Source organism: Kogia breviceps, chromosome 2 (genome assembly GCF_026419965.1).
Source record: "Kogia breviceps isolate mKogBre1 chromosome 2, mKogBre1 haplotype 1, whole genome shotgun sequence".
In the NCBI taxonomy this organism is placed as follows: Eukaryota; Metazoa; Chordata; class Mammalia; order Artiodactyla; family Physeteridae; genus Kogia; species Kogia breviceps.
Window position 1 is genome coordinate 94,627,973 of NC_081311.1, and position 144,179 is coordinate 94,772,151.

The 144,179-nt window shown below is 41.3% G+C and overlaps 1 pseudogene; it reads left to right on the forward strand.

The window, feature by feature from the left end:
- The first annotated feature begins 68,385 nt into the window (after positions 1–68,385).
- LOC131750688 (transformer-2 protein homolog beta pseudogene) lies at positions 68,386–69,770 on the forward strand (annotated as a pseudogene).
- The last annotated feature ends 74,409 nt before the right edge of the window (positions 69,771–144,179 follow it).

The window sequence follows — 144,179 nt, forward strand, 5'->3', positions numbered from 1 at the left end:
TCTTGCTTGGGTTTGTGTTGTCTGCTCCTTTCAATGTGTTTCTCAAGCCTGCTGGGACTCCACCCAACCCAGTTTTACCCATCATCTGGTTCGTTGGGCTCCCTATCCTTAGTTGTTTCTTAATCCAACACCAGCAGCAATGTCCCATCGTGCATTCAAGGACCCAGCAAGAGACAGGCTCCATTCAAGCATAGCAATATTTCACCTACCTAAATGATGAGAACAAAGTTAAAGGAAACCAACAAGGAGTGGTAAAGCACCTCAGGGCCAGCAAGAGCAGGGAGCCACTCTACCTCTTAGACCGAAAGGGCAAGGAGAGGGGGAAAAAATTCTAGACCCTGGTGAGGGTCATATTGTAACAGTAGCTGTAGCTGTAGGACAAGATAATGAGACAGAAGCTCTGACTTTCTGGAGAACACAGTCACTGTCACCTGAGCACAGGAGAGAAGGAGCAAAGTGAATAAACACCCCAATCTCTCTCTATTCCCACCTTTCCATCTTCTGACTGTGGAAGGTGTGGGGCAAGGGAGGTTGGCTAGTGTAACCTGTGATAGTCATTTTCCTCCAACATAAAACAGGGTGGAGAGAAGGGTGCAGAATGGATCTGGAGGAAAGAAAGGAAATATCTGTCATGACACCACATACCTGCTTTTCCCTCAAGATGTGTCTAATTTACCCTCAGGTTTCTCCCTTCTGAACTTGTCTGCTCCATGGCTCCCTGGAATTCTTTTCAGAAAACTGCACCACAAGTTGTAGGCATTTGCTAATTTTGACCTTTTGATATCTTTTTCCTCTTATTTTGGTAACAATCCTACCAAAACTCTTTTGAGGAGTCTTTGCATCCTGATTCTTATTTCATATGGTATGTGGCTGGTTTAAACATCCCCAGTGATAGAGGTTGAGTTCATTCTTAGGCAGCAGGATCAGACTAACCCAAAAGACAATATTTCAGTACTAGTCCAGTTGAGGAAGTCAATAACAGATCAGTTAACACATGAAATTAAGGCCAGTTTTAAACTTGAGCTCTCAAGAGCTGTCATCTGCTGTTTCTTAATCCTAACTCTAAAATAATTGTCCCACTGTGCTACAGGATATTATAAGGCTATTTCCATTCTAAGACTATGAGGGCAGAGAATGCACTGTTCTTCTTTATATCCCTAATATCCAGCACAATCTCTGACAGTTAACACTTGTGAAATAAACGGAGGGATTAACATGAGAGGATAAACACCTTGGCATGGTTCTGTCCAGATGATGGGTGATCCTCATAGAGATTTTGTTGCTACACATCAGCCTGTGTGTCTACCTGGTGTCAAGAGTCAGATAAAAGTCACAGAGAAAAGAATAAAGGATGGATGATGATAAAGAGAGATTAGGAAATAAACTTGTAGCTTTGTACAGATATAGAAATGACTGAAAGCCAGATACCTTGGTAAAAATTGAAATGTTCCTACATTTTATTCACTGCATAGAAACTACAAAATTGGCAGTAGAGAATGCACAAGATTAAGCGACTAAAAACGTTAAAAAATGAAGTCATGTTTCTGATAAGAGAATAAGAAGACCCACCAAAACCTAGAACACTTCTACTGTTTTCTAACATATATCCCCGGGGATCCACCCAGTTAGCCATTTCCATACCTTTTCCATTCTAATCTTTTTTTTTTTTCAAAGCCTTGAAGGCTTCCCACCCCCTTCCTTGTACCAAGGAAGGCCAAGTTCAAATTACAGTCCCTCCCAGAATCCACCTTACCTACTATGACTCATATTACTTTAGAGCCAGCAGAGAAATAGAGGGGGGTCTCCAAGAACAATTGTCCAAGGAGCACCATGGTGGTTAAAGGAGATAAGATGGTCAAGTTCAATTACTTCAAAGCAGATTCACTTTAATCTATGTGTTTGAGCCTCAATAGAAGATGACTCGACATCACTCAAAATTGGCCTGCTTTATTACATTAATGTTTCACCTGCACAAATTTTTCATCCTCTCAAAACTATAAAGGTTATGTAGGAGGAGGGAATATAGCAACTATGGTTTAAAATTATCTTGCCACCCTCCCTTCCCCACCATAACCCCTAGCAAGCCCAGAGTTAGGCATTAAATAGGTATGTGATAATTTTGCTCAATCAAAATAACATGATATGAAGAGCAGTTACTTTGTATCATGAAGTCTCCTTCAAATGATCGGAATGTGTTTCAAGCAGCTTCATTTCTCTTAGGAACCCAAATCCATAAACGTATCCACGTATATTCTGAGATTGCATTAAAATTGCTGGCTGAGCAAATATGTCTTCCCCCTTGCCCTCCCCAAATTCCTAAAAATGACAAATCGTATTTCAAAAATAATCAGTCCACAACATTACAGAATAAAAAATATAGAAAAGACAAGATCAGATTGACAGAGAAAAGTATAGTGGAAAGCACATGCAAAAAGAAATTGCTGAAAATGTTTAAGTGGTGGGTAGGAGTCAGGAGAGCCTTGGTTATTATGCTACAGCAAACAACTCCAAAAGTGTGGTTACTTAATGCACAAGCCTAATGCTCCCTTGTGTTACACATCCCCAGGGGATTGGTGGGGAGTCTATTACAAAAATCACTTGAGGATCCAGGCTGAGGGAGGTCCCTCCTCTTTTAGAAAGAACATCGTTTATAATATGCATCACCCTCAGTTGATGGAAAAGGAAGAGGAAAAGGCCAGCCAATTGCACATGGACTTCTTACTGCCTCAGCCTGCAATGGAGCCACATCACCTGCCAATCACTCATTGACCTAAGTACCCACATGGCCCTCTCTAACAAACATGACTGAGAAATGTAGAAGAGAAAATTAAATATTTGTTGAATGTTATTCTCTGCCACTTAATGTAAAAATATTCCAAGTCTTTAGGCGATACTGTATGACTTGATTTCGGGAACATGGTAGATAGACCCTGACCTATAAACGTTCCTAGAGAAAGAAGAACCAGAGAAACAAGAACTGCTAACAAGGAGCCATGCCTCCATCTTGCATCTATTACCTAAGGTACTTCTTTCCCATCAGTCTCCTTTCCTGTTTATCTAGTACATTTCCTCCTTTTTAAAGACAAAGACATTGGGGTTTAACTTTCTCCTTACAATCAAGGAGGAGCCAGTCCCACCTGAGAACAGGACTAAATCCTTGGACAGAGAAGTTTTAAAGGTCCGGTGGATAGAATATCAACTAAATATATTTCTTCTAAATGTGTTCACCCAGCCATTCAATCAGAAAGTATTTTGGGGTGCCTTCTATGTGCCAGATAATGTGCTAGGTTCTCTGACTCTGGATGCACAAAATCAAATCAAACCTAGGTTTTGCACAAAGCTGAGGCAACAGAGACACACATGGAGTCAATTGTCCAGGGCATTATTGCAGAAACTTCAAGCTTAGCGATGAAAAAAGAGGATTAGCTCTGCAAGTGAACAGGCCAGGAAGGGTCTAGAAGGGTTTCATGGTGAAAGTGACATTGGAAGACTTAAAAGGTCCAGTTTAGGTATAATAATAAGTATTAGGAAAATGTTCTATTATTTTTTTCAATCTTTCCTCACCACAGTTACTTCTTTCTCCAATTCATCTTCCCATTTACTTGCTTGGCAGGACCCATAGGGGTGTCACCTTTCCCTCCTTTCAAATCATTCTACTTTGCCTTTTCCAGCTGTTGTGCTGAATTTAAGTCTGCAAAACCAACCTGGAGGCACAGGAAGCTGAGGCAACGAAAGCCTATTCATTTGACTGCTGCTTTCCCACTTGATGGTTGAGTCTGTTTTTAAAATAATGCTTCCCTTATTTGTCATTCTCCTTCTTTAGCACCACTGCGAGCTGTACTTTCCACTTCACATGAATTTTGCTCTATTCCAATTTTCTGCTTCTCTGACTGTAATTCCACGGTTACAAATGGAATCCCAGGATACACTAATATCTCTTACTCACTGGCTTTGAAAAGATCAATATTTCAAAATGCCGTACATTTTCTAGATCAGCTATGGCATGCATACAAATAAGTGAGATCTGAACCATTACAGTATCTGTAAGTTATGTAAACCACCAGCCAAAAAAGGCAAGTTATCCCTTGTGGCTAAATTTCCAAAGGTCATCTTGATGGCTGACCAGTGAGCCAATTGGTCATGTGTCTTTGCCATATCTGGGAATTTGAAGAAGAAAAGGGTCACCAAAAATGCTAACAGCATGCTGGGTAATTCAATGCTGAGTGTACCCATTGGCAATCAGACATCCCAGGGTCCGGCTGGAGGCTCTACCCAGTGATAGCACTCTGTTCCTGAGAGTCTTGCTTTGTACCCATTCATTCAACTCATCCATTCAACAAATACTCATTGAGCACCTATGTTTCATGGCCGGAACTATGCTCCAAGGATAAAGGGACAAATAAATCACTTTCCAAGAGGCTCCTGTTCCACCAGAGGAAGGAAATATGTACATCGGTAATAAAGTGTAATAAGCACGATGACAGACATGCATAGTGCCTGAGGAGTGGAGGGAAACCCCAGCTTAAAAGATCCCAGGAGTGGGTTTCCCTGGTGGCGCAGTGGTTGAGAGTCCTCCTGCCGATGCAGGGGACACGGGTTCGTGCCCCGGTCCGGGAAGATCCCACATGCAGCGGAGCGGCTGGGCCCGTGAGCCATGGCCTCTGAGTCTGCACGTCCGGAGCCTGTGCTCCGCCACAGGAGAGGCCACAGCAGTGAGAGGCACGCATACCGCAAAAAAAAAAAAAAAAAAAAAAAAAAGATCCCAGGAGTCTTCCAAGAGGATGTGATGCCTGAGTTGAGTGGCGAAGGATAAAGGAGTCAGGTCAATAATTTCAAAATGCATCTGTTGGAAAGAATGGCATATGTTGGAAACTGCAAGTAGTTCAATATGACCAGAACAATTCATAACAATGGGCATGTGAAACATACAAAGAAAAAATAAGAAATCATCCGTGCTTCAAAAATATTAGAGTTCTTCCGGACAATTAGGGACAAGATCTAGCACGTGTGGATGATCCATTGTGTACATCCAGGCACTGGGGATTTTCACACATTTTTAAATTTTATCCTTAGAATAGTCCTCAAGGTGCATTTAACGAAGGTCCTCCCTCTTTTGCAGATAAGGAAATGAGGACACAGAGAGAGTCAATATTTTGCCGTGGCTCTTCACATAGTAAATTATAAAATTAGGCTCTAAGCTAAGGGCTCCAAAGTTTACAAAATAGACCAAAATTCCGGTTGAATGATGTATAGAGCCAGACCAAGGGACATACATTCTTAGATACAGAAATCTAATGCAAGGAAAAATCAGTGTTCATAGAGTGGATATATAAGATTGATGTGGTAGATAAAATACACACCTGAAATATGGGACAGAAATTCACCAGGGAGAGAAGAAGCATCTCATCTTTACAGGCAGCAAATAAATAGTGCTTAAGAAGTTACAATCTCCTGGGGTGCATTGCCCTCGTGAAACGGCTTTGGAGGGCTGGACAAATAATCATGGAATGTCTATGAGATATGAAACCCTATGCCTTGTAGTTCAGAAATCTTCTCTCATTTAACCCTCATAACAATTCAATAAGCTTCCCTACCTTTTTTTTTTTTTTTTTTTTTTTTCGGTGGTGCGTGGGCCTCTCACCGTTGTGGCCTCTCCCGTTGCGGAGCACAGGCTCCGGACGCGCAGGCTCAGCGGCCATGGCTCACGGGCCCAGCCGCTCCGCGGCATGTGGGATCTTCCCGGACCGGGGCACGAACCCGTGTCCCCTGCATCGGCAGGCGGACTCTCAACCACTACGCCACCAGGGAAGCCCCAGCTTCCCTACATTTTCATCCATGAAATGGGAGTGAATCCAGGTTAAAAATAAAACACATGTCACACATACATAGCACAGTTTTCAGCATAGAGTAGACCAATGGCTCACATCACCTTCATTTTACAGGTAAAGAAACTCGAGCTTGAGGGAGATTGAATCCCTTGCCTTCAATCACATAGCTAGAGGAGACAGAGAACATATTTTAACCCAGGTATATCTGCTCCATTTCTTCACAGCCTTTCAAGTCATACAAACTCCTTTGGTTAGGGTTAAACTGAGGCAGAACTGTTTAATAGACAACATAAGTACTGGTACTCAATGAAGCAAAAATACTAAAACTCTATTGTTTACTTCCCTCACCATTATATATCTTTGTTTCAGGAACGTGGGGCTTCCTGAAATCCCCACTAGTTCTGATTGTTTAAAATTATAGATTGATAGATTAGACAGATAGACAGAGAGATAGATAGATAATTAGACATTTCTACTTTAATATGATTTACTGCCATGCCTGACCTCTTCCAGGTTCTTTGTATTTTAAAGTTTTTCTGTAATTTGTATAATTAACAAGTATACACTTTTAGATAATTTCAGCAACCACTGAGCAGGTAAGGTGTCAGAAGGCCCCTGAAGTCATCACAATCTTACTATATCCTTTGATTTAGTGAAAACCAAACCATATGAAAATATCAAAAGAATGTAAAATCATCAGGCTCCACAGAGGTTCCAAAGTAAAAAAATGAGCCAGTTTGCAAGGCAAGAAGAATGACCCCTATTAAAAAGAGTTTTAAAAATTAGGTATGGTAATATGGCTTCAGTCTGTCGGAGCAGTAGTCAAATGAAAATATATTTAAAAGAGTGGTTCTAACCCCTGTGGTAGGTGTACCCTGGGAGAGCCATCATATCTTTAATAACTTTGCTGTATTTCTTTACCACATTATTGAGAATTGTTTAATGAGCAGTTTCCCTCAGAGAATATATCAGATTCTAAGAAACAGTTGCCATGAGAGATATTCTTTAAAGCCTGAGGTAATTATGTTTATTCTTTTACATTTCTTCCTGGAACGGTCAAAATGATGGTGCTTTCTTCTTTTTTTTTTTTTTTTTCTTTTAGAAATATATTTTCTGCTTATAAAGATAGTAAATCTTCATGGTAGAAAATTTAAAAATGAAACAGAATAAAGAACAATCGAGATCAATGTGATTCTATTGTCCAAACACAGAGGGTAACTAACTATTCGGGTTTTATTTCTTTCTCAACTTGAATTCCTACATTATTTTTGTATGAGCAAGATCAAATAAATGTATGTTAGTCGCATTTGGATACTGCCTCAATGTTGTATCCCACTTTGTTCTATAATTGTATCATTCTCTCATGTTAATCATAATCTTCTTGTAAACCAGACAGCAGCTACCTGGATATTTCAACATTCTCCAGCGTGCAGTGATCTTGTTTTCCATTCACACCTAACACTTGCTCCCATTCATAACTCTTGGGTCCTTAGGCAGCTACTCTCCTGTTTTAGCCTACTTTGTACCATGGTGGTGTCACCTGTCTTCCTTCAGCATAACCCCATGATTACATGTGTTGACACTAATGTCAGAGATCCAAGGGTCAACTCACCCATCCAATTACTGGCTCTGTGATTTGGGGTAAGTCACTTAAGCTCCCTAGGCCTCCATAAAGTGGGAGTAAATCCAGATTTAAAAATAAACCACCTGAAGGGCATAGCACAGTGATAGGCATGGAGTAGACCACTGGTTCGCATTGTCTTGACAGTAGTCAATATTGAAGAGAAGTAGTGAGAAATATTACATTGTTAGAGGTAGTTAAACTTCTCCAGACACAACTAACACAAGATTCTTGAGTACGATGGTCTTTGTTGAAGGTTTGAAGGTAGGAGAGGGTCATTTTAGCATAAGCCAAGAAAAAATTTAAATTCAATGTCAGACATCACTCGTCCTAGAAATTTTGAAAAATATCTTCCAAAGAGACTTTTTACTGGCTATCTTTTCAAAGAAAAGCACAGCTTTGCTTTTAATAATTTCAAAACTTTCTTCTGAAATTTTCCTTCATAAATTGCCTCTATCCCATTTCTACTGATAGCTTTATTTTCTTTTTTGGTAGATTCTTTCTTTATACTTCTTGCTTCTTTCATTTACTGGGGTTTTAATGCATTTGTTATCGACTTACAGGTGTTATTTTTATGTCAATTACATATGTAATGTTATAGTCCTTTTGGTTAGTCAAATATTTTTAATATTCCATTTTGATTCCTCTGTTGTTGTTTTATTTTATTTTATTTATTTATTTATTTTTTTGTGGTACGCAGGCCTCTCACTGTTGTGGCCTCTCCCGTTGTGGAACACAGGCTCTGGACGCGCAGGCTCAGCGGCCATGGCTCACGGGCCCAGCCGCTCCGCGGCATGTGGGATCTTCCCGGACCGGGGCATGAACCCATGTCCCCTGCATCGCCAGGCGGATTCTCAACCACTGCGCCACCAGGGAAGCCCTGTTGATGTTTTAGATATAATCTCTTTGCATTATTTTTTACTGGTTTCACTAGAAATTACAGTGTGTATCTTAACCATCTATGTGGGCTTAATTTTTACTGCTTCATGTAAAAAAATGTAGAAATCTTCTAATATCATAGTTCAATTCACCACCACCATCCTTTGTGCTATAATTATTATACATATTATACCTATAAACGTTACAAACCCCATACTACAGTGTTATAATTATTACTTTAAGTAGTAGTTGCTGTTGTTTTTTTTTCATTCCAACTCCATTTATTAAGAATTTAAGCTTATAAAGACATTACTGTAGGGGTAAAATTCTTCATGGATCTCTCAAATTCCTGCACATTTTGAGCAGAGAAACTGACTGCCTTCTGTTCTGGACTATCTTTTGAGGGATGTTTATGTAATGTCCAGCCTTGATGAAGAGAGACAGCATCTTCCTCTGGAGCAAAATGAAGGTTTGCTTACATCCTTGTAAGATAGCTCCTAGCCCCCAAAGATTTGGGTGGTTTTTATCTGCCGATCAGGGAATTCACACTCTCTGTGGGGCTCCCCCTCTTCCAAGAACTCCCCCATAATTTTATCATCATTCTGCCAGCCTGAACTTTGTCCTTTAACACCTTGTGCCAATAAGGAGCAGCTTTCTGCAGCTGGAGCCACATGCAAACTAAGTATGGGGCAGCGGAGGGTACCTTGCAGCTTGATGCTGCCAACTTGTACATCTCACTCCTGTTTCTGCATGTTTGTTCTCTAGGGCTTTTAAATAGTTGTATTTTTCACATTATTTGTCTACATTTTATAGTTATCATCTACAGTTATAGGGTGAGTCTAATTAAGCTCTTCTATCACTACCAGAAATCGGATTTCTTATGTGACTTCTGAGTTTTTTCTTCCTCCATCCTCTCTTTGCCTGAGTTCCACCAAGGAGTCACTTTCCCCCATCTGGAAGAACTATTCTTCACTCAAGAGTGTATGAGGCTTTCTTTTCCTACAGGAGTCTTCAAACAAATTACTAGAATGTGGCTCTAATAATAATGGTTGCAACTTACTAAGTCTAATCCACTCTAACTCTCCCAAAATGGAAGAAAGTAACCAGAGCTTATTCTTCACGTGAAAAAGAATGTTTCTCATTTTTCTATCCATGCTGCCCTCTTCACAGCCATTACTTCAATACTCTCTTCTGTTTTATTTCCCCAAATGGGCACTTCTTCCCTTACTGAGAAGAGCCTATAGTCCAGAGCCTATGCTTTCTATTGAACCTAAAGGCTATTCATAAATATCTGGAGTTTCCATGGTCTTCATTAATGTTCAGTCACCATTTATATTTTTTAAAAAATATTATTTCTGGATTGGAAAATCCTTGAGAACATGAACAACTCACCAGTGTACCTGCTCCTAAAGTCACCTCTTTTTAAATTCTGATCAGTTCTCATTTCTCCAAATATGACATACAGATGGCCAACAGGCACATGAAAAGATTCTCAGCGTCACTAATTATTAGAGAAATGCAAATCAAAACTACAATGAGGTGCCATTTCACACCAGCCAGAATGTCCATCATTAAAAAGTCTACAACAGGGCTTCCCTGGTGGCGCAGTGGTTGAGAGTCCACCTGCCAATGCAGGGGACACGGGTTCGTGCCCCGGTCCGGGAAGATCCCACATGCCGCGGAGCGGCTGGGCGAGCCATGGCCGCTGCGCCTGCGCGTCTGGAGCCTGTGCTCCGCAACGGGAGAGGCCACAACAGTGAGAGGCCCGCGTACCGAAAAAAAATAAAACAAGTCTACAACAAATGCTGGAGAGGGTATGAAGAAAAGGGAACCCTTCTACACTGTTGATGGGAATGTAAATTGGTACAGCCACTATGGAGAACAGTATGGAAGTTCCTTAAAAAACTAAAAATAGAGTTATCTTATAATACTGCAACACAACTCCTGGGCATATATCCAGAGAAAACTCTAATTTGAAAAGATACATGCACCCCGAGGTTCATAGCAGCACTATTTACCATAGCCAAGATGGAGGAACAAGCTAAATGTCCATTGACAGATGATGATAAAGAAGATGGGATATATGTATATATATACATATATATATATACACACACAATGGACTATTACTCAGCCACAAAAAAAAATTAAATAGTGCCATTTGCAGCAACATTGATGGAGCCAGAGATTATCATACTAAGTGAGGTAAGTCAGAGAAAGACAAATATCATATGATATCACTTACATGTGGAATTTTAAAAAATGATACAAATGAACTTATTTAAAAAACAGGAACACGTTCACAGACATAGAAAACAAACTTATAGTTACCAAAGGGGAAAGGCAGGGAAGGCATAAATTAGGAGTTTGTTATGAACTTATACACACTATTATATATAAACTAGGTAAACAGGAAGAAGCTACTGTATAGCACAGGGAACCATATTCAATATCTTGTAATAACCTATAATAGAAAAGAATCTGAAAAAGAATATATATATGTATAACCTGACTATACACTTGAAACTAACACAATATTTTAAATTAATTATACTTCAATTAAATAAATGAAAAGAAAAAAATTCTGGTCAGGTCTACTCCAATCCAAAGTTGAAACTTATCATGCAAGAAATATTTTGGAAGGGAAGAGGCAAATAAGAGTTGAAAACCAGAATTGATCAATGTAAGAGAGTTAGAACATAAGACACTAGAATACATAAACAGATAGTCAATACATTGAATTCAGGTAATAGTATTTGAGTTCTTTAACTCACATACTGTATCTAGAGACATCTACTGTAAATAGAGGTATCTGGGCCATAATAGGTGCTCAATAATTATTTATTGAATAATGATTGTTTATTTAAGCTGGTAAACAACAGTGTCTTTGTCCAAACTACTTGCTTGTGATTCATTGTAAAGATGTTTTTATTTAACTTGTCTGGCAAGAGAGACTAAAAGTTTGTATCATGACCTCTGAAACAGCCTCCAACTCTAGCAAAACAATGTTATGACTTTGTGTTTCTAGGTTGAAATGGGCTTGACAGGGTCCTTCTAGGCACACCATAATGAGTCTTTGCACATGTCTATTGCAACACTTTAAACTGATTTTTAATAATTTATCCAGTTGTCACCTCCATCAGACTGTGAGTCTTGGTGGTTGAAAGCAGTGCTGTCCTCATTTCAGAAGACCCCAGCAGTAATTATCACTTTCCACACACAGTGGAAACTCAGAAAATGATAAATGGGTACACGTGGGATGTTTTGTTCCTAAATGAATGGTTCGTTTAGTATACTAATTAAGAGTAAGAGCTTTTTTTAAATGACATATTAATATGCCAAATTAGACTGCTATTGAGTTTATACAGTTTCAGCATTAATTTATTGGTTGCCTCCTAAGGATCGGGCATGGAGAAGGGCCAGAAGATGCAAGCATGTGAGTACTTACAGAGGAATGATGGGCTTCTGTTGCCTACCTGCGCATCAAGCAAAGCATAGCACAGGAAACAAGGCTTTATTCAATAAACTGGAAATTAGTTCTGTGGTTTTTGGTCCCCTGCCAACGTAGGGGACACAGGTTTGAGCCCTGGTCCGGGAAGATCCCACATGCCGCAGAGCAACTAGGCCCATGAGCCACAACTATTAAGCCTGCGCACTAAAGCCTGCCAGCCACAACTACTGAGCCCACATGCCACAACTACTGAAGCCCACATGCCTAGAGCCCGAGTTCCACAACAGGAGAAGCCCCCTCAATGAAAAGCCTGCACACCGCAACAAAGACCCAAAACAAGCAAAAATAAATAAATAAATAAATGTGAAAAAAGATTAACATAACAGCTACAAAAATTCAATCCAAAAAAAATTTTCATTTCTACTTAAAACAATTATGGGTAAGATACATCACCATATACTACCCTCTGGCCTAGACTTTCTGAGCAGAACTATTTTCAATATCTACTTTCAAAACACAAACCAATAGTATATCAGGAATCTTTGTCTACCACATTCCACCCTAGTCAACTATGCCAGAGTTGTTTCCTTAATAAAAGTGGTAACATCTCAATTTTACCATAAGATGAGCCACATGGAGCGAGATACATATGATTACACTTAGGAAGGAATTTGATGTCTCCTCTTATTTCTGGGATTTGATAAAAGAAAAATGGATTTATACGGTAAGCAAAGATTGTCCAAGATAACTTTCAGATTACCGAATTGGGTAAAGGAATGGCTAGTTGCTACGGTTCATAAGCCCCTCTTCTTTAGAAATGGGACCAAGCAGCACCAGTTTCATCAGTTCAAAGAAATAGAAAGCTCATTTAATGTTGGAGCACCTAACCAAAGCAAAGTAAGGAAACAGATGTTAGAATAGGAAACCCTAGGAGAATTGGGCTGTACTTATATTTTCTAGACTCAACGACACAGCAAAATGCAAAGTAACGCAGTGAAATCCCCTCAATCGCCATTGCCCTTGTTTCTTTCCTCCTAGGTCTTAGGCACTGTTTTCATCTGGACGATTTCAATAACCTCTTAGTTCCTTGTCAGCTGTCTCATCTTCCTCCTGTATATGCTCCAAAGAACCACCAGAGTGAAGGGATCATGCTGTTTTCATGCTCAAATTCTCTCAACAGTTCCCTCGGAGAATGAAGTCCAAAGTCAGCCTGGTATTTAACTCTCCTTAAACAGTCCTTCTTTGTAAGCACTTTAAAAATAACCTAAATAACAAGAGTAACAGCTATACTCTAGGCTTCCGGTTGGGACATTTTAATGGCCACATTTAAAAGTCTATATTTCCTGTTTCACTATGCATCCCAGACCTTGCTGCACAGATGTGTTTTTTCTATCAACTGTGTAAACAATATCACACAAAATGTCTAGCCATGACTGGATTAATTAGGGGCCACCAAGTTCCAAGGCGATTTAAGTGAGAATCTTAGCACTGCCTTGAAATCCAAGGCACTTGTTCACATTTAACAAGCTGTGCAGTGAAGGAAATGTGATGAAATTTGGCACAGAATTTGGGACAGAATGTTTTTTTCACCCAAAGGAAACTCTTTTTTTTTTTTTTTTTTTTTTTTTTAGACAAAGTAATGGGAGATTTGTTACCTTTCAGCCTAATGCTAGTTTTCTGACCCAAAATGACCAAATCACTTTTCAGGGCTAATGAAATTGGTCAGTGGAATTTCGTTATGCTGGGAAATGAAATTAATGTGCAGTCCAAAAATAAAATTGATTTTCTGTAAACATAGGGGGTCGGTCAAATCTAGAAGGATAGTTTTTAAAAGATAAAATGACAGCAACCCAAGACATTTTTTAAATGTCACAATATAATTAATGTGAGCAGTTTTCTTTTTAAAAATGTTGTCTCGTGAAAATTTGGATTAGATACCCACAATTATATTTAATATGTTTTTCTTTACACTTACTTGTATACCCCAAATGGAAAGAGTCTGTGTTCATTTGTTGCTTAACCCCATAAGCCAGCCTCAAACACTCAAATACCATGCATCCGTGTCCTGTAAATTTCAGCCTAAAACACCAGTTTCTCAGAAATTTTTACTTGTTGGTAAGCCTGTTTGAACTAAGATTCTGTTTCCACCTACTCCAAAATCTGAAGGCAGAGGCTTCAGTTTTGACCTAGACTCTTCAGATATGATGTTGACCCCTTCTCTCCTGATACTTAGCCATCCTCTTTTTCTTAAGCAGCTCTGCCCCACCTTCTTTGGCTTTTCACTTCTCCTGTTGCTTCATGAAGAAAGTATTCCAATCAAGGTCACCACTGAGCCCTGTATTGCTATAATAAATGCAACTGCTGATTCTCGAGCTTCCGTTCACATTGACTAGGTGGATTGCTCCCTCCTCTTCAATAGTCTTTGCTTGTTTGACTCCAGGATATCATCCTTTCCAAATTTCCCTATCACACTGGCCATTGCTTCTGCATCTTCTTTCATGGATCCACCTCATTTCCTTGACTCAATCTTGGACATCTTCTCTCTTCTAAATAGACTTAGTTCCTTCATGATCCCATCAGTCTTATGACATTGAAACCCAACTATATGCTGCTGTCTCCCCAGATGATGACCCTCCTCCATGGACCTGTCAACTGAACTTCTGTCTCCAGTTCTCTGCTTAGACATCCACACTCTAATAAGCTCATTAAGCTGAGTGTGTCCCAGACAGAGCTCCATCTCGGTGTGGGTAACTTCAGTATTCCTGCTGCTCCAGCCCAGCTGTCCACGACTTCTCTCTTACTCTCACATGGCACATCAAGTCTATCAGATACCTGTGCTGCCATGGAAATACATCCACAGTCAAAGACATCTCATCACCTCCACTGCTACCAACCTGTAACGAGCCAGCATCATCCCTGACATAGATTACTAAAATGGCTCCTAATTTGTCTTTTTTTGTTTTTTTGGCTGCGTTGGGGCTTCATTGCTGCACACAGGCTTTCTCTAGTTGCGGTGAGCAGGGGCTACTCTTTGTTGCGGTGCTCTGGCTTCTTACTGTGGTGGCTTCTCTTGTTATGGAGCACGGGCTCTAGGCACGCGGGCTTCAGTAGCTGTGGCACATGGGCTCAGTAGTTATGGCTCACGGGATCTAGAGTGCAGACTCAGTAGTTGTGGCGCATGGGCTTAGTTGTTCCACGGCATGTGGGATCTTCCCGGACCAGGGATCAAACCCGTGTCCCCTGCATTGGCATTCAGATTCTTAACCACCGCACCACCAGGGAAGTCCCCTAATTTGTCTTCTTGCTTCGGTCTTCGTTGAGTCTAGCATGCCTACTATCCAACGTTTTAGTCTATTCTTGACACTGCAATTGGACTATTCCTGTTAAAATGTAAGTTATATCATCTCACTCTCCTTCTTACACCCCTTCTGTAGCTTTCTACATCATTTCAAGTGAAAGCCAAAATCACTGCAATGGCCTACAGTGTCTGACACAACCTTTAACCCTGCCCCACTTATCTCATATGCCTCCCTACCTCAAACCCTCCACTGGTCCACACTGGCTGGCTCACAGTTCTTTAAGACTTTGCGTCCCACTCCTTCCTGAGAGCACTTGCACTTGCTGTCTTTTCTTCTGGGCCATTCCTCCTTGCTATTTCCACCCCATGTTGCTCCCTCTCTTACCTCCTTCTTGTCTTTATCAAATATCACCTTCTCTATGATCCTTCATTTATCATGCTTTTAAAAGTAGAATCTTGGGACTTCCCTGGGGGTCCAGTGGGTAAGGCTCCGTGCTCCCAATGCAGGGATCCCTGGTTAAATCCGTGATCAGGGAACTAGATCCCACACGCATGCCGCAACTAAGAGTTCGCATGCCACAACTAAGATTTCACATGCCACAATTAAACAAAGATCCCACACACCCCAATGAAGATCCCGTGTGCTTCAGCTAAGACCTGGCACAGCTTAAATAAAAATTTTTTAAATAAATAAATAAAATAAAATAGAATCTTTCCAGCACTACTTACTTAATTGTGCAATAAAATAGTAAAATATTAATTACAACATAAATATTAAACCTAGTAAGCATAGAGTTAAACCTTGGAAACTAAAGCCTGGAGAAAAAAAGAGAGAGAGAGTAAAAGAGAGAGAGAGGGAGACAGAGAAAGGGAGAGAGAGAGAGAAGAGAAATATGTGGTCCAGAAGGTCCTCCAGGACTTTACTTCTGAGCATTCTGACAACCAAAATAAAAATGGTAACAGAATCATTTGAGTGGTTTCTCATTGCTCATAAAGATAAATCATGACAGTTCATAAGAGGAAGTAAAATTTTACCTATCACTTCACTCTGAAAGAAATTTCTTGTAGGGAAAATTTTTTTTTTTTTTTTTTTTTGGCCACACCAGGTGGTTTGTAGGTTCTTAGTTCCTCGACCAGGGATCAACCCCGGGCCAAGGCAGTGAAAGCGCCAAGCCCTAACCACTGGACTGCCGGGGAATTCCCTGCATGAAACTTCTTAAAAGGAATTCAAGCAATGTTGGGGGTGGTGACAATAACCATATCTCATTATGAAATGTAAGTGTGAGCCTCAGAAAGCACTTTTTCTTGATGCCTCAGTGAAAGTGTAGGGTATAATACCAAAGCACAACTAAGTGCTTTGAGGAGAAAATCGTGTTCTTTGCAATGTTTGTTTCCCATCTCCTTAGACTCCCAGCCCAGAGCTCACCCAGGAGAATAACTAGCACAGGGTGTCCCCTTAAGCCTTCCCTGCCCAAAGGACCTTTTCTATTCCTGCCCCCTTCCTGCAGGCCCATTCCATGACCAGCTCATTAGTTTTGTTATTTAACCTCGTTAAGCAATGGGCACTTCGAAAATATTATGTCAGTGTTTCTGAACTTATTTGTTATTAGAAAAACTTTTGATATTTTCTGTGTTTTACTTATTAGGTTGAGAAAAAGAGAGACCTAATTTAAGTTACCAGAGAGAGTATGTGGTTATCATGAAGATATATGGGCTGAACAAGAGCTGGAACTCCAGGGGAGGGGGTGAGGCCCTGCCCCTCTCCACTCATGTTCTCTCACTTCTTGGCCTCTCTCTTTGCATATCTGCTCCTTTTCCCCCATCTTTACCGATGTCCTCATCCTATATCCAATACCTTGTCTATTTCCTTAACCTGTACGTGGAGTTTGTGGCCAGGGCCCCAGCAGAGCTTCCTGGCCACCTGCTAATGGTCACAGTCTCAGTATTTCTTGACTCAAAGCCACAAGAAACTCTGATGCAACCAGTATGCCTATTTGAGCCAGGCCTCGGAGGTCATTTATTTCTGATATCCTGCTTTTGACCATTTTTGGTCCAACTGTGACCCAAGAGGATCAGAAGGAGAGATATATGCTGCAAAGCCTGTCTGTCTATCTGTTGACAAGGTGATATTCTTTAAATAAATGTATCAGGAGTGGCACTGATCCACATCATAAAGCTTTCTCCCAAAAGGGGGCCAGTGAACCTGTAAATAGACAGATCCTATGACCTGGAAGCTGGGGGAGGGTGACTCTGAGGACAAAAGGACCTTCCAGAGCCATTCAAATGTTACTGTGAATTAAGCAGCTATCAATTTTATCGATGCACAGAGAATATTCCTTAAGAGAAATAATCAAGCTTACCCTACTGATGTCCATTTATTAATGTTTTTGGTAATAAAATATTTTTTAATCCACTCTGTTATATCTTGGAACTATTGTGCTGACATAGAGAAATAGATCGTATTTGAATAACTGGATCACTTTTTCACTGGACTCTTTGTTCAAAGTAATCTTTTTGTTTTCAAATCATTATAAATCATAACAGAAACATTTCATTAAAAAATTGATTTGAGAAGAAACCAACTGTAATTTGTAAAAAATATATATATATATTAAGTATAATTATCTCAATTATATATATTATCAGAGGGTGGCCATCACTGTAAATCTTTCTGTGCTCAACTTACTTGGGAAAAATGAAAAAATAAATAAATAAATTAGTGGCTTAGGAAAGCTTCCCAGTCCAAAACTATAAAGGAAAACTAATTTTGGTTTTGGTCAAAAAAGAGGTCAAAGAATTCACACCTCATAAGTTCAGTCCCACTTAGGCAACTATTTCACTTTGTCTCTCAAAGTCATTCTTCCAGAGTTTTAACCAAAAGGTATCCTATTAAATCCACTGTTGAATGCAGCAGTAGCAGTGTTTCTGCTCAAGGATAGACATCTGAGGCTGCCATTCTGGAGGATGACAATGACTCCATTGCTTCACCACCGAATAAATACAATCAACTGCAAGGGTATTACTGGCTCCACACAGCCTCTTCAAACCACCTCCAAGAGTGAAAGACCCTACTTTGAAACTATTAGTAGGAAAAAATGGAGCCAGAGGATCATTCAGTAATAACACAACCTTATTCAAAAATTGCATTCAGGGAATTTCATTTTGATACAAAGTGCTGTTTGATAGGGGAATAAAATCTGAAAATGGATGAGTTGATAAGGAGAAAGGACTAGCATGTTTGGCTTGAGCCAAGCTACAGTTGGATCTAATTAGGAAGACCAGCGTTTTTGGTAAAGTGGTTATCTTTTGTTCTCTCAACACGTCCACCACCAACCAGCCTCTTGTTTCTGCAGTTTGTTCATTGCCCCATTTTTCTCTCATCAGAGAGTTACTCTCCTTGGTTTCAGGGTGAGATGTCATGTCAACCATCTACATCTTGATCAGGGTTAATTTTAATCAATGAGCTCTCTTCATGAGAGATTTTCACTCTAAGTTTTATGCTAAATTGCACAAAGAGGTCGGTAGCTTTGAAGAAATTTCTTGCATTAGCATATGAATGGAAAAATGTGATGGACACCTAACAGTTACAAGATGTGATAATGCTATTTATTTACTCTGGCAGGTGCTAAATGAGGTACTCTACACAAATGATCTCTTAAATCCGACAACAAACCTCTCTTCTTCCTACATTCCTCCATACAGTGGAGGAATCTGAGGCTTAGAAAAGATTGAAGTGACTTTCCAAGAGAATCCACCCTTCACACTGTCACGTGAAAATACTGAGTTTCATATGTGACCATTTTAGACTCTCTTCCTTAAGACCCACCAATGATTCCTAACATTTGTGTGCTCCTTAACATGGTATGCAAGGCCATGCATAAATGAGCTCTCTTCTACTCGATTGCATCATTGCTTAGCAGCTATAATAAACCAGACCCTTACTCTCTTATAGGTACTAAGATCATTAAATTAAAATAGATGCCACTCCTTAGCAGGACTTTAACAGACGTTATTGACCACATGGCCTCCCATATGCTATAAGACTAAAGTAATAGTCCCAACCAAGCTTGATTATAGCTTCACTATTAACACACCGTCACAAGAACCATCTTAATAATTTCAAAATGCTTCCCAATCCAGCAGCGTAAACACCCCCAGTGGTGCACCGTAGGAGGAGGTGGTGCTGCATCAGGAGAGACTCCAGCCCTTTCTGCTGATGCTCCTGAACCCATCTTTCCCAGTGACACTGTCTCATCTTTTAATATTCCAAATAGGAAACAATTGTTCCCCAAGAAATTCCATGCTCAACCGTGAAAATCCTAAACATAAATACCCCAAATAGAAGGAAGTATATATTCTTCACCTTCCCCATATCTAGGCATGTTTAGGTCTAAGGTTAAGTTTGTTAAAAGCTTGATTTAATTAATTCAGGAGAAAAGAAACAAAGAAAATGTATGATGTAGATGTCTGGTCATCTAAAGCCATCCTCCTGCTTACAGATATTCCCCTGCAGGAAACAGTGGAGGAAACAAAGTTTTAGACCACTCAAATTCCACTATAATAGTAAACTTCCATACATATTAATGTTATTTTTTAAAAACCTCTTTCAAGTCCTTTATACTTGTTACTCTTGAATTACATGGAACTAGCCATAAGCTGCATAATTCCTACATGGCTTTCATCTATCCATGCCTTCGCTAGTGCTGTTTTCTCTCTCAGACATGCCCTTCTTATCTTCTTCATCCTTTAAGACTGTACTCAAGCATCATCTCTTTAAAGAAGCTCTTTCTGAACCTCAGAATAGGCCAATGGGTAATTCTCTGTATTCCTAAGTAACTTATGCTTGTCTAGGACTTAATAATATGTTATTTTGTTGAAACCCTCCATTTATGTGTCCATAATCCTCACAAATGACAAGATCTGCAGATAAAGAGATGACAGTTGAGCTGGTTATGGAGTGAGAAAAACTGGGGTAGGATCCTAGCTCCACTGCTTATTAACTTGTGACATTAAACCTCTGTGTGCCGTGGACACCTAGTCTGTAAATAAGAATAATACTTTTTTTTTTTTTTTTTTTGTGGTACGCGGGCCTCTCACTGTTGTGGCCTCTCCCGCTGCGGGGCACAGGCTCCGGACGCGCAGGCTCAGCGGCCATGGCCCACGGGCCCAGCCGCTCCGCGGCACGTGGGATCCTCCCGGACCGGGGCACGAACCCGTATCCCCTGCATCGGCAGGCGGACTCTCAACCACTGCGCCACCAGGGAAGCCCAAGAATAATACTTTTATTTGCTATTCTCTAAAGAGAATACTGTGGAGTTTTGGTAAAATAATATGAATAAAACCCCAAAACAGCATGTAGAACATAATAATATAAGCTGGAAATGTCTTAGGTATGTTCAAGAAGAAACTAAAATTATTGATGTGATCTTCTCTTCTGCCCCAGTTCAGTGGTAGCTCTCTGCAGTGTGTTATAGATCGTGTGTATGATAGTTATTCACAAAGATGTGAAGACAAACAGAGCTATAAAAATTTTAGTGCAACCTTGCATATAAATAAAGGAGCAAGTTTGGAGTGTCTACAAGCAACATCAACTAGCTGGCTGACAAAAGAACTGTCAAATGATCTCTTTCAATCTTTGCTAAATGCTGATACATATACTGATGCAAAAAAAGATGACATTTTCACTGGTCTGCATCAAACAGAAAAACCAAGTCAGATTAAGGGAATTTTTCAAAAAGCTAAATGTATTCAAAGAGCCATTATTTATTCCAAGATTATTTCCTTATTACATTTTGATGTTGAAATGTCCTTTCATTTATGAAATGATGGTAACAGTTGAGTCTGTTTGTTCTGTTTGTAGCTTGCTTTGTTTGGCATGATTGAATTTCAACAAGCTTACTTTTTTTGTCTCCTCTATCAGGAATTGTTCTGTTTCATGAAATCCCAGGGGATTCAGACAGAATAGATTAACCCTGGGATGGTTTCACTGTAGTCCCAGGTCTTCTCTTCCATCATATAGGCTCAGGGACTTGATCTGTCATCTCAGAGTCACATTAACCAAGTCCCAGGGATTTGGGTAAAATCATAATAACAACAGCTAAACTATACCGAGTGCTTAATATGTATAAGTTATTACTGTGCTATGTAAGTGACATGAAATACTACATTTTGTCCTCACTATTATCTTACGAGGCAGTTTGCCTGTAGCTAGTTAGTGATGGAATGATAATTCCAGCTTAGTCTATCCTCCTCTGAAACCTATGCTTTAATCACTACATTCCATTACCTAACTGTGCATTTCCCAGATTGTCATTTTAATGACTCCAGTGAGAAATATAGGGACTTCATGCCTTGTGGCACAGCCAAAAAAATAAAGCAAGCAAGCAAGCAATATATTTATCCTGTAGACCAATTCCCCTAGGCATGTGTGCTCTCCACATTTCCTATTTGGAGCTAATCTACATGAAGATGTTAAAATCATAGAATTGCGTGTGTGTGTGTATGTGTGTGTGTGTCTGTGTGTGGCCGCACCGTGCAGCTTGCAAAACCCAGACCAGGGACTGAACCCAGGTCACAGCAGTGAAAGCTCTGACTCCTAACCACTAGACCACCAGGGAACTCCTTAAAATCATAGATTCTGTGGTGAGCACGGAATTTGATATTTTGTATCTAATATTTGGATACTCTGAATTACAGAGTATCCATGAACTAAACTAACTTGAAGTACTTAGTACAAGTTTAGCAGGGCCAGAGAGTTTAAATATTCAGAATTCTTCACAAAATTTCTTCCATACTAGAATACTTACAGGAGGAACTGCTGACATCTGCCTTCTATTCGATATTTTTTTTCCTTCTAGTATGTTAATGCCACAAACTATTTTAGGTTCCTGAAAATTATCCCTTTGGTCTGAGAGTTAGTACTATTTTTTTTTTTTTTTTTTTTTTTTTTTGCGGTACGCAGGCCTCTCACTGCTGCGGCCTCTCCCGTTGCGGAGCACAGGCTCCGGATGCGCAGGCTCAGCGGCCATGGCTCACGGGCCCAGCCGCTCCACGGCATGTGGGATCTTCCCGGACCGGGGCACGAACCCGTGTCCCCTGCATCGGCAGGCGGATTCTCAACCACTGCGCCACCAGGGAAGGGAAGCCCTGAGAGTTAGTACTTTTAAGGTGACTTTTACTATGTCACCTTAATCCATTACAGAATGAGAAGGAAATGCAACATTTTGGTACCCACTCCAGGCTCTGAAAGCAGCCCGTTCCACCCCCACTCTGTGACCATAAGCAACTTTCTTAGTCTCTCCAAGCCATAATATACATGTTTTAAAATGAGCACAAGACTACCTACTTCCTGGTATTGTTAGAATAATTGAATGAAACACATGTAGAATGGTGTCTGGAACATGACAATGAATGACACCTCTTGAAGCTACTGCTGTTGCCATCCTTGTTTTTATACATACTATATTGTAACTCTTAAAAAAGAAAATCTTATGCTCTGTACCACCAATGCTTGAGAACTATTTTCTCTCTGGGCTCATGGCTCCATCTTCTGAGACATCTTTCCATTTTCATGGAGGGTAACAAATGTTTGCAGCTTAGTTGTTTATTAGCCTGTTTTGGAAGTCTAACAGCCTTCTTTCATTTCATCCACTCTTTGTGCTTAAATTGACAGTGTTTCTGCCAGTATAACATTCTCAAGAACCCTGTAGGTCTCCTGTGTGTGCCTGAGGATTCACTCATAAACTAGAGACTCCTCCGCAAAAATCCCACCTCATCTCTATCCCTGGCTTCTGGGGAGATGGCTGAGTCACACACCTAATCTCTTTAAAGGTTCCTCTGTATGATTGGAATATTCTGACCTCTTGATTCTCCACAGGTATTGGGAAAAGTTTGTCTTGTCATACTCTTGGCTAAATCTCCAAATTTTAGTGCTTTTTGCAATCTATATAAGCTGAGAATTTCCCCATTCACCAAATCCTTGTTCCTTTTTTGCTTAATAGTTCTTTTCCTGATTTATTTCTCTGATTTTTATGTTACTATAAGCAACAAGAAGAAACAGTCCACACCTTCAGCACTTTGCTTGGAAATCTCCTTAGCTAAATATTCAGTTCATCACTTATAAGTTCTGCCTTTCTCAACACTGTAAGATAAAATTCTACTAAGTTTTCTGCCACTATATAACAAGGATCCACCTTCTTCATTTTTCAATAATGTGTTCCTCATTTCTTTCTGACACCTCACCAATAGCACTCAGTATTCATATTTCTACCAACAGTCTGTCTACGATGCCTTAGGTATTCTGTAGGATTATACAGGTTTTCTCTACCATGCTCCTCATTTCCTTTGAGCCCTCACCGGCAGAGCCTTTAATTATCTAAATTCCTACTAACAATCTGTTCAAGGCAATCTAGGCTTTTTCTATCATGTTTCTCAAATTTTTCCAACCTCTGCCCACTGTCCACTTCCAAACCACTTCCACATTTTTATTTATTTATAACAGGAGCTACTCCATTTCCAGGTACCAAAGTCCATATTAGTTTCCTATTGTGCTATAACAAATTACTAAAAACACAGTGGCCTAAAACAACACTAATTTATTATCTTACAGTTCTGGAGATCAGAAGTTTGAAATGGGTCTTACCAGGCTAAATTCAAGGTGTTGACAGAGCAGCATTCCTTTTGGAGTCTTGAAGAAAGAATCTATTCTTAGCCTTTTCTTTGCTTCTTGAGGCTGCCCATATTCCTTATCAGTTCTAGTAGGTTTTTTTGGTTTTGTTTTGTTTTGTTTGTTTGTTTGTTTTGCGGTATGCGGGCCTCTCACTGTTGTGGCCTCTCCCATTGTGGAACACAGGCTCTGGACATGCAGGCTCAGTGGCCATGGTTCATGGACCCAGCTGCTCCGTGGCATGTGGGATTCTCCCAGACCGGAGCACGAACCCGTGTCCCCTGCATCGGCAGGCGGACTCTCAACCACTGCGCCACCAGGGAAGCCCCTGAAATCTTGATGAAGTCCAATTTATTTTTTTTTTCCTTTGGTTTCTGAGCTTTTGGTCTCACTGCTTCCATGCTGGCCCCCTCCCAATCCAATTTCCACATAGAAATCATTCCTATCAAAAATCAGACAATGTTACTTCCTTGCTTATAATGTCCCAATAAAGTCTCATTGCTTTGCAAATAGAATAAAATTTAACCTTTTTAATCAGGGTTTAAAGGCCCTCTCATGATTTAAGCGTCATCTTCTTCAAGTTAATCTCCTACTACTCTCCACTTACCATACTTCTTTTCCCCAAATATGTCAATTTCTTTCTCATCTTAAGTGTGTTGTATTTTCTCTTCCCTCTGTCTTTTCTTATCTACCTCTGTCTCTCCATCTAATGTCAGAGTCAGGATGCTCTACCAGATAAAGGGCCGGCAACACCCACAGACATCCACTATAAACACAAAACAGTATTATAGTCACATCATGAGTAAAGTACAGAAAGATTAAGTATGGATGTGCAGCTACCAGAATTTATAAAAATAAAAGTATGAGGTTTAGCCATATGGAATAAAGAACAATGAATGTTATTTTTTATAATTTAATGCAATTTTAGTAAAGATTTTACAATTTAAAATGACAAAAGAAGAACTAAACACTAATGGAGAAAATTAACAAAGGAAGCTAATAAAAATGGTAGATGTTAATATACTGGAAAATTCACAGGGATGTAACCATCTCTGGTATGTTTTCAACTTTGAAGATGCTGCAGGTATTAAAAGACCCAGGGTCATGACCTATTATTACATTAGTACATGCCTTTTATAAGCCCAAGCATCCCAAGAAAACAAAGGCAAGGGCTAAAGAATTTAATGTAAAAATCACAAGAATATTGCCAAATGCAATTGAGCAAAGTTCCTTGACTTCCAGCCTTCCTTCATGCATGTGGTTCAATTAGCACACACTTGAGGGTCTATGACATTAGGCATGAATGAAGGACACAACACCTACGTTCAAATGGCTCACAGATAAACCAACAATAAAGATAGTATGATGGGTACCATGACAAAGATAAAAATCTGGGAGTGGTGAGATTATAGACCAGAAGCCCCTTGCTTACTAGGGTATTGGTGGTGTTCAGGGAAGGCTTTCTTGGAAAGGTAATAAATACCTGTGCTGAATCTTGAAGTGTGAGTAGGAATGGTTGAGACAATAAGATGTCTTAGGGTTTAGAGAAAAGCAATATCTCCATGCATTGAGAAGGAAGACTTCCCAAAAGAGACAAAGATTGAATTTGACTTGAAGAATGAGTAGGATGTGCAGAAGCAAATGTATTCATTTCCTAGAGCTGCCATAAGAAATTACCATAACTGGGTGACTTCAAACACAAATGTATTCTCTCACAGTTCTGGAGGCTAAGTCCAAAATCAGGTCATCAGCAGGGCAAAGCTCCCTCCAAAATCTCTAGTGAAGACTCCTTCTTTGCCTCTTCTATCTTCTGATAGCTACCATCAACCCTTGGCATTCCTTGGTTTGTGATGGCACACCTCCCATTCCTTCCTCCATCTCCATATGACCTTCTCCCCTCTGTGTGTCTCTGAGTCTGAATCTCTCTTATAAAGACACCAGTCATTGGATTTAAGGCCCCCTTAATCCAGTATGATATTGTCTTAACTAATTACATCTGCTAAGACACTACTTCCTCACATTCTGAGGTTCCAAGTGACATAAATCTTGGGAGGACACCATTTAACCCAGTGCATCAGATGGTATGGAACTATAACAACATGTGGACCACCCAGAAGCACTTTCATAAGATTTGGCACCTACAGGTATATAGTCAGAATATTGACCATACCATCAAAATGATACAGTGATAACATTAATATGTAAATATATATATTTACATATAAATATTTTATCTATTTTTATTTCCTAATGTTGGAGGAGGTAATCCAAAGGACGTGACAACTGGTTGACCCGGCTGGACCTGGCCAATCCGATGCTCCTCACCCCGCCCCACCCCCCACTGTCCTTGGAATATGCTCACTATTGCCACCCTAGGAGCTGTTTCAAGGATACAGCCTCGAGAGAGTAAGGTGTTACTGAGACCGTGTAGACCGTATACGTGGCTGAACCCAGTCAAGGTCTCTATATAAACGTGAAGATTCTGGCGGGTGGGTGTGATCTCTCCTAGTCTCACAGCTGCCAAAGACAAGCCTCATATGTAAGTTCCCTTGCTTATCAAACCTGCCAATCTGCAGTGATATGTCTGTTTCCTTGGTCTCCCCCTGCCCTCTGTGTACAGGGACTGGTTTCAGATTGCACACAGAATGTTCCCACAGTTGCAAACTAACACCTAATTCAGTTAAACTCCACAAGTGATTATCAGTTTTCACAAGTTGTAGCATAAATCACTTATCAAATCATTTTTTAAATGTCCAAAATGGTCATTGTTGCAATCCTTCTGACATAACGGATGCTGGTTGTCTGAGTCATATTTTGACATAGGAAACCACATCAAACTATTCCAATGACATTTCCATTGAATCAGTAGTTATTAGGTCACTTAGAAGTCAAGATTTCCTTCTAAAATGGACCATATTCATTCCTCTGCTGCTGAATCCTCTCAGTTTCTGCTGAACCGATAGTAATTGGGCAACAGCAATAGATCAATTTAGCAAAAGGACTAGAATTTAAAATTAAAATGTGTCAGTTTTTTAAATATTTTCAATATCTTTACTATTGACTAAATCATAAAAATCACTTACTGCAAAGTCATAGATAATTAGTTCAAATCTTGTCTTCCTGACCAGAAAGTGGTGGAATTGTCTGATAATTCAGATCACCATCTGTAATCTCAAACTCTGGCTCTATGATTAAAACTTTTCTCTCCCTCAGTTTCTTCACTTGTAAAGAGGATAATGATGATAATTATAATACTCTACTGAATTGATTATTCATTTAGAAAGTATATGCCTGGTGAAGAGCAAGTGGTACATAAGTGTTAACTATCATTTTATTAATAAACTTAATGTTTTTAATAGTTATGATAAGTCAGCATTTATGAGTTGTAGTGAATTCCTCCTCTTAAGTGGAGATGAGCTTCAACAGGATTGCTAAAAAGAGGAACCCAAAGCCTTGGTGCCCCCTTATCACAAACCACCTGCAGGCACAGCACATGTCCCAGGAGCATCCCCCTCCCCATGCTGGTAGATTACATGATTTACAGCTGGTGTCTGCATTGACCTCTATGACTGCCCACTCATTTGCTTCTTTGTCCAACCTTGGCTCTCTCAGAGCCAAAATCTTTGTCTTGGTACTAAAGTCTTTGTACCAAAAAAAGGCCATGTGGAGGGAAAATTTAGAAACACTAGGCAGTGGGGAGTATCCATGGATACAGGTGGCCAGATGGACAGCACGCACTTAGCACTGGGTGCCAGTGATGCCACGAAGAGGGCCTCTTCTCACCAGGGAAGGGGCCACTCTAGGTGGGAGTCCCATTTGATTACCTGGAAAACAGGAGCCCAGCAGATGCCAGGATTATGCCCTGGTGGTGCCCACCTGTGTCTCCATTAGTCAGACAGGAACATGGGCAGGATTTGGAGCAGAACGTAATGATCCCTGGCCAGCCAACAGTGATGGGCAGGAAGTGGGTGCCTCTGAAAGCTAAATGACATCATCAGTGAACAATCAGAACAGACACTGGCCTTAGTGCTGGAGCAGGATCCTGATGGCCCACAGCTGTGCTGTCGGTAACCTTTACGTAGCATCACATGGGAATAACTAAGGAGTCCAAAGGAGGAGCTGGGGTGGCTCTGGGCAGGTTTCCAGAGTCCTCACATCCTTTAATATATCAAAGTCCATTTTGAATATGCAAGAGGGCAGGTTTCCAGAGTCCTCACATCCTTTAATATATCAAAGTCCATTTTGAATATGCAAGAGGGGCCTATGTTGTGTGGTGTTTTCAATGTATTTGACCATAGAACTTTCCCTTTTTTAAAGCATCACTTGGAAATTCACTTTAATTCCACACTAATGTACTGGGAGAAACATCACAGGTGTTGGAGTACTGGGGCCTTGAGCTCACTCCCAGTTCCATCTATTTGACCTCAGACACATCACTTAACCTCTCTAACCTTCATTTTCATGCCATTTGTAAAAGGGGAATAAGGTCTACCTTATTATAGCATAAGACTTGGAGAGAAAGGAAATTTTCAGGGACCGTGGCAGAGAAAGTTTTGCTGTTCCCCAATTTGCTCACTTCCCAACCTAGGTCTATAATTCCTGGGATATTTTGCACTTGTGTGAAGCCACATCACTAGTTCAGGGTAGTGGAAGGTGGTGACCAGTGACAAACTCCACTTCCAAGTCTTGCCCACAGAATCCTCCTATGAACAACACAATGGCCCTCCTCTCTCTCTCTCTCTCTCTCTCTCTCTCTCTCTCTCTCTCTCTCCTCTCTCTCTCTCTCCCTCTCTCTCTCTCCCCCCACTGACTCAGTGAAGTCAATTCTGAGAGGACAGAAGGAAGAAGAAGCGTGTTGTGTCCCTCATTCACCTGTTGAAAGGGAACCTCTAAGGAGAGCCTCCCAGCCAGGAGTACCCACTCCAGACAATGCATGAGCAAGATGCAAACATGTATAATGTTGAATCACAGATATTTTTAAAGGCTTTGTGATGTTCCTATGATATGACTCATGTTCCTATAGTATGGATGAAAAGTCTCGAGCACATTGCCTGGTAGATTTGTACTAGCTGAGAGACTCTGGAGTTGCTTTATAAAGTGGTGCTGCTGTGCTGCTGCTGCTGCTGCTGCTGCTGCTGCTGCTGCTGCTGGTGATGGTGGTGATGATTAATGTTGCAGAAATATACTCAGAAAGGAACACGTCTTATGATTCAGCTAAAATATCAGGGAAGTAAAGCTCTAGGTGCACTGATGTCACCCAGTGATTTTTTTTAGCCCTGTGCTGTGTGACTATAAAGTGTTGCTTCATTATCTCAGTTTTCTAGGGTTTCCATAGCAAAATACCACAGACTGGACGGCTTAAACAACAGAAATTTACTTCTCATAGTTCTGGAGGCTGGAAGCGCAAAACCAAAGTGTCAGCAGAGTTGGTTTCTCCAGAGACCTCACTTCTTGTCTTGTAGATGGCTGTCTTCTCCCTGTGTCTTCACATGGTCATCCCTCTGTGTGTGTCTATGTCCAAATCTTCTCTCCTTATAAGAACTCCAGCCATACTTGATTAAGGCCCACCCTAATGACTTCATTTTAACTTAATTACCTCTTGAAAGACCCCATCTCCAAATACAGTCATAAACTGAGGTCCTGGGGGTGAGATCTTCAACATAGAAAGGTTGAGGGAGGAGGGGACACAATTCAGCCCATAACAATTACCAACCTATGCTCTCTCTTCCAAAGAGTTCAGGTAAAGAAAACTTGTCCAGATAATAGCCTTATACTCTTACTGGAATGTTGATCACAAATAAGTTAACATCTCTATTTAAACTTACTATATGTATGTCAAAGTTGCTCTCTCTATATAGAGATAATGCTTTATTATGGGACAATGGGAAAAGATAGCTATAGCAAATATAATTGGCTTCTCTCCCTGTTATTCAACTAAAATGCATGTGAGGTATTCATTTAAACATGAAAGAAAATGAATTTCAGACAGAATTCCTACTGAGCAGAAAGTAAAGCTAACTCCCAATTATGACTAGGGTATCCTTTAATTATTTGTACATCACACGTAGATGTATGTTAAGCACTTGTTCAAAGGAGGAACAGTATCTCTGGGGTTCATACAGCCTTTTAGAAGCATATCTGGGAAGGAATTTTTTTTTTTTTTTTTTTTTTTTTTTTTTTTTTTTTTGGTATGCGGGCCTCTCACTGTTGTGGCCTCTCCCGTTGCAGAGCACAGGCTCCGGACACGCAGGCTCAGCGGTCATGGCTCACGGGCTCAGTTGCTCCGCGGCATGTGGGATCTTCCCGGACCAGGGCACGAACCCGTATCTCCTGCATCGGCAGGCGGATTCTCAACCACTGCGCCACCAGGGAAGCCCTGGGAAGGAATTTTTTAAATATATTTTTCAGGTCCAAAAACATTGGAAAGTCAGAAAATGAAATTTAAAGAACAATGCCATTTTGCACTGCTTTTAGCAATTGTTATATTCTAGAAAGTTGATCAAGTAGATTTTTCTATTAATAGAATTTATGTCAAAGACATCAGGAGGAATCTTCATAGAACGTAAAGTCACTACACATATTGTTGTAACGAACACATCCTGACCAGGTTCAAGCAGAGATATCTTCACTTATGCAAGTAAGAGTGGAGGGAACTCACAGCAGAGTAAAATCTTGAACCCACTGCTACCTGATCCCTTGAAAAATCTCTCTTGGAAGAAAGACACATTTAGGAAGTGTCACCTGAGGACCTTGAGGTCTTTTTGTTCCTCTCCTCTGCTCTTAAATAACACTTGGATTAAACCCAACAAGCAAAACCCCTTCTCACCTGGCCCAGTCCTTTCTCTCTCACCCTGTAAAGCCCAAAAGAAGTTCTGGCCTCACTGAAGCATCCAGGAAGGCCTACAATGCCCTGGGGAGAAGATCTACAGTTTGTACAAACAACAATGCTACGTGACATTTATTGAGACTGTATTGTTTGCTCAGCACAGTTCTGACTTCATAGAATACAGGATTATAAATTTTAGGAGGGCAGTTTGTACGTGTCTTGTTCACTGCTTTTCCTCTAGTGCATTTCAGAAGAACTCAATAAATATCTCATTCACTCTTCAAAACAACCCTGTGAGGTTATGATCTTCATCTTAGAGAAGAAGAAAACAAGGCCCAGAGGTTGAGACTTTCCTGGGTTTCAGGTCTAGTAAGAGGCAGACTTGGGACTAAGCTGAGGTCCAGCAACACCCTTAGTCCCAAGCAAGAAATCGGGACCCCTGTCCCAGACCTGGCTCCACAGGGGCCCCACACTTTGTATTGCTACCTTCCTCAAGAGTTTCTAAGTCCCCTCTGGTTCCTGGGGCTGGCTGAGGTGGGCAGTGCCATCTGGGGGTAACCCTAGCCTGGATTTGGACCCGCATGAACACTGATCCCATCTCTCTTTTGGGGGGATGTGCCTGACATTCTGCCCCCCTCATGGGGTCAACCAGATGTCACAGAGATCTCCAAAACACGTGCCTTGTTCCAGTGAATCACAAACACCCAATGTGATAAAGCCATGCTCTCCTACATGAGTCATAAGTCATGCAGGATGGGGGACAGAGGTTCCTTGCATAAATGGGGCTGCTCTTCTCACTCTTCCCACAGACTCCTCACCTATGCTCCCTACAACAGGCAAGTTTGTGGAAGGCACCAAGAAAGACAGTGCATTCTAGCAATTCAGTCATTACAGCCTGAAGTCTTCAAAGAAGATGTCGCTGGAAGATGTGCCACTGTATATTTACGCTAGGAAATTCTGAGCAGTAAATTTCACATGACCAGAAACAAATTGCCAACCACATTTTCCTGCATACTCTGAGTAGGATTTGTATGTGAGGTCATAATCAACAAAGCACAGTTAGCAACCTTAGAGAGACTTGCTGAGAGCTGGTATTCCCAGGTTGTCCAGTGGTGACCAGCGTCAGGAGTGATGATGTCACCAGCATTCAATGAATAACCTGAGATACTGCAAAGGTGAAACCTACATTAACTCATTATAAAACTCTTTCCCCCAAACTATAGTATTGTGAGTAATGGTGGAAGATATGGAATTATGCAGAAATAGTGTGTTTGGGCCCAAAGACAGTAAGGTGGCACCTGGACCCTCTGCAGAATCTTCATGTGCACCAACTTGGCAATAAACAAACAAGTAAGTACTTCTTTCCCATCTATAATTCAAAATCTTAATCAATAAATCACTATAGCTCACATATACCCATGAATTTTGTAATGCTTTTTTTTTTTTTTTTTTTTTGCGGTACGCGGGCCTCTCACTACTGTGGGCTCTCCCGTTGCGGAGCACAGGCTCCGGACGCGCAGGCTCAGCGGCCATGGCTCACGGGCCCAGCCGAGGGATCCTCCCGGACCGGGGCACGAACCCGTGTCCCCTGCATCGGCAGGCAGATTCTCAACCACTGCGCCACCAGGGAAGCCCTGTAATGCATTTTTTTTTTTTTTTTTTTTTTTTTTTTTTTTTTTTTTGCGGTATGCGGGCCTCTCACTGTTGTGGCCTCTCCCGTTGCGGAGCACAGGCTCCGGACGCGCAGGCTCAGCGGCCATGGCTCACGGGCTTAGTTGCTCCGCGGAATGTGGGATCTTCCCGGACCAGGGCACGAACCCGTGTCTCCTGCATCGGCAGGCGGATTCTCAACCACTGCGCCACCAGGGAAGCCCCCTGTAATGCATTTTTGATAGTCACAATTTTATTGAACTTTTTGATTTTGAAAACTCAAGAGTTCATGCAAAAGTGGGGAGATGTGAAAATTTCCAGGGTAAGGAGCACACTATATATAACAGTTTTCATACAAATCTGGGATTCTTATACATGTGGTACTACAGTGTGTTTTTTTAAAGAAATATACTTTATTTTTTATTTAATTTTTATTTTATATTGGAATATAGTTGATTTACAATGTTGAGTTAGTTTTCAGGTGTAGAACTAAGTGGTTCAGTTATACATATACATATATCCATTCTCCAAAGAACATCCTTTTTTTAAAGCAGTTTTGGGTTCAGAGCAAAAGTGAACAGAAAATACAGAGTTCCCACATACCCTCTCCCCACACTTTGTCTCTCCCACCATCAGCATCCTACACCAGTGTGATATATTTATTGCAATCAATGAACCAACACTGATACATCATTATCACCCAAGGTCAGCAGGGTGCACTCTTCATGTTGTATATTCTATAGGCTTTGGCAAATATATATAATGACATATATCCATCATTAAAGTATCATACAGAGTAGTTTCACTGCCCTGAGAACGTGTTTTTTAAAAATAAACTTCCACCTTTATAGAAAAGTTACAAAAGATACTCTTCACCCCACTCCCCCAATGTTAACATCTTACATGGCCATGGTACACTTGTCAAAACTTGGAAATTAGCACCAGTACAGTATTATTAACTAAGCTACAGGTTTTATTTGTATTTCCCAAGATGTTTCAGGGTCCTACCCAGAGTCCCACATTACATTTTGTTACAATGTCTCCTCAGTTGCCTTCTATCTTTGACAGTTTCTCAGTCTTTCCTTGTTTTTTATGATACTGACACTTTTAAAGAGGACCAGTCAGGTATTTTGCAGAATGTTCCTCCATTGTGGTTTGCCTGATGCCTTCTAATGATTAGACTGGGGTGCAATACATTTTTACATCAAATTGTTTATATATCAAAGTGCACAGAAAACATTTGCCCGGAGCCCTGCACAAACTAGCCATGGCCCTACTCAGGACTACCGTGTCCCAAAGCCCACAATCTTAACCACACACCTTTCCATATAGCCTTCCAACCTCATTCCACCTGCCCCAGTTCCAGGGAGACCAGCTGTCCATTGCCTTTAATCATGAAGAGTTGTCCTCTTCCACCATCGATTTCATATACACTGCAGTGCCCGTCTTCCTCCTCTCTACCGGGTCTGTGAACCACCCGTGCTTAAATACAATTTGATGCTTCACCCTTCAGGAAGCTTCCCCCTGAAGCTTCTTCCATCCCACCTTCGTTTTGCATCCGGCTTGTAGCAGAGACCTTCTTGTGATGCTCTTTCAGTCTTAAGAATCCTTGATACTTTCACCTATTGTAACCTCTTACTTTTCCCAGCCAGATTACTTGTGGACAGGAACGCTGTAGTATTTTCATTAGTGTTCCACATTGCTTAGCTCAATGCTGTCTATTTAACAAGTCTTCTGTGAATAGTTGGAAAACGACTATTGAAAGAAGAGGTTTCATTTTTATCCTTCAGAAAAACCACACAAGTCATGTAAGATGTCTTTTTCTAAAAGACTGTTGCCGAATCAATTTTGATTACACTACACTGACTTTCTCTAGGGCTTTTTTTTTTTTTTTTTTTGCAGAAGCGCAGGGTAAAATGTTATTTAAATGTTCATAAAGAAGAGTGATTTCATTCATTCATTTATTCATTCATTCAATAATTAGTTAATTAATAATTCATTCAATTAATTCATGGGATGGAGTACTTCCCATGAATTAGATGCTGCAATGAACATAACTGGGATAAAGATAAAAGACTTACCTCATTCTTGAAATGTTCATAGACTACCTGGAGGGAGAGGAATCAGAAAACTAAACAGAAGCACAGGGAAACCAAAGTAAGGGTAAGGCAGGGAGGGAGGGAGGAAATGACTGGCATTCATTAGATTCTTATTGTTTAGGGTTAACATTCAGCTATCGAATTTTGTTTTGTTTTCCACCCCCCTGCAGTGGCCATAAGCTCTAAAACCTATGACTGTACAAGACAAATTTGTTTATCTTTTTCTTTTAAAATAATGGTTGATCCACACAGAGAATTAGAGAATTGGATGGAACTCAAATGTAAGTTAATTGTACCTGGAAATTTTATACATATCTATTTCTCTTTTGTCTGGAACACTTTATAAGGTCATCACTTTCATAATGGAATATTCACAAAATTAACTATAAACAGCTCATCAAAATTAGATAATTAGTTACAATACACTTTGATAATAATTACTTTTAGCTAAGCCTGTGGGCATGAGACTTCGTGTTATCAGGTCCACAGCGGGGACAGGAGGCTGGAGTCAGTCCCCACTGATGTACTACTCACCGTAGGTACAGCTTATTAGGCTTTTCTTGTTAAACCAGAGTCACAGGTGTGCTGTGGCTATGGATAAGCCAGTCATATCCAGTCTAGAGGTAGAAATGAGGTTGTGATTGAAGAACCAAGGCATTTTCTCCTGTTAAACTAATACAAAAACCCCTGGATGATGAGGCAGATGAAACTTAATCTCCGTTAGCATCTTGGGAGACACTTTTTTTTTGCAAAGGAAAATGAATATTTATTAAATCTCCAGATTGGGAAGGGTCTCCACGTTTAACAGGAAAAGACGGGGGGAAAAGAATGGCATAGGAAAAGAGTAATTTGTTTGGTTACTTAAAAAAGCAAAACCCACAACCAAAATTTAAAGGCACATTCACACAACTGGATATACAAGTGTCCAATAATCATACAGAAAGAACAATGATCAACGTCACTAATAAGCAAAGAATTCAAAGCTAAAATAGGATTCCACTTTCACCTATTATTGCGAGAGTTGGGTTTTTTTTTTTTTTTTTTTGTCTCTATGGCTTGTCTTACTTAGCATCTTGGGAGACACTTTTTAACATATATTTTCTAATATGGAAAATAAATTGAGTCGTGTCACAAAGAGAAAGGAAGTGTATAAAGGGAAGAAAACGGGGGAAAGTGGACAAGTTCCAAGGACCAACCTCTTCTGCTTTGTACTTTGCATTCAGAACCTGACTCTAGATCAGAAGATAAGAGAAATTTGGCTCCAAAAAAGTAACTTTTCAAACACTTGGCCTTCTGACCCCCAAATTGAAATTTAAAGTGATGTGATTGATGTATTTTATCTGTGTCTTTGGACAAGACCAAGACAACATAATTGCAGTTTCTTTTTTTTTTTTAAGGATCCAAAAAAATACATTTGAGTGAAGTGATTAACTCTTTGCTAAATCTTGATCAAATGTCCTCCAAAGTAAAAAGAAGGTCAAATTAAAAGCTGTCCTTAATTATAATGAATGAATAGAATTGATTTAATAAAACTATAATGTATTTTAATGACTGTGGGAGATTGTGTTCAGGGCAGAAAACTGACATTTTGCCGTAATCAATGCACATTTTATTAAAATCAATGTGGTCTATTATGTAAGGCCTATTGAAAGGAACTTCAATAAAGTTCAATCTATAGAAGGTAACCAATTCTAATTCAATTGAAATTTAACCTGATGGTGGCTACAAGTGTTCATTCAACACATATTTACTGAGTGCTTACTATATATTAGGCACTTAGGAAGTATTTACCAAAAGTCACTTTCCTTCCCTTAAGGTATGTAGCATGGAGTAAGTAGCTTAACATTTTGTATTGAATTCAAGTGCACCTAAATGTATAGTATTTCACTAGCATATTAAAGAACTATTTCTGTTACATTTTAAATAAACTTCACCTTGAAAAAAAAATGTTGAATGCTAATGGCCTTCCCAATTCTAATAAGTGACTCTAGTTGTTAAAGGAAAGTGGAATGGTCTCAATTTCAAGTTCAAAGGGAATTTTGGGGACTGGGGAAAAATAAGGCTACTTATACTTTACAGTGTGCATAGCCTTGTGTTTCCTGGGTTTTCCTCTCCTACAATAAAAATTAGGTTTCTAGCCATGCCTATTTTTCATTTTCGCTTCCAAGAGTCTAAGCTGCTCGAGTCCAGGAACCAGGTAGGGGACTACGTCTTGTTACTAGTCTCCTGCCTTCACCTTGATCTTCACTGCCCATTAAAACTTCTGTTTCCCTGATCCTGACTCTTGATTCTTATTGATATTGTATTTCATTCTATGACTTTTGCTTTTAATGTAATACCTCAGAACCATTAAGGAACAAAGTGATTGAATAAAGTAAAATATAACTTTTTAAAAGATTTTTAAACCATTTAAGGGATAAAACAATATCTTAGTCATCATTTCCCTGCAGTACTTCACTCAACTCTTGTCATATAGCAGATACTCATTAAATTCTTCTTATAAACAACAAGGTCCTACTGTATAGAACAGAAAACTACCTTCAATATCCTGTGATAAACCCTAATGAAAAGAATATGAAAAAGAATGTATATGTATACATATAGCTGAATCACTTTGCTGTACAGCAGAAAGTAACACAACCTGGTAAATCAACTATACTTCAATAAGATAAATTTTAAAAGTAAAATAAATAAGCTATAAGGATACATTGTACAGCATAGGGAATGTAGCCAATATTTTATAATAACCATAAAAAATTCTTAAATTTAGTATATAACTTTATCCATTAGTTCAACAAGTACATATACTTGTTCTGGGAACAAGTATATACTATGTTCTGGGAACCTTGCTAAATGTTGAGGCTACAGGTAGAAGTTAGATAGGAGTTGTCAGAGTTGCCTAACTCCTATGACAAAAACCACATCTCGGAATCCTAAAGCAAGCACTGTAGCAAGCACTGCACTCATGGTGCAGTCCTGAGCCAGGAAGGAAGGCTCCTTGTTTCATCACAGGAGCTTCACTATTCTCCATAGGTAGTCCCCAAGGTGACCCTGGATACCAAATCCAGTTGGAAGATGGGGATGGGAGAAATTGTAGAGGCTCCTGTGAGAGGAGGTGGTAGGACTAGCCCCAAATGGCCAGCCACTTCCATTCACATTCCTGCGGCCAAAATTCAGTCCCAAAGTTCCATCTAACTTTAGAAAGTATGTAGTTGTTGAAAGGGCCTGGGACCTATCTTCCCGGGTGAATGGAAGGAAAAGGACACCGGCTGGGTGAGCATCAAGCACTATACCCCTTGTGGTCCCCCCTTCTGGTTGCCATGGAGCCCATTCACCCCAGCCCGCAGAAGACAACATGAAGAGCCACGTGACTGCTAGTGGTCCAGTGAGAGTCACCTGCCCACCACAGACACACACACACACTTGATAAGCAACAGTGGGCCAGGGTCAGGAGATTGACAATACAAATTCCCCATTGAACATGAAAGAATGGAAGACACACAGAAGCACTAGCCCAATTATGAGATCCAGCTGATTCAGGGGATGAGGGATGCTCCTTGATTTGGCTTTGATTCTGTTTTCCGGGAGGAATGCCTCTGTCCACTTTCCATTCACCTCTTTGTCTTATCTGAAGAGGGTTTGGGGAGGTATGTCTTCCTTGGGAATGTCACAACATCCCCACCCTCTTCTTGCCATAGGAAACTTAGTGACCTAAATGTCAAACAGGCACAGGGTTTTTTAATTGTGGGATGGAGATTTTTTTTGTCTAGTTTTTTGTATTTTCCAGGATTGCAGTTTTGTTGGCAATAAAGCCTGTTCAAAAATGCATTTAGATTCTGATTTGATTCCAGTTGACCCATGTAGCTCTAACTACACCCAAAGTTCTTTCTGAGATAGTCTCAACCCTAGGTTTTTTTGCATTTTTAATTCCTTTGTTTTTATTTATTTGTTGAGGTATAATGACATATAATGTTATATTAGTTTCAGGTGTACAACATAATGATTCGATATTTCTCTCTACTGCAAAATGATCACCACAATAAGTCTAATTAACATCCATCACCACACATAGTTACAGAATTTTTTTCTTGTGATATGAACTATTCTATTCTCTTAGCAACTTTCAAATATGCAGTAATTATTAACCTTAGTCGCCATACTGTACATTACATCTCCATGACTTACCTATTTTATAACTGCAAGTTTATACCTTTTGACTCCCTTCCACAATTTCACCCACATCTCACCCCCTAGCAACCACCAATCTGTTCTATGTGAGATGTCAAACCTGTCTGTCTTAGTCTGCCTTGGATGCTGTAACAAACATCATAGGCTGGGTGGCTTAAACATTTTTATTTCTAATAGTTCTGGTGGCTCGGAAATCTAAGATTGAGTTGCCAGGTGATTGGATTCCTGGTGAGAGCCTTCTCCCTGGTTTGCAGATAGATGCCTTCCTTCTTGCTGTGGCCTTACATGATAGAGAAAGATCATCTGTCCCATGTCTCTTCTTATAAATGGCACTAATGAGGGCACCACCTTCATGACCTAATTACCTCTCTGTTGAGAGTATAGCTAAGCTACTCTATGGTACCGCTGCCTCAGCATCCATCTTGCTTGACATCCGAGTTTTTCAGCCGTGTGGCCCACAGGGACCTTAAACTGACACTGGCCCCTCATACAAACATGTGCCCTAGATAACAGTCCTCCGAGTCACAAGCAAATGTAAGTTCCTGATATGACCTCTCAGGGGCCCTTGTGATCCCCAGTCTCCTCTGTCTCCCAGGGCCTGCCCCTCACACACCCCTCAGATAAAGCCCCCATGGAGCGTACTAGAAGCCAGCACTTTGCTTTCAATTGACCAAACCAGCCTTGGCTTAAGAACCCCAAAGCAGCCCACCCACAGACCCTCACAAGGCATGTGTACTACGGCCTGTCTCTTTCTGTCTGTACTCTGCCTTTACCTCACCGGTGGCCTCTTGAGGCATTCCGTATACTTCTTCCAGGACCCACAAGTAATAAACTTCCCTATTTCAATCTCTCTTGTGACCTGGTGTTGAAATACAGCTCACCATCCAGCACCTTGGGCTCCATTTAACCAAGTGTTAATTTGACAAATTCATAACACTCCCAGAGGCTCCAACTCCAAGTACCATCACACTGGGGCCTGGGGTTTCAACATATGAGTTTTAGGGGGACAAACATTCAGTCTATAGCAGTCCTATTTCTATACTTCCTGACCCCAAAGCTCATGCACTTGAGTGATATGGAAGGAGCTGAGACCAGGCTTGATCAGACTGCCCAGATGAAGTCAAATGTGGGTGTCATAGGAAGTGTCATTTTAAGCTTTTCAGAATTCCAGTTAGACACATACACAAAGAAGAAGGTTGGAATGGTGTTTAATGAGCCAATCCACAGCATCACCAGTGCTGCTAATCAACCACGGGCACCCCAGCAGAGCAGACATTTTTAAAGTATTATTTTATTCCAACTGAATACTCTTTAATGACCCTCTCATCTGTGTTTATTCTTTCGTAATTTAGTCATCCTTTAAAATAAAATACTTGGATAAATTTCACACACACAAAAAGGTGGAAGCCAATACTTGGCTCATGGGCTTCACAATGCTGTGTCTTTGCTCAAATGATACTTTCTCCTGAAATGTCTTTCCTACCTTTTCTGGCAAGCACCTGTTAACGTTCCAAGTCACCTGAGCCTCATCTCTTCTTTGAAACCTTTTCTGATATGGACAATCCTTACCCACAAATGGAAATGACAACTATCTCGTCTTTGCCCACCAGCTATGACTTCTGGAATGCTTCTGAATTTTGTAGCATTTGCTTGTTTGTGAGTGAGTTTACCCAGCCTCCATCCCCTCCACCTGCCCCCAGAGCAAACACAGTATCTCATGCACCTCCCAGCCACCAGCTTTTACTTGGAACACGGTAGGTATTTAAGATGTCATGTTGAACAAATTAATAATATGCACCATACTAGCCTTTGCCTGTATGGAGAAACTAAGCATTCAAAGTGGTGTAAAAGTGATTTGTAACCTAAACCTCCAAGTTAGAAGAGGGGTCCCTTGGTGGTATCAATTTGAAGCAGGACACCTTCTAAAATGTATGTCACTATCAGATGGCTGAAGGTTTTCTCTTGGAAGTTTGCTGGTTGTGTGGCTTATCTGCATTTCCTTATTCACCTGCATTTCCCTCATATGCCAGGCTCAAGTCCAATCTCTGCAGAGTTCCTCCCATTCCTCTTGTAGGAATCAAACTGATGGTGCTCATCTTGTTGTCAAAGTCACCTGACAGATTTGCTACAACAAATGCCAACACTAAATAAGCAGCTCTCATCTATTTTTTATGGCTGATATTCATTCCCAGCAAACAGCTAATGTTATCCCAGGATGAAAGCAACTATAATTCCTGAAGTTTTCATTTTGATGTAAATTATAGGGAAGATTTCCATTGTGAGACTTTTTTAATGTCAAGCAATAGTTAAAATACATGTACCTGTATTTTTAAAAATGCCTTAGAAAGTGTCGCAACCAAGTTTGGATCCAGAAACAACTGCAGTGAAGATGGCCACAGGAAGCATCATAGAAGAGTTAAAAATATCGCCAGAAACATTTAACCTAATCACGCTTTCTAAATAAATATATAAGCATAGATACATATGTAGACAGATGCAATCAAGAGGTCAAAGACAGTAGCTTAATTACAGATGCCTCAGCTCTTGTCAATAGCAAACTTGCATTTTTTTACCCGTCTCCAAGGTCATCACTACAAACTGGCAGCATTCCTGAACCTAAGACCTTATAGCAGCAGCTATTAGAGGCTCACAAACACCAGCCATCCAAACCCTCCACATCTCCCTGGGGAAACTTGACCAGAAGAGTCAGGGTGAATGGAAAATAATTCTGGGAGACTAACAATGATAGTAAGAGCTAATGGTTATTAACAACCTCTTATGCATTATCTCCTTTAATCTTCGTGACCAAATTTGAAACAGGTGCACTGATTAGTACCATTTTATAGATGGAAGAATTAAGGCTTAGAAAGATTAAGTAACTTGCCCCAAATCACACAGCTAGAAAGCAACAGAGGGCTCGAAAACAGTGGACTTTCAATTCGATTTGAAGAGCAATGTAAACAAAGGTGCCGAAATGCTCTATATAATTTTCCGTCTTCATTTCTGAACTTGCATTTAAAAGACAGCAGAATAACAACGGTCATTCATGTAAGCAAACTTTCTGCTCACTAGAGTCATTTTTCAGCTTTTTGGGCAATCCAGCAAAATTCTACCTGCTCATAATGTGCCTAAAAATCTGACTGGGAACAGTTTTGACCCCTACAACACAATATCTATGTTCACCTGAGTTGGATGTGACTAAAAATTTGCCATACGTCAAACTTCTTTTGACCTCTCCCAACTCCAAAATTCCTAAAAAAGAAATAATGAGAAGATAGAAATTTCAAAATGTCATGTTGGTAAATATCACGTCAATTACACATTACTTTTACTTGAGGATCTATTGGTTCAATTACTTAAACACTACCTGCTATATTCCAGTAATCTGTGCAAGGATATCTGTATAAACTATCTCATTTCATCTTTGCAATATCCATATATGTGAAAATGTTTTAAAAGCAGAGATTAAATAAAGTGTCTAAGGTCATAGAGGGCTTAAGATGAAGAACGAAAATTTCAACATAGGTCAAATGCCTGTACGACACATCTTCAACTCCTGCTCTTCAAATGAGACTAACGCAAAAAACTTAGGCAAAAGACTCAGCATTGGTCTTTGTAGCACTTCCTCTCCATTTGTTTTCTGCTTTCTTTTTTAACTTGAAAACATCTTGCACAAATGCATCCTCTGATTTTTTTCTGAGGTGCTGAATAAACAGTTTTGGTAATGTGTGGCCACGATTGTATACTTCTCAGAATCCAATTATTAAACTGATATTTAGGTATTTATTGCTGTCATAAGAAATCTGCACAATGGCTTTGAAAAGTTCATATCTGAGACTTTATCAAATGCACATTTTTTAATATAATGTAGGTGCCAAGAGGTTACAGGCACATTGCATTCATATTCAATAACACTCTATAGTCTTGAAAACAAAATACTGGATTACTTTTAGGGAAATTTCTTCCTGCTTATATTTCTCATTCTAAAACCATAAGTCATCTATGAGAGGAACATGTCAGTTTCTAAATAGGAGAGACAGTTTAAGAACTTTGAGAAAATGGAAAATGGCCAGTCAAATATGGAGATAAGGATTCATACTGTACTACACATCACACAAATGCAAGGCATCATTTGTGTTCAGCAATTAATAATGGTGTATTTGATTCCAATGAAGCTTCCTCTGAGCATACATCTAATTACTAGAACATCTCCTAAGAAAATTTTGGATAATACATATTGCTCAAGATCATTTCTCTTTTCATTTGTCAACATAAAAGAGGTGGAGCCCAGAATGCTCCTGCTTTAGGAAATGTTTATATGGAGCCAAAATCGCTGTCATAAAAATTCAGTTAAATTATGTGTCTCCAAACAATAAATTTACCTGTAGTTACAGAAGCTCTCCCACGTAAGCCTCAAAGACAGTTTCTAAAATGATCCTCTGCATGTCCATTATTTCCTTCTTCTCATCCGTGACACCAATTACTCCCAATCACTATAGGATCTTCATCAAGGAAAGAGGTGAGATAAATGAACACCCCTTTCTATCACTGACCAAGTTTTCTGTTCTTTTCAGAGATTCCACTCAACACCCTCCCGCAACCCAGGATCTATTACTGGCAGAAAACATGCCCTGGTCCACTCAGAATTTTAGAAATGGAAACAATGACACTTCAATGACTGTAGATTCTAGCACTCTAAGCTCCAAGCCAGAACTGGCCCTCTATCATCCGTCTTCTTCTGGTAGCTCTAAAAACATCTCTAAAGTGGGAACTCATTATTCCAATCTCCCCACAAAAGTCCAATATCTGGTGTATTCCTAAAGGAAGGGATAGAAAGATGGAGCATCAAGTAGAGTTGTTGACTGTAAATGTACACCTGTGAAGAAAGAAAGGTGATAGTCAATGGTATATCAATGGTATAGATGAAGGAAGATGGGAAAAAGAAAGGTACCAATACACACTGCATACCTGTAAGGTACCTAGGGCTGAGCTACAAGCATCCTGTAAGTCAGGGCACCAACCTCAGCACTATTGGCATTTGGACTAGATAATTCTTTGCTTTGGCATCTGCAATGGGCATTGTAGGATGTTTAGCACCTTCTCCGACCTCTGGTGCTATGTTAGTAGCACCACCCCACCCCAGTTTTAAACAATCAAAAATGTTTACAGACATTGCCAAATATCCTCTGGAGAAAAACCAACCCTGGTTGAAAGCCACAGCCATAAGGTATACAAATTAATCTTATTGAACTCATCTGCTCTGCTCACAAGGAAGGCATTAAAATGCTTCTTTCACCAGGGAAGAAATAACTGAGACAGTGAACACTTACTTAAAATTTATTATGGGCCAGGCATCCTTGAAAGTAGTTTATTTATAAACCCACCTATCCATCATATAATTCCCATGGATTTATATAAAACATAATAGATATTATCCTCCCCATTCCACAGATGAGGAAACTGAGGCACAGAACAGGTAAGAAACCTGTCTGAGGTCGTATTTCTAGTACAGTGCTCCCTCATTATCTGTGGGGAATTGGTTCCAGGACCCCTCAAGGGTACCAAAATCCCTGGATGCTCAGTGCCTTATATAAAATGGCACGTTGTTTGCATATAACCTACACACATCCTCCTGTTTACTTTAAGTCATCAATAGATTACTTATAATACTTCATCCAGTGTAAATGCTATATAAATGGTTGTAAATATGACATATTAGCTGTCTAAACAGTTGCCAGTATGCAGAAAATTTAAGTTTTGCTTTTGAAACTTTCTGGAATTTTTTATTATTATTATTTTTGATCTACGGTTGGTTGCATCTGTGGATGCAGAACTCATGGATCCAGAGGGCCAACTGTAAGAAACAGCCAGTATTCATACCCAAGCAGTGTGTGTCCCTTTGAGGGCAGCTGGTTTCCTTGGCTTGCCCAGGTTGGTCTCACTGCAAAAGGAGATGGGGAATTCTACCCCAAGGTCATTGTCCTTTCACTGCATAAAGCTGTCTCCTAAAACAGAAGGAGAGATGGTACACACGATGAAACAACTGTATTTCCAATGCGAAAGAATAGGATCTTTCAGTTTGTCAGCCAAATCTGGCATGTGCTCACCACACCCACACAGAGAGTCCACGAAATTTAAGGAAGCAGTCAGATGTCCCAGGGAAGGATAGGCAGTGTCTTCCCCAGGAAATACCTGCTAACCATCTTTCCCATGTTCACATTATCCCTCTTTGGTCACCCATCTCAAAGAACACATTCCACCATAGATCATTTGTCTACAAGAATGATAAATGCTTGCAACTGTGTCTAGGATAGTTAATTTTATATGCCCACTTCTCTGGACTAAGGAATACTCAGAGATCTGGTAAACATTATTTCTGGGTGTGACTGTGAAGTTGTCTGTAGAAGAGATCAGCATCTGAATCGGGAGACTGAGTAAAGGAATCACCCTCACCAATGCAAACAGGTATCATACAATCCACTGAGGGCCTGAATAGAACAAAAAGGCAGAAAAAGATCAAATTGCTCTCTTTGCTTGAGCTGGGACATGTATCTTCTCCTGCCTTCTGACACTGAACCTCAGGTTTCTTGGGCCTTTGGACACAGATCAGGACTTACACCACCAGCCCCCTGATTCTCAGGCCATCAGACTTGCACTGAATTATGCCATCAGCATTCCTGTTTCTCCAGCTTGCACATGACAGATGGTGGGACTTCTCAGCCTCCAAATCACATGAGATAGATAGATAGATAGATAGATAGATAGATAGATAGATGATAGATAGATGATAAACAGGCAGATAGACAGACAGTAGAGATAGATAGATGATAGATTGATAGGTAGATAGATAAATAGATAGGCAGATAGACAGTAGAGATAGATAGACAGATAGATGATAGATAGATACATAGATAGATTGATAGATGATAGATGATAAACAGGCAGATAGACAGACAGTAGAGATAGATAGATAGATGATAGTTAGATAGGTAGGTAAGAGATAGATAGATAGATATGGAAATTTATTATAGAAATAATATACAATGTATTTTATATGTTAAAATAATAGCAATATTAATTAATAATATAATTAATTATATAATACCCAATATTATATATTTTCTATTTATTTTATATATTTATATCTATATTATATTATTTTATACCTAATATATTATATAATGATCAATTTTATTATTAATTAATATTAATATTCTATTAACATATATAAAATATGTTGTCTATTATTCCTATAATAAATCTCCAACTATATCTCCTCTTGGTTCCATTTCTCTGGAGAACCCTGACTAATCCAGTGTCCTAACTGGTTCTTTGTACAATAGAGAAGCAGAAATATTATCTGAATTGTTCAATTATTAATTAATAATTAACAAACAAGCAAGAAAGCTTACTTCCTAAATGTACAGGCTCTTGAGGAAGAAAAGCCCAGGTTCAAGTTCTAGCTTCTCTATTCACCAGCTCTGAAGGTCAAGAGTTTCCGTGTCATCAGGTGAGGCAGGGATAACAGCACCATTTCATAGAGGTCACATTAGACAATAGATAAAACCCCTGGCTGAGCAGATGGGAGGTCAAGCCCTTTGCGGTTTGGACGAGGATGTGGATGGATGAGGGTTTAGGCAGTGAGAGTGGATGTCAGGCTTCCTTCTCACAACAGCCTTTCTTCACCAGGACAGAACGAGAAATACAGGTGACCCCACCGTGCTCTTGATTAGCAGGTTCCAGACCCATTGCAGCATCTTGTCTCGTCCCAGAAATGAGGCAGCCTATTGATTCTACTTTGAAAAATCAAGATCTCATTTCAGGGAACATAACTCCCTTCCCTTTGCTCAAAAAGAAGCAAGCTAAAAAATAGAAATACGTATGCATCCCTCTAAAGCAATGATGCAAATAGGTTGAGGCAGTAAAAGTGACTGTTCCAGGATTCCATTTTCACAATAACCCTTCTCCCTGGGGCATCAATATTAATCCAGTCATGCTTTCCAGGAGGGTGAATCGCTAAATCTGCCAAGCCCCCAGGGACAGCTTAACTGCCAGCCATCAACTCCAGGATCACACAGTGATGCATAGCCCTCCTGGGTAGAAATTCTAGCAGATGCAACTCCACACATCCTGGTAGGCAGAGGCCTCTGGGGGGATAGTCAGGAAGGAAAGGCACTTAAGAATGCATGTATAGGACTTCCTACTTTCACCAGCCATTTAGGCAACCTGAGCCACTCCACCAGACTCCCTAAACCATCACTTAAATTCTCATCATGTCCTCCCTACCTTCCACAAACACTCATTCTGGCATTCTGACAGAGAGAAAAGCCAAGAAGACAAGTGGCCAAGATTCTGCAATGTATATGGCAGCCACTTGCAAGAAGGTGCTTAGCTAATGCCCGCCCTCTTCTCTTCTTCAAGAGCTCCCAAGTTCTACTCTCTGCACCTTCTCCCAATTGGTGCCTTCCCTACCCCTCTCCAGCCCCAAATGCCAAGTGAGGGCTTCTCTTGAGTCCTGTCCCTTTTCTTTTCTTCCAGAAAATTGCCACTGTGGAGCACAGGTATCTTAATTATCTAGTTTGAACTGAGAAGCATATTCTTTTCTAAGAATCATAATACTATGTTGATATTTCCCAAAATGTAAGTCTAAACAGATACCTCTAAACACTAAACAGAGTAATACTAATAAATAGCACATTCAAAGATAAAACCTATAGGGTCAATGTTTCTAGATTTTGTTGTGCTTTTTCCTTTCTTTTACTGATTTCAATCACAGCTGACTATAATCTTGTTAGATTCTCTAGTCTTGGAATAGAATTATCTTTTGTAATTCCTTAACCATCTCTTCTGAGAGTCAAAAATGTCCTAGGACATCAAGAGAGCATTCTACTTTGCCATCAAAAATCTGTACAGTGATACCTGTCATATGTCTTTCAGGAATTATTCCAGCAACACAGCCTGTTGTTGAAGCCATTTACTAAAGGTTTTACTGTCCTCTATTAAACCTTCCAGAATATACAGAGAAAGAGGCGACAAAATCTACCCTTGTGATGAAGTACCTAACAACCCAGGAAGAGCAGAAATGACTTCCAATCAAAAAGACATTTTCTACTTAGCTCCCTAAACTGGATTAAACAATCTATAGTTGAACATGTATTTTCCGTGGCTTCTGATGCCTGGATGGATGAAACCCCACCCACAATCTCACTTCCTACAGCAAGTGTTTGAGCTCAAAAGCAACCAGCTTCTTTTAGCCTCCAGGTACCATTTAAGATTCTAACAAACCAGAACCTCTGAAAATCAAATTTAAACAAGGGTTTAACTTGCTTCTGTTTGGTTAGGCCAAGATTTAAAATATCTCCATCACTTTTTCCCTAGAGATATTTGCCTTTTAACAAGGACCCCTGATTTGGCAAGCTGAAGCAGTACATTTCTCATGTTATAATGTTAAACGGGATCCATCATTGAGAGAGCTATAACTATTACCAATGGGAATGCATCCTTTCATTCATAACATATTTATTAAGGGCCTACTATGTGTCAGGCACTGTTCTGAGGGACTGAAAACATAGTGAACAATGCAGACTAAAATCCCCCTCCTCAAAAAAAGAACCCTCCTACACTCTTGGCAGGAATGTAAATTGGTGCAACCAGTATGGATGTTCCTTAAAAAACTAAAAATAGAGCTGCCATATGATCCTGCAATTCCAATCTGAGCATATATCCAGAAAAGATGAAAACTCTAATTCGAAAGGATACATGCACCCCAATGTTCACAGAAGCACTATTCACAATAGCTAAGACATGGAAAAAAACTAAATATCCATCAACAGATAAATGGATAAAGAAGATGTGGTACATATATACAATGGAATACTACTCAGCCATAAAAAAGAATGAAATAATGTCATTTGCAGCAACATGAATGGGCTTAGAGATGATCATACTAAGTGAAGTAAGTAAGAAAGAGAAAGACAAATACCATATAATATCACTTATATGGGTAATCTTTAAAAAATGATACAAATGAACTTATTTACAAAACAGAAATAGACCCACAGTCATAGGAAAGCAAACGTATGGTTACCAAAGGAGAAAGATGGGGAGGGATAAATTAGGAGTTTAGGTTTAACAGATACATGCTACTATATATAAAATAAATAACAAATAAGGACCTACTGCATAGAAGAGAGAACTATACTCAATATTTTTAATAACCTATAAGGGAAAAGAATCTGAAAAAGACATACCTATATAACTCTATCTATCTACCTGTATAATAATCACTTTGCTATATACCTGAAACTAACACAATGTAAATCAACTCTACCTTAATTTTGAAAAAATAAAATAAAATAAAATCCTCCTCTTCATGGAACTGGAAAGTTGTGGAGGCTTCTAATTTTGGAAGGTAGGGTTATATTTTTACTTCAACATCTTGTCTGGTATCTAACTTTGTGAATACTCCTTTTCTAGCCAACATTCATTGAGTGCATGTTATGTGACCAACACTGTAAGACCCAAAATGACGGTCTTGATCCTCACTCATGCGAAATCACAGTCCCTGGCTCTAGCCAGTTATAGCTGCTGCAGTGCACATCCAAACAGAGCAGGGGAGCAACAGAAGATGAGGCCAAGGCTAATTAGAGGAGGCAGGAGAGGCTGATTAGAGCAAATGCTGCTAGAGCAGAATCTTGAACATGAGTAGCTGAGTCCAGGTAGAGGGAGACAGGTGTAGGGGTAATGGAAGAGATGGAAACTCCAGGCAGAGCAAGCAGTGTGGACGAAGACAGGGAAAGAAAATGCAGCCTGGTGTGTCTGTAACGGCCAGAGGTATTAGTGGTTCTTTATCCCAAACCAGAGATGAGGTCCTGTGGAATAAATGCTCAACGCTTTCTCAGCCTCTTCTTGGGGCAGACAGGTACCAACCCACAGCCCATGCTGCTTCCAAGAAAGAAGTGTGAATTCTCTATAAAGTCCAGGGAAACATCAAGCCCACATGCTTCTGTGAATAGAATATTTAACCTTGAGCCAGGGAAGAAGCGTTTTGGGTCTTGAGGGACAGAAGTGATGCAGGGCTCAATGCAGAGCCCAAAGGAAGATGTCAGGTCCTTGAGTTTTAGGAAAGGCATCTTTTTTAGGGCTTTAGGCAGGTCATTTTGATGGCCAGCCCTTAATCTGCCTTCAAATATATCCTTTGGTGATAGGACTGTTTGTCTCCTCTGTTTAGTTTACTGTGGGGAACTAAATATGCCTTTAATATTTATCTGTGCTGTGAAAACTACTTCTACATGCAGCCCTTTGACGGAAATAGCCAAGATCAATGAAAGACTGACATATACTAAATGAAGAAACAAACAGAGATATTTATTTCTCTGTCCACAGACCACAAGGCCTCCTGAGGGTGAGAACAAATTGCCAGCAACACTATGAAACTCCAAGCCAGCATTGACTGTCTCTGTGAAGGCCAGGGCTGTACTGATTCGTTTCTTCCTTTATATGAGAAAGACCTATGCAAAAACATAATCAAAGGAAAATTATTTATATTTTAAATGCAGTTTCTTCATGACTTCTGGGAGTCAAGTTCTCAAACTTTATTTTGTGTGGGGTTATAATAACTAGGCCATTGAGTACTAGGTGGTTTAAATACTTTATCCTATTAAATTCAGACTCCTTCCATTTCAGTGACATTTCACACATTATGAAACAAGCAAGGTGAGAGCTGTGGGGGTGGGCTACCTTGCCCCAGAGCCTCAGTAGCAATGGCTCGGTTTGCAAGATTCATCTGGCTTCAAACACGATGCCATTTTTCCATAAACATCACTCTCCGTGAGTTTCGAACATGACTGAATATATAAATCTGTAACACACAAACATGAATACTTCATGTCTTAGGTGAGTATCGCCAGAAGCAAATGCTGAAACAAGGATCAGAAATCTAGTAAAAGGAAGACAGACAGAAAAGGAGAAGACAAGTAAAGGTGTGAGTTCAGACAACACCCTATGGAAGCCGCTTCAGCTGATCTTGCAGGGGAAATCAGGCATCATTTATGTTTAGGGACGTCCCACCCAGGTGAGGGAGCCAGGCCTCCATGACCTTGCAGCTGTAGGTGACCAGGAAGGGCTACCCTGGGATGATGTAGACTCTCTGCAGGAATCATTCCATTGGCCTGAAGATAGCACTTGAAATAAGGAAAGAATCCACCAAATTGAGGGGAGAATTGCATTAGAAACATTATAATGGATCTCAGAGGAGGCATGCAGCTCACCGACAAGACTGTAATATTTCAAAGGAAATACAGGGGTTCATTCTCTAACAGGTAGATCCACAAACAACACCAGTACCAGCCCCTTCCTAACTGTCCTGCAAACAGAGGTTTGGATCTGCAGGCCCTCTTTTATGCCCCCTCCCCTCCCCACTGGCTACTGCATCAATTCTGACCAAGACAGCATTGGGCCTTAGATTTGGTGTTAACAGGTGCTGGAGTGGGAATTGGGGGGGGGGGGGTCTTTCCTTAAGTCTCAGGTGCCTTTTTAGGATGCCTGGAGTATATCCCCTGGACCCCCAGGACCCTCCAAGCTTCAGCCTATTTCTCACTGTGCTTGCCCAGGCTTTGCAATATTTTGATAGATCTGGAGTCTCTGCTTGGTTCTTGCCATTTCCCCCCTCTGAGAAGCAGAGCCTAACTCCTGTATGCCAGGATGGAGAGCTGCATAGTGTAAGGTTATCAAGGTTATAGAGACATTGGTTTGCAACTTGCTCTCGCCACTTATAAGCCCTGGATCTTGAGTGAGTGACCTAATTCCTCTGAGTTTCCTTATCTGTTAAATGGAGAATAATAAGACTAGCTCAGAACTTCTTTGCAGTTGTGAGACAGTAAATTTCCTTGCTACATAGTAAAGTGTTACAAACCCTAGTGCTATATAAACCCATCTCTGGAAACCATCTTAAAATAAATGCTTTTAACCTCCCCCATTTTTTCTTTTCCTCCCTCTCTTTCTTCCCCTCTCCCTCTCCCTCTCTCCCTATCTCTCTAGCAATAAACTGAGAGAGACAGAAAGATAGAGTCAGAGAGAATATCCTTGAATGAGGTTTGATGGAGACCCATCACACACCAACACAAAAGAGTAGCCCTGTTCAGTAAGATACTTGATATTCACTTAACTGCTAAGAACAAAGAAGCTTGGAAGTTATCCTCACTGGAGTTCCTCGTTGAATGAGGTCATTGGTCCTGTTGTCGGACCCAAGTTCAAGTTCATGTGCCTGAAGCACACTGAAGCAAACAGAAACAAACAGAAATGTTAGAGTTTGGAACAAAGGTTTATTGCAGGGCCAAGCAAGGAAAATCCGCAGCTCTGCTCAGAAGACCCAAACTCCCTGAATGGTTTTCTGGGAAGGCTTTTTAAAGGCAACATTTGGGGCGAGGGCTGCAGGGAGTGTGGCTTTCTTCTGATTGGTTGGTGGTGAGGTAACAGGGCGGTGCTCTGGGAATCTTGTGCTCAGCCTGAAGTTACCATCCTCCACCTGGGTTCCTGTACACCAGTGGTCCCCAACCTTTTTTGGGCACCAGGGACCGGTTTCATAGAAGACAATTTTTCCAAGGACTGGGGGATAGGGGGTGGTTCAGGTGGAAATGTGAGCGATGGGAAGCAGCAGATGGAGCTTCTCTAGCTTCACCCATCGCTCACCTCCTGCTGTGCTGCCCGGGTCCTAACAGGCCGAGGACCAGTACTGGTCCGCAGCCTGGGGGTTGGGGACTCCTGCTGTAGAGCAACTCAAAGATGTGTATCAGATTGTTATCCCTTGAGGAGGAACTAGGACTCTGTTTTATCACTAAACACTGGTTTCTTGACTGCTCCTCCTACGAGTCTGCAACCCCTCCCTTCCCTAATTAGTAACTGTTTGGGCCTGCTCTTTGGAACTAAGGGAAGGTCTAGGAGGCTGAAGCCTTTTTCTATGGACAAGAAGTGGGGGACACAGAGGAGCTTTTGTACCCGGGAGGGCCCCACAGGTTCCTGCTTGCTTTTAGACCCTCTACTCTGTGGTCCCATAGCACATCGTGCTGACACTCTCCTAGAATTTATCCCACTGGATCTTGATTGTCTGCTCCTGTATTTATCTTCCTAGTGAATCCTAACGGTAGGGAAACAAGTTTACTCCTTTCTAATCTCAATCTCTCAGCAGTTCTGACATATAAAAGGCACCGACACAGAGTAAGTGAATGAACAAATGAACTAACTAATGAAAGCCATTTCAGAGATCATAGCATGGTGGGTTAGGATGTCTGGCCCAATATGGTGGATATGTATGGCCAAGTGAGTCAACTTATCAGATCTTTACAATACTTTTACATAGGAAAATATAGCAATATATATTTATTGACTTGCTCAGAACCATATGCATCTTGTTTTGACATATCAGAAATAATTTTAAGTGAACATTTACATGATGCAAATGAGCATCCAAAACAATGTAACACACAGAATAAGTCAATTTTCTCATCTTGAAAATTGTTTACGGGAGAGCCACATGTGTTGTGTTGAAAGAAGACTCAAGCAGTAATAATTTATGTGATAACTAAATCCCACGGGTCAATGATTGCAAACTCCATTGTCTCTAAGCCTCACTCAGGTAACTTAAATGGATAAATTAGGCCGAGTGTGGATTTTGACAAGCTGAAGACTGAATGGCATGCGCTATCTACAGGGCTAGCTGTGACCTAGCTCAACGTATTATCGGGCCAGTTTTTCAAAAAAAAAAAAAACCACCCAGAAATATACAATGGAAAATCTCCCAGTTTTTATATGTAAGCCAAAATTGTATTCACCAAACAAAACTGGCCTGTTGGCTGGATTTAGCCTGTGGGTTTAGAGTCTAAATGATCATATGGTGAAAAACTAAAAAATCTAAGAAGTATGTAGCATCTGTACATTGACCAAAGTAAGCCAACTAGAAGATTCCTGCCTCTATTTTCTTTTTAATTCTTTGTTACACCCCCAGGCACTTAATCTAAGTTCCTGCAAACAATGGGTGTTTTTAGACACAGATTTTACGTGCTGGAAGATTCTAGTTAGAGACAAAGCAGGTTATAAATAAATAAGCCACATAGGAAGCAAAATTGACTATTTATTTTTTGTGCCCAAATTGTACATGTTCTTCTGTCACAACCCCTGCAACTCTTTGTTGTCGGCTCTTGGCATTTATGACTTGAACTTTTGCAATTTCAATTATATGTGATCAGACCCAAAGGTCAATGATATACAGAAAATTGTCTTTTTGCTGAGGTCTAAATGGGAAACACAAATGTTGTGAGACCAACACAGCTAAGGAGATGGCCTCATCCACAGTCCAGCAGTTCATCTCAACACACACTCATCTCTCTTTATTCTCTTATTATTACATGTAATACATTTTATGAAGAATTGAAAATATTCTCTTAAAGAAAGCTACTACTGGAGACTTCCCTGGTGGTCCAGTGGTTAGGGCTCTGTGCTTCCACAGCAGGGGGCACAGGTTCGATCCCTGGTTAGGGATCTAAGATCCTGTATGCCACATGGCACGGCCAAAGAAAGAAAGAAAGAGAGTGAGAGGGAGGAAGGAAGGAAGGAAGGTAGCAAAGAAAGAAGGAAGGAAGGGAGAAAGCAAGCTGCTACTAGCTCTTAATATATGTAGACATAAAAGCCATTTATGACATTTTTTTTTAGGGCTGGTAAAAAAAATTAGAAAAGAAAGTGAGGTCTTCACCTTGAGTCAAAGTTGAACATTAGCTCCTTGAACTGTCTTCTTCACTTGGCATTCAGAGTTCACTTCCTCCTGGATCTTGCTATTCACTCCTCTCCGTCCCCTTCCCAGGTTCCTCCTCATCTTCCCAACATCTAAATTTTGGGATGACCTAGAGTTTAGTCTTCACCCCCTCCTCTCTCTATATTTACTCTCCAGGGGATCTCAGCCCCACCAAGGGCTGCAAACAACATTCATACACTGGGGACTCTCAAATTCTGATGGTTTCCAGCCCAGATTCCTCCCCTGCCCCACCCTAAACTCCAGACACACACATCCAACTGCCCACTCATCAGTGCCATTTGTTTTCTATTCTGTTGATAAAATACAGAAAACCCAAATGCACTTTTCATTTATCTCCATTTGGGGTGACCCCCACCCCAAACATGCTCTTCCCTTAGTCTTTCCCATCTTGGGAATCACCCACTCCTGGCTGCCAGTCACTTAGGACAAAAGCCTGGAGTTGTCCTTGTTATTTTTTATTTCTCAAACCATATCACAATCCACCATCAAGTCCTGTTGTCTCTACCTTTGACATATATCTGGAACCTGGCCTTCTCCCCATTCTAGCCCAGTCTCCCAATATCTTCCACCAAAGCCATTTCCATAGCCCATCACCTGCTTTTCCTACTTCTTCCTTACAACCTTCCAGGTTATTCCAACATAGAAGTTTGAATGATTTGGTAAATGAAAGTGTAGGGGAGGAAAAACTTAACTCTTTTTCCCTCTACCTCCCTAGTTTCTCCGGCTAGGGCTCTGCAAATTAGACTGAAAAAAGACAGATGAACAAGAGGAAAACAAAGAGCAGTTTATTAATGTGTGCATTCACATGAACATGGGAGTCATCTGTGATGGGGTGGTTAGAAATGGGGCTTAAATAGCATCTTAACAAAAGAACAATAACTTTGTAGAGAAGTGGCAAGACAAAGAGGAAAGGGAGATTTGAACTTGAGAAGCAAATTGTGAGAAGGTAAATATAGGGAGGAAACTAATGTAAAGTAAGGGCAGTTTTAGCAAGATTTGCTATGTAGATTCTTCTGGGGTCATCTTTGGGCTGATAAGCACTTGGAGTTTTCTCCTGGGGATTAAGGACTGTCTTGCTTTTCCTGGTAGAGAGGGGGAGGGCAGAGAGATTTTCTTGTGTCTACTTTTTCTCAATTGTCTTGAACTTAAAATAATCCTTATGCCAGCATGGTACATTTGCGGGGAACATACTCTGAACCCCTTCGAAAGCCAGACCATGCCTCTCTTCTGCACCAAACCCACCATGAGCTGCCCACATTTTTCATTATTCAGGGTGGCCATAAAGTTTGGAAACAGAGATGGTATTATTTGATTATACTGTCATATTATGTTAAATAACATTTATTGTATATACACCTGTTTCCTGTAGGCACGCTATAAAACCCAAAATCCTTACCAGGACCCACACAACCATGCATCCACATATAAGCTGCCTTCACCTCCTCTGTTCTTCATCACTTACTTTCTCTTCATGATCTGTGGCTCCATTGGCTTCCTGGCTCTCCCTTGAGCATGTCTAGTTCATTCATGCCTCAGGCCCTCTGCCCTTGCAGATATCTGATACCTGTAAGGCTCACCCCTCCTCTTTTCGATTGCCACTGTATCAAAGAGGCCTTCCTTGACCACGATATCTCTCTCTATCTGCTTAAATGAGTTTATTCATCACTGTCTTTATCACTATCTGACATAAATGTAAGTTTCATGAGAGTTTCTGACACTTAGTACATGCTTAATAAATATTTGTTGAATTAATGAGTAGCTTAATTAATGACTGTTCAAGCATGACAAAGGACCTGAATGAGATTAATTTTTCAGTTTTAGGTCATTGCATGGTGGGGGGGCATAATAGGCTATGGGATTAATCTCAAAGTCTACAGTTTGGCTTCTCTTGTGAATGTCTGGGATCCTTCTATACTTGGAGCTCCTCGAGGACAGCAACTATTCCCTCATCATCTTTATATCCCAGGCTACCAGATAATTTGCACATAATCACTACCTAACATTATTGAATGATTAAGTAGATGACCAACTAATATTTTGATCAACTGAAATCAGACAAAAAGAACTTAAGAAATTATGACACATCCCCAATGAACGTTGTTTGCAAAAGGAGAATGAAAAAAATTTTACATTTAAAGAAACAATCTTCCTAAGATACCCAGTTGTGTTGGTAGGTGTTAAACTTGAAATTCAAAAGCAACCTTTTTGTCTCCCTTAATAGGCAATTGGAATGCATGCCCATCTTTTCTCTCTTCCCAGGGTGAGGCAAAGAAAGTCATAAAAGAGAGAAGCCAAAGGAGTTTCATGTTTGGGAAGTGGTGGGATGTTCCCAGATGCTCACGGTCCCTGCAGACGTGTGATGAGGAGACGCTACATGATACGAGAGGAATGACTGGGCGGTACCCAGGTGGGCTCATCTTCTGATGAGCACACATCTTTCTCTTTCAAGAACAAGGTAAACGTTTCATGATTTGAAAACTGAAACTCCTAACTGCGCTTTCTCTGGCTTTCTCTGACAAAGGCAACCCCCTGGGGGCTGGAGAGGAAATACTGTATTTACTCACATAACTCTCCTCTTCTCCAAAGGTGTCAGACTGCTGCAGGAAGTGAAATAGAAGGAAATGACCCAGCAAGCACCCTTTCTGCTGTTCTTCCAGCCTGGAGCCAGGAGCACAGGAGAGGGGATGAAGTATAAATTAAACATAGCTGTTGATCATCGGAGTGTTGAGAGTCCATGGTGATTATGATAGATAGTCAACCTGCAAAGGTCCGTAACTGCTATGAAACGCAACTGGGTGACACTTGGTAACCTCTGACATTTCTCCTGAAACATCAGAATGAAGGAGGGATCCTGGCTCTTTAACCTATTGCCTGCCCAAAAGCACTAGGACTTTTAGACTTCATTTATATTCTTATGCAACCTTTTAAACTCTCTAGTTAGGTGGAAATTAAAAAGGCTTAGAGTCACATAACCCTGGGTTCCAATACTGTGCTGTATTGCATTGTATTCTACCAACTCATCATTCTGAAACTTGGCAAAAACAGGGTCAGAATCAAGTGAATCAAGCATATATCCTGCCTTTTGGCTATGAACTCTATTTTCTAAATAATTGATGAAGGAAAAATTCTTATTCTAGAAAACTGCTAACTAATGGATGTACCAGGAATTATAGAATTATAGTAATCACCATTTTACAACACCTAATGAAATAATCGACATGGACAATGAACATGAATTTGGCTTCAAAACCATGAGTGAGAGGTTCATGAGGGTTTTTGCAAAGTGTGGCTCAGATTGACAACATCTGAACCTAGTTATCAACTGTAATATTGACAGAAAGGAGACACCAGACATCATGTGTTCCCTGAAGTGATATAATAAGATGGACACTGTACCACTTATGAAGAAAAAGTTTTGCCCAAAGAAAATACATTAATCTGAATCTAATGATGCCACTAGATTGTCCTGCCTGTTTACTGAAAATATGTGGGATAAAGGAATGAATTAAACAAAATCAAGTGAAATAATCAGCCCAACAGAGAATGTGAGAAATTCCGCAGAAGAGACAACCAAGTGTCTTCAACAAGTAATTGGCATGAAAAAAATGGGGAGGAAAAGGAATTGTAAAGGTAAAAAGAGCCTTAATAGGCATATTAACCAAATGCAATGCATGGACCTATTTGAGATCTTAATTGTTAAAAAAAAGCAACTCCAGAAAGACATTTTGAGACAATCAGAAGAAAGCAAACATGAGTTGAGTACTGGATGATATTAAGCAATTATTAAGGAATATTGTTAATTGTATTTGTTGCACTAATAATATTGTTTGTGTATTTACAAGTTCATATCTATTACAGACCCAAAGTAAAATGTATACAGGTGAAATAATACGACATCTTTGATTTGCTTAAAATACTCCTCTGCCCCCCCCCAAAAAAAAGATATGGGGGATGGTGGTGATGGATGAAAGAAGAATGGCAAGATATTGATAAATTAATGATACTGATATTTGATATTGAATATTGATGCTAGGTGCTATTGGTGCATATTTGAAAGTGTTCAAAATAAAGATGTCAAATATCCAGAAAGAGCAAAATCAAAACCAACAGATCAGTAAAATTTAATAAGAATTTATTGTGCATATAAGAACAGTTCACAAACTGTTCTGGAACTTTAAAATCTAAACTGATGTGAAGTTCAGAGGCATGATGTTACAGGATGGCTTATAGAGTGAAAATGAGGAAAATTAAGAAAACAATTCCATTTACAATTGCAAAAAAAGAATAAAATACCTAGGAATAAATTTAACCAGGGAGGTAAAAGACCTGTACACTGAAAACAGTAAGATATTGTTGAAAGAATTTGAAAAGGACACAAATAAATGGAAAGGTATTCCATGCTCATGGATTGGAATCATTAACATTGTTAAAATGCCCATATTACTCAAAGCAACCTAAAGTTTCAATGTCATCCCTATCAAAATCCCAAGAATATTTTCACAGAAATAGAACAAAATGTTCTAAAATTTATATAGAACCATAAAAGACCTCAAATAGCCAAAGCAATCTTAAGAAGAAAGAACAAAGCTGAAGGTATCACACTCCCTGATTTCAAACTATATTACAAAGCCATAGTAATCAAAACAACATGGTATTGGCAGAAAAACAGATACATAGATCAATGATACAGAAGTCAGAGCCCAGAAATAAACCCACACAAGTATAGGCAATTAATTTATGACAAAGGAATGAACAATATGCAAGGGAGAAAGGATAGTCTTTTCAGCAAATGGTGTTGGGAAAACTAGATAGTCACATGCAAAAAAAAAAAAAAAAAAGGAAGAAACTAGATCCCTATCTCATGCTATACACAAAAATTAACTCAAAATGGATTAAAGAGTTGAATGTAAGACCTAAAACCATAAAACTCCTAGAAGAAAACATAAGCAATACACTATTAGACAAAAATCTTAGCAATATGTTTCTAGATATGTCTTCTCAGGCAAGGGAAACAAAAGCAAAAATAAACAAATGTTACTACATCAAACTAAAAAGCTTCAAAACGAAAGACAACCTACTGAATAGGAGAAGATATTTGCAAATGATACTTCTCATCAGGGGTTAATAACCAAGATATATAAAGAGCATATACAACTCAACAACAACAACAACAACAACAACCCAATTAAAAATGAGGCAGAGGAACTGAATAGACATTTTTCCAAAGAAGACATACAGATGGTCAACAGGTACATGAAAAGATGTTCAACATCACTAATTATTAGGGAAATTCAGATCAAAATCACAATGAGATATAACCTCATGCCTGTTAACTGGCTATTATCAAAAAGGCAAGCAATAACAAGTGTTGGTAAAAATGGGGAGAAAAGGGAACCCTCAAACACTGTGGGTGGGAATGTAAATTGGGACAGCCACTATGGAAGACAATATGGAGATTCCTCAAAAAAGGAAGAATAGGGCTTCCTTGGTGGTGCAGTGGTTGAGAGTCCGCCTGCTGATGCAGGGGACACGGGTTCGTGCCCCGGTCCGGGAAGGTCCCACATGCCGCGGAGTGGCTGGGCCCGTGAGCCATGGCTGCTGAGCTTGCGCGTCCGGAGCCTGTGCTCTGCAACGGGAGAGGCCACAACAGTTAGAGGTCCGTGTACCGCAAAAAAAAAAAAAAAAGGAAGAATAGAACTACCATATTATCTAGCTAGCTGTCCCACCTCTGGGTATTTATCCAAGAGTAAGAAAACACAAATTTGATAAGATATGTGCACCCCTATGTTTATCACTGCATTATTTACAACAGCCAAGATATGGAAACTACCTAAGTACCCATCAACAGATGAAGGTATAAAGAAAATGTGATATATCAGCAAGTCTTCTGAGAGTTTTCCTTTTGAATCCAGGCCTAGGTGTGTCCTTCTCTCATGGATGTTCCTTGAGGACATAGATTCTGTCTCATTCATGTCTACATTCCTAGTAAATAATGCATTTAGTGTGGACACTATGAGTGTTTGTTGGCTAACTAAACCAAGAAATGAATTAATAAGTGATGCCTGATTATCTAGTACCTTTAAGGCATGGTCAGTGCGCAAGTGTGTAAAGCAATAAAGTACAGACCGTTAGAACTGTGGTGAAAAGAAAGAGATTTGGTGAGAAGGAGGAATCTAGTCTCTGAATTAAAATGGAAGGTGGAGAAAAGAGGTACAACTTCCTTTTATCAGGAGACAGAGGAGCAGTGCAAGATGCCAGTGAGATGGGTCAGAGAGAGGCAGATAGAGTCTTTAGAGAAGTACAAAGAGAGAGACAGAGGGAGACAGAGACAGAGAGAGAACCAGAGCACAAATGCATCCTGCTCAAAGTCAAACACCTTTTCAATATTCTCAAGACCAACAGAGCATTCGTTCAAGTTGGAATTTTACAAATTGCACAGAAATGTGGTTCGATCTTTGTTCAGGACTGAAAAGGTCCGCTTAAAAGCTTAGTCTATTTAAAAGTTCTGCAAAAGCTGCTTTTAGGTAATCGCATCTCCTCAAACAAGAACCACATCTTTAAGTACAGACAATGATAAACTACATCTAAATGAGGCATTAAAATGTAAGAGAAGAGCTTAATAGAAAAACATAAAGGTTAGATTTTTGGAGAGAATATTCAGGATCAGTGAGAAATGTAGAAAAATGGGTGAGATGTGAGAAGAAGACCCATCACTAATGGTTTTGAAGAGCTAGAACCAACACAACAGGGATCATTAACACAACAGCTCAGCAAAAGAATTTCATTTTGCTCCAAGTGAAAAATTGATACTTCGAGTTCCATTAAAGGAAAATGGCAGTGTAATTGGAAATGTGCTATAGACACCATATCTCATTACAGATAAGAGAAAATCATTTTAAAAAGCAATATAAAAATCAGAAATGAAGTGATGAGAAATGAAAGGTGATGGACCGTGATCTATGGTATGTTGCAATTTTTTTTTTTTTTTTTTTTTTGCAGTACGCAGGCCTCTCACTGTTGTGGCCTCTCCCATTGCGGAGCACAGGCTCCAGACGCGCAGGCTCAGCAGCCATGGCTCACGGGCCTAGCTGCTCAGCGGCATGTGGGATCTTCCTGGACCAGGGCACGAACCCCTGTGCCCTGAATCAGCAGGAGGACTCTCAACCACTGTGCCACCAGGCAAGTCCTGCAATTTTTAAAACACTGTATTTTTAAGGCTTCTATTTATCAATAATGGATTAATCATAGAGTTGAATTTAAGGCAGTCAGTTCATCTTGAAGAAGGGGAAATAATTTGTAACCTAGGAAATGCCCCCCTATACTGGTGTATAGACAGGAATGAATGAGGCTATTTTTCTTTGCATGTCATGTCAAAAAGTGTGGATAAATGTGGTTGCAATTTTTAACTGTCTGATGCTTTCAGAATTTGGAAGCCTTTTAAGAAATCTGATTAATTTAACATGTCAAACCTAATGGAGAATGAGTTCAATTTCTCCAAAGAACAATTAGTCAACAGAATAAATTAACATGAGATATTGTCCAATGCAAGATCATGCTCATTTCCAAAGATAAAACACTTTTGCTGCTCTTGTTGAACTTGCTTCTTTGTTCTCTAAAGTGTTCCTGTGACATAATTCCTTCATGGACCCAAATGCTTAGAATAAGCTGCCCTCATTTCTCACCTGGACCACTGCAAAAGCCTCCTAATTTCTCTCTCTCTAGCCACACACACCCACGTCATGTCTGCAATCACTCCTTCCTGCCATTTGTCTTCTCATCTGCATCTGACACAACTGAGGGCCTCCTTCTTTAGAAGACACTCATTCCTGCTGGTATTTTAAGAACAACCACCCAGGCTTCCCTCTACCATGTTCACCACCAGCTTCCAGTATTAGTTTTTATCTTCACTTCCTCAGCTACATCTTTTAATTATGAAACCCATTTCACTAAGAACTAGACTCCCTGTTTTTATCTATCTGCCTTCTCTTCTTGTCTGATGCCAGACTGTCCCACAGCTTTAAATACCATCCGCATGCCAAAGGCACTCACATTCATGAATCTAGGTCCACATATCCTCATTGAATTCCTCATTAATTTATTCATCTATCTACTTGACATCTCCTCTTGGAAATCAATAGTTATCTCAAATTCACCTCAATCAAAACAAAATTCTATTTTTTTAACATCTTGATTGGAGTATAATTGCTTTACAATGGTATGTTTATTTCTGCTTTATAACAAAGTGAATCAGCTATACATATACATATATCCCCATATCTCCTCCCTCTTGAGTCTCCCTCCCATCCTCCCTATCCCACCTCTCTAGGTGGTCACAAAAATTCTTGATCACCACCCTTCACCTTCACAATAATACACACAAGCCCACCCCAATCTCAACAAGTGATTCTACCATCCATACAGTTGCTCAAGCCAAAATCTAGTACCCATCATTTTTCTTTAACTGAAATATAGTTGTATAGTTGATTTACAATGTTTTGTTTGTTTCAGGTATACAGCAGAGTGATTCAGTTAAATATATATATATGCTTTTTCAGATTGTTTTCCATTATAGGTTATTACAGAACATTGAGTAGATACAGTAGGTCCTTGTTGGTTATCTATTTTATATATAGTGGTGTGTATATGTTAATCCCAAACTCCCAATTTATCCCTCCTCCCTTTCCCTTTTGGTCTATTTCTGTTTTGTAAATAAGTTCATTTGTATCATTTTTTTAGATTCCACATATAAGTGAAATCATATGATATTTATTTTTCTCTGTCTGACTTCACTTAGTATGATAATCTCTAGGTCCACCCATGTTGCTTCAAATGGCATTATTTCATTCTTTGATATGGTTGAGTAGTATTCCATTGTATATATATACCACATCATTTTTTAAAAATAGATCTTTATTGGAGTATAATTGCTTCACAATCCTGTGTTAGCTTCTGTTGTACAACAAAGTGAATCAGCCACATGCACACACATGTCCCCATATCCCCTCCCTCTTGAGCCTCCCTCCCACCCTCCCTATCCCACCCCTCTAGGTAACCACAAAGCACCAAGCCAATCTCCCTGTGCTATGCTGCTGCTTCCCACCAGAAAACTATTTTACATTCAGTAGTGTGTATATGTTTTGTTTCAGTCCTCTGAATCCCTGGGGAAGCACAAACCTTTACAGTCTGCTGACATGGCCACAGGAAAGAATCACAGACAGAGAAATGAAATCAAGTCACTCTTTCCACATCAGTGAGCATGTGAGCTGATTTCTCTGGGGACAGTAATGGTTACACAGGCTCAGGCAGCTCCAGGCTGGCACACCCATGAAATAAATGCAACAGGAAGCCCATCCCTCATTTCACCACAAGGAAGTTTTATCCAGCTGGCCCATATTTACCCCCAGAAGTCTCCCTACGAATAGCACAAAACTAGAATTAACTTCCTACAATTACTCCATCAGCACTCATCACCTGCTCTAGCTCAGATCTCCTCAAACTTCAATGGCACTTGAATTTTCAGAGGCTCTTCCTAAAATGCACATTTCTCATTCAATAACTTTTGGGATTCTGCATTTCTCACCAGCTCCCAAGTGGCTGTGATGCTTCTGGTCCCTGGAGTCTGATGCCAAATCTTCATTGATTTATTCTTTCCTACACAGGGAAATAGCAAATAAGCAAGGAGTGAGGAACACGCATAATTTGATCCTTTGCTTATGCAAGGGACTATCATCAATAAGCTTCTTTTAAAATGAAAATAACCTAAAAGTGGCCCTTTTTTGAAAAGAGGGAAGGAGAGTAGACCTAAAAGTAGCCCTACTGTGTGACAGTGACTGTGTAAGCGCTGTCTCATCTAACAGAACACTTATGATTCTCATTTTATCAAACAACAAGCTAACATTCAGATACTCATTTTTCCAAAGTCATCTGAGCAATAAATGACTAAAGCAGTGTTTGAGCCCAGTTCTCTCTGATCCCAAAGCTTTTAATCTTCTTTTATTCCTGCCTCTCTGGATATCAGTTAATGATACTTTCATTTCAATTCAGTTCAACAGAAATAGAAAGAGAGAAAGAAAAAATATATATGTATATATGTATAACTGAATCATTTTGCTGTACACCTGAACACCTGAAACTAACAACATTGTGAAGCAACTATACTTCAATTAAAAAATGAATAAATAAAAGATTTAAAAAAAGAAGCTGACCTAGACCACCCTACGAAACACCCAGCCTCCTTTTAAATAAAAAATAAAACGCACATGGACACCAAAAAAAAAGAGATTCATTGTGTGTGTGTATGTGTGTGTGTGTGCGTGTGTGTACAAAGAACAAAGAAGAGCAGATACATATATATAAAGAGGACAAGTCCATGCTCTTCAAGAGCTCACAATCCAACAGAAAGGAGGACACGTGAAGAGGTCACCCTCACACATGCACTGAGCACTGTGATGGAGATACTGGCTGAGGGGCACTCTTAGCTTAGCTGGTTTTAAAGGGTGAAGAGGAGTCTATTTTCTAAAAGAATGTGGACACATTGCCAGGTAGAGGAGATAGCTGGAGAAAAGTCACAGAACCATGATATAGATAACATGTCACTCAAGGAGAATTTTTGGTGAATAATCAGGGCAGATTCCCTCTCTTACCAGGTCCAAAGATAATGAATAAATTATTATTTCTTTAAGGGTTCAGAGCTTCAAGAGATAGACCCATCGGGTAGATGGGTTTATTGACAAAATCCCTTTATTTCTCTATATGGGGTGTAAAAGATAAAAATCATGCTTTACGCATAATAATTTAGGCTCCAGCTGATAAAGCAGACAAAAAGAAATTAATCCACACTTAAGCTCCATGGGCTCAACCTAGGCACTGCTGCTCCTCCTCTGCCTGAGCTGACTGGCAGAGATGACAGCCAATAAGACCTTTATTTTTGCTATTTCAGGCCCTGAGAGGCGGGCTTCATCTAAACCCCATCAGAGAGCTGTTACAAAGCAGCAGGCTCACAGCATTCTAATGAAAGCCCACATGATTAAAAAGCCTGCAGAATATCAAGTCTGTGGCTTTAACTTAAATAACAGTACATAAGCTGCTCCCAGGTACAAGTTACTGAGTTAAATGATGAAAGCTTATCAAATGGTAAACAGTCAAAAGACACTGCCCACTGTCCTCTGGCACATTTGAATGAAGGACTAATTTCCTATGCTGCTTCCCAGCAGTGATGTCCTAAGTCTTCTAGCCTCATGCTCTGGGCTAAGACCACAAGAGCATCTCACAAGCTCAGATTGTCCCTCTATGACAAGAGTTAATTCTAAAAGGCCCAACTTTCCCAAAGTCTGGAAGATGTCAGTCAAGTCTAAATTACTCGCAGTCATAATGAGTAATTAGCCATTAGCTATTTTCATCTTGCCTTGCTCTTATTTAAATAATGTCTCAAATATTTTGGAATATTTGAGTACCTATGGAAATTAACTAGTCTGTAAGTAATAAACAATTGCAGGCAGATCAAAGAATTAAATATGAATAAAATGAAAACCTGAAAACTGTATAAAACAGTAAAGAATATTTTATGACTTCACACAGGGAATGATTTCTTAATAAGACATAAGAAGCTCAAATCTTAAAGAAAGTAATTAATAAATTCAATCACACACTAATTTTAAAGCATCTCTTTATCCAAAGAAACCATTTGAGGACTGCAAAAACAATCTATTAGAAAATGAGATGACCATATTTGGACCCTCAAAATATTACTCCCTAAGATAAGTAAGGTAATCAATCTATAGTTCAGTAAGAAAAAGACATGGACAAGGATGGTCATAGTAAGCCTGCTTCTAATTGCAAGTGTCTATTTGGAGAAAACCTGAATGCACACCAAGAGGAAAATGGATAATTAAACTGAGGTCTGTTCAGATATTTTAAACAACAATTTGAAGGAATAATCTAGAACTATACCTATAAACATGAGAGAATATTATAAACATAATACTGAGGTTTTTTTTAAAAAAGCAAGGCTACAAAAGATGTATACATTATAATATTATTTGTACAATATTTTAAAAAGGGAAGCAATGCCATGTATATCGTAAATGTAGAGACATGAGTGGGAATGATAAAACACCAGATGCAAAAATATGATTCCCTTCAGTTAGAGAGAAAACGTTCTGATTGAGGAGGGAAACACCACAGACTTCAAATATTTTGGTGCTATTTTATTCCTTAAGCAAGATTTTATGCACATAAATACTTATTATTCTCTGTACCTTTTAATACGTTGAAAATTTTTCATGATAAATACAATTTTTTAAAGGGAGTAAAAAGGTGAGCTGGAAGTTTGAACTGACTATTCAAGAAAAACACCACAAAAAGATAAGAAAGTAGAAAAGTAAAAGAGAGAGAGGAAAGATACATATATATATTATTTAAGTATAATTGACCTACAACACTATGTTAGTTCCTGTTACACAGCATAGTGATTTTATATTTCTATACATTTCAAAATGATCACCATGATAAGTCTAGTTACCATCTGTCACCGTACAAAGATATTACATAATTATTGACTCTATTCCACACAGTGTACATTTTTTTTTTTTTTTTTTTTTTTTTGTGGTACGCGGGCCTCTCACTGCCGTGGCCTCTCCCGCTGCGGAGCACAGGCTCCGGACGCGCAGGCCCAGCGGCCATGGCTCACGGGCTTAGTTGCTCCGCGGCACGTGGGATCTTCCCGGACCAGGGCACGAACCCGCGTCCCCTGCATCGGCAGGCGGATTCTCAACCACTGCGCCACCAGGGAAGCCCCACAGTGTACATTTCTTACCTGTAACTCATTTATTTTGCAACTGGAAAGTTGTACATATTAATGTCCCTCACCTACACAAATTCTAATAACTGTCTAATAGTAATTCACAAAGCAGAAACCAGAGAGGAGAAATACACATAAATCAATAATAGGAGAAACTTCTTAGAATTTAAAAAAAGACATGAAACCTCAGATAGGTCCCTAATGATGCCAAATGAAGGCGCAAACTTACATATCATGATGAATACCAGAGAAAAAGAGAAAACTCAAAGAACTTCTAGTGAGGAGGATAGATTACTTACATAGAAGAAATAATTAAACTGAGAGAAGACTCTCTGTTGACACTATTAAATGCAGAAAGACAATAAAATAATTTCTTCAGGGTTTTGAGGGAAAATATTTTTGATCAGATTCCCTACACAAGTTATCTATTCAAAATGAGAGCAAAATAAAATAAAAGCATGTTTAGAATTGGGGAAGAAAATACTCTTCACAGATCCACCTGGAAGAGGTAATAAAGGATGTACTTCAACAAAACAAAAATAAAAGTGCATCCAAGAGTGAAGCATAGAAGCAATTATGAGAAAAAATAAGGATTAAAACATCACTAAGTCTAATAAGGGACAAAAGCAAAGAGAAATAATAATGATAGTATAATTAAAACTCTACATTAGGGCTTCCCTGGTGGCGCAGTGGTTGAGAGTCCGCCTGCCGATGCAGGGGACATGGGTTCGTGCCCCGGTCTGGGAAGATCCCACATGCCGCGGAGCGGCTGGGCCCGTGAGCCATGGCCACTGAGCCTGTGCGTCTGGAGCCTGTGCTCCGCAATGGGAGAGGCCACAACAGTGAGAGGCCCACGTACCACAAAAAAAAAAAAAAAAAAAAACTCTACATTATATCAAGAAGGGCAGTTGGGTGGAAGAAAAGGAAAGGAGATAAAAACAAGATATGATTCTTGCTTATTCCAAGCAATGATGTGTTTTCTGATTAATTCAAAAAATTAATTTAAAATAAATATATATGTGTTAATATTTAGCATACCTCTTAATTTAAGAGAAGCTGTTGAAGAAACACACATTTTTCAAATCTATTTTCAGATCTATTCTTCAAAGCCATTAGAAGTAATATAACAAAAGGCAAGAAAGGGGAAAAAATAATAACACATTAAATAGAAATTGCCAAAAGAAAGAATAAATCCAAAAATAGTTTAAATTCACCATGAATATGAATTGTAATAAAATGAAACTCAGATTTAAAAATCAGTAGAGCCCGAGCGGAGGCGGTGCGGAGCGTTTCTCCTCTCAGCGGCTCGGGAACTAGTTCGTGGTGCGGGGCTGCGGCTGAGCCTCTAGATAGAAGGCGCAAGAGGTTGGCAGCTTCGATTGAAGCACGTCGGGCGTCAAGAGCAGCTAGAAGTCATGAGCGACAGCGGCGAGCAGAACTACGGCGAGCGGGAATCCCGTTCTGCTTCCAGAAGTGGAAGTGCTCATGGATCTGGGAAATCTGCAAGGCATACCCCTGCAAGGTCTCGCTCCAAGGAAGATTCCAGGCGTTCCAGATCAAAGTCCAGGTCCAGATCTGAATCTAGGTCTAGATCCAGAAGAAGTTCTCGAAGGCATTATACAAGGTCACGATCTCGGTCCCGCTCCCATAGAAGATCCCGTAGCAGATCTTACAGTAGAGATTATCGAAGACGGCATAGCCACAGTCATTCTCCCATGTCTACTCGCAGGCGTCATGTTGGGAATCGGGCAAATCCTGATCCCAACTGTTGTCTTGAGCTTATACACTACAGAAAGAGATCTAAGAGAAGTGTTCTCTAAATATGGCCCAATTGCTGATGTGTCTATTGTATATGACCAGCAGTCTAGACGTTCAAGAGGATTTGCCTTTGTATATTTTGAAAATGTAGATGATGCCAAGGAAGCGAAAGAGCGTGCCAATGGAATGGAGCTTGATGGACGTAGGATCAGAGTTGATTTCTCTATAACAAAGAGACCACATACCCCAACACCAGGAATTTACATGGGGAGACCTACCTATGGCAGCTCACGCCGTCGAGATTACTATGACAGGGGATATGATCGAGGCTACGATGATCGGGACTATTACAGCAGGTCATACAGAGGAGGAGGTGGAGGAGGAGGAGGATGGAGAGCTGCTCAAGACAGGGATCAGATATACAGAAGACGGTCACCTTCTCCCTACTATAGTCGTGGAGGATACAGATCACGTTCCAGATCTCGATCATACTCACCTCGTCGCTATTAAAGCATGAAGTTGAAGACTTTCTGAAACCTGCCCTAGAGTTGGGATATTGTTTGTGGACAATATTTTTTATTGTCTCCTGTTTAAAAAGTGAACAGTGCCTAGTGAAGTTAGGTGACTTTTACACCTTTTATGATGACTACTTTTGGTGGAGTTGAAATGCTGTTTTCATTCTGCATTTGTGTAGTTTGGTGCTTTGTTCAAAGTTAAGTGTTTTCAGAAAAGTATGTTTTGCATGTATTTTTTTACAGTCTAAATTTTTACTGCTGAGAAGTTTCTATTGTACAAAACTTCATTTAAATGGTTTTTCTACTGAATCCAGGGTATTCTGAAGATCGAAGCCTGTGTGTAAAATGCTACCAAATGGCAAAAAGCAACAATAAAGTTTGGTTTTTACTTTTCTTTCTAACATAAAAAAAAAAAAAAAAAAAATCAATTGTGTGGGACGTCCCTGGTGGCTCAGTGGTTAAGAATCTGCTTGCCAATGCAGGGAACATGGGTTTGAGCTCTGGTCCAGGAAGATCCCACATGCCGTGGAGCAACTAAGCCCGTGTGCCACATCTACTGAGCCTGAGCTCTAGAGCCCCCATGCCACAACTACTGAAGCCCGTGTGCCTAGAACCCATGCTCTACAACAAAGAGAAGCCACCACAATGAGAAGTCCATGCACCGCAATGAAGAGTAGCCCCCACTTGCCGCAACTAAAGAGAAAGCCCTCATGCAGCAATGAAGACCCAACACAGGCAAATACAAATAAATAAATAAATTTATAAAAATCAATTGTGTTTCTACACACCTGCAATGAACAATCTGAAATGTAAATTAAGAAAGCAATTCCATTTACAATAGCATCTAAAAGAATAAATAACTAGAAATAAATTTGACCAAAGAGGTGAAAGACTTGGCTCTGAAACCTGTAAAATACTGCTGAAAGAGATTAAAGAAAACCTAAATTAACATAAATGCATCCCATACTCATGGGTAGGAAGACTTAATATTGTTAAGAAGTTGGTTCTACCTAAAGCAATCTGCAGATTCAATGCAATTCCTATAAAACTTTCAACATCCTTTTTGTAGAAATGGAAAAAGCAATGTTCAAATTCATATCAAATTGCAAAGGGCCTCAAACAGACAAAACAATCTTGAAAAAGAACAAATTTGGAGGATTCACACTTCTCAAATTTGACCTTACAACAAAGCTACAGTAATCAAAACAGATAGACATATAAGCCAATGGAACAGAATTGAGAGCCCAGAAATAAATCTATAAATGTATGGTCAGTTAATTTTTGACAAGTGTACCAAGTCCATGGAATGCAGATAGAATCATCTCTTCTGTATGTCTTCTTTGGAGAAATGTCTATTTAGGTCTTCCACCCATTTTTTCACTGGGTTTTTTGTTTTTCTGATATTAAGCTGCATGAGCTGTTTGTATATTTTGGAGATTAATCTTTTGTCCATTGCTTCTTTTACAAATATTTTCTCCCATTCTGAGGGTTGTCTTTTCATCTTGTTTATGGTTTCCTTTGCTGTGCAAAGCTTTTAAGTTTAATTAGGTCCCATTTGTTTATTTTTAGTTTTGTTTTTATTTTTATTATTCTAGGAGGTAGGTCAAAAAACATCTTGCTGTGATTTATGTCAGAGTGTGTTCTGTCTGTTTTCCTCAAAGAGTGTTATAGCATCTGGCCTTATATTTAGGTCTTTAATCTATTTTGAGTTTATTTTTGTGTATGGTGTTAGGAAGTATTCTAATTTTATTCTTTTACATGTAGCTATCCAGTTTTCCCATGAAAAGATGCTCAACATCATTAATTTTTAGAGAAATGTAAATCAAAACTACAATGAGGTATCACCTCACACCAGTCAGAATGGCCATCATCAAAAATATCTATAAATAAAAAATGCTGGAGAGGATGTGGAGAAAAGTGGACCCTCATACACTGTTGGTGGGAATGTAAATTGATACAACCATTATGAATAACAGTATGGAGGTTCCTTAAAAAACTAAAAATAGAACTACCATACAACCCAGCAATCCCACTACTGGGCATATACCCTGAGAAAACCATAATTCAAAAAGAGATATGTACCACAATGTTCATTGCAGCACTATTTACAATAGACAGGAGATTGAAACACCCTCATGTCCATCAATATGCAAGGGAGAAAGGATAGTCTTTTCAGCAAATGGAGAAAGAATATGTGGTACTTATATACAATGGAATATTACTCAGCCATAAAAAGGAATGAAATAGTGCCATTTGCAGAGACGTGGATAGACCTATACTGTCATACAGAGTGAAGTAAGTCAGAAAGAGAGAAACAAATATTGTATAATATCACTTATATGTGGAATCTAGAATAATGGTACAGATAACTTATTTGCAAAGCAGAAATAGAGACACAGATGTAGAGAACAAACTTACGGATACCAAGGCGGGGGGAGGGGGCTGGGATGAATTGGGAGATTGGGATTGACATATATATACATTTTTGCTACTATGTATAAATAGATAACTAATGAGAACCTACTGTATAGCACAGGGAACTCTACTCAGTACTCTGTGGTAACCTAAATGCGAAAGAAATCTAAAAAAGATGGGATATATGTATATGTATAACTGATTCACTTTACTGTACGGCAGAAACTAACACCACATTGTAAAGCAACTATACTCCAATCAAAATTTTTTTAAGTAAAAAAAAAAAAGAAAATTCTAAGTTCACCAAAACTTAGTTCACTGCTGGAGGCATCTCCCAACTCAAGCATGGATGAACTAAAAAGCCTTGAATTGAAACACCAACCACAGTACCAGATACAGATTAGATACTTGATGACCTTGGTTACTGGCTTGTCTTCCTGCTCCTGTGGTTTGCACTGTCCTCCCATGCATCACACTATATTCCAGGTCATTATTGGGCTTGCTCCTCACTTCCCCGACCCAAAGATCTTTCCTCTCCACCTGAATTCTCTGGCTCAGATCATCCTGGATTAGCTACTTCCGAAGCCTCATTTCTGACTATGCATTCTATACCTCCTCTCTGACTTATTCATTTTTTCCTCCAAGTTCAGTTCCTGGCTCTGTTCCATCTTTTGATTTCGGCATAAGGTCCCAGCTGTAAAAGAGGGAGGCATTTTTCTGCAGATCAAACCCTTACTTCCTCAAAAGAGGGAAATTCTACTGCACAATCAGAAGCAAAACTGGGGAGAAGAAGACTCTTAATGCAGTTGGCACTACTTTCCCTCAAAGTGAGAAGTGAAATGTTGTGGTGGGTTTGATTATTGAAGTGAGATGTGGGGCTATGTAGGAGACAGAAAGACCAGTAAACACTGAATAATAAACACCAGGTTTAGAGGCACCAGCTGATTTTGCACATTGCTATGGACACTAGAGTCTTTCCAGCTCAAGAAATCCCATCGCAGGCAAGAATGCCAAACTGTACAACCTCTACAGAATTTGGCAATATCGAACAAATATTTACATGCTTTCAGCCTCAACTTCAACATCACACTTATTCTGAATACACATTTCAAACAATATCTTACTTATTTGACTTTTCAAAATGTTAATTTGGAAATTACCAAAGAGTCAAAGTACAGGCAGATTTGCAAAATAAACTATGTTACCTACATATGATAGAATACTATGCAACTATGAAAAAGAATAAAGAAGATTTCTATGAACCAATATGGAGTGATTTCCAGAAGATACTATAAAGTTTTTTTCTAAAGAGGCAAAGTGGAAAAGATGACATGTATATGTTATCTTTTTTTTTTTTTTTTTTTTTTTTTTTTTTTTTTTTTGTGTGGTACGCGGGCCTCTCACTGTTGTGGCCTCTCCCGTTGCGGAGCACAGGCTCCGGACGCACAGGCTCAGCGGCCATGGCTCACGGGCTTAGCTGCTCCGCGGCATGTGGGATCTTCCCGGACCAGGGCACGAACCCGTGTCTCCTGCATCGGCAGGCGGATTCTCAACCACTGCGCCACCAGGGAAGCCCTATGTTATCTTTTGGTAAAATAAACAAATAAAGAGAAATAAGAAAGCATGCCTGTATCTCCTTATATTTACCCATGAGAACACAGAAAAGACAAACTAGAAAACAGTAATGTTGGTTACCTACAAGCTGTTGGCAAAGGTGAGGTGTCAGGGGTATGGGACTGATCTTCTCCGAGTACACCTTCTTGTATCATTTCTAGATTTTTGGAGCTTGTTAATGGTCTGCACATACAAAACATTAAACTAAATCAATAAGAATGTGATGAGGAAATCCAGAACTGGAACAAAGGAACTCTGTTATATGTATTTCAAATGAATGTATTTGTGTATGTATTTTCAAAACCACCTTAAAGAGGAAAAAAGAGGGAGAACTTATCCAAATAACTTATAAACATGATGTGTGACCATAAGCCTTCAGTCTTGGATGAGATGGAAAAGGAGAATTGCACACAAATCCTAAATTCTTTTTCAATTGATTTGTTTTTTGTAAGGTATGGGCAAAGTTTGACAATATTTCCAAATAACTTAAAAGAAAAACAGAGAGAGGAATCTGGAATCCGTGGGGAGGTTTTTTTGTTTGTTTGTTTGTTTTGTTTTGTTGGTCAAAGACCCTATTCTCTCATAAATACTCAAGAAATAATGATAGCTACCACTTGCTGTGACACTATGGTACTTGCTGGTACTACGTGCCAGGCCCTGAACTAGGAATTTTAGACATATTTTCTTTCATATTCTTAGCAACCTATTTTCTGCACTATTTTTTATTACTTTTATATGATCTTTCAACGTCTAGAACAACTACAGTTATTTGCAGCTTCACATTAAAAATTTGATTCTACCCTCTTGCATCACCCTTGCAAGAGGGAAGAGATATGGGAACATATGTATATGTATAACTGATTCAGTTTGTTGTAAAGGAAAAACTAACACACTATTGTAAAACAATTATACTCCAATAAAGATGTTAAAAAAAAAAAAAAAGAAAAAAAAATTTGATTCTAATCACAGATGTGAAGGTGTGTCCCCAACCTATTTAATAAAGAGAAGTATTGAAAGCCATCAGCTGACCCTCAATGACAAACCCCATAGATAACAGTAAGGCAAGGCTATTATTTTTTTCCTTATGCTGTCCTCAACTTCTAAGCCTATATCAAGCCTAGTTTTTTTTTTAATCTTTCATTTTAACTGTACACATTGAAAACTGAAAGATAACCATGTTTTCTATGCATGGCTTTCTCTCTAATCTCCAGAAAGTTATTAGAAACTGTATCAGTAGTACCTTGAATTCACTTATTCTATTACACACAAACTATTTCCATTCAAAAATCAAAAGTTGCATTTTACCTCTTTCTAGCAAATTGCAAATGAGGCTGGTCAGTTGAAAAGCTCAGTATGAAAGGTACATGGGTAAATGTGCTGTCAGGAAAAAAAGAGAAAGATAGATCTAGGAAAAATCAAACATATTGTATAGAACAGGACTGCAACTTAATACAGATCTAGAAAAACCATTTTCTACTTCTGTAGATATCTTTTGGCCAGGCTCTAAGTGTTATCAGTTTAAAAAAAAAAAAGAATTTACTTAGCTCTAAGGGATACTTCCTTGTTTTAGGAGATTAAGTCAATTTCCTCCACTTTAAAATAGCACTGATTCTGTAATTCATTATTTATGCAGTTGATAATATAATTCATTATGTGACCACATAATTATCACTCAATGATCAATGATGACTACAGAAGTGAAATCTCTGGCTTCAAAGGCATTTTATTATATTAGCAGTAAGGATAATGAGTTTAATTCTCTGACCCCATGAGACAGAAAACTTCAGATAAAATATACTGTAAAATAGTAAACATTAGCATTCTGTCTACTGTGTGCTTTGCAGCCATCTTCCTAGATAAGAATAAGAGAAATCAGAGGATTTTTAGAGCTGGGAAAAAAAACAAAAAGATCACCCCAGCACTTTGCTTTGCAGATGAGGAGGCTGAGGTCCAGAGGGGGACCATGATGTCCTAAGTCCCTCAAAGAGGCAGTGTCAGAGTTCACTCCCTGTGGGGATTGTAATTGACCACTACTCTCTATTTCTTATACCAAGAGTGATGACTCTCCATGGAGAACACTTACACTAGCTGTTCATCATGCAAAATCTTCAGGAAATTATATTTTCCCTTACTGCATTATATTTTTTATTCTAGTATGTTCTATACTTTTAAAAAATGCCAGTGCAGACCCACTACTTAAATTAAAATACACTAATGGTTTGCAACCCACAGTTTGTTCTAAGCCAGTGACAGGACCCAGATCAGGTCTCACTTTCTCCAGGGGGATTTTCCTTTGGATGTAGAATGTTTGCCTTTTCCTTGTAACCAGGTGAAGACTTAGAGTTCACCCTCTCTGTGAAGCCTTCCGCAATTCCTCTGAGAAGTTAATTCTTCTATTTTCTCTCAATAGCGATTGGCACCTGCATGCTGTATTATGATCTGGCAACACTCTGTCGTTTGAGTAAACTTCTAAATCTTTACATAGAGGATAGAGGTGGTATCTCATGTCCCCCTCCACCTTCTGAAAACACAGACATGCTTCCCCAAAATGCTCCCTGACTCAATGCTACATGCTGTTGAAGAGACTTGTCTCATGAAGGTTGATCAACCTTCTGCCCAGAGGGTACCATGTCAAAGCCCATGATGCAATATCCTCCTTTAACTTGGTCACCATAGAGCACCCATGACTCAGCCCCTCAAAACTTGACCCATTTTCTACACCAACCAAGTTCCTTCATTTCCTCTGCCCTCCAAACCCAATGACAGACCATGAGTTCCAGAGGGCAAATTCTTCTCCATCTTCACTCTCTCTCTAAACATTCCTTCCATCTTCTAACTGGAAGCTGTGTCTTCCTGATGACTGTTTCCCCTGCAATTCTTTTAAGTGGCAGCTGTTTCTCTCACACTCATGGGACGAGTGCCTTCTTGCCCCACATAGCTGCTTCTACACCATGTTCTCCCCATCTCCCTAAGACTCCTGGTCCCTCTGAAGTACTTCCGATCGGACTAGAAGACACCATCCCTCCTTCTTTTGCAGTCACCCATTCTCCTGGTGAATGGGGGCATTTACTGAAGATTCTATCACCTGGACCACTGTCTTTCTCTCCACCATTACCCTTACCATGATGCTTGGTGATTTCAAAACCCTTGAACAATCCATTCAATACTCTGGCCTCTTGGTTTCCTTACCTTCTCACTACCAGTGGGTTTGTCTTCTCCCCTTGTTAACCACCCGTTCCTGGTGATTTTCCAACTAGAGTGACAACTTATTAGTGAGTCATAAAATCCATATTTAGTTAGGCAAACAGAATAAAGTAGGACAGGAAATATCAGAGGGCATTTCCAGTAGGAAGAGTAAGAATTGTTTCATGAAACTTTGTTTCAATGATATACATGGGTACTAGGTAGAGATACAAAATATCTCTCTCTTACGTTGAGTCATAGTCAGAAACATGTGAAAGACACTGCTGTAAACATTACCAATAATTGCACCTATCCTATGTTTCTATTTCAAGCATCTCACTCCCTAACCACCACCTTCTGTACTCTTGTTAATTCCCTCTAGTGTCCCAGCTCCTACAATTCTTTAACTACATCAAGACTTCCAATCTGTTCATTCTGCCCCTTTTTCTATCCCTTGACCATCTCAGTACTCAATTCCCTCCTTGCCTGGCTGGGGGTCCATGCTCCCTACAAGCTGAGATCCTCAAGGACAGAAGCCATATCCTAGTTAACTTTGTGTCCCTGGCACCATCATTGTGCCTGGCACAAAATAGATGTTCAGAACATCTTTGTGAAATTAACAAGGCCGTTAAATTAACAAGACAGAATCCTGCTGAGCTGACAGATAAAAGCCTCTACAATTTGTGTTTAATTTTGTTTATTACTGGACCATAAGTCAGTTAATCTCCTCCATCATTAGGGCTCTAATTTCTTCTTTGCAGAGTTTTATTTCCACAGTGTAATTCAATAAAGTCAGGATGGCAGAGAGACATATCCTCAACATGGCACTCTGCCATGAAGAAACTTTCAGTGAGCAATTTCAGCTATAACTTTTCCATCGTACACCTCGATGGAGAGGAAGAAAAATCTCAATGTCTGTCCAAAGATTAATACGTTTTTATATACAGTTCAAAGCTGTCAAGTAGAGTTCATTAGAATAATAAATCTGTGAAATCTTGGAAGGATTAACATCTCATTATCTCATCCTTGTTATGAGAATGAAGGTTTTATTATCTCAATGACTTAAATAATTCTTATCATGTAATGCATTCTCTCCACCCCATCCCCCATAATTGAGGCTTTGATATTAATTTTTTTAACTTACACATTATCCTCTAAGGAGAGCATCAGAATGTCATTCCTGGCTATGAGAGACAGATGGAAGCCTGCATTTTAAATGGTTCTTCATATTTGATTCATTTGTGGTTTTATATGCTCTTTCCTAAATACCTCAATTATCATATTTAGCATCTAATGCTTTAAAGCTCAAACAAAGATGAAGAATATGGCAGTGAAAAAGAGCACTAGATTAGGAGTCTAGAAGCTCCTGGATTGGGGACTGGGCCTCTCTCTCCATCACACCCTCACTAGAGGAGGCTGGTCAGTTCCCCACTTGGAATATTCCTCTTCCTCATTCAAAGCTACGAGCCAGCAGCTCCTCTCTGTGAGCTTTCCCTGATGTCACCAGTCCTTCTATACTCTTCTATAAACCTGGAAATCATCTCTATCCATGTATTTATCACTTTCTCCTGCAATCCTTTCTCTTCTTTTGGCATTCATTTTGGTGGCCTGGCACATAACAGATTCTCACCAAATATTTGTGAATGAATAAAAGTAAATCTGTCTCTCCAACTTGACTCTGGTACATAGCAGATATTCAATACATGTATGGATTTCATTGAAAATTTGGGGATAGAATTATTTCTATTCCCATGGAGAAATCTAGAGCTCAGAGCAGTTCCAAAACTCATTCCAGGCCATAGAGGTAATAAGTCCTGGAGCACTTGATTTGAATATGGATCTGCCTGGCTCCAAGCTTTCACACATTCCACCACATCAGTCTCCTCCTGTGTGAGCCTTGGGTATCTCCTCCATATCATCAGAGATTGCATGGGCATTACAGACCCACTGGAAAGCCTCCAGGAATATCAACTGTACACATGAGTCAAAACAGCCACTGAACCTGCTCTTCCTCTTGGGCAGAATAAATGACTACTGGGTGCCAATCCTTCCCTAGGGCATCTCAGAATGTCTTGAAAAAGTGGAGAGGACACTCCCTTAGGAAATCCTCACAGTGTAAATGAGGACCTGTTGAAAGAAAGACAAAAGACATAATAATGTTCACTCCCGGTGACATCATACCATCACCATCCCCTCCCAAAGGCATCCAGAAGAGAGACCCACCCATGGCATTTCTAATGATTTCTCTGGATCACAGACATGAGCTGCTCAATCACTGTGGCTGAAACCAGCATGGCCATTACATGTTTATCAAAAAGATAACATCATTTCATTTTACCTTGTCAGGTAATTTTACATCTAACATAAAGGGTGTCTAAACAATAACAAACAGCTGGAGAGGGGATGGTCATGTTACTCCACTGTGTAACCTCCTAATGATGAGCCAATCTCCAAAACAGATTGCAGACTCAGCTCGAAAAACCGCTGGTTTGCCCAACTGAATGACTGCCTTTGTTTCATTTTGTTCAGACTTGATGATAAGGACCTCATCAATTGGCCTGCACCCTAACTGACTCTGTCCCTCCAGATCATGCAAGTTTGCCCAGCATGGACCCTGGATGGGCATCTTGTCTTCAAATATAGCACAACTTCTTTGGGGTTGCTTCTTTGAAGTCAATGTATTCATTCTCATTTGGGTTTCTCTAGTTAAGCTTTCATAATCCCTGCATGTATCTTCTCTGAGTTTGCATGTTTAGTTTTCATTAAGATATTTTGGAGAGCTCTTCTTCAAAACAGCATATACCTTCAACTGATACAGTTCTTCAACCATGGGCTCAAGACAACCTAGGACAACTAGATACAAGGCAGTGAGGGAGGACATCTTTCCTGGTGTTGGCTTCCTTCTTTTCCACTTGCAAACCACACATGATGAGTCCTTACCTATGCAGAGAATTGTCTCTTCCCAAATAAACTTTGTCTGCTGGAAAACTTTAGAAAAATCAAATAAGACCCTTTAGACAATCCAAGAACTTGACCTTAGCAATATTACTTTTTCTTTATTTTTACCAAAAAGCTTTTATATGGATTCATTTTATCATATTTTACTTTATTTATTTATTTTTTATTTTATTTTTTCTTTTTGTGGTACGCGGGCCTCTCACTGTTGTGGCCTCTCCCGTTGCGGAGCTCAGGCCCCGGACGCGCAGGCGCAGCGGCCATGGCTCGCGGGCCCAGCCGCTCCGCGGCACGTGGGATCTTTCCGGGCCGGGGTACGAACCCATGTCCCCTGCATCAGCAGGCGGATTCTCAACCACTGCGCCACCAGGGAAGCCCTATCATATTTTATTTTATTCTCTCTTTATTAATTGAAGTATAGTTAATTTACAATGTTGTATTAGTTTCAGGTGTACAGCAAAGTGATTCAGTTTATCTATCTATCTATCTATCTATATACTTTTTAATCCAAATGTTTTTAAAATAGTTCATGTGGAGCTTCCAATTAAATAAGCTGGAATAAAGCATTTCTATTTCAACTTCCTCTCTGAAAGCAACAGAAAACAACAACAACAAAAACTGAAATTGGAAATTGAAGAAAGAAACCCTGTTGACACTTTTATAAAGAGGTTAAGTATAATTACAAAAACCTAGGTATCAAAAAGAAGTGATCCTTCTTTTTATTTTTCTCTAATAATTAAAACTCCACCCAATGAAATGGTGGAAAATTCATCTCAGCTGATTTTGGTCTCACTCAGTCTCCCCCCAAGGCCATGTCCAAGTTCCAGAGATTTGTGTAATACCAAGGAGATGTGTTTGTATCCTGTTGTTTATCAAGGAAGCAGGGAAAGCAGTGGGGAGCCAGCTATAACAGAATAGATTTACATGTCCACAGAGAGAATGCTGTGTCCGTGCCCCAAAGATGCTCAGCCATCTGTACACACAGGTTGCTACAAGTTGGTCCCAGGGCCCATTCGCTCACTCTCTCCTGGTTCTCTCTGATACTCTCAGGTGAGACCTAAGGGCATGGCCATCACATTGCTGTTTCTGGGTACAATGGGGCCTAGGAGTTGTGGCCAGGCTGGCTCTGGCTGAGATGCACCGGGTGCCGTGCAGCACCCCCTCTCTGCAGGCAGCCACTTTCCTCCATTCTCTGTGAGAGATGTACATCTCCTCTGCTCTTGCTTCCTCCAGAGCTCTCTGGGTCTTCTGTCTGCCCGGGACAAGGAACAAGGCAAGGGGGCAGGCACAGAATCCCTTCCCTGGGTTGCACAAACTCTTGACTCTCATCCACTACCCTCAGCCTCATCAACTCCCAGCTCTTGAGGAAATGGTTTCTAGTCTGGAGAGAGGGTGTGACAGTGAGGGGCACATTGCCTGCCTTTCTAGATCATTTTCTCTAATGCTTTAGGGTTTTGGGACACAGAAGCCAAAGTCTCCCAGATAGAGATATACAACTTCTATTAATATGCAAATAATTTGTAATAACATTATAAATAACCTATAATGGTTTTCAAGGTTCATCTGTTTTGCAACATGTATCTGTATTTCATTTCCTTTTATGGCTGAATAATATTCCATCATATGGATATATCACATTTTGTTTGTCCCTTTAGCAGTTGATGGAAATTTAGGTTGTTTTCACCCTTTGGCTATTGTGAATAATGCTGATATGAACATTTGTGTACAGGTTTTGTTTGAACACCTGTGTATATAACTAGAAGTAGAATCACTAGGTCATGTGCTAAGTGAAAGGAGACACACAAAAGGCCACACTTTGTGTGATTGCATTTATGTGAAATGTCCAGAATAAGCAAATCACTAGAGACAAAAAGCAGATTAGTGGTTACCAGGGGTTGGAAGAAGAGAAGAATGAGGAGTGACTGCCTAATGGATGAGAGAGTTTATTTTGGGGAATCTTCTGGAACTACATAGTGGTAAGGATTGAACAAAATTATGAATGCATTAATGTCACTAAATTGTACATTTTAAAATGGTAAAATTTATGTTATGCATATATTACCACAATCTAAAAAATAGAAAATGGCTTATATAATATATAATATTATATGATATAAAATATAATATGTAAAATGTAAAATATATTTATAGAATATAAAACAATGTAAAGCTTTATACTTGCATAATTTTATGATTTTTATACTGACATAATACACATATACAAGTATACATGCTCCCCAAATAGCTCCCCTAAAGCAGCTATAACCCTAACCTACAGTATATGAAAACTAAGAATAACAAGTCAGTGAAGTAACAACAGTAAAAGTACCCATACTGGTGCAGCTTTTGGAAGAAAATTAGAGGACGTTTAGTTTTTGATTAGCTCTTTTTTCATACCAGAGACTCAATGGGTACTGTTTAATACGGAAGATCAAGAAATGGAAGTTTACACACACTGTTTATTCTATGAAGATAATCCTGTATGGCATTATGGTCAGGTCATGGTACTAGGGGTACAGGCAGAGGTTGGAAGGTGAGAGGTGGGGATGGGTTTCCTCTTGAAAGTAGAAAAGAAAAAGTCAAAAGTCAGAGGTCAAAGAAGCAAAAGGCAGTGAAAGGAATTATATCTGCACTAATTATTTCATCTTTCACAGGGGGATAACAATAGATGCTACCAGAGTCTCATAAATCAAGGAACTCAAGGTTAAGTATATTATTAAAAGTTATGAAAAAACAATAACAAAAGAACACAAACAATACCATAATATATATTAACAAAAACTGAAAACAGAGCATAAACTTTCCAGGTTCTCAGAAAGAAAACATGCACAAAGCAAAGTAAACACAAAATATGTACCAAAAGGTAGAAAACAAACTGAAAATCTAGGTTAAACAAAAATGAACACATCAAATACAACTGTCATATCAATAAATGTTAATGAGATGAACTCACCTTTTAAAATATTTCTTAGATTGTGTAAAACATGAAATCCATCCACATGCTGTAAACAAAAGACACAAACAAAAGACTCAGAAATTTTTAAAGAAAAATGATGGGTAAAAACATAAAAGCAGATGGAAACAAAAAGAAATCAGGACTCGTCAATGAATATTAGTCTTCATTAAATGAAAAGCATAAAACAGTAAGTGAAGCCGAGAAGTGAACTTACTAGTGACAGAAGCCCTCATCCACAAGAAGGTCTGTCATAAATCTTCACACAGAACACATAAACATTTACGAAGCAACAACAATGAGGGAGACAAATGGAAACATAGAACCATACGATGCTTTTACTCATTGTTCTCTGGCCATAAGAAAAGGTAGAAAACAATAAAGTAGACTGTTATAGATCTGAATTACCTGGTTAACATGTTATGTCTAATAGCTGTATCAAACTCTACATCATGAAACTAGATGTCCAGGAAATGTTATTTTTATTTGACCATATATTTTGCCACAAAGAAGACATCACTATACCGTACAATTAGCCTACATTCACTGAGCTCTCTGATAACACTATAAAAATTTAGAAACTAATCATGCAAATAGATAATAACTCAAAAAATACATACACCCCAATGTTCATAGCAGAATTATTTACCACAGCCAAGATAAGAAAGCAACCCAAGTGTCCATCAGCAGATTAATGGAGAAAGTATTTGTGGTATATATACATACAATGGAATGTTAGCCATATAAATGAATAAAGCAGCCGCATAGCACAGGGAGATCAGCTCAGTGGTTTGTGACCACCTAGAGGGGTGGGATAGGGAGGGTGGGAGGGAGGGAGATGCAAGAGGGAAGAGATATGGGAACATGTATATATGTATAACTGATTCATTTTGTTATACAGCAGAAACTAACACACCACTGTAAAGCAATTATACTCCAATAAAGATGTTAAAGAAAAAAAATGAAATTCTGCCATTTGTATTAATGTGGATGGACCTAGAGAGTATTATGCTTAGCAAAATAAGTCAGCAAAGAAAGAAAAACACTGTATGTTACCACTTGTATGTGGAATCTAAAAAATACAACAAACAAATGTATATAACAAAACAGAAACACACTCACAAATATAGAAAACAAACTAGTGGTTACTTTTGGGGAAAGAGAAGGGGGGGAAGGCCAAGATAGAGATATGGAATTAAGAGACACAAACTATTCTGTATAAAAACAAACTTATGGTTACCAAAGGGGAAGCAGGAAGGGAGGATAAATTAAGAGGTTGGGATGAATATATACACACTACTATAAACAAAATCAGTAATCATCGAGGACCCACTCTACGGCACAGGGAACTCTACTCAATATTCTGTAATGACCGATAAGGGAAGAGAACCTGAAAAAGATTGGAAGCCAAGAAGCTGGGCTCCAGCACTCCACCACTTCCCTGTCCTAACCAGGTGCCAGAGCGCTCAGAATTAAGAAATATTTTCAAATACCTGCAGATGGAATCTGGTTAAGCTTTGCCTTATGAAGTTACTTGCTGTGGGAAAAGTCTCTATTTATTGGTAAGTATTATTTAAATGATCAAGTCAATTGCACATAAATGGTCTCACATTAGCATCTTACGCAGTTCCGACTGCCCCTGCAATTTAGTTGGTACTATGCATTCACCAGACACTTTCTCAATTATAACACACGTATTGATTACCTATGTCCCATGCTTTCCTACATTATGTCTAACCACTGGGATTAGCATGTCCTTTGACAGAAAGGGAAACTGCATCTCAGGAAGGCTAAATGATTTGCCTCCCCTCAGGAGGCAGGGAAGCTTGAAGTTGCCCTGGCCAACTTCAAAGCCTGTGCTCATTTGACTGCCATGCGACCCCCACGCTTTGAAAGCAAAATATCTCCCTTCCCTGACCAATTTATCTTTCTTCATTACAGAAGTCTAATATCATGGGAGTGTAACATGCTCCTTTTAGGTTATAATATAGGCTTGTAGCCACTATCATCTAAAAAAATAATAATAATAAAAATAAATTTAAAATTTCCAGAAATGAACACAATATTGTAAATCAATTGTATTTCAATAAAAAATAAAATAGGGCTTCCCTGGTGGTGCAGTGGTTGAGAGTCTGCCTGCTGATGCAGGGGACACGGGTTTGTGCCCCGGTCCGGGAGGATCCCACATGCCACGGAGCGGCTGGGCCTGTGAGCCATGGCCACTGAGCCTGCGCGTTCGGAGCCTGTGCTCCACAACAGTGAGAAGCCCGTGTACCACAAAAAAAAGTAAATTAAAAAAATAATAATAAATAAAATAAAAGTTAATTAATTAATTAAAACATTTTTAAGAATATATGGACATTACCACTAAGCTACACATTTTTATTTTTTTATTTTTTAAAGCAATCATTTTCTTTTATTTTTAAATTTTTATTTTATATTGGAGCATAGTTGATTAACAATGTTGTGTTAGTTTCAGGTGTGCAGCAAAGTGATTCAGTTATACATATACATGTATCTATTCTTTTTAAAATTCTTCTCCCATTTAGGTTACTACAAATATTGAGCAGAGGGTCAATGTTAATTTCCAGGCTGACTTTGCTGCTCTCCCATCTTTGGTGTTTGTGAGTCCTACCAAGGTAACTGGGATTGGTGGGTACTCAGGCCAAAGTAGTTTGGATCACTGGAAATTTCCCTGCAGCAACTTTAATAGAAACCACCTTTTGATATTTTTTCCTAGGTTGAAATAACCCTGATCCATCTTCAGTGCCAATATCCTTCTGTCCCGATAGAGTTGATCAATGCATTTACAAAAATAACAGAATGTTCTGCTATTGCATGGCAAAAGGAATTCCTGTTTCCGATGCTTAAAAACCCACTGTATATTCACAACTGTTCACCATTTTCCTGATTTAAATGCTCCATTGCTACTCTGACAGGTTCCACTTGGACTCATTTTAATGGAAAACTTCAAGAGTTCCACGGTCCGAAAGGAAACTTGCAGCTCTTTATTTTAAGTTTTTACCCATAGCCTCAGCCAAGTTCTCTGAAAATTCTTGCTCATTACTCACAGCAGAATGTTTCCTTTGACACGGGCATGGTTTAACGTATTAGACATGGGATAGTATGTTTCGTTTTTACATGGAAACTACTCAATTTGAATCATATTCTACATTGCGTTACTCTGAGTATGCTGAAATGGATAAAACATTCAACTTTTCCCAATGATCACTATTCTTGCAGTTGGGAAGAAATACAAACAGAGGTTTGTTTGGTTTATCATGGTTTATAATGAGATAAATCACTCCATGTGTTATACCCAAGGCTGTGGAATCATGAAACTATTATATGTGCCGATCGCTTCATATATGCATGAACAGTTGGCATTGAATCTTCCTCTGTAATTCCAGGGATGGGCCTTACCATATAACCTAAAGCAAGGTTATTTTTGTAGGCATTCTCCCCTATAGAAATTTACCTTCCCTCATTATTGCTTATGCTGAGAATGAGGCAGTTAGGTCTAACAACTAGAAAAACAATTATCTAAGGGTCTTTCAGGGACAACTGGATCTGAAACTATGGGCTCAGATGTGGTGACATCCTGAAATTCCTTTCTGCTTAAGAGCTGCTGTATTTTATGATACAGCTATTCATTTGACAAGGAGAAAAGCATATCAAGAACTTGGGGAAAGGAAAAAGTGAAGACAAGAGAGAAGAGAGAAGGAGGAAGAATGAAACCAGGAGAGGGAGGGAGAGAGAAAAAGAGAGACAGTCCCTTCAATGTTATAAAACATTTTTCATTCCAGATTCATCATCGAAAACACTTTAACATTTCTAATCTATTCATTTTCAATTTATTAATACTTGTTTTTTAGGAGTTAACTAAAAAATAAGTTTGTTTAGAGTTCCATTTATAGTAAAACAAAATAGAGCCTAACAAGGAAGTTCAGTTAGGATTTCGGCATTTTGCATACATTGACTTTGTGTCTGACTTGTTAAATTGAAGTACCTGATGTAATCATGCCCACTCATATACACATACTCATACAAGACCAGGACAAAGCCTTATAAATTGTACACAAACAACAAGTATTTGCTGATCGACGGTCATCTGTTCTGAAAAAGAAATTCCCAGAGGCCTTTGGTTGCATTTCTGTTATTCTCCTAGAGATTTAAGAATCAGACCACTTATGCAACTTCCAGAAGACTTCACTGTTTCAGATACAGTTAAACATTATTGTGCAAAGGTTTTATGGCCTATATACCATTAGCAAGCCTGTGGAGATTCCGTCTACCATATAAAAATATTGACGATACTACAGAATAAATGGTGTACCATTATTACTCTCTTTGGTGTTTATTGTAATGGAATAAACCATGATGAATCCATTAAGTCCTCATGCACAAATCCACAGCATTTCCATCGTGATTTGCCAGGAAATAATGCACATTTTTACAGTTTTGCCACCTTGCAGAGATGAACCAGAGGAGAAGCATTGTTTTTCTGGTCTATCCAGAGAGCACGCTCACTATCATACTTCACCCTTCACAAGACGTCTCCCACCTTCTGTGTGTTTCCCATGACATTTACATTTTATTGGCTTGATCCCCCTTCTCGTTCCCCTGAACTAAAAAAAAAAAAAATTCTTCAAAACTATGATCCTTCTAGGTATTGAGCAATCTTTCACTCCAACCATCAGCCTGTATGAAGCTCCTACTATAAAAATTGCTGATTATAGTGGTGTAGTGTTTACAAAAAGAAAGAGTTGCTTGACTCAGGAAGCCTCCTTGAACACAGCAGAAGGGGAAGGGCTTGTGTTGATTGAGAACCTTTCACGCACTGCAGTGCCAGGAACATAATGGGAACTCAGTATGCTCTGCATTATTGCATTTTTTCCTTACAAAGACTACAATATGATGTCATCATACTGATTGATGATGTCATCACATTGATGATGTCATCTTCATTATCCTTCACTAGAGAAAGAAATGAGGATTAGAGCCAATAAATAAATTGTCCTGATAAATCAGCTAGTGAGTGCCAGAGCTGGGATTTTGAGCTAGTTGTGTCTGATACACAAGACCATACACTACACCATATCTCCCTAGTGGGTTAGAGAAAAGAATTCATAATACACACATAAAATACATCATACTTAAATAATTAAAGAACCAAGGCAGAGTACAATCAATTGACAATATATTTGTGAGGAGTAAGAAATAATTGTGATGAGTTAGCCTGGGATGACCAGTTGGATATAAAAATAGAGAGAGAATTTTATTACATTTAAGTTTTTTTGGCCATATTTTAAGTCAGCATTATTCTGCCTTGTAAATACTCCTTCAGGAATGCTCAACTTTTTCAGAATATGATTCAAAACTTGCAAGAATATATGGCTGAAATAAGCAAAATAAATGAAATTTCGAACTTAACATCTTGTCTTATTTTACAAGATACAGAATTTTAGGGTTAGAAATCTAGGAGACTTTCTGTCCCCAAAGCTTCATTTTAAGCTGAAAAAAATTGCAGCCCAGAGAGTAAAACATTTTTGCCCATCATTAGCTAAAGATAAAATAGAAGAATCAAGGTTTCTGATTCTTAGACCAGTTTTTCCACTACATTACAATAAGAATTTCCTACTTCCTTAACTAACTTACTAATCCAATTATCAAACAGCCTAAGAAACCAAAAGGACAATAAATCCAGTGCCACTGAAGGTAAATTAACGCATGATTTAATCACTTATCTTCTGCAAGAAATAGAGCAGGCTGCTCTGATGCAACCACACGTACCCCTTGTAGTTTCTTACCTGCTTCTCTTCAGTCAGGCACATTGGTACTTGGTTTGGTTCATGCTTCCCCCAGGGATGGCATAATGACATAGGACAGATACAACCAATTCATTTCAAAAAGTTTTCTATTAAGTGTCCAATATGTGTCTGTCTTAGCCCTGTGTTCTAAGAAATCAGCATTACCTAATGAGGATAGAGATGTGAAAACAGGTTATTAGATGATTTCAATACTCTTATTCCATTAATTCAATTAAATATTTACTGAGCCAAGCACTGTGCTAAACCATGAACAAAAACAGACATAGTTCTTCCAGTCTACTGATCAAATCATCATAAAATAAGTATAAAATTGCAACTGAGACAAATGATGGAAAAGAGAAGTAGGTGCACAGTGTCACAAAAGTAAGCAGTGAAGGGAATGGACCAAAGTAAGAGAAGTCAAGGAAGATGTTCCCCATTTAGAGAAAAGTGTGTGTGTGAGTGCGTGTGCACACATGCATGCATGCATCCACTGTAGTGTACTATAACGTAAACTAAATTTTTTTAATTGATTAGAAACTGTCACAAGAAAAAAAAGGAGTGAAGAATGATTAGAGGAAGAAGTCAGGGGGAGAAAAAAATTAGAGAAAGTTCAGGGTGAGTTTGTGCACATCACACCTGCCTGGAGCCATGACTTGGTTGGTTCAATCAGATGGACCATCTCCATGGATAAATTTCAATATAAAGTCATAACATTCACCACCATTTTACCTTTCCTAATTTACTAAAACTTAAGTCTTTATAATTCTTCGCTATAGGAATAAATCTGTATCCTGTAAGACCACAATGCTAGGACTTCAACAGTTTGAAAATATCTCTTGCATAATTTCCTTGGAATAAAATATTTTTTGGCCCTCAAAAATATACAGGGTCTTTCTCTTGAATAAAAGGAATCTAATAATAAGGAGCAACATTTTTGAACCAAAGGATCCTAGAAAAAGAGAACATAGCCTTAGTGCCAAAAGGAAGGTTGAAAGGACAAGCATTAAACCAATTTCCAATAGTCACAGTTCTGGCCCAGGGCCAACTGTCCAGCTCAATAATATCCTGCAAACAGTAGGAGATGAGGATGTTGCTGTGGGGATGGAGAAGGGGAGAACAAGCTTCCATAGACTCATTCATTCAACAAACACTTAATAGTTGTCTACCATGTGTGAGACAATGACAAGAGAAACGTTATTATTTGAAAGTTTAAAAAAATGCAACTCTGAAAACTCTATTTCACTCTTGTACTAAATCAGACTAACCTTGTTTTCTCTCTCCTACCCAGAATTTCTTCCTCTCCCTAACCCATATGCATATTATTCTTAATTAGCGAGATTGCCCTTTATTCTTTATTACTAAGAAGTGTGGCAGTCACCACCACTTGAGTTTCACAGAGACTCAGAGGCAGGCAGGGGAGTAGGAAAGGTTTACAGTGACAAAAAGGGAAGACTTCAGCTATGCCCTGATTGGAGGTTGTTGCCACAGGGAAGTAGAGGTAGGATAACTAGAAGTGAGGCATCTTATGTAAGTGGTTTGGGGAGCATATTTGGCTTTCTCTAGTTGGTCCTGAATTGGAAATAGGTAAGGGATGGGAACAAAAATTGGGGAAGCTGTCAGTCATTGACCAAGCCCTAACCATTCAGGGACAATTGTTGCAGAAGTTGTAGTTGGGCTTCCTGGAGTGGTTGCTGCTGATGAGGGTCACAGTTTACTGTCATATATGGTCTGGGCTTTGTCCACTTATATATTCAGTCTATCAGTTCCCCCTTTTGGTCAGTCTATCATTTGTGAGAGGTTGACCAGTTCACAGAAGGCTAGAGATCCAGATTGTCTCCATTCATGGAGTGTACAATTTTCTCCATAGTCCACTGTATTGTGAGATCTTCTTGAACTTTTTGTTTTTGTGTCATCATCATGACCTTCTGACAAGAGAACAGCTGCATAGATTCATTTAAGACTCTGGATAGAATGCAACAGACAAGCATCAGGACAAAAACAAGAGCAATTAATAGTCCCTGTAAAATGCTTCAGAACTGAGAATCCCAACTGTCCAACCCATACCAAGAACAAATCCCCTCTAGGCCATGAGCATCAACCATGAGCCATGTAGCTTTTTCCTTAAGGCATTGTATAGCCTGATCCATCCTGTCTGTTTCATTGGCCCAAGTGCAGAGCAAGGTATTAGCAATGACAGGGGCTCCACCACAACTAGCCAACAAAAGCATCTAGAACAACGTAACTGTCCACTACTATTCATGCTAGTGAGTTGAGACCAATCTGTATTCCATCTAGGGCAGAGGTGGTACAATTAATAACCTCTGCAGAGTGCCAGTTGGGAACACTGCTCTGATGATTCACATAAACTCAATTCACATAAAGTTTATTCACATAAACTTCCTCACATTCTGAGGAAGTCAGTAATTCCTCCAGGTGGAGTGTGTGGAGAGTGGCTTTGTTTTGGAGCCCATGTCTGAGTCAGAATTTTGAGCCCTGATGATTATAGAAATAGGGCTTTTATGTACAGACAAGTATAATAATACTAGTTCTAAAGTGCATGAGGTACTAATCAGAAGCAAACAGGACCAGACATCCTAGCCATAAAAGAAATAGTATCCAGTAGGGGTACATGGAGATCAGGGAAAAAAGGAGTTTTCATGACATGAGATTGGAACCAAACCCTTATATTAGCTGGGTTACGTTTGGACCTATATTAGTCTCTTTCAGGTGGGATTTGGTATATTCACCTACAAAGTTTGTTTAATTCAAATTTAGAGGTTCCTTGGGTCTGATCAATAGATTGTAATAAATAGTTCTTTTTCTGGGAGAGGGGAACACTAACAAAGTCATAAGTTGACTTGTTTAGGGTCAATTGTCCATGTGGTGCAAGTGGAAATGCCATTGGCTATGATTGCCTCATTTGATTGCTTCATTTGAAACAAGAGCTGCCCAAAATTTTTATCATGGGGGACTGATCATGGATGGCATATCCAGCAGTCAGCAAGATTGAGGGTAGTGGCTACTATCTGGGGTAATCTAAGAATGGTGTTTAAATGAGTAGGTTCAAACTCAGCCATTATAATAAAGAGGAAAGAAAAGAGAAAAGAGGCCAATATGGGTCAGTGACAACCAGGGGTCTAGAAAAAATAAGAGGATTATGAGTGAACAGTTGAAAAACAAAACAGGAATTAGACACAGGTCTTGGCTCAAATTTTGGGGTGAAGCTTTCCACTATCTGAAGTCATGTACTAGTTCCAAAGATCTTGGGTCAGCTGTCTACTCCAGAAGATCAGCTCCTTCTAGAAGGTCTCTAAGAACCTGCAGTTGGAGTAGACTTCCAATTGTGTGGAATTCTGAATTGCTTCTTTAGTTGTGAAATGTGAACCCAAAGCTTGACTCCCTGGGGTTGTACTGCTGTATTCGTTGTTAACAGAACGTGATATGGTTCTTTCCAGCATGACTTCATAACAGTTTTTCTCTGATGTCTCTTCCAATATATGAAATCTCACAGTCGAATGTCATGAAGAGGCTGTTCAGGAAGATATTGGGGGAAGATGCACTAACCTATTGGTGATAGGCCAAGTATAGTACATGATGAATTCCTTAGAATATTTTGCTAGGTCTGTGTGTAGCGTGGCAGAGTCTAGTACTGGATGTAAAATCTTAAGTGCATGGGACTTCCAGTTACCAATTAATAAGGAGATGACTAATGTGTCCTAGAGGGAGTGGATTTTATGGCCAGAAGGTCTATTTCAGAAGAGCTTTGGCCAAAAGAACTCAAGAGTTCCTGAAAGTTTTCCTCATTTTAATTTAAGGAAGCCAATGGTTCTTTCAATCATTCCAGATGATCATGCATGGTAAGAGCAATATAGTTATTGAGTAACAGGTAATGCCTTATGGGGTTTTTCTATAATTGTTCCCAGAAACCATGTGCTTGAGTAATTTAGTATAAAAATTGCTGTGCCCAGGTTAAAACATAAAATCAAGCAGGTGTTTCACTCCTGTAAAATCTGTAGTTTTGGGCAAGGAGATGCTTCAACACATCCTGAGAATACATATACAATAACTAAAACATATTCAAATCCCATGGAGGCTGGAAATTGTACCAAATCCATCTTAAGGTGTTCAAAGGATCCTGAGGTTTTGTTTCTATGTTCCTTTACAGTTTTTCCAGGATTATGTTCCTGACAGGTGACATGTGACCTCAAAATAACTTTAACTGTTTTTTGAAAGTTTCCACACAGATGTTGATTTAAGATAGTAACCCATTTGTCTGTACCATAATAAATGGTTTCATGGAGAAATTTAGCTAGTATCTATTTGAAATAATCTGGTACCACCAAGTAGCCATCTAGGTATTGCCAGAGTTTGTATGAGTGAAGGGTGCAACCCATTTTTTTTCTGTTCTTCTTTTCCAAAATAAGTGGCTAATCATTGACATTTTATAATGACCTGGTTAAATACTTGGAGGGTTTAGTTAAGATTGTTACCTGGGTTAAAACTGTTTGAGAGCGCATCTAAAAGTTCCTTAACTTGTCCACTTTTGATAGGAGCTTCAGAAAAGGCAAAAAAGCCTTTTCCTCCAAAGCATCCCCGAGTCATGTACTACTCCAAAATCACACCTGATATCTGTATACAATTGGCCTTCCATATTCTTGGGTTTCACATCCATGGATTCAACCAACTTTGGATCAAAAATATCCAGGAAAAAATTCCAGAACATTCCAAAACGCAAAATTTGGATTTGCCGCATGCTGGCAACTATTTACATAGAGTTTACATTGTACTTACAACTATTTGCATAACATTTACATTACATTAAGTATTATAAGTCATCTAGAGATGATTTAAAGCATACGGGAGGATGTACGTGGGTTATGTGTAAAAACTACCCCATTTTAATATGAGACTTAAGTATATGGGGGTGGGTGGGTCCTGAAACCAATTCCCTGCAGATACTGAAGACAACTGTATATGGTTGTTCTCTGTTCTTTGGCTAGTTGACAAGTAAGTGCAATGAGTTTTTCACTTACTTGTCAAAAGCTGGGTTGATTTTACCTCAGGTAGAGAACCATGTTCTAAAGGACAGCTTTCATTGGAAATAGCATATTCTCCTATAAGCTCCAGTTTCACCTTTGAGGAATTATCCACACATAAATAATGTCAGGTTAGCATTCTCAGTAGAAGTCTCTAGTAAATCTGAGTGAGGTACAGAAAGTTCCCCAAGGTAAGACAGTCATGAAATTTCCCTTCTTCTTGTAGGGGCAGGAGGTTGGCAGGATTCAGGGTATTGTGACAATGAATAGTCATGTGTCTCACAACAGAAATTTAGATCATTTAAGTATTAAGGACCTAGGAAAAATAGAAGGGGCTTCTGTGAACCTCTGGGGCGTGACTGTCCAGGTATATTGTTGCCCTCCCCAAGTGAAGCAAAGAGGTACTGACTATACTGGTCTAGAGGGACACTGAAAAAGAAAGACAGGTACACTACAATGGAGCAAGAGGTAGCCTCACCGTCCTCTAAGCTGCCTTTGAGTCATTCTTCCTTTTTTTGGAGGACAATAGTTGTTTGCAGCTGAATAGCATTATCAGCTCAGTTCTTGCCTGTAGAATCCGAGAAGTCCAGCAACCTTCTTTCATTTCATCCCAACTCTGTCCCCTTCAGTCCAAGCTGGCAGCATTTCTGCTGAGACAGTTGATTGGACCCACAAGCCACAGACCTAATCTCTTTAGCAAAGGTTGTCCAGCTATACCCTTGGCCCTGCTTCCAGAACACTGCTTGCTTAATCTTCCCTCTTCAATTCATCTCTATCCACTCCCATTTTACCATGGGCAGCAAGAAGCAACCGGATCATACCTTCGACACTTCACTTGGAAATCTCTTCGGCTAAATACCCGAGTCCATGGCTCACAAGTTCTACTTTCCAAAAAACAAAACACAATCCAGCCAAGTCCTCTGCCACCTTTTCACAAGGACTGCCTTTCCTCCAGTCTCCAATAGTGTTCCTCACTTCTATCTGAGACCTCACTAGAATTCCTTTAACAATCTTATTTCTACCAACAATCTCCTAAAGGCAATCTAGGCTTTTCTATCAAGTACCTCAAGACTCTATTACCAAATTCCAAAGCCACTTTCTCATTTGTAGGTATTCCCTGCATAAGCACCCCACTTCCTGGTACTACAATCTGTATTAATTTGCTAGAGTTGCCTAACAAACTACCACAGAATGGGTGGCTAAGATAACAGAAATGTATTGTCTCACAGTTCTGGAGGCTAGAAGTTGGATATCAAAGTTTAGGCAGGGTTGGTTCCTTCTGAAAGCTCTGAGGGAGACTCTGTTCTGTGCTTCTCTCCCAGCTTTAGGTGGTTTTGTAGCAATATTTGACATTCTTTTCAGGTTGTAGAAGCAGCAGCCGGACCTCTGCCTTCATCTTCTGGTGTTCGCCCGGTGTGTGTCTATGTCCAAATTTCCCCTTTTTATGAGAACACCAGTTGTATCAGATTAGGAACCCACTCTAACCCAGGATGGCTTCATCTTAACTAATTGCATTTTCAATGACCCTGTTTCCAAGTAAGATCACATTCTGAGATACCAGGGGTTAGGACTTCTATATATGAATTTGGGGGACACAATTCAATCTGTAACAAACTATTTTTTTAACATACGTTTTGTACTTTTAAAATATCTCCTTCTTTCCTTAAAAATGAATAATTTCTTAAGTCTTTAATAGGATCTAAGTGCATGAAAGAAAACTTCTAAATAAATATCATATGTTTTCTAATTAAAACTTAGCATTCAATTAATATGCAAAGAAACCAGAGACCTGATGATCTCTGATATTTGAAACAAAATTTATTTCTGTGATTCCAAGGGACTGCTACAAAGAAATACAGCTAGTTAGAAAGGTTATGTTTATAGTTTTTATAGTTATAACTACAAAATGGTAATATTTGTGTCCAACGAGACTCAGAATAAAAGTGGGTAGGTGTCTGGAAAATTCAGACATGCAATATGTTTTAGAGGAAATAAGCGAGAAGACAGAAGGGCAAGGTGGAAGGGAGAGATTCGTTGATTTGCCGAGATTACTCAGGAGAACCAAAGGCAAATGTAGGTCTTCTAATTTAAAATCCACTATGTCTTTGTTGATTTGAAATGGAATTCACCCAAAGTACGTCATCAGTACACAGTGAGAGAAGGTCTGTGATCTTGCTCTTCTCACCTGCTTACACAGGTGGTCTTTGAAAACTAAAGCCTTCCTTGAAAAGGCAACATTATTTTATATAGAGATATGAACAGGAGTTCTCTATCATATGAATGAAACCTACAACTGAGTAGACTTTTCCTCATTCACAAAGACCACCAATCCTAACTTTAATTGAAAATAGGCTTCCTAAAAATGTGAATTAAAATAATCTCTGGACCTTACAAAGAAAATGCATAGTTTTAATAAGATATTTGCAGAGCACTTTATAGTTTATTTTATATATGCATCTATAGTTATATTTACATTTCAAAAAAAATAATACCCCTGTGAAATTCAGCAGGGTTTCTCTTAATTTGATGAGAGAAAAATTGAGACAGAGAAGTAAACTTCAACTTGCTAAACTTCATAATGGTCTAACTGGGCCTGGTAAGCGATATAGCTAGCTATAGGGGTATTTGTTAATGGTAAGTTTGTTGAAGACCAATTCGTTCAGAAACTCAGCTGGGTAAGTTTCAGAACAATGCAGTCATTGTGATTCCACATAACTCTTTTTTTTTTTTTTTTTTTTTTTTGCGGTTCTCGGGCCTCTCACTGTTGTGGCCTCTCCCGTTGCAGAGCACAGGCTCCAGACGCGCAGGTGCAGCGGCCATGGCTCACGGGCCCAGCTGCTCCGCAGCATGTGGGATCCTCCCAGACCGGGACACGAACCCATGTCCCCTGCATCAGCAGGTGGACCCTCAACCACTGCACCACGAGGGAAGCCCCCACATAACTCTTTATGTGACTTTCTAAGTTCTTGGTTTGCATTTACTTATGAAGAAATAAGATTTCTTGTTGTCAAACAAACCATATGCCACAAAGCAATCTTCATGTAAATTTTCAAAAAGCAACACCTGCTTACTTAGGGAACACTATTGTTACTTCTGTAGTTAATGCAAGGGGGCCAGCTCACCTCCACACAAAATCGCTTTATTTTACTCTACCTGGAAAGCCACTTAAATCAGGGCGTAGAGAATTTCCAAAGGATTCTCCATAAACTGTGAAGAATGAAAAGAATTAAGGGTATGCATTGCACAACCCAAGCCAGCCTGAGGAACTAGGTAATTTCTAATGGAGATGTTTGCAAAAAATAAGAATAAAAAAGAGAAAAGAATAATAGGCAACATTTATTAAGGGCTTACTCTGTGCCAGGCGCTGATGCAAAGGCTTTTCACATAATACACATTTGATCTTCACAACAGTCCTATGACGTGGCACTATTATTATCAGACTTCTGTGATTAGAACAGTGGGGTAAGGATAACTTACCCGAAGTCAGAGAACCACTGCAGGGCCAAGTTTACCATCAGACCCGGGCAGTCTTACCTGAAACCACAGGATAAAAAGCAGCTTTTGAGCAAATGTGTTTGTAGATGTCAGAGGGGAAATAAAAATTTTGATTGTTAAGATGCAGATAGAAAGATAGATTATGGGCATTAAGAATTACATTTATGAAGCCTCCAGAGAAACACTGAAATGTGTTCTAGTGTGAGTAAAAAAGAAGGCAAAATGGTATGGACATCTTATGTTTAAAAATGCATTTATAGATAAAAGGAGATAAAGGCAGCAAAAAACCCTTAAACAAGAGTAGATTATGATTTTAAATTGTGTGGGGCATTACATTCTTTTACCGTAAAGCTATGGAGAGAATGTTTTGTTGGCCAGGAAAAGAACAGAAAGCTATTACAGGTGCTTTATTCTAGGGCTCATGAAAAGAGTTGAGAATGCACAATTGATGATGATGATGATTGTTTCTATGACGATATAGGTTAAATTTTAATTAAAAGACTTCAGCAGAAATTCCTATGAAGAACCATGTCCAGGTTTCTGGAAAGAATTTATGGAATGAACATTTTCTAGGAAGCAGAATGACTTCTAGAAAAATAAATTGGTATGAAATATATATATTCACTGTTAATGTCAGGGTTGCATTAAGAGGTGATTAAAAATAGCTGGAAAGTTGAACAAAGCCATTACAACTTAGTACGTATTAGCTATTTAAGGCATATTATAAATCTTGTTTATAATATGAATACAGTGATACTTAATAATAAAAATGCAATTCTTTGAATAAAAAAAGAATTTTGAGGAGTAGGAAAAAAAGCCAATGTGCTTTTCATGAAATCACATGAATGCAAAAATAAGGGGCTTAATTTTCATTTCCCTTACTTACCCATGTTTAGGTAACATCTGTTAAGCCAAATACTGTTAAATAAGCACTGCAAACCCCCTTGCTTATAAACTCAAACCTACTCCATGCTGGAAATATTGCCTGCAATTGAGTATGAAATAATATTGGTGATCGTGGCCAAGTCCAACTTAAAAATACTTGTCTAAGGAAAGAGAGAATACTGTATTCATCAAGACAGAGCTGACTGGCCTATAGCAGCTCTTTTCTACCAAAAACAAACAGAAAAGCAAACAAAAATCACAGAAGTGGCAGAGTATCAGCTTGGCTTGAGTAAAAATTTTGGAGGAAAGCTCTGAACAGGCAAAGATTTGCATCCAGGTCATCGAAGAAGCCCATATGGAGACCCTGAGGACTCAAGTTTTGAATTCACAGCAATTGTTCAGAGAGCTCTGAGCTCACACAATCCATGACATTGAAGATTAGAGTCACATTTACCTAAATAGGAGGCGGAGCAGACCCAAGTGACAGCTGAGTAACACTAGGGCACAGGCCTAGGATCTTAAAGCTGAGAAACAGGACCCCAGTGCAATGCAGTGTGGATGAAATTACTACCCTAGAGCTAAGCCAAAGGGCATCCTCATCCTGATTGCCAAAAGGGGAGAAAGATGATTGTTCCTGCAGGGACCAGGCTGATGCTTGGGTCAGAGGACAGTGGTCACATAGCCCCAAGACCAACATGAAAATGTGAGGGAGTGATGTTCCTATCCAGGCAAGTAGAGAGAACAATACACACAGAGCATTTGCTGGTACCCTGGCCAGAGCAATACAGGACAAGAAATGAACTTATCAACTAGACAACCAGAGGAAACCCTACAGATTGGGGGTCAATACAGCTTCCAGTGACAGTCCTAAAAGAGGAGAAGAGACCCAAGATCACCTACCTAAAGATAACTGAGAAGGGTCTTCATCTGCTTTGTTTGCCGAGACAGACTGCTCCAGAGCCTGGCCTCCTGTTAAGGGGTAACAATCAAGCTAGCCTGGAATCGCTGGTCACAAGTGCATGGATGCTAGCCCAGGTAAGGCATCTGGGGGCAAACAGTGCCAGATTGAAGGGGAAGATTTTGAGCCACAGTAAGAACATGTCACTGAAATGCTCCAAGGGAGGCAGGTCTCAGACGTGGAGAAGCAATGGTGATGAATAGAAAAATTGTGTGGTCCAGAATTAGAAATTGCAAAGTCAAAAGTAATGAATCTCTGTCTCAAGGGCCAAAGAACACTCAGACAGGCCTACAGGACTGTGGATGATGCTGGCATCCACATGGCAGGTTTCTGAACATGCACCAACAGGAAGGAGAAAAGACCTCAGGGTAAAACCTCCCCAGGCTTTGGCAGTAATCTGGATACCAACCCCTCATGATTTTAATCTGGAAAATCAGATCCAGCTGGAGCAAAGTGGAAAGAAAATGATTGACAGTGAGATGCAGCTCAAGAAACAAAGACTGCACAAAAAGGCTGAGATTTTCTGCCCCCCATTCTTGTGAATTTAGGAAAATAAAAGTCTGTTACCTCCAGGAAAACTGCTACCCTCAGAAAAGAAACCTCACAGAGATCTTGGAGCATAAACTCAAATTCCCAGATCCAAAGCTTATGCAGGAGGCTGAACCCCCAACCAGGCAGAGTCCTCGGGTGAGGTCATTATTGGGTTCCTCAGAAGGGATCTTCAGAACAACTTAGAGGCTCATTCCCTTCCAGGGTCATGCATGGTCTCCTAGGCAACCCATCAGAGCCCAGGTACTTATGGGACTGATTGAAGAAAATACAAAATGGTACCTAAGACTTTGTGAAGCGGAATTGCATTCCATTTGTTTACCTTCAACTCTTGATGGACATCTTGGGGCAAATTGCACCAAAAAGAATTCTATGTGGGACCTCCAGAAACTGAGGTCAGAGAATGAAGATCTGGTTAGTATGGGTGCCCCCTCACAAACCCTAACTCCCAAAGGATAGGGTCCAACATGGGGGTAGACCTTGGCTCTGAGGGTAGAAGAAGCTGGAGAAGATCTAGCCTGGGAATTCCGGCTACCCACACCCTGACCCTTCAGATCCTCAGACAGCTCTGTCTACACACACGACATCCAGACACACACCAGGATACCTGACACCTTCCCCGACCACGGGCGCCCCATAGTGGCTGAGAAGCCTCAAGTAGAAGGGACAAGATAGTCCCACATCCCGGCTGTGCCATGGAACAGATCCCCAAGCACAGTCCCAGAGAAGAGCACTGCCCCATCACCTAAGGCAGAAGCTGTATTGGGTGAGGATGGCCAGAGGCCAAAATGACACAATTTATTGTCTTCTGCTCATCCATCCTCCAGAGAGGTCATCTGCATTGGCACCACCACACGAGGTTGAAATACTTTTCTATCAGATGTAATAAAATGGAAAACTATATTTTTATTAGAATTTCAGGAAATTGCATGAAAGGAAAAATGACCTGCTTTGATTGGTCCCTGAAAAACAATTCAAAAGAAATGGGAAAATGGACACTGTGGCAGGGGAAACGTGAAAGAATAGATTCTACCTCCCTAGTGGCTGCTTGGGGTAGGTAATTCACCTACTGAGACCCTACTTAAGGATGTCAGTGGACCAAGGGAAGGCATACAGGGAGGATGCAGGAGGCTGGCCATCCTGGTGAGTCTCCATCCTGACCCTTGACCCCCAACATCCCACACACAATGCTGGGCTGGAGTCGATTTTCTCTTTTTATGAAAATTACCTAAACAGCAGACTTCTGTGCCCATGTTCCCACAGGGGTGTTACGAAGGTGACAGGAAGAGCAACAGAAGTAGAAATGGGGACCTCTTTGGAAAAACACTGGAAAAAAAAAATCACAGAACGTGGGCAGCTCAGCCCTTTCAGAAGCCCATGAATTTGAGGGGATGAGCCAGGTTTAGCCAAATCTCCAAGGACCAAGGAAACTTCTGAGTTTATGAGACTCGATTTAAAAAATGAAAATAGTTTTCCCAGTCACTAACCTGCTGCCTAGTTCAGAATAAGAATTCAATCGATGTTTATTAAAGAAGCAGTGGCTTTGGTTTTAGGCGTTGAGTGTCTACTCTGTGCATGGGATTGTGCCAGCGTCGCCATCCCTGTTTCTAAGCATCCAAGAGGCACCGCCTGCACTCAGCAACACCTGCTCATACAGCAGTTAACACAGGTACAGTAGATGCCCCGTGAGGACAGCAGAGACAGTTCTGGTCTGGAAAAAGGATGCTGCAGCCCTAGGTGCCACCAGGCTGGGGGTTCATGACTGAGGATGTATGGAATGTTGATGGGTAGTTGAGGAAAAGGTAGACGTTTTTATTCATTCCACAAGCTTGTATTTAACATTCCATTACATATATTTCAGTATAATTACTTTTCCCTTGTAATTCTAGATACTTACATTTTATTGTGTATAATTTACATATAATAAAATGTATGTATGAGTTCAATGACTTTTTCCCTTGATTTATTCAAATAGATAAACTTTCACTGCCTCTCAAGTGCAGGCTGAGTTATTCTGAAGAAGAGTTTTCTCATAATGTCTTGTTTTTAAAGATATGAATAGGACTTCCCTGGTGGTACAGTGGTTGAGTCCGCCTGCCAATGCAGGGGACACGGGTTTGAGCCCTGGTCTGGGAAGATCACACATGCCGCGGAGCAGCTAAGCCCGTGCACCACAACTACTGAGCCTGAGCTCTAGAGCTTGTGAGCCACAACTACTGAAGCCTGCACACCTAGAGCCAGTGCTCCGCAACAAGAGAAGCCACCACAGTGAGAAGCCCATGCACCACAACAAAGAGTAGCCCCCACTCACCGCAACTAGAGAAAAGCCCGCGCACAGAGATGAAGACCCAACGCAGCCAAAAATAAATAAATAAAATAAATAAATTTATTTTTAAAAGATATGAATAGACATTTTATAAAATGAATACAAATTACTAATAAACCTACAGAAAAACGTATCTTAACACTGTAGCCAAATTTTTTAAAAGTCTTCCCAAAGATGAATTTTGCTTCAAGAACAATTTTGGGGTTAGTTTGTTGGTTGGTTTCAGTTTTTTATATATATGTTCAATTTTATATATATATATATACACACACATATATATATTCTTTTTCAGATTATTTTCCATTATAGGTTATTACAAGACATTGAATATAGTTCCCTGTGCTATACTGTAGGTCTTTGTTGGTAATCTGTTTTATACATAGTAGTGTGTATACGTTAATCCCAAACTCCTAATCTATCTCTCCCCATCCACACCACTGTCCCCTTCAGTAACCATAAGTTTGTTTTCTATGTCTGTTTTGTAAATAAGTTCATTAGTACCTGTTTTTTTAGATTCCACATATAAATGATATCATATGATATTTGTCTTTGTCTGGCTTACTTCACTCAATATGATAATCTCTGGGTCCATCCATGTTGCTGCAAATGGCATTATTTCATTTTTTATGACTAAGTAATATTCCATTGTATATAAATATACCACATCTTCTTTATCCATTCATCTGTTGATGGACATTTAGGTTGCTTCTGTGTCTTGGCTACTGTAAATAGTGCTACAATGAACATTGGGGTGCATATATCTTTTTGAACTAGCATTTTCTCTAGGTATATGCCCAGGAGTGGGATTTTAGGATCATATGTTAACTCTATTTATAGATTTTTAAGGAACATCCATACTGTTCTCCATAGTGGCTGCACCAATTTACATTCCTGCCAACAGTATAGGAGGGTTCCCTTTTCTCCACACCCTCTCCAGCATTTATTATTTGTCGACTTTTTCATGATGGCCATTCTGACTGTTGCAGCAAAAATAGAAATGAAACTTTTGTTTTCCAATAAACAAGGAAAATAGGAAACAATGAACAGGCTGGGGAAACAACATAAACAGGACTGAAAGAGTTAAGCAATCTTGGTTATTCTTTAGCTGTTACTACTAACAAACACTTGTAGCTAGACTTGTCCTTCACAGAGCTGATTATTCTCTGACTCCACATGAATTACCCTTTGCACATGGCATTTCTTCTCCCCTTGCACTCCCTTGTAGCACTCTTCACTTCAGAAAGAAGGTCACGGGCCCATAACTTCAGGGACACCAGATCTGGTTGCTGAGCCACCTGACAGCAGCTTTGGCCATGAATTTGCAGAAGGAAATAAATGCAAGACCTTCATTACTTTGAGCCTTATCACCTACCCCAGACGGTGAGCTCCAGGCTATATAACCTTTCCCTGTTCCCCAGGGAGAGGGGCACAGTTCTTGAGCCACTAGCCTGCTGTGTTACCCCCTTGGCAGGCAAAGATTAAAGCCTGTTTTCTCATTCCTCCAAAACTCTGTCTCCATACTTCTTTTCAGCATTGGTTCACAGACAGCCGAGATTTTGACATCATGACTGGTGTGAGGTGACACTTCACTGTAGTTTTGATTTGCATCAATCACTTTTGACAATTGCAAATATTCACATAACCACCACCCAGTCACAATACAGAACGTTTCCAGAACCTCAGCGTGTTCCCTCCCGCCAAGTCCCAACCCCAAAACAAACAACCACAGCCCCGACTTCTATCACCAAAAATGAGTTTTGTCTGTTCTTGAACTTCATACACATTCCTTCCTGTGGGGCTTCTTTTGCTGGACGGGATATTTCTGAGTTTGATCCACAAGGCACTTACGGAGCGTATTTGTCAGGAAGGAAGACTCCACTTGTAAGTTAAGGGAGTTTAATAACCTGTCTACAAACTTGGGGCAGAGATTTGGGAATGCACAAGCACCCTGGCATCAATAATGACCAGGAAGGAGCACCCCCTGAAGGAGAGGGAAGGGGTGGCCGCCTGACCCAGAGGAGAGAAGAGGCTATATTAGATGCAGTGACCTTTGATCGGGCCACAGCCAGCCTGGGTAACCATGCAGGGGAGAAGCCAAAAGAAATACCCCATCTCCCCCTCTTCCTGATGTGACCCACTGACCCAGTGCAACTTTAAGTCAGAGGGTGGGAGGCCTTGTAGGTTTCCTCCTAGGAGGCTAGCCCAGCGAGGTGGAGCCTTAGGGGAGGAACCTGGAGGGGAAAACTGATCCTGCCTAAATCTTACCCAAATACTTAAGGTATTTGGACCATAGCGGTACTGAGGCAAGAAAGACAGGGTGGGACCCAAGGACAGCCTCCTCATGTACAGGCATCACGCAGAAGACAAAGCCACCTCCTTGTTTTGCACTGAATGAGGCCATTAGATACATGGAGGAATGGCATCTAAAACAGAAACTTTGTAGCGTCTGAGCAAGAAACTCTGACCCTGCAAACCGTGGAGCCTGTGCAATAAAAACACAGGTGGCTGATGGCCCTGTATGACCTTCCACGTGTGGGGCTCAACTAGTAAGGGAAAATTTAAGGGAAAACCGCTCTCAGAGTGCATGTGTGGCGGCTTCGGGAGACAAATCCACAGGACTGGATGCAGCCTGGTGCAGTCCAGGACACAGCTCTTTCAGGAGAAATCCAGAGAATGGGTAAAGGTGTAGAGATGGGGCAGAGCTTACCACGTAGGAGGAGTAGGAAGACTATGGAGGAGGAGCACAGTTAAGACAGTTCTAGCAAATTAGCTTTTTTACTCCCTCCCTTCCCTCCTTCCTCCCTTCCTGTGTTTCTTCTCCCCACCCCCACCCCCCACTTCCACCCTTTGAAATGACCCACCTACTCTGGACCGTGCTTGTGTGTTTACTACCCACCGTGGGCCAGACACTCTGTTAGGAGCTCACTGTACCCTTGGCATTTATCAATAAGATTCACCCCATACACTTGCTGTGGAAGAACGATTATCCTCATTCTGTGGTTTAAAAACAAACCAAACGGTTTCATAAAGCATAGCGGTGAGGCTACAAGGTAAATAAGTCACAGTCCAGCAGGACTGACACACCATGGACACAAACAGCCATACTACCCTGCAGCCTAGGAGAAAGGACAGCCAGGGTGACCAGGGAGATAGTGGGGGGACGTGGGGAAGAGTGCAGGGGCATCCCAGGCATGTGAGGGCCAAGCAAAGTCACAGAGGGGGGAGGCGAGCTTCCAGTTCAGACCAGAGGCCATTCTCTTCCATGTGATAGGTTCGGTGATATTGAATAAGTTCTAGAGGTCTGCCTAACTCCAGTGCCTATAGCTCACAATACCGTACTGTGGGCTTATACATTGGATAAGAGGGTAGATCTCTATGATGCTCTCACAATTAAAAAGGAGGAGGACACCATATTGCAAATCAGCTATACGTCAATAAAATAAATAAACATTTTTAATCTAACAAAGGCAAGGGGAGGGTAAGAGGTTAAGCAAAGGTGATGAATACTGAAATTCTGAGTTTCATTCCAGAGACGATAAGAAAAGAGTGAGCCGCTGGATCGAGGGATGGACAGAATCACAGCAGATCTTCAGGAAGATGTGTCTCGTGCCCGCGGGCGGCGTGGATGACCCACAACAAAGACGGTGGGAAGTGACTGGAGTCACCTAGGAGAGGGGTTCGGGTCAGACCACTGTGGTGCCCGCAGCGATGAGAAGAGACGGTCCCGAGACGGATGGCGAGGAAGAAATCAGCAGGACCTGGCAACTGGGAGGACGAGGTCCTGGATGAACAATGCGGAATGGGAAAACAACCAAGAACCGGAGAGTTGCAGCTGGGGGGTGGGGCGAGCTCTGGGGGAGGGACGCACTTGGAGGGAGGGGCTAGGGCAGAGCTAGCGTGGAGGGAAGGGGCGACAGTGATTTGATTTGGCCCAACTGCATTGAGGCGGCTGCAAAGCAGCCACGTGGAGGGGAGCAAGAGGAAGCCGATGGACGAGGCATCCTCAGAGGGGACCGGCCAGGCGCTGAGCCGGGGGAGACTGCTGAGCGAGAAAGCATACAGACAAGAGAAGAGGCTGAAATCTTGGGGTTCCTCCGCGTTCGGCTGTTCAACCACCTCACTGCAAAGATCCAAGGATTTAGCAGCGCTCAAATTCCCGGCTGGCTGGCGTTTGGGCCAGAGGACATTTCCGAAGCACAGTAATACACCTTAAACCGCAGACGGCCCTGCACACTTCAGGTCAGAAGTCGCCACTGGCACTTGATTTCTAGACTAGTCTTGTTTACATCAAATCGTCAGGAATGGTGCTTCTGGGAACCACTGTACCAAACACTCACTAAAGATGCAGCCCTGCAGTTTGTTTTTGTGATTTTCTTAAGGGTAACAATTAACCTTTTAAAAGGCTGACCTTTCCAAAAAGGTAGCCCTTGGTTGGTGGGAGCTCTCAGAGGTGTTGGGTGTTTCAGAGAAGCCTTTGGCTCCCAGGAAACACGGACATTGGGTTGCCGTGGTTTCCTTAACACTTTGCCTCTTCGAGATGATTCGATTCGTTGATATTTTTCATTTGTGAAATAAAGCCCTCAAGCGAAGTCATGGTGGATGGCGTCCAGCGCAACGAGAATTCTGCTTCCCAGAGGAAGGAGGCGAGGCCTTGGGTAGAGGTTTTCTTCTTGCATACTCACCAGGGGCACACGTGCAATGACAGAGACCAGTCTCAGATTATCCTAAAGCTATTGGCAGCCACGGTTTCCAGGTTCAGCCTGTCCCAACCCAGATCAGTGGGAAACCAGCCTGGCAGCCTGTGTGAGGGGCCCTCCGGCCCAGCCACCAGCCTCTGTCCCGTGTGCCATCCATGCAGTTCCCCACTGAGGTGGTCTTTCTGCTTTGAAATCTCACTATGTCATTCCCTGATGAAACCCCCAATGTTCCCACATTTATCCTCAATGAGGACCCTGGGATCTGGCCTCTGCTCACTTCTCTAGCTGTACGGCTGCTCTCAGACCCTGTCCCTACACACACACACACACACACACACACACACACACACACACACGCACGCACGCATACACACACACACACACACACACACACACACACACACACTATGGCCAGGGCTCCCCAGGTCCCTCCACACACCCTCTGCTCCCCAAGACCTCCAGTTCCTTGTCGGCTGCTGCATACTTTTCATTTGAACTCATCTCCTCCCCTGGAGAGTCTACTCTGAGCCACTTCCTTGGAGCTGGGCAGTCTTGACACACCCATAGCATCCTACAGATGCCCGTTTGGTAGCAGGGACTCTGCTCTGTCCTATTCATCCTCTGAACTGGTCCCAGCTCCCAGAGAACCACACGTAGAAGAGATTCTTTAGGAATGTTTATGCAATCAGCACAAGAACAGTTCATCGATGAAACATTCTCCTCCAAGGAGTATTCCTTTAATGTACACAGACACAGAGTTCTTAGGCCCTTTCTGGAAAATGGAAACCCTTCAAGTATCAGGAAGATTCTGCCCAAGATGGCGCACGCAAAGGGTTTAACTTAAAAGGAAAGAATGATTTACAAAGATTTAGGCAGTGTTAAGGGAATCCCCAAAGGATGGGGAAGCACCCAGGCCTGAAGGAGCAAAGGAGGAGAATAGTCCCTGAGCCCAAAGGAACACTTGGCAGGTGCCATCTCCACTCTGATGGTTCTCAGACTGTCGCACCCAGACCAGCAGTGTCAGTACCACCCAGAAACTTGTTAGACAGACAAATCCTCAGTCCCCATTGCAGACCTACAGAATCAGAAGCTCTGGGGATGGGGTCTGCTATCTGTCTTAGAACAGCCCTCCAGTAATCCTGATACACAGCAAAGTTTGACAACCCCTGCTGTAGACTCCAGATCAGAGGTCGGCAAACTACAGCTGGGCCAAATCGGACCTGCTGTCCGCTCTGTTATAGCTCATGAGCTCGGGATGACTTTACATTTTCAAATGGTTACACTTAAAATGGTTACATAAGTACCTAAATCATAGCCTTACTTTTGTCTCTTGGGCCACAAAGCTTGAAATACTTACCATCTGGCACTTTACAGAGTTTGCAACCCCTGCTCTAGGGGAACACAGTTAGGTAGCAGAAACCACCTTGCCTCTGTCCCCCATCCCAGTGCCTCCATGGGCCAAATGGAAGCCAGAGAGCAAGTGAAGAGTCCCCAGAGCTGAGCTCCTGGGACACGGGGCAGAGAGAGCTGGAGTCTACACAGGGGATGTGCGGGGAGGGGTGACAAACAGAGGGCAGCCCCACACAGCACACCTACACTGTTTTTCAACTTCACAAAGACCGCCACCTCCTCTTACAACAATGTGTATCCTCTGAGAGAGGCAGGAAAGCAGTGGGAGAGGACAAAGACCTGTCAAGATGCAAGGGCGGGAGAAACAGGGAGGAGGGGAAGGGCCATGTGTCAAAATGGTTAAGACCATAGGCCTGGAAGCACGAGAGACCAGGGTTTTGTTCCTGTCGCCTCCACACATAAGCTGAGCCATCTTAGACAAGTCACTTAACCTCTCTGTGCCTCAAGTGACTCATCTGTGACATGGAGGAAAGGAACAGCACCTACCTCACAGAGGTGTGTTGTAAATGAGTGAAGCATGTAGGCATGTGAAGCACTTCCCATGGGGGCTGTGTTACCAGACACACATGGAAAGATGTCGCTCAGCTAGCCTACACAAAGCACATCTCTACCCCAGGCTGCATGCAAGGTGGCAGCAGTAGAGAGATGGGAAGACAGGAGCCCTGCCCTCAAGGAGCTCAGGGTCTAGTGGAGCAGAGAGAAAGACAGACCACAAGGATGTGAAAGACAGAGAACAGCCAACTGCCTTTAAGGTAAAGGGGCTTCTGAGAAGAATGGCCATTCAGGCTCAGCCTTGAGGGGTAGCTCGTGGGGAAAGACCTCCCAGGAAGATGGAACTGCATGGAAAGGCCCCTTTGCAAGCTGTCTTCATGAACTTGCAAGCAGCTCTGCATAACTACAGCTCAGATTCCCATCATGGAGGCTGGAGATGGAGGCCAAAGAGATAAAGACGGACAGATTACAGGGGACCTTGCGTGCCATGCTAAGGAGTTGACATCTAACAAATTGAGAGCCTTTCCTAGAGGGAGTGATAAAATCACTGGGCAGCACTCACTGTAGAGCACGAGGAAAGGAATGAGAGTGGCTGTCGGCACAAGCGCCAATTATACGCACAGATTAGAGAACACTAGCTCCCCGCACACGGTGGGGAACATCCCAGGGACCCAGGGGAGCACACACACCTTAGTTAGATGATGAACTTGGCCCCCAGAGAGGGGGTGGGAGCACAGGTCTGCAGTCAGAGGTGAGGCTGTGTGGACAGCAGAGGGTCAGAAAAGCTCTCTCAAGATGTACATTGGACGAAATCCCCATCCTCTCACCAGCCCCTTTCTTATTTGCAGGAAAACAAATGAAAAGGATCCATTACCTAGAACGCCAGCAAAAATCATCTTCTCATCAAATAATGAGAGGGCTATCCAGGAACTGGCCATAAAAGCGAATCCATTACAGATGTTGATCCCAGATGTGATGGGAAATGCAGCAGCATCACAAACTATCTGTGTTCTTTAAAAAAAAAAAAAAAAAGATACTCCATAAATTCCAAACATAATTAGAAATGCAAAGGTAACAGAGTCATAGAAGGAAACATGAAGGGAAGAAAACTATTAGTTCTAGAAAAATGGTTAACAGGGAGAAAATATTAATATTGATTTCTACTTTAATAGCAACAAAGATAATCCAGCTGGACTGGAGACTCAATTAACACATCAAATTTTAACCTGAGCTCCAAAAGCAAAGCTGTCTCTGCTGAACATGCTAAAATTCTGTTCAAATCCATTTAAAATAATTTCCCATCTTCTTGCTTGGTGATGAATTTATGAACAGGCTCAACTGGAAGAATGATTCCATCCCCACAATCCACCTGTGAATGAACAGGTGGTTTAGGAGACCCACCCCCCAGATCTACTGATGGAAGACTTGGCCATGGAGGGGCCGCAGCAAGAAAGTCAGAGCTGAGGAAACTTGCACCTGGATGCCCACTGCCTGTACACACCCTGGGAGACAGCAGAGCCAGGGCATGAGTGGTACTGATGGGCAAGTACTGTTTGCTCTGCATCCTTGTGGGTCAGTGCATGTGTGGGAAGCAAGCATGCCCCCAGAAAACAAGAACCAAACTTCATTTTGTGACAGCCAGTGTGTCACCAGTTCACACTTGAAAGAAATTAGGAAAGAAGGGGAATGGAGAAAAGGATATAAAAGGAAGAGGAAGCCTTAAGGGTCTCCTCCCCCAATCCCAACTGGGCCCCAAATAATTACCAAGTCCTGCAAATTCTACTTCTGAAATAGCTACTTTGTCAGCTCAAGCTCCCGCCAACACCACCACATTCCTAGTTCAGGCCTCCATGCTGTCTCCCCTGGACCATCTGAAAAGCCTCCTTATCCATCAGCCTGGGACAAATCCCATGTCACCCTCGTCCATCCTCCCCTGGAGAACTGCCACCAGAAGAGCATGCCCAAAGCAGCATTATGGTCAGAGTTTTTGCTTACCATTCTCCAACAGCCCCATGGCCTACAGTGCAATCCTAAATGACAAACACAGCCCTTGAGCCTCTGCTCTTGCTTCCTCTCTGTCACCACCCCCCACCTTCCCACTGGGTCATCTTGAAGTACTTTAGTCCCCACAGCACACACTTGGGGGCTTCTGGCTCCTCTGCACCTGTGACCTGCAGTGCCCTCTTCCTGCCCATCTACCTGGCAAAGTCCTGCCCATCTGTATCAGTCAGGGATGCTTAGCTGCTGTAACAAATGACCCCAAACCTCCAGACCTGCACACCATTGTTACTGAGTCCAAACTCATTCTACACGCCACAAGACAGGCCAATAAATTGGGAGACGAGTTGCTGGGGCAAGGAATAATGACTTTATTCAGAAAGCCAGCAGACCAAGAAGATGGCAGACTAATCCTGGAGAACCATCTTACCCCAGTCTGAATTCAGGCTTCTTTCATACTGAAAAGGCGCTTCTTTTATACTACCACTTCTTGGTGTCAGAATCCTCTGTGCTTGCAGCTGTCCAGGTAGGTTAGGTCACAATGTTCCTGTAAACCTCCAACAAGACAAGTGCTATTCTCTGTTCTGTGACTTTGTATCTCTATATGAGTGGGAAAGTGTTATACTCTTAAAGCTCAGAGCCTTCCAAAGGGGTTATCCTGTATATTTCAGGCTATAGGCAACATTCTTAACTCAAAGCTAAAACAATAGAATACAAAGGTTAAAGAACAGATCTAACATGGAGTCAGATTTGTTTTTCCCTATTACACCATGACCTCTGTGTACTCACTTCACTATTCAGTGCAGGTTGACAGGTGCTCATTCAGGGATAGGCTCCTCCGTCCACTGGTTTGACATCACAGGGTCCCAGATACGCTACTGCATCTTTCAGGGTGGCCAGCAGACAAAGGAAGAGAGGCCTGGAGGGTTGGAAGGTAGGGTTTATGGTCCAGCCATGGGGAGAGATGAGCGAATGCTGCACATCATCTCAGCCCACAGTCCATTTGCTGGGAAATGGAGTGGGTGGACCTGTGTACCTAGTGGGAACAGGTAACCATTGAGAACAGTTAGCCTGCGTCTGCAGCAACATCTCAGGGCCAAGGCCCACACCCCTGGTCTACTAATGGAAGGCTTGGCCATGGACAGCCCACAGCAAGGGAGTCTTCTTCTGAAACCTTTACTGCCACCCCTTCTTCTCTCAGGGCCACGCAGGGGTCATCCTCCTTGATTACAGTCCCCCGATGTTAGAAGAATCGAAGCACCCTCTGAAGCTTCACCTCTGCACCCCACACCCCTACCAACACAATTAGCCAAGTATGTGTGCAGAACATGTTTATGTGTCTTTAAAAATGGTGAAACAGGACACAGAGAACAGACTTGTGGTTGCCAAGAGGGAGGGGGTTGGGGGGAGGGATGGATTGGGAGATTTGGGTTAGCAGATACAAACTAATATATAGAGAACGGATAAACAAGTAGGTCCTACTGTAGAGCACAGGGGACTATATTCAATATCCTGTGATAAACCACCATGGAAAAGAATATGAAAAAGAATGTATATATATGTATAACTGAGTCACTTTGCTGTCCAGCAGAAGTTAATACAACACTGTAAATCAACTATACTTCAATGAAATAAAACAAAAACAAAAACTGGTGGAACAAAGTGAAAGCACACAGGACAGCGTTATTTATGCATTTGAGGATGGGGAAGGAAAGAAATGAACCTCTTAAAGGTACCCCCTCTGGCTCTGCTAAGTGCTTGATAAGTAGTAGCCAAATGAGGGGATGAAGAGAAGGAATGGATGGGCAGGGAGGAAGGAGTAAGAGCACGTTGGCATCATTTAAAGCACTGCAATATTTGGTCCAGTTCATGGGGGTGCAGGCTCCAGGCTAAGCTCCTTCCATCTGCTATTTCTTTGAATGCTGCACCTGCAATCCTCTGAGGCAGGTGCTATTCACATTGCTGCTTGGGGAGAGGAGGGAGCTGAGGTTCCGAAGGATGTTTCAATCACTCCCTCAGAGAGTGATGCAATTAGGGTTTGAACACAAGCTTCCTGAAGCCCTATGCAGGAGGACAGAAGAGGTGAGTAGGAGGGGGGTATTTCTCAAAAGTGGGGTGCGTGTCAGGGCAGGCAACCAGGGGCCAGTCAGGATGCCCCAGAGGCTGGCCGCAAAATAGGCACGTTTCACTGAGCTCTCCAGGGAAACCCGTGAACCCCATTCTCTCACTGGAACCAAACAAGACCGTGGTAAACAGGGCTGTGGTGGTACCATAATTTCTCCCTGTCAAGAGCCATTCTGCCCAAATCCTGCAGGCTGGGCCCCTGAAGATTGCTCCATTCGTCCCAGGAAAGTGCATGAGAAATGTTTGTATTCAGAGCTGTGTGTTTCACTTTTAAATTAGAAACATATTTATCCATATTCTCACCATTTTTGTTATTACTTTGGAGCACCCCAATTATTTGTGCCCTGCCTTTATGAGGCCCCTCATCTTGAGCTCCAAGGGCCTAAAATTGTCACTCAGCCTAAATTCATAGCAGTTTTATTGGCTCGTTATATTTGACATCTGGTTGGAAGAGTAGAGCAGTAACTATTAGGTAAGAATCTCAGTGGGCCCTGATTAGAAACTAATAACATTAGCGATAAACTTTTAACGTGGCTGCCGTGAAGCTTGATAAAAGGAAAGGACACAAGGCTGCTCCATACAGAGAAAAGCTGGGGCAGAGGACGGAACCCACCTTCCCATTCCTGCCTGATCAGACTACCAGCCCGTTCGGAATATGTCAGCAAAACCAAAATCTGATTGCATCCCAGGAAAGAAGAGTGATGGGTGACAAAAACTGCATTGCTGGAATGGAAATATGGCAAAAGAAATACTCTGTATTTCTCACATTTCCAAATCATTCATGAAGATTTCTAATATTTTTCTCTCAGTGTTTCCCTTTCTTCAACAAAGGCACATAAAGCCTGCTCTTGCCTTGGTAATTACAGATATTCGTGGAGCCCTAACTGTGGGCCAGGCCCCCTTCCAAGCCCTTCACATACATTATTCTGTGCAATCCTCACAAGAAGCATACAGGGTCAAGGCTGTTATTATGCCATTTACAGATCAGGGACCTGAAGCTCAGAGAGGGAAAGCCACGTGTCCCAGGTCACACCGCAGGAACTCTGAAGCTGGAATCCAGCAGCAATGCCCACAGCTGGAAGCACTAGATGATGCTGCATCCTCGCTTTCCATTTTTTAACAAGGGTTTCCGGGGCACCTGCAATGCGCCACGCTCTTGTGGTGGAAGGAGAGTGGATACAAAATAACTCAGGCCGATGTGCTCTGAGGAGCTGACCCCCTCGCCTGCATTAATGCAATAGCTTCCTAAATTCTTTTTTTTATTTTTCATACTGGTGGAAGCCAGGCTGATATAGCTCACCCTCACTTCTTTTTTTTTTTTTTCCTTCCAGTTTTATGGAGATGTAATTGACACACAGCACTGGATACGTTTAAGGTGTACAGCATAATGATTTGACTTACATACATAACGAAATGATTATCACAGTAAGTTTCAGTGCACATCCATCAACTCATAAAAATACAAAATTAAAGAAATGAAAACATTTTTTTCCTGGTAGCCTCCTAACTTCTGACCTCTCCTCCTTCTGGCTTTTCCCTAGGAAGCAGGCAGAGAGAGCCTGTGAAAGTATAACTCAAGTCATGTCCCTCCTCGGCTCAGAGCCTTCCTTTTAACTCCCAACCTCATTCCAAATAAAAGGCAAATTCAGCAGAATGGCTCCTGTCCTCTGGGAGCTTCCCCTCACCTGCCCCACAACTGCCCCATTCAGGTCGCACCGGTCCAATGAGCCTGCTCGCTACCCTGAAAAAGACCTGCACCCCTCACCTCAGGGCCTTTGCTCTTGTCATTCCCTCCACCTGGAACGCTCTTCCCAGAGCACTCCTTCCACTACGTGTGCCTCCTGTCCCTCATCTCCTTCAGATTTTGCTCAAAGGTCACCTGCAGTGAGGCTGGATGTGAGCGTCCCTTTTAAAATTGTAAACCCCTCCCTCAATGATCCTCTCCCAGTGACCCCTCCCCAATGACATTTCCATCCTCTTTCTTTTTTTTTTTAACCATTTTTATATGAAAGTATAGTTCATTTACAATGTCGTGTTAGTTTCAGGTGTACAGCAAAGTGATTCCATTATATACATATATATATTCTTTTAAAGATTCTTTTCCCTTATAGTTTATTACAAAATATTGAGTGTAGTTCCCTGTGCTCTACAGCAGCTCCTGTTGTTATCTATTTGATATATAGGAGGGTGTATATGTTAATCCTAAGCTCCTAGTTTATCCCCCCGCCACGTTTCCCCTTTGGTAACTGCAAGTTTGTGTTCTATGTCCATGAGTCTGTTTCTGTTTTCTAAATATGTTCATTTGTATCATTTTTTTAGATTCCAGATAAGTGATATCACATGATATTTGTCTTTCTCTGTCTGACTTACTTCACTTAGTATGATAATTTCTAAGTTCACCTATGTTGCTGCAAATGGCATTATCTCATTCTTTTTGATGGTTGAGTAATATTCCAGTGCATGCGCGCACGTGTGTGTGTGTGTGTGTGTGTGTGTATACCACATCTCCTTTATCCATTCATCTGTTGATGGACACTTGGGTTGCTTCCATGTCTTGGCTATTGTAAATACTGCTGCTATGAACATAGGGGTTCATGTATCTTTTCAAATTATAGTTTTGTCTGGATATATGCCTAGGAGTGGGATTGCAGGATCATATGGTAACTCCAGTTTTAGTTTTTTAAGGAAACTCTACACTATTCTGCATAGGGGCCACACCAATTTACATTCCTACCCTCAGTGTAGGGGGGTTCCCTTTTCTCCACACCCTCTCCAGCATTTATTGTTTGTAGACTTTTTAATGATGGCCATTCTGACTGGTGTGTGCCCTCTTTCTTGTTTTATTTTTTTCCATGGCATCTTCCACTATCCAGCAAACTCTATGTGTTAGCTGGTTAGTTAGTAGGGTTTGGTTCATTAACTTGTGTATCTTCTCCCCACTAAAATAGGTTCAGTGAAAACAGAAGAGTGTGTCTGTTTTATCCGTTGCTATAGTCCAAGTGCCTAGCATGGTGTCTGGCACACAGTAGGTACACAACCCACATCTGCTGAATGAATAGACATATCCTTCCCTTGGGGGTTCTCTGTTTAGAGAAACAAGCTGTACTCTCTCCCGCTCCCACCTGGAAAACAAAGAACACTACCTATAGCACACAGGAGCCAATGCCACAGGGCAGGGTATACCAGAGGTTAGCGCCTGGAGAGGGTACAAAGGAAGTCAGTAGAGCTGTAAGATCTTTCAAGGGGCAGGGATGGAGAACGTCTTTCAGGAGGAAGTTCAGCACTGAGCAGGGAGGCAAGAGCATATACTTGGTTTAAATCCAAGCCATGCCCCTCACTTGCTCTGCTTGTTCCCTCGAGCAGGTTATTTAACCTCTCTGAGGCTTAGTTTCCTCATTTGCAAAACGACAATAATGTCCACCAGGTAAGTTGTTGCAAAGGCGAAATGGAATGATAAATGCAAATAGCTTAAGCCTGCCCCTCACACATGGTGCTCAGCGATGCAAATTCTACTTTCCCGCCCTTTGAAACATTAGGAGGAGTTGGAAAAAGCAAACAGGAGTGGGCAGGCTGTTTGCGATGATCTTCACATGCACAGAAATCTCCTCAAGTGACAACGAAGACTCCAGGCAGACCCAGCTGGCCCTTAAAGACAAGAGAAATTCAAATAATGGAAATTGAGTTTGTTTCCTGAAAGCAAAAATCTCCCCTGGAGTTTAGCTGATCTCCTCCATCTGCAATGAGGACCCAACAAATCCAAATAAGCCTAATGCTGGCAGGAGGTGTTCAGCTATAATCCCAAGTGTCCTCTGTAGCATCATCTTGGTCCTCATGTGATACCAACGTTTGGCCCAAGAGTTTCATAGCTGAGTGTGTTATGTCACTTACCGCATCAAAAGTTCCTCTGGGGTGGGGACAGGGTCTTGTCCCTCTTTCCTGTAACTCTAACCCTTTCGTGCACACAGCTCTTGCACAGACACCTGTTCTTCAAAACCATCCTATGGGGTGAGCACAGGGGACAGGGGTCAGTGTAAGCTCCCACTTTACAGATGAAGAAACTGAGGCTCCGAGTGGTTCAGAGTCTCATCAATGTTCCCAGGGCTGGTGGATGGCGGACTCAGGATGAGAACCCAGCTGCTCTAACTCAGGTCCAATGACTGTTCCACTGCATCACACAGCATATGTATATCTCAGCGCTCAAACTGGACTTGCTTGACAGTCACTACTGTGGTTCATTGGTACGTACTAGATGCTGGGAACAGTCCCAGCCACACCACACACACTGTTTGCTCTAAACCTCAACACAGCCCTGTGGGTATTACTGCCCACCCTTCCAATCCCCCTTAAAGATAAGGAAGAGATATCTTTAAAGATAGGTAGACCTATCTTTAAGTTAAGTAACTTTTTAGGTTAAGTAACTTTTCCAGGGTCGTGCAGCTAAAATGATAGAAGTGGGACACAAAAGACCCCAAAACCACACTCTTTCCCCTGCACGGTGACATCTCTTTGATGCTGCACAGAGAAGGGCTGCCTGGGGAGATGAGAGACACCTCCACTGTCCTCTGCAAAGCTCTGAAGGAGGCCTCCCTGGGCTCCGGAAAGGGAGCCCAAGGACAGCCACTGGATCTCTTTCCCTGACCCAAGGAGGTGAGGTAAACACTGAACAGCATTTGAATGCCAGTCACAAAGTAAAAGATCTTGGTCAACTTACCCCAAATTCCCGAACTTTGGTTTCCTAGTCTATTCAACGGAGCAACTGGTGTTGACCAGAGAGGATTATTGTGAGGACTTGGTGATGTCATCATCACAGACCACTGAGCACTGGGGCGTGGAAGGAGAACCGTAAGGGGGACATCAGTCCAGGTGGACAGAGAGGGAAACAGAAGCCTGGGGACATCACTGTCCCCATCATCCCCCAGTGCTGGACCAGAGATTCTCCAGCTCCAAACAACCTTATTTGTGGCCCATGCATAGGGCCCAGTCTGTCCTGACCCATTACCTCCCACCCAGTCGGGCCTCCCTGCCCCATTGACTTCTGGGAGCCATGGCCTCAGACTCACCACCTCCACCAGAGTTCACTGAATTCCACGACTGCAGATTGCAAACTGACCTGATGAGGGAGTAGCCAGCATTCTATCAGCTTTAGGTCAATGGCTGTCAAGAATCCTGTTGTCACTGTGTCCAGCTCTCAGACAATGGTGGGAGGTTGGTTTCCAGGCAGTGGAGTCTTTGTTGTAATCAGTATGGTAATTCACCAAACTGAATTGGGTGGGATGCTGGAACATGTGTCCCCCTCATGCAGAGTTGTGAGAAAGGATGCTATGTCATCACTGCAGCTCAAATTCGGTGGGCATAGAATCCTCTCCTGATTTCTAAAGCCTTCTCGGAGTCGCCCCCAGACTTTCTGATTCAGTGAGTCTGAGAAGGGGCCCAGAAAATGCATTTTTAACCAGCAGAAGCCACCAGTGGTTCTGATGCAGGTCGTCTGTGAATCACACTTTTCAAATACAGCTTTAGGTGTTTGGAAAACAGTCCTACCCGTTCTTAAGCCACATGTAACTTGCTGTGATTTTCAGAGGCCTCCTCTGGACAAAAACACCCCCAAGATCAAATATATTGGCTGCTCTGTTCAGGACTGGTGGGGGCAATCACCTGTCCTGAGCTTGGAGAGCCCATTAGGAGAGCAGAAGAGCTAAGTATTTAGAAGATCCAGATGTGTTTGGAATATCATTACGACTCTTCCCTGCAGGGAGGGCTAAAGACACTTCTACACCAGAGAGAGAGAGAGAGAGAGAGAGAGAGAGAGTCCCTGTGCATGCATATGCACTCACACACACACACACACACACACACACACAGAGCTCTGCCACGTGGACTCACTAAGTTCTTCTCACCTTCTACAAACATCGATTTCCTTGTGTTACCCATTTTACCATTTCGGGTTCAAGTTAACCCAACCCAGAGTAAAATAAAATCTAGACAGTCTCTGGAGCTTAGGTTTTCTCCAAGTCCTACTGGGGTTTTTTGTTTGTTTCTCTGTCTGTCTGGTTGATTTGTTTGTTTTTGCTTATTAACAAATAATGATGATAGAGTGATCCTTGTATCCAGATATGGACTTGAGCCCCTAGCCTCAGTCCCAGCTCAAAATCCAGTGCCCACTTCCTTAGGAAACCCAAGACTGCTGAGACTAGTTCTTTTATTTTCAAGCAATCAAATTCCTTCAGTACCCCCAGTCCAAATAAATATGTGCATCCAAAAAATCAGATTAATAGTGTAAATTATTTGCAGCAATAACGTGCATACTATATACTCACCACTGTGCTTAACTAAAGATTTCTGTCCATGTTAACCTGGTGGATACTAGTACTTACCCCTGAGGTCAAAAGGAATTAAAATGGGGCAGGGGGGAAATTTTAAGCCGGGAAGAAAGAACATAAAGTACGTGTATTTTCTATTTTATCCTACAGTGAGAGGTGTCTTCATTCATTTCCTTTTTTAATCATGGCAAAATCATTCCTTTCTGCATTTTAGGCCCCCTTATCTGCTATCAGCAGGAAAACATGTTTTGTTTTGTGTGGGGTTTTTTTTAGGACTTATTAGTTCTACAAGCACAAAAAAAATAGCATACATAAAATTATTAAAGCATCATATAGCCAGACATTTCCGAGAAAATTAATTGTATTACCAATAATAATAATATTCAAAATCTTTATGGGCTTCCCTGGTGGCGCAGTGGTTGAGAATCTGCCTGCCGATGCAGCGGACACGAGTTCGTGTCCCGGTGCGGGAGGATCCCACATGCCGTGGAGCGGCTGGGCCCGTGAGCCATGGTCGCTGAGCCTGCGTGTCCGGAGCCTGTGTTCCGCAACGGGAGAGGCCACAACAGTGAGAGGCCCACATACCGCAAAAAAAAAAAAAAAAAAAACTTTATATTTACAGTTTAGACTCTAGCCTGTCTTCCTTCAGGCCTCTGAACAACCATTTCCCTAGCAAAGTGACGTGATGGCATTTGTCATAACTGAAGTCACCCACACCATGCTTGAGATTTTCCTACACGCCAGGCTCTGCTTTCAGGGTTTCACTTATTCTGACCACACAGTTCCTGACATAACTGTACGAATCTCATAGAAGCTGAATCTGAGGCCAGAGCGGCCTTAGAATTTGCCCGGGGTCACCAAGCTGGTAAGACACAGGAGCAGGGTCAGAATGGGAGGCCGACCTCTGGTGTCTCAAGGTCAGACCTATGCTGCAAGAGTCATGATATTTTATCAGCCCTAGACTCTCATATACCTGCTCAGGCTTGGGCAAATTCAAGATACAGGTCCTAGGCCCAACTGTTTACCAAATCACACTGTGAGCTGAATCTTAACAGAGGCATTTAAATACTTTCCCTGTAACCTGGAGATACTAGTAGGGCCCCTACCTCCTCCAAAAGGTTGACATGGAGTCAAAAGAGCTGAAAAGTGTCATCTACAAATTGAAGATTTAGTTCCTTTTAAAATTTGTTTTATTGAAGTATAATTGACTTACAATGTTGTGTTAGTTTCTGCTGTACAGCAAAGTGATTTAGTTATACATATACATACATTCCTTTTCATATTCTTTTCCATTATGGTTTACCGCAGGATACTTAATAGAGTTCCCTGTGCTCTACAGTAGGACCTTGTTTCTTATCCATTCTCTATATAATAGTTTGCATCTGCTAATCCCAAACCTCCAATCCATCCTTCCCCACCTCCCCACCCCCTTGGCAACCACAGGTCTATTCTCTATGTCTTTGAGTCTGTTTCTGTTTCATAGATATGTTCATTTGTGTTGTATTTTAGATTCCACATATAAGTGATATCATATGGTATTTGTCTTGCTCGTTCTGACTTACTTCACTCAGTATGAGAAAATCTAGGTCCATCCAAAAGATTTAGTTCTTAATAAGTCATTATCGGGCTTCCCTGGTGGCGCAGTGGTTGAGAATCCGCCTGACGAAGCAAGGGACATGGGTTCGTGCCCTGGTCTGGGAAGATCCCACATGCCGCGGAGCGGCTGGGCCCGTGAGCCATGGCTGCTGAGCCTGCGCGTCCAGAGCCTGTGCTCTGCAACGGGAGAGGCCACAACAGTGAGAGGCCCACGTAGCACAAAAAATTTTTTAAAAAGTCATTATCTTTACCACTTCAAATCCTTCTTGAAAGTATACATTTTTTCCCCCAACTATTCAGAAAAATACTTAGTAATTTAATGGAAATAAGGAAGGCAGAGAGGGAGGGAGGAATGAAAGAAGGAGAAACTAGGATAGAAACAAAAGATGAGAAATGGCAGATCTGAGATTAGAACCCAATGTGTCACATTGATACTCCAAAAGCCAATCAGGCGAAAAAATTATTTCATATGCCTTTTAATTTAGTTTTGTGGTAGTTTTCAAAACCTGATCTCTTTTCCTTGTAACATTTCATCGGAAATCTCACCCTCCGGAATGCATGACTCAAGTCAGGCATGTTGGAGGAAACTGGAGATCTTTATAATCATCTCAGGAAAGAGACACTCAATATAGCAGAAAGACTGTGGTTCCGTAAAGTTGCTCTGTGGAGACTTACCTGATAAAAACCCACACCAAGTGAAAAGAAGGTGCATTCTCCATTTAGAATGAAGCCAAGTGCCTTCCTGACTTCCCACCCCACCTCAGGTTTGCTTTTTCTGCAGAAACAATAACACCTCCACTCCAGAGCCAAAGGCTATTGGGAGACCACCCTGCCCCTCATGACCCCACACAGTATTATTATTGGTATTGTTCTTGTCCTTATCATTTTCATGATATATTAGTGGCCCTGCTCTTAGAGTAAGTAAAGTACTCTCTGAAAGTAATGTGTTCCCTCAGACTTCTGAGTGAATAAATGGATTAAAGACCTACACGTGGGGCTTCCCTTATGGTGCAGTGGTTAAGAATCTGCCTGCCAATGCAGGGGACACGGGTTTGAGCCCTAGTCAGGGAAGATCCCACATGCCACAGAGCAACTAAGCCCGTGCGCCACAACTACTGAGCCTGCACTCTAGAGCCCATGAGTCACAACTACTGAGCCCGTGCACCAGAACTACTGAAGCCCGCGTGCCTAGAGCCCGTGCTCCACAACAAGAGAAGCCACCACAATGAAAAGCCCGTGCACCGCAACAAAGAGTAGCTCCCGCTCAACGCAACTAGAGAAAGCCCACGTACAGCAACGAAGACCCAACGCAGCCAAAAATAAAAATAAATAAATTTAAAATAAATAAATAAAATAAAGACCTACATGTAAGACCAGACACTATAAAACTTTTAGAGGAAAGCACAGGCAGAACATTCTTTGACATAAATAGCAGCACTATTTGGTGGTAGGCGGGGGGTGGGGGTTCTATATTCTAAAACAAAGGAAATAAAAGCAAAGATAAACAAATGAGACCTAATGAAACTGAAAACTTTTTGCACAACAAAGGAAGCCATCAATAAAATGAAAAGACAACTTACTGAATGGGAGAAAATATTTGCAAATGATAAGACCAGTAAGGGTTAATATCCAATATATATAAACAGTTCATGCAACTCGACATCAAAAAAGCAAATGGGCAGAAGAACTGAACAGACATTTTTCCAAAGAGAACATGCTGATGGCCAACAGGCACATGAAAAGATCCTCAGCATCACTAATAATCAGGGGAATGCACATCAAAAGCACAATGAGATATCTCCTCACACCTGTCAAAATGGCTATCATCAAAAAGAACACTAATAACAAATGTTGGCAAGGAAAAAAGGGAACCCTTGTACACTGTTGGTGGGAATGTAAATTGGTGCAGTCACTATGGAAAACAGCATGGGGGTTTCTCAGAAAACTAAAATTAAGACTACCATATGATTCAGCAATTTCACTCCCGGGTATATATCCCCCAAAAAGTTTGAAAAAATACACCCCAATATTCACAGCAGCTTTATTTACAATAGCCAAGACATGGAAACAACCTAAATGTTCATCAAGATATGAAGGGATAAAGATGTGTGGTACATATATACAATGGAATACTACTCAGCCATAAAAAGAAATTTTGCCATTTGCGGCAACATGGATGGACTTGGAGGGCATTATGCTAAGTGAACTAAGTCAGAGAGATAAAGACAAATCCTGTATGCTATCCCTTGTATGTGGAATCTAAAAAATACAACAAACTAGTGAATAAAACAAAGAAGAAGCAGACTCACAGGATGGGAATCAGAGCAGAAAAGCCATTGAGTTTTCTTGATATTTGAAACCCTCAACTTAATGAAATTATCTAAGAAGTTTTCAATGCCGGCAGCTACTTAAAAGAGAAGAATTCTCTCCCTTCCTCTGCAGGGTGATGGGGGTAATGAGAGTGGGGGGTCGACAGTTATCTTCTGTGGGCCTCAGTTTCTCCAACTGTAGACCAGTAGTAGGAAGTACAGTAATATTTACAGGGATGTTGTGGGGATTAAAATGTGATAACAAAAAACTGGGACAGAGGAGAAACCTCGTGGTAGATACTCTGTCAATCTTAGTTCCCAGCACCAGCCAAACAGCTATGGGACCTTGGGCAGGTCCCTTCACTTTTGTGGACTTCAAACACAATAGAAATAGATCCACAGACAAAGAAAATAAACTTATGATTACCAAAGAGGGAAAGGGGGGGAGGGAAAAATTAGAAGTTTGGGATTAAAAGACACTCATGATTATATATAAAATAGATAAACGGCAAAGACCTACTGTCTAGCACAGGGAACTATACTCAATATCTTGTAATAACCTATAATGGAAAAGAATCTGAAAAAGAATAGATATATGTATATACACATATAACCAAATCACTCTGCTGTATACCTGAGACTAACACCACAGTGTAAAGCAACTCTACCTCAATTTTAAACAAGCACAAATGCTGGGTTTGGACCACATTATCTCAGTGAGTCCTCAGGATGTCACCAGTCTGGGAGGCCAGCCCTGCCCTGTTGATGTCTTGCTCTCTCTGTAATCACTAGGGGGTTTCACTAACTCACTTATCTCAGAATTGATATCCAGTAAAGGAGTCATTAACGATTTAACTGTGTTTAAAAAGAAAATATAAAAGATCTCTGGATCTCCCACAATGCTATCTAAAGGACAAAATGTCATCATTTAAGTTTTGACATAATTATTACATGTAAGGTTAAGTGCTCACCACTGGGTAATCCTTCCTGAATAACTACAGTGTTCCTAGCAGATCCCTGAGTTGCCTGGAAGTTGCTAGGGAAGCCCTATCTGCACAGGATGAATGAGGAGATTTAAACAATGGACATGGAGAAGAGGGTCCTGTCTCTCCGAGAATATCCCAGCAACCTACAGCAAGGGGGGAGGCAGGGGGCAAACCCCACACCCCGCCAGGGTGGGCCATGCAGTGCAGGCACCCACACAGCAGCAGCTGCACTTGGGTAAAGACTCGTGCCTCCCCCATTATGCTATTATTACACTCATCATTATCATACCTCTCCAGGTACCAATTTTTGCTGCAAAACAACACAAAATCTCAGTGGAGTAACAGTCTGCATTATTTCTCACTCATGTGTGCATGTCTGCTGGTTTGGCCAGGCCACAGGTTCAGTTGAGATCTGCTCACGCGTCTCTCGTCCTCCAGGGACCAGCAGGTTTCCTGGGGCACAGCCCTTTCCCTGTGATGGCAGAGAGTGTGGGGACAGGCAGAAATGCACAGGGCCCCTCCAGGCCTGGGCTCAGAATTGGTGCACTGGACACTCCTACCCACATTCCATATGCTGAAACAAGTCACAGAGCCAAGACCAACGTCAATGGGGAGACAGGTGAACTCCTCCCGTGGCGGGTGGGAATGAAACTTGCTGAACCATAATGTCATCTTCCACACTCCTTAAGACCATGAGCCTTTGAGGACAGGGACCATTCTTATTCCTCCCCAGCACTTTGCCCTGCACGGTTCTAGAAAAGTTGACTCTCATTCATTCACTCGGATCCAGTCCAGTGGTACCCAGCGGTGGGGTACTCAGGTCAAAAGCAGTGACCAAAGGGAAGTCAAGGTCAGCAAACTAGCATCAGGGAAATTTTCTGTTAAAAATGAATAGACATGGAAAACAAACTTATGGTTGCCAAAGGGGAAAGGAGGGGGAGTGGGAGAGATCAATTAGGAGTTTGGGATTAACATGTACACACTACTATATATAAAATAGATAAACAACAAGGACATACTTATAACACAGAGAGCTGTATTCAATATCTGGTAATAACCTATAAGGGAAAAGAATCTGAAAAAGAATACACGCACACACATACATATATATATATACATACATATACATATATAAAACTGAATCGCTTTGCTGAAACTAACACAACATTGTAAATTAGCTATACTTCAGTTTTTAAAAGTGCTTAAAAAATAATGAATTGAGCTCCAGTGACATGAGTCTTTCCAGGAGGTGGGCTGTAAAAGTAAGGCAGTGCCAAATCTAAAAGTTCTGGAGCAACAGGATAGTGATTAGACTGGGCAAAAGGAACCATTGACAGTTGCCAGGGCCAAGGTGGTGAGAGGGCTTGAGAACAGGCAGATGCTCGACCTTCACAGCCACAGCAGCAGCAGAAACAGAACCCCAAGAGGGGCCAGGATCCCACAGCAGTGTCTTGCTCCCTCCTCAGCTCAGAAGTGCTCCTCGAGCCTGGGGGATTAGCAGCTTGGTGGGTGCCAATCGCTTTGCCAGTGGGCTTTGTCGCTGGAGACATCTGGACCCTTTCACCACATCTAATGAGAGTGTTGTCTTAGTTGAGCTTTCTGATGTCAACTTTGATTTTTTCATCTATAAAATGGGAACAATAGTTTTTCAGTTTGACAGTGATCTGAATGAAATGCCCATTGTTCAGTATCTCAAGGAAGGATCGTAATGGAACCAAATTTAAATAAGAAATTGTACAAAAATGTGGAACAGGCTATCTCCCAGGAAATTGGGGATGAAAGAGGGGGAAAAGGTGAAAACCATAGTGGATGTGACATTTCAGGAAAGAAACGGATGAGGACAGTGATATTTATTTTGTTTGCATCATGTTACTGACATCATGCTGAAATACATAAACTGGTGCAGCCACTATGGAGTACAGTACGGAGTTTCCTTAAAAAGCTAAAAATAGAGCTACCACATGATCCAGCAATCCCACTCCTGGGCATATATCTGGAGAAAACCATAATCTTAAAGGATACATGCACCCCAGTGTTCGTACCAGCACTATTTACAATAGCCAAGACATGGAAGTAACCTAAGTGGCCATCGACAGGGGAATGCATAAAGATGTGGTACGTATATAATGTACAATGGAATACTATTCAGCCATTAAAAAAGAATGAACTAATGCCATTTGCAGCTACATGGATGGACCTAGAGTTTGTAGGAACTCTTGATGGTCTCATCCTCCTCTCTAACAGGATTCCTCCGGGTTGGGTGCCTCAGGGGAAGGTGGGTCCAGGTCAGCTCCATGGTGTGCCAATATGGTGGTCTCCTTCCCCTTCCTGGTGGTGGCTGGTAGGTAGCAGTGGGTCAGCTGGCTAGTGAGACATGAGGGGCAGTCATTAGTCATTAGCAGTCCTTTCTATTTGAAGAAAGAAATCTTGGAAGAGATGGCATCTTCTGCCCCTGGGAATCCCTATGTCTGAATGTAATACCTGGAAAACAGTGTGGCCATCATATGATCAAGAAGGAGCCATCCTGGGGGCAAAGGTGGCACAAGAGGATGACAGAATGGGGAGACTTCCCTTGATGTCATCATTGAGCTTCTAACTGTAAGAATACTGGAGCTGCCCTACTACTAAGCTTCTGGTTATACGTAATAATAGATGCCCTTATCATAACAACAAATTTGGATCTCTGTCTCCTCTTACTTACAGCCAAGGGCTCCTTAACTCATGGGGTCAGTAGGTGCTGGAGCAGAGGAGATAAAGTCTTCCCCAAGTCCCGGGAGGGTACCTGATGATACGGGATCAGTAATGTGAGTCTATCATCATGGGACAATCTGGTCTGGGAGATGGAATCAAGCCAGGCACCAGGGACAGAGAGTTCCCAAGGGTCAGCCCCGAGTCCTCCCTGTGGTGGAGCAGAGATAGAGGGGAGGCAGCCATCCATATGGGACATTAGGGAAATTCATAATGTACAGGTGTTACCGAAAGTGGGATCTGGCTGCTCGCCACTCAAAAGCCAATACAGGGTGGAAAGGAAAGTTTGCTTTATTTTGGAAAAATAACACACTGACAAACAGTGTGCAAGAGCTTTTATAGGCAGAGGGAGGGGGCTACATGCAGAAACGGCAGAGTGAGCTCTGACCGTCACCTTGAAATTGGTCATCAGTGGTCTGACTGACGTCATCTTGATTGTTTTCGGTACAGTTAATCTTCAGTTCCAGGGTCGGTTTGTTCCCATTTCCTTGAGGCCAGTTCTCGGAATTGTGGCAGCTTATGTCATGGCTACAATCTGGTCATCAACCAAGAAGCAGTTAACTTCTTCCACCTGTTGGCGGTTCCAGAATCTATAAGACAGCTCCCAGGATATGGCTCGGAATATTATCTATAGCCCTTGAGAAGGAACTAAAGGTCCTTGACTATGCTTAATGACTAAACTATTATTATTTGGTCTCCTTTAACTCTTTTCCTTTGTTTCTGTATTTTCTCACTTCTCTGAATAAACGTATTCTTTGGCTAAAGTTTTTCCACAGACAAAAGGCAGGCAGAGGACATGGGGTGGGGGAAGGACCATAGGGTCCTGCTCCATTTCACAGGCTGTAAAAAATTTTAACCAATGGGGAGACCCTTAAACCACACCCAAGGAGATCAGTGCCAAACAGATCTACACTGAGAGCCAGCTCTGCGTAAGGAAAAAAATATTTTTCCATATCTTAGAACGAGGTTCCAATTATATAATTGACTTCCACCTTGAGTGTCATAATGCAGCATTTCATAGAATTGAAAGGCAGCTCCTGAAAGCAGAGATGCTTTTCTACAGGAACATTAGCTGTTATTGTCAGGAATAATGCCCCAGTCACAGAGGAATGTGTTGAGTGAGTTGTTTCTGACACTTACGTGTTTGATTTCCATGCTTCCTTTATTCTGAGATGTATGATCCATGTTACCAAACAGAGCTGGACTCCTAACTTCTCTCCCTTTGACGGTTATGTGAATTTGACACCTTCTTACCTGCGCTCCACACCAGCATGGGTTACTGAGAATGCTGATGATTTCTTTCTCAAGAAAGCTCTGCAAAGGAGGACAGTCACCCATCTGTCTGAGACTTTTGCAGGGCAACAGTCCTGTCAGCAGCCTCAAGGATAAATGGACTGACCTGTAAATGTCCCCATCATCTGCAGCCATTGATTGATGAGAAAGAGGTGAGCTGGGAGAGGGGAGTTTGAAAAGCTTCATTTCAAATGTGACTCTGAGGCTGGAGCTGCTCTATAACCACAAGTGGCTGGAGGTCCTCCCCCCGCCACCCCACCCCGGTCTTTCTTTTATACCTCGTTTTTTTTATGCATATCAATAGTCAGGCAGACAAGGTCAAGGAACTTCCTCAGACACTGTTTACCTGTCTGTTACACTTCAGTCAGTGAGGTATCTTTGCAGGGCAGCAATGAAATTAAATAACCTAAGTATCCATGAGTCACTTCTATAATTTGCACCACTTATAACCATTTGCAAGTCTCCTTGGAATGGCCATAGCATAAATCCTTCTCTTTAAGAGAGAAAAGCTGGCATCTCCACTTGACCAAAGTGGTGCTTTACTCCTGGTGTTTACATTTTTTGGAAGGCTTCTTGGGTCCAGGCAGAATTGAGCGTTTGCTTGGGTGAGACTTTGTCACCTTGACCAAGGAAAGGAGTTCTGAAGAGACCAAGAAAAGGAGTTCTGGGTGCAAGGCTTGCAAATCTCAAGTGATGCCCTCTGCATAGGCTTCAACCTGGCTCTAAAAATCTTACCCATAACAGAAGAAGGGAACTAGAAAGTATTGCTTAACTACAAAGAACCAGGCCCATTTGGTCCATGCTTTTGCAGGAAGGGCTGGATCCAAATGTCTATTGATAGACTAATGATAAAGCCAGAGATTCCTATTGGGTCCCGACACAATTATAATTAAGGGAAGAGCCCAGTTCCCGGCCACATAGGTCTGACCCTGCAGTCACATTCTTTTCACTGTATCCCAGTGAATCTCAGAATGAAAATCATGCCATTACCTGGAAATGGAAATAGATCAAACTTTGCAAATTCCAGATACCGGATCTCAAGGGATTGAGTGAACAAGCAAAGCTCCTGGAGCCTTCCACACTGTCCTATTACTTCTTTTCCCACACCACTGGCAGCATTATTTCCCACTCAGAAAATGAGAGTCCTACTGTAGAGCACAGAGAACTATGCTCAATGGTTTGTAATAACCTATAAGGGAAAAGAAACTGAAAAAGAATATATATATATATATATATATATATATATATATATATATATATATATATAAAACTGAATCACCGTGCTGTACACCTGAAACTAACACAATATTGTAAATCAACTACACTTCAATAAAAAAAAAATCAAGATATAAAACCTTTTCTTAACTTCAAAAGTTCCCCCTAGCCTCTTTGCAGACAATCACCAACTCTTGTCCTTAACCTTAGGCAGCCACTAGTCTGCTTTCTGTCACTACAGTTTTGTCTTAACAAATAATTTTTTATTGAAAATTGCAACAAAAAAGAGAGAGAGAGAGTGTCCTCCAGTTAGAAGGGATCCGAGAGAGGAGCATGACCCATCTGGACTCACACAGCAGGCCAGTAGCCAAACCATGACTGCAATCCTTCATCTGAGTCTAGAGCAGGCCATGGTTTTTTAGCTCAAGCTGTGAATTAGAATCACCTGTACAGATTTAAAATATAGATCCTAAGACCTCATCCCAGGGCCCTCAGTCAAGGTCTCCATCGTGGGCCACAGGTCTCTGTATTTTTTTAAAATCTCCCCAGGGCTCTGGGTGATTTGTTTTTCTCTACACTTTTCCATTATTTGAACCTTTCACAATGAAAATAAAATCAACGACTTTTCTATAGAATCAACAAATAACAGTGTCATCTGTGTGCCTGCGTGTTGGAGGATGGGTCCCAAACTTCCCAGGTTCCTCTCAAAGAGTTTTGCTGCTCAAACCCCTTACCCATTGCTTGTAATGAAAATCAAAGAAATACTATCTACCTTGACAAGGGAGACCAAAGAAAGAGAAAAGACCTACAAAGTGAAATTTAAAGGGCACAGAGCTTGAAGTTGGAAAAGCCCTGGGTGTGAATTCTCACTTTGGCATTTATTTCTAGCTCAGTCCTACTGACAGGTAGTTTAATTGCTCCGAGCTCTGCTTTCCCTGTCTATACAGTGGAGACCACTTCTCTCTAGCAGGACCAAGGTGATTACTAAACACAACAGTGCATGTAGTACACCTAATGCATACTCGATATCCACAAATAGTAGCTATTACTATCATCCATTTCATCGTTATCAAAACTAATATTTGATTAGCATCAATGAACTTTTGCTCCCAAGAAATGAGTAGGAAGAAAGAGAAGACATTTCTGGAGGCTGTGACTCAAAAGGGGCAACTTATAAAGTGTGCAGGTGCAGAAACCACTGCAAGCCAGGGCAGTCACTTCAACCTCCTCTGGAAACATTTCACCCGTCTTCTTTTATGCTAAGAGTTCTCAAGGCAAGGGTCCCTGTTCTTTCTGCAGCTGGTAGAAAGCCAAGGACAAGGGAAGCACTCAACATCACAATTTTATCTCCTCTCTGTTTTTAGAGCTGCCCCAAGAGAAGAAAAATCAACCACTCTCTGGGTAATTTTTGTGGAAGAAAAGTGGCATCAAAAATTGGAAGCCGCTTGTTTAACTTTCCAAAGAAAGAGGCATTGTGATCTTCTCAGGTTTTGTGGCATGTGTCTAATCAGATCGTATCAAAGGCCCCATGTAATGGCATCGGAGAAAGGAAAAGAGAATCAGTCGGAAGTTTCCATCTCCTCCACGTGATTTAACTGTTGGAATGTGGCTGTTAAAATCGTCTCGTTGTATCAGGACAAAAGGGGAACCTCCAGGGAGCCCCTGTGGGGGACAGATTTGGAGGAAATCACTCTGATGGATGATAGTGAGGTCCAGGGACACCTGTGGAAAGCCAGCACTAAATAGCAGGAGGAGGAAATAATAAGGAAAGAATCACAAGACAAATTGCAGCATGAAAAAGCATCCTTTAAAAAAATGTAGAGCTTCTGTTAAAATGACATCAAACAAGTAGTTACAAAAGGGAAAACTACAGTCAGTTTAGTCTGCCCCAGAGGGTCCCATCAGCTCAAGAGATCCTGCAGCTCATCTTCCAGGACAGAAGGACATCCTTAGCATCCTCACATTCTCCAGGGTTTTGCTGGAGGGCACAGAGACTGGGGGAAGTTAAGTGCCTCACTCAGCGTCCCTCAGTAGGAAGGAAAAGACCCAAGTATCTCTCCTGTCCTCTTTTCTATTTGTTCAGACCAGCTCATTCCCCAGAAGAGGGTTTATCTGAGCACAGAAATGTTCAGCTTTTAGTTCAGGTCACCAGGCAGAGGTGGCCTCTTTGCCTAAGGGGTTGAGGAAAAACTGTTCACCCAGGTGATAGCTAACAACCCTCAGAAGGAAAGCTTGGCTCTCAGGGACCAGGTCAGGGCGTGGGGAGAAAGAGCCCAAAAGCCCATATTCCACCTGTCAATTTTTTTTTTTGCGGTACGCGGACCTCTCACTGTTGTGGCCTCTCCCGTTGCGGAGCACAGGCTCCGGACGCACAGGCTCAGCGGCCGTGGCTCACGGGCCCAGCCGCTCCGCGGCATGTGAGATCTTCCCACACCGGGGCACGAACCCGTGTCCCCTGCATCGGCAGGCGGACTCTCAACCACTGCGCCACCAGGGAAGCCCCCACCTGTCAATTTTAAAGAGAGGAAATTCCCACATCATTCTTAATGACTCTCATGCCATCTCTTATGGACTTGGTGCCCACGTCCAAGGTGGTCCAGGTCCAGAAAAAATAGTGAGAGACTCAATGCGCACAGCACAGAAACCAGGACCCAGCGGGAGAAAGAAGAGACATGTCAGGGGCTAAAAGCACAGCACTTCCATGGTTTTCAAAGAAGAGTATATTATGCTGAACCCCTTTCATTGTCTTCCTAGGTTTCTGAGACCCTGAAACTCTAAAGAAGCTCTTGATGTGCAGGGCAGTCAACAGTGAAGCCAAAGCCGGCCTCTGTACAACGACACCAAATTAAATCTCAAAAACTCTGTCGAGTTTTTGGTGTAGTAGAAAAGAATAGCTTTATTGCTTTGCCAGGGAAAGGGGGCCACTGCAGGCTAATGCCCTCAAAAGTGTGTGTCCCAACCTGGAGGGGCTAGTGATGGCTCAAAGAGGAGAGTGTGATCAGCTCTGGGACATTCTTCTGATTGGTTGGTGGTGACGTAATTGGGAGCCAGCATCATCAACCTTCTGGTTCCAACAGGTGTGGGGTCTACATGCTTGTGGGTAGCAGAGAGTTAACTTCTACCACCTGGGGGCGCAGGTTTAAATATCTGCAAAACAGCTCAAAGATAGTGTTATGTGTATCCCTTAAGGCAGAAACAGGACCCTGCCCCCAAGGCTACACTATTGTTACTTGAGTGCTCCTCCTTTGTCTCTGCATCCCCTCCCTTCCCTGATTAGCAACTGTTTGAACCTGCACTTTGGAACTCAGGAAAGGGGTCACAGAAAGGCTTTTGTGCCCTGGAGCCCCACAGGGTCCTACTCAGTTTCAGAGACCTGTGAAGGACACAGTGACAGCAAGCAAATCTGAGCCCCGTGTTCATCGTTGGTACTTAATAAATCACGCCTGACTTGAACTGGCTCTGACTCGGTTCCAGAGCTTAACAGAGACCTGGGCTGGGAGAACAGAGAACATCGTCATTCACTTAAACGCATGCAGAGGCCAGCTTAGCACAAATTACCTGCATGTTAAAAATATTAGGAGAACACATTCTTGAAAATCCAAATGGTTATTGGTCAGGGGAAGGCTAGTCCCAAAGCACAAATGACCTTTTGAAGAACTAAGCTGAATGTGGTCTTTACTTTCTGAGGATACATAGCTGCTTTATTTATGTTTCTCTCATAAGGGAAGAAATGGCAGGGTGAAGGACAGCATTTATTGAGCAAGCCCAGTCCCCCTTGCAGCAACCTTACAAGGAAGTGTTACCGAGTCCAAGTTTGCTCTGCTCTCCGCACAACAGGTCAATAAATCGGGAGGCGAGGTGTTGAGGCAGGGAATACGACCTTATTCAGAAAAAGCCGGCAGACCAGTGTCTCTGAAGAAAAACCGATCTTATCGGGGTTTGGATGCCAGTTTCCTTTATAGCACAGCGAGTGGGGGAGATGAGGAAGTACAGTAAAAAGGCCATAAGTTTTGCAAATATCCCCTGGAATGGTCAGCCTTGGGGAGGGGATGCGTTAATTTCTTCTTATAATAACAAAAGCAACGAAAAGCACAGGTTAAAGTCAAATAAACAGATCGGACATGGAGTCCGATTTAGCTCTTGCCTGTTACAAAAGCAGTATTATTCCCAGGATACTAAGCAGCCTTTTAAAAATGAGCTACACACAACTAGTAAGTGTGAAAAATCAAAATTTGAACCCAGGAATATAAAAAAGAATGCATACATATGTATAACTGAATCACTTCGCTGTACAGAAGAAATTAACACAACATTGTAAATCAACTATACTTCAATTAAAAAAAAAATCTGAAGCCAGGTTTTTTCCTCTACACATTACCTACGATTATGGGCCATTGAGATAAGTGTCCAGTGGTCTCCCTCCCAAACGGTCTGGTTCTCACGTATCCACTCTCACACGTGGCCCTTCACAGTGGGGGACTCTGGAAATAAACAGCTTCTTCCTAAGGCAAGAATGTGTGACAAACACAGTGACACTTCAACCACAAGCCTGGAGTCTAGATGATTGCAATTTTATATCTAAAAGTGGATTTGCTATATATTAGTTGAAAACTATAGGATAAAATTAACCAACCCCTCCTCGTCTTTTGTCACAGTCTCATGTGAGAGGCTGAATAAATTTTTTTAAAGAAACATAAGTGGACTTGGCATAACTGACCCTAAATATTCCCAGACAGTGTGTTCTTTCAGAGAAAGCAAGGGTCACTTAGGTTTGTGGGAAGGGTTCTCTGCTTTCCCTGAGTCCTGAGGTAGATTTGTTAGGCTTGGAATAACACAGGAGATGTAACCCCACTCCAACTCTATCCAGCCCTATGTTTCATTTTTCTGCCTCCCAAATCTTCCTCAAGCCCCCAAGGGGAGAAGAAGCGCATGAAAATGGCAAATCACAGCGCCAGCCATGCGGTGGGTCCTCCTGCTTCAGGCAAGTCCAGGACAGCCCAGTCCCACCCTCCCTAGACTGGTGATTTGTCAGTCACAGGTCACAGGCTGCCCACAGTGCTTTCTGTGGTCCAGCCTGATGCTCTGCTCAGCACAGTGAGATGGGGGTTCCGTGCTGTTGTGTAAACTGGCAGAACTCACCCAAAAGGGTGCTAAACAAGATTCCCCACTCTCTCCTGTCTCTAACGAGGACAGCTTAAAGTTGAAGGAACAAACTAAGAATGTTCTCTGTGTCGGCTTAACAATATCCTTATAAACAGCTTTTCGGAAGGTGGTCAAAATGTGCCGGAACCAAATCATTGGTGTAGCCATTGTAGTAGGTGATTTCAGAAGAATAACTTGAATATCATTTCTAATAGCCTTGCATGAGTTGGAAGCAGAGCAGAGGCACCTCAACTGTGTTCTTTCCGGGGAAAGGGAGGTGGCAGGGGCCCGGGGCTCTCCCGGGTACCCGCGTTCAGAGGTGTCCTGAGGAGCCCTTCACCCTGCCATTTCTTCCCTTATGAGAGAAGGGTGCTGATGGAACCACTGGGGTTCATGCAGCAGCACCTGCACCGCCCAAAGATTTCTGCCTCCAGGGCTTCTTTGTAAACATAATAGATGGCTTTGTAAACATAACTCTGAAGTCTGGTGTTTAGAGAACTTTCTTGAAAAATTCTTCCAGGATATGTCAATAACCATTTGAAAGGAGAAAACTTTAGGGAGTCAACTTTCTTTGTTCATAAAAGATGGTCTCAGCTGTAACATGGACCTGCATTTGTATGGCCAGGAGCCCCTGTCCATGGGGACAGAGCTTCAGAGAACTGAGAGAAACATCCCGCAGCAAAACATCCGGGGTTGTTTTGGGGAGTAGGTCATTGTAGGGATGCCATATCCGAGATTACACTGCATGACATGCACCTGCTCTGCCTCCCAGATCCACTTACTGAGTGGTGTCTCTTGAGAGGGGTAGATGTGAGCATCTCAATCGGGACTGGGAGGGACAACTCATCTCTGTATCTCCAGCATAGCTGATGACACATAGTAGGTACTAGAAAAAGGTAAATGAATGAATGAAAGGCTATGCAACCTAAACTTTGGTTTCCCCATCTATAAAATGGAGGAAATAAACACAGGACCTGCCAACTTCATAGTGTTACCTAATGCAAGGTTGTGTGCCCAGCATACAGTGAGGCCAAAGAATGCCAAAACGTCAGAGTTTGGAACAGAGAAAGGTTTATTGCAGGGCCATGCAAGGAGACAGGGCGGTGGGGGGCAGCTCATGCCCCCCCAAATCCCAAACTCCCCAAAAGGTTTCAGCAAAGCATTTTTAAAGGCCAGGTGAGGGAGGGACTTGGCCGTTTGTGGCAAATTTCTTGGTGTAGGAATCCTTTGTACTTGCAGCTGTTTCATGCAGGTCAGGTCACGATGTTCCTGTAAACCTCCAACAAGACAAATGTTATTCCCTGTTCTGCAACTTTGTATCTCTCTAGGAATGGAACAGTGTTATACTCTTAAAGGTCAGAGCCTTGAGGATGGGCTATCCTGTATATTTCAGGCTAGGGGCAACATTCTTGAAGCAAAAGCAATAGGTATTGATACAAAGGTTAAAGTAAAAGAAACAGCTCTAATATGGAGTCAGATTTGTTCTCTACAGTAGGGTGCATGAGAGCGTCAGGAAGTAGGATAAGCCACATTCATGACTGCATCTTCAGGCAGCCTCTTCAGACCCATCCCTTCCTTTTGAACTTAGTGTTCTGTATTATGACTTACACATCAAGGGGTCTGTCTTTGCTCACAGACTTGATGCTCTTGGAGGACAGGGACTGGTGATGTTTATTTCTGTATCCTCATGCCTGGTCCAGACACTCAAGGGTGTTGCTGAATGGGTCCCAGAGAGAATGCACCCCTGAAAATATCTCTCTGAGCCCCAATCCTGGTGGCCACATGCCGCTGGGCCCCTTGGACACGTGGGCATCCGAGGACACTGACTTGCACCTGAGCGACAGTCGTAAGAAGTGAAGTTAACTATCTTCACGAGGGAACAGTCAGATGCATGAGAAGGAGCTGTGGAGCAGGGAACAGTGGGCCCGAGGAGCATGTATAATAAGGCCAGAGTTGCAGGAGGGCAGCCGCTGTGCCACGGAAGATTAAGCTGATGGTACTGGGCAGAGGGGCTCAGGCTGTTAGCACCCCAACCTCTCTATGTTCATGCCTATTTCCTTCCACGGCTAAAAAAGATCTGTGCTCCCCAGCCGCGAGGAGGACTTTGTCAAGACGAGAAATCCACTCTGAAACATTTTACCTCTTCCACACAACTGGCTCATTCACAATGTAATTGTGCCTGAAGCAGGGGAATGCAAACATTCCCCAGGCATTGTGGCCGCAGCCTGTACCCAGATCTCAACAATACTTGCCAAGCTCTCTGCTTTACCTTGATTCTCACATACACATGAAAAGATGGGATCAGGATACCCTGGGACCTTCATTAGAACAAGGGATGCTTGAATATATTGCTCATCTTCTGCAGGAAAAATTATATCCCGTCTCATGTTCTTTCTTAAAGGAGAAAATCTTTTTCTTTTTAAAGGCATTAATGATCAGCATGGCCAAATAAAGTCATCTTCTCCATCAGGGTTGGCTAATCCATGGCACTTACCTCAGTCCTCCCTTCTTCATCCGTGATAGACATTGCTTACCAGTTACTGCACACTGAGGCAGCCTCAGAATCCTTCTCAACACCATGTTTCAGGCAGTCATTCCAATCAAATGATATTCATAATTGAGACTTGCCCCTGCCATTCTAGATGCTTCTTGAGCTAGCTTCGCTGGTCTAATCTCCTGCTGCTTCCCATATGCATTGGATATTTTTTTCCTTCCCCTTCTTCTAGTAACAGAACCCTAATTTACTTCAAGAAGTCCTCCAAGCTCTAAACCTCCCAGTTTAAGTGGCTCAAGTGCGATAATTGCCCCCTTGTCTCTGGATGTGGACACGTGAGCCAGGTCTGGCCAATCAGAACACTGAACACAACCCCACCTCCTCAACCCGGGCCACAGAGATTAGACCAGAGATGCTTACGGGTTCCATCCTTGTCTAAAAAGGCTCACTCTCAGGACTTAGAAACAGGGAACTTATTTTACTTCTGGACCTGAGTTCATGAAACTATAAGCCCACAGACACAGAGAGAAAACCTGCCTGAGTATGATACCAAGTCAGAGATGATCAGAGATGAATGAAAGAGGGCATTGGCGTCCCTGAGGGTCATGACAGCATTTGATTCTCTGTCTTCTGATGTGTGATTTTTTTTGTTTCTTGCATTTTCTTTGCAACTGTCGAATATACCATACGATATTATTAACTATAGTTACCATGCTGTACATGACATCCTCATGACTTATTTATAAGCAGAAGTTTGTACCTTTTGACCACCCCCAACCTGTTTCACCAACCTACCCCCAATTCCACGTTCAGAAAGCATCTTCTGATGTTATTGAACCTAGATTTACCTCTGTACTTTTTAGTTCCACAAGGCAATAAAATTCATTTTTAAAAAGCAACTCAAGCCAGCTTGAGTTGAGTTTCTGTCACCTGTAACTGAAGCCACCCCCGTTTACACAATCACACACTTCAACAGGATGCTCTTCTTGGGTGATGGACTGCAGCCGGAGTAACATCGTATAAAACGGCAGGACTGCCCCAGGTGAGGTGAGCAAAGGCAAGTGTGTGGGAGGCCAAGGCCACGGAGTCCCCACATCCACAAAGCTGAAGCCCAGCTCACACACGTCACCCTCAGAGGAGGTAGTCCTAGAAGGGCAGTTACAAAGAAGAGATGCTACAGAGGGGGCCTGTGGCTGGTGCCACCCCCACCCCCCACCGTGGGTCAGTTCCTGGGCATAACCTGCTCTCCGGGGACTCCCAAGCCTGGGACTGTGGCTTTGATGTGCCAACTCAGCCCCCAGCCACACAAGCTGGAAAAGCCAGCCCAGCACCCTATGGCTGTCCACAGCGTAGATCTGAACCGCTTGCCCCAGCCCACTGCTTGGACCTTGCCTTGCAGGTTTCACTTTCCACCTCTTCAACCCCCAGTGCCATCTTCCTGCCCACCACTGTGGCTGCCTGATACCACCCCCCCATAATTCAGGCTCTCCCTCCAAATCTGTGCCACTCCAGGGTCACCTTCTTTGGTGAAAAGCTCCCACTGAACTTATCTTAGTTCCTTAAAAAAAGTCTTGACATGAGTCCACTATTTCTTTTCTACGTCACTTTGGGGTCTTTGATTTCTGCACATGAAGGTAGATTGGAGTTTCCCTGGGCATCAGTGATCCTGGCTGGTAGAGTTGAGTTTGCTTCTGATGGCTGAAGCAGAATCTTTGTTCCCTGTTATTCTAGAAGCTGTTAACATGCCAACACTCTCCCAGTTGGTACAATATTGAGGGTTAAAATAATCATCAGGAATAATCATGTATGCGTTATTCATTCTTCAGATGTCCTGGGTACGGCTGCCAAGAAAGTACACATATTTCAAACGTGAAATGCTTCTTCTTTCCCAGAGAGCTCATATCTCTGCGATCATACCAAAGGGGACATGTGGGCACATTTCTCTGCATGCACGAAGAGAAACAAAAGAGTGAAATTTAGCTCCCACTGTTAATAACAGATGCCCCTTCTGGATGCTTTGTCAAAACCTCTTAGCAAACACATGTGTCCCACTCACTGCTTGGCTCTCTTGCTTTCCTGGCTTTCCCTGGAATGTATTTCATGCCCAAGAGAGAACCCATCAGGGAGAGAAAGACTTCAGCCTTTCTATAAACAAAAGCAACTTGAGCAAATCCCATAAAGAATTGTTTCCCTTAACAGCTTTCAAGGAATCTTTGGAAATTTATTAATTTTTAGGAACTAGTCTCCACCAAGATATAAGCTACTACTATGGGACCAAAACTATATCATTTTTCTGTCTTTGGAAACTGTCTTTTCAACCAAGAACAATGATGAAACTGTTTGCCGTGATAAGAATTTTTCTCCATTCAAGGTATTTCCTTTATCTCCTTTCTAACCTTCCAAATACCTCATTCGTAGGAATGTTCCTTCTTTGCTCTGTTACCACCTCACTTTCTCAGCAAGCGTGTGCCTTACCAGGTCCTTCGAGTGGGAGATTGTCACCACCTCTACTAGCCTAAGTTCTCTCGTGTGGCACAAGTGCAGAAGGCCAGAAACCATATTTCCCAGAGTCCTTTGCTAGAGTGGTTTCTTTTTTGAATCATCCAGTGAGAAGCCCTCCTGAAAGATTTGGAAAGTGGTAAGAAGCAGAAACTATCACTGCAACAGCAGCAGGTAGGCATGAGGCCTTGGGCAGGCAGCAAGCAGGGGCTCTGCAGTGAGCCACGAAGCTCTCCCAGGAATTGTGCCTTTAGTGACGGCAGCTGAGATCACCAACAGCTATTGCTTTTGCCCATCTCCCCAGAATCTGCAGAGTTCCGCCCATGGTCGTGAGTCTGGAGGCAATGGGAACGGGCTGTTTACCCTGTGCTCACATCTGGCTGCACCCTTTAGACATAGCTTTAAGTCTTAGCTCAGCAAGGAGATTAAAATGAATGAACAAGTGATTCTGCTTAGTCAAGGAAACATGAGTCAGCTGATTTCACTTCCATGAAGAAAATATCACACATTGTTCTTGTACCAAATCTTCGCCTATCTCATGAGGTGGACTGAGGGGTACCCTTCCATGCCATCTTTCACAGGTGGGGAAACAGGTTCAGAGAGGTTGCCTAAGTAGTAAACAGCAGAGCAGAACCTGGCATAGAACCCACAGCTCCTGACTCCCAAGGTTGCTCTTTCCTCTGTGAGCCCAGAGCTGCCTACCTCACTGACACTGGGGTCACCTACACAGAGTACTGTTTAATCTGAGCCCATCAAGAAAGACAACAGCATTGCCTTGTTTACAATAGTCAAGGCGGAAGCAACCTAAAGTGTCCGTCGACAGATGATGGATAAAGAAGATGTGGTCCGTATACACAATGGAATATGACTCAGCCATCAAAAGGAACGAAAGCCTTTCATTTGCAGCAACATGCATGGACCTAGAGATGATCATAGTCAGCCAAGTAAGTCAGACAGAGAAAGACAAGTACCATACGATATATCACGTATATGTGGAATCTAAAATAAAATGATACAAATGAACTTATTTACAAAACAGAAATAGACTCACAGACACAGAAAACAAACTTGTAGTTACCAAAGGGGATTGTGGGGGGGGGGGGTTGGGGAAAGAGATAAATTTGGACTTGGAGATTAACATATACATATATACTATGTATAAAATAGATAACCAACAAGGACCTACTGTATAGCACAGGGGACTATACTCAATATTTTGTAATAACCTATAGTAGAAAAGATTCTGAAAAAGAATAGATGTGTGTGTGTGTGTGTGTATAACAGTATCGCTTTGCTGTACATTTGAAACTAACACAACATTGTTCATCAACTATACTCCAATATAAAATAAATTTTTTAATTAAAAAAAGAAATTCCTAGGTCTTCAAAAAGAAAAAAATTTTTAAAAAGAGAAAGAAAATAGCATTATTCCACCATCAATAGTTCCACATAGTATGTGGATGTCACTTTTCTCTTCCCACTTTAAAAGCGCTGTCAAGGTGGCTTTCTGCCAGCTAAAGATACTAGTTCCCTGTTCAAGAAGTAATCTTTTGTAGAGAAGAACAGACATTTAAGATGAGGTATTTTTTCCCCTTAAATCAGTGCTGAGCAAAGGATAAAGACGTGCTATTATCTTCCTCATACGTATGTGGGGAGGAGAGTTTGAATCTCCATCCTTGTAAACCTGGCAGAGTTAGGTAATAGACATTTCTTAATCCAGGGGCTCAAATTTCAACCGAATGTAACTTTTTCTATCTTGCAAGACAGATGTGGCAATCCAGAAACATTATTATGAAGATGTCGAGAACGAGAAAAGTACAGTTTGTACTTACATGACAGTGAAGAGATAGCAAAGTATGCAGCAGAATCCCATGAATTATGAATCCAGTGGGACAAGAATTCTTTTTCCAAGAGATATGGATGAGTGACACGCATTTGACTGGGACTCAGGGGAGACACTGTGAGCCCTGTTGTTACAGAAGGAAACACAGACGTGAAAACCTAGTATAAATATTTGGGGCCAAGACTGAAGGGAAGGCGGAAAGGTTACCACTGACAATACGAACCTAAAAATCCCAATCTGCAATATAATTATAAATAACATGCTTGTTAACTTTTACAATGCCTATATATTTTTATGTAATGTTAAAGCTGACACATCACCAATCTTTATATCAACTTTCATATTGGCATTTTGAGAAAAACACCGTATTTCCTGGAGCTTTTTATACAGTAATAAACCGGCCATGGTCATAACCATCCTTCAAATGCATAGATTGCATCTCCACATGTGTAAATGGTGTGCGTGCTACAGACACAGGGTAAATAACTCACTGGAGATGCCAGAAATAGCTGGGCAGCAGTGCCGGTTTGACCTTTAGCAGAAACAGCGTGAAAATATTACCGGTGCATCCATATGCTTTCCCCTCCCCCACCCCCCCATTTGGGAAGGTGGAAGGGAGAGGTAGATGCCCTGACTGCTTCCTGTAGATGGTCAGGCACAAAAAGTGCCCAGGCCTGGGTTGAGGAGGCTGAGTTTAAGTCAATTTTTAAGCAAATCAAACATTCGCTTTTTGTCTTCATCCATAATGGAGATTTGAGTGCATGTGTAAGATCAAATCAAAAATCACATGAAAGGCTTTTTGACACCCAAGTGGAAATTATGCATCCAAGCAACAGCCACGCCACTCAAGGAGGCAACCAGAGAAAGTGCTACACTTATTCCAAGGATGAAGTTGTCACAAGCATCCATGTGTAGACCTCACCAGTTGCACCTGTCCTAAAGGGCAGCACCCTGGAGGGGAAGCAGCCCTAGCTCTGTGGCCCATGGGGCTGGGTTTAAATTCTGACCCCGTCACTTACCAGCTGTGTGACTGTAACCAAGTCACTTAACCTCTCTGAAACTCCATTTCCTCATCTATTCAATGAGAACAGCAATCTCCATCTAATGATGCAGACTCTGCCTGCTTTCACATCCCAGCTCTGACCCTCAGTAATTACTGAAGGCCTGCTTTTGGGTCCTGATGTGGAAACCACACTTTCGCCTCAAGCTTAAACTCTCTTCTCCAATCTAGGGTTGCCCTGAGCTTTGCTTTGGGGTTCCTGGAACTCGCTCTGGTTGATAAAGCTGCACATCACTTTCCTTCTGACTATGCAACATTCTAAAGCCCTAAGAGTAAACAATTAGTTTACAGCTTTGGTGCCTCAAAGATATGACATCAAATTTTATTAGAATTGTTCACAGGCCCAGTGGTTCTCAAACTGTGGTCCCTCCCGGGCATGCCGAATCAGACCCTCTAGGCCTGGGGCTCAGCAATCTGTGTTTGAACAAGCCCTCCAGGTGATTCTGAAGTATGATCAAGTTTGAGACCCCAATTACAGAGACCATCCACCAATCAGTCCATTAGACCATGCCTACTAGGTACTAAAAACAAAGGCTTGACACAATATTCAGGGTAAAGGCTGCCATAAGAGGAGCCCTATCCACATCCCAGCACATAAAGAAATAAATTTCATTCTACAGGAAGCAGAATGGACTCCACTCATACAAACATGGTACCCATCTCAGCAAGTTTCCATGGCAGAAATGCCCTGACGGTGTTTTCCTATTGCTTAGAATTCTTCTATCACTTATTTCTAACAAAAATACATTTTAGAAGAGAAAGACAAGCTGAAATATGGGATTGTCACATTTTATACTTCTTCCCATCCACCCAGCTGCCTGATGTCTCATCCTAAGTGCACACACGTGTACACACACATGCACACCAGCAAACACCCTGCTGGAAAAGACCCCAGCCCTGTCCGTTACGGTAAACCCAACAGCAGTGAAACTCCAGGGCTGGAGTGAAAAAGACACTTCGTACTCTGCAGAATCATTACTCAAACCGGGATGAACAGGAATGATAGTGTGATTAAACACACAGTATATTCTATTTTTTATAAAGACTTTATTTTCTCAAGCAGTTTTAATTTCAGAGCAGTATTGAGCTGCAGGCACGGATATTTCCTATATTGCCCCTCCACCCCCCCACGCATAGCCTCCCCCATGACAAACATCCCCCACCGGAGAGGTACATTTGTTACAATGGATGAACCTACACTGATACATTAGCATCACCCAAAGTCCATAGTTTAATTAGCGTTGACTCTTGGTGTTGTACACTCTATGGGTTTGGATAAATACATAGTGATATGTATCCATCATTACATTACCACACAGAGTATTTTCACTGCCCTAAAAGTCCTCTGCACCTAGCCATCCCCCAAACATACCCCTCCCCCCAGAAAAACGTTGGCAACCACTGATCTTTGCATTGTCTCCATGGTTTTGCTGTATTCTATTTTTTTCGGCTGTGTTGGGTCTTCTTTGCTGCACACAGGCTTTCTCTAGTTGCGGCGAGCAGGGGCTACTCTTTGTTGCAGTGCACAGGCTTCTCATTGCAGTGGCTTTTCTTGCTGCGGAGCATGGACTCTAGGTGCACAGACTTCAGTAGTTGCAGCACGCAGGCTCAGTAGTTGCAGCATGCAGGCTCAGTAGTTCCTGCACACGGGCTGCGTTCCTCCGCGACACGTGGGATCTCCCCGGACCAGGGCTTGAACCCATGTCCCTTGCATTGGCAGGCGGATTCTTAACCACTGTACCACCAGAGGAGTCCCTGCTGTATTCTACATTAAAGCACAGCCTGAGGAGAAAACAAGTCAACACCTACAGAAGGATTTTCTGTGTTTCCACCTGGTCCTCTCCCTCGGCCCTACAACCTCTCTAAATTGAGATTCAACTCAAGCAAAGAAAATGGGTGTGCTAGCATTTGGATTGGCCCTGGTGTCTTTGCTGTGTGCTCCGCAGGCCAGGAGCTCACCTTCTGTGCCCCGCAGCTTTGCAGAGGAGTTTGGGTGGTGCTGCCTTGCACACAAGCCTTCTGATTCCTCGGTCTCCAGGGGTTCCCTCTTCCCAAAGCTGCACCCTGAACACCCCCATCTTCTCTTCACTGGACCTGGAAATGAGGCTTGCTTCCTCCCTTGGTCATTGGCATTGCTCTACTCTCTGTCCACCATGGTAATCATCCTTCAGCCACTGGGACTGGCCTGGAAGTCTCTCCAGATCCTGGTTCTCTTGCTGTTTCCAGAAACAAACCAGGATCCTAAGTACTAGGAGTAAGGAAATTAGAAAAATCACCAAATAAATTAAGAGTATGGGACTAACAGATACACACCACTATCTATAAAATAGATAAACAACAAGGACCTACCTTACAGCACAGGAAACTATATTCAATATCTTGTAATCACCTA